This window comes from Nelumbo nucifera, chromosome 1 (assembly GCF_055504915.1).
Source record: "Nelumbo nucifera cultivar China Antique chromosome 1, China Antique-T2T, whole genome shotgun sequence".
NCBI classification, from domain to species: domain Eukaryota; kingdom Viridiplantae; phylum Streptophyta; class Magnoliopsida; order Proteales; family Nelumbonaceae; genus Nelumbo; species Nelumbo nucifera.
The window spans coordinates 4,106,343-4,234,942 of NC_142649.1; the positions used below are offsets into that span (position 1 = coordinate 4,106,343).

At 40.0% G+C, this 128,600-nt stretch overlaps 3 protein-coding genes and 1 long non-coding RNA gene across 24 annotated transcripts; 2 read left to right on the forward strand and 2 right to left on the reverse strand.

Annotated features, from left to right (window-relative positions):
- The first annotated feature begins 2,622 nt into the window (after positions 1 to 2,622).
- Positions 2,623 to 5,595, forward strand: LOC104605257 (uncharacterized). Its single transcript, XR_736570.3, has 2 exons — positions 2,623 to 3,040; positions 5,170 to 5,595. It is a non-coding gene; the product is annotated as an uncharacterized LOC104605257 (long non-coding RNA).
- Positions 5,596 to 7,478: 1,883 nt separating this feature from the next.
- VPS25 (E2F/DP family winged-helix DNA-binding domain-containing protein) lies at positions 7,479 to 16,763 on the forward strand. 3 transcript variants are annotated; one of them, XM_088896495.1, is made up of 7 exons: positions 7,479 to 7,623; positions 8,633 to 8,742; positions 12,535 to 12,674; positions 13,689 to 13,742; positions 13,859 to 13,947; positions 14,034 to 14,109; positions 16,467 to 16,763. In XM_088896495.1, the coding sequence occupies exons 2-7, from the start codon at positions 8,684 to 8,686 to the stop codon at positions 16,586 to 16,588; spliced, it is 540 nt and encodes a 179-aa protein (XP_088752621.1). In that variant the 5' UTR covers positions 7,479 to 7,623; positions 8,633 to 8,683; the 3' UTR covers positions 16,589 to 16,763. The 3 variants fall into 3 exon arrangements, with proteins under 3 accessions (XP_088752621.1, XP_010268243.1, XP_010268245.1); XM_010269941.3 differs by having other exon boundaries at positions 8,639 to 8,742; XM_010269943.3 differs by having other exon boundaries at positions 7,504 to 7,623; positions 8,667 to 8,742.
- A 3,597-nt stretch (positions 16,764 to 20,360) lies between these two features.
- On the reverse strand, positions 20,361 to 98,891 carry LOC104605255 (proteinaceous RNase P 1, chloroplastic/mitochondrial-like). 8 transcript variants are annotated; one of them, XM_088896287.1, is made up of 7 exons: positions 97,521 to 98,886; positions 80,715 to 80,804; positions 80,436 to 80,617; positions 65,788 to 65,908; positions 34,055 to 34,123; positions 33,584 to 33,922; positions 20,361 to 21,037 (listed from the first exon to the last, which is right to left on the reverse strand). In XM_088896287.1, exons 1-6 carry the CDS (start codon positions 98,655 to 98,657, stop codon positions 33,875 to 33,877), a joined length of 1,647 nt encoding a protein of 548 aa, XP_088752413.1. In that variant the 5' UTR covers positions 98,658 to 98,886; the 3' UTR covers positions 20,361 to 21,037; positions 33,584 to 33,874. The 8 variants fall into 8 exon arrangements, with proteins under 8 accessions (XP_088752413.1, XP_010268242.1, XP_088752414.1 ...); XM_010269940.3 differs by having other exon boundaries at positions 33,584 to 33,891; positions 97,521 to 98,885; XM_088896288.1 differs by lacking the exon at positions 65,788 to 65,908 and having other exon boundaries at positions 97,521 to 98,887.
- Positions 98,892 to 100,496: 1,605 nt separating this feature from the next.
- Positions 100,497 to 106,298, reverse strand: LOC104605254 (respiratory burst oxidase homolog protein F-like). Of its 12 annotated transcripts, none has more exons than XM_088886778.1 (7): positions 105,878 to 106,298; positions 105,683 to 105,778; positions 104,597 to 104,696; positions 103,620 to 103,776; positions 101,148 to 101,207; positions 100,986 to 101,059; positions 100,497 to 100,893 (listed from the first exon to the last, which is right to left on the reverse strand). In XM_088886778.1, exons 1-4 carry the CDS (start codon positions 105,891 to 105,893, stop codon positions 103,626 to 103,628), a joined length of 363 nt encoding a protein of 120 aa, XP_088742904.1. In that variant the 5' UTR covers positions 105,894 to 106,298; the 3' UTR covers positions 100,497 to 100,893; positions 100,986 to 101,059; positions 101,148 to 101,207; positions 103,620 to 103,625. The 12 variants fall into 12 exon arrangements, with proteins under 12 accessions (XP_088742904.1, XP_088742903.1, XP_088742900.1 ...); XM_088886777.1 differs by having other exon boundaries at positions 101,148 to 101,256; XM_088886774.1 differs by having other exon boundaries at positions 101,148 to 103,022; positions 105,878 to 106,297.
- Between the last annotated feature and the right edge of the window lie 22,302 nt (positions 106,299 to 128,600).

Below are 128,600 nucleotides of genomic sequence, written 5' to 3' on the forward strand. Positions count from 1 at the left end.
GCATTTGTATTAATATAAATAAATTTGCACTGCAACCAACCGGCGTCATCCCCCAAACCCATCAAGCCCCCAATCCTAGTGCAAGCAAGTCAACCAACCAATTGATACTTTTGCAGAGGATGCTTAAAAGTAAATTAACAAAAAATATCCATTTGTTTTTATTTGTGTAATCAAAAAATTAAAAAGAAAAATAGAAAGGAAACCTAAATATCTTAAAAATCAGTGACACGAATATTGATATGAATAAATTACTTTTCAAAAATCTATGAATAAATTCCTGATTTTATATAAATAAGTATTCCGAAATTTATTGATATGAATAAATTAAATTTCAAATTTTTATATATTTATGAATAATTTATTAATGAAAATATAGAAAAAATTAAAATCAACTTTCACTAAATTAAATTACCAAAAACATGAAAATTAGTTTATGAAAATTACTAAATTAAAATTTTTCAATAAATACCAAAAACCAATGTAGATTACTGATAAATAGGGAAATCATTATTGATATTAATTTTCCCTAATAATTACTAAAAACAACATAAATTACAAGTAACTAATTATGCAATGTATTAAATTTTTTAAATTTCATAGTTTTCAAAAAATATTAAAATTTTGAATAGTTATAGAAATTATATATATAGTTAAAACTCTACAATAATTTTCCAACTTAATATATATGCATTAAATCTCTAAATGGTCATTGATAGTTGAGTCTTACGCCTTTTTACACCCCAAGCCACACCTTTTTTGTATTTTTTCTGAAAATTGTTAATGTGCAATGCTATTGTTAATGGGTTGGTTCTACTATGATTTTGTCTTGATTAATAGTTGGACTCGTTCTAGTTTTTACTTGTTAATGATGTAAAAAGGATTATTGGTATTCTTACAAATTTTATTACATTTTATATCTAAAAGGTAAGTTCAACAGATAATATATAAGAAAGTTATAGTTAAAACATTTGGTTTATTAGCATAAATAATTTATGGCAAATTTCTTAAACTACCCCTAAGGTTTAGGAAATTTATTATCTACCCCTACTATTTCTAACAATTGTCTAAAACTTCCCTTACTGTTAACTTTTTGTCACACTCGATCACATATGACATCACATAACCGATTTTTCTTCAAAATTTCCAAAAACACCTTTTGAAATATTTCTCTCTTTCTCATTCTCTTTCCCCTTGCCTCCTTAACACACAATGGACTGTCAACAAAGCCATTGATGCTACTGCAACCTTAGGCGATGGTTATCCTCTCTCCTCTCTAGTTGTGGTTCTCTCTCTCTCTCTCTCTCTCCGAACAAGGAAGTCCACGATCGGCTTACCCAAACATATCTCGCACTCGATAGGTTAGGTTTTTGGCTTTCTTTGGTTTTCTCAATAATTGTTGCAATTCTTAGCGGCGATGATCTACCCGATATCTCCTTACCTGCCCACTCTCTCTCATTTCCTTTTCCCCCAATTGCCCCCCAGTTATATCCATCTTTAATTTCTCTTTGATCTTAAACTCCCAAGCAAGGTTCAAAATATCGATATAGGCTGATATGCTAGTAGGGTGTATCGATACTGATATATATATATATATATATATATATATATATTTAAATTTTTCTTTTTACGAAACCAGTTTAGAGGGGCCAGTTTAAAGGCACCCCCTGTAGGGGTGTATCGGGAAGGCTCCAATACGATACGTATTGGCTAGTACGGGCCAATACGTGATGAAATTTTGATCCTTGCTCCGAAGCACCCACAAAGACCTGTTCATCGTCGTCCCTAATGTGTGGTTTTCATTTAACCTATGAAGATAACTAGGAACCATATTCATTCATCGATTTCAGGTAGATCGCCTGAAATCATTGTCCCTGTTCATCGATTTTATTATGGGGATAACGACATATAGAGTAGACTTTCAAATCAGCCCTATCATTCTTCAACCCAAAACGTTAATATGAACAACTTCAAAGCAACTATATCAATATATATATATTAAGCTGAAATGTGTACTTGATAAGGCCCGAGAATGAGGGAAATGGAATCTAACAGTATTTTTTGCCTTTTTTCATATAAATTACAAGAATGTCAATCTCTACCAACTATCTTTTTTTTTTCAAATTACAAGAATGCCACTCTCTCTCCTACAAACTCTCTTTCTCTCTCGCTCTCTCTCTTACTTTTTTCTTTCAAATCACAAGAATGCCACTCTCTCTCCTATCAACTCTCTCTTTCTATTTCTTTCAAATTACAAGAATGCCATCTCTCTCTCTCCTTCTAAATTACAAGAATGCCACTCTTTCTCCAATTGAGGAAGACCTTAGCTTAGCATATTGGTTGCTAGGGGACCTGCATCCAAAGGTAGTCAAGTTCGAGCCGAGTCGAGCTCAAACTTCTGATTTCAAGTTCAAGTCTCTAATTCGAATCGACCACTAAGGGAGACATCGGCTCAGCACCTTGTCAACTAAGACAGACCTTAGCTCGACAACTCGCCTGGTAGGAAAATCTCAGCTCGACACTAACAGTTGAGGGAGACCTCGGTTTGACACCTTGGCAATTGAGGAAGACCTCAGCTCAACACCTCGGATGCTTGAAAGACGTGCAATCAAAGATAGTCAAGCTCAAACTTTTAAGCTTTTGAATCGAGCAAAACTCAAATTTCTAATTCGAATCGATTTCGAGTTTGATAGTTTATGAGCGAGCCCTACAACGCAAGCCCCCCCTCCGCTGGTATATACTTATTACGGAATGTAGATTAGCGCTCTCACGTGCAGATATTTTGCATGTGTAAAAAACATCTGTTTGTTCGACCAAGGTTTGGTTCACGAGCATACAGACCTTCGAGTCAAGGAAGAACGGGAGAACGGCGAGCGTCGAGGAAGAAGTCCAACGGCGAGCTTCGAGGAAGAAATCCGAGGAAGAAATCGAGGAAGACCATCTCGTTTCAGTTGTGCCTCCCGTAGAAAACCCTACTGCTCTTTGATCCGCTGTTACTGCAACCCCTGTAAGGTTTTTGGAGACGGATCTGTTCCCTTCCAAGGTATGTGGTTTTAACTTTTTCTTTCATTGCATTCGTTTTGATTTTTCCTCGTTCTTCAAAATCTAGGGTTTTTCAACCTCAATGTTCTATTGTATTTGTTCTCATTGTTTTCTCTTTCTCGGTTCTCGTCGTAACTAGTTTGCTCATCTTCTGTTCTCTGAAGATTATTGAGAGAAATAGGAAGTAATTGATTGAGAGAAAAAATGTGGAAAAAAAGAGATAAAATAGGAATGAATATAAAATATTTTCTTATATAACAGATTTTTTTCCTTGCATCTTGTCTGAAATTTTGAAATTCCTACAGTTTCTTTTTCTTAAAAAAATCGTTTTGAAGGAGGCCAAAACCTATATCCAAACCAAAATTAACTACTTTGGTTGCAGATCATGATTACAAGTAGATCCATCAGAGTTAAGGCTCAATGCCCATGGGCTTTTTCCTAAGATGTCCAATTTTGATTCTTATGAATAATCTTGAAAAGGGCTCTTCAGTTTGGGATGATGCCCCCATTATTTGGACTTTCGTTTTGGCTTTCATTTTAGCTCAAATTCAGCTCTTATATAGCTTGGAGAGTCATCCTTTTGGCTTTCATTTTAGTCATTCTGTTTGTAAGGAATTATGAGACTATAAACTATAAGTAGAAGTACTGTTCTCCCTCAGCCACCTGAAATGATCAAAACACATTAGAAGGATGTTTCATTCCTTCACTGTCTGAAAATTTGTTCCAGGTGTCCAACGCTTAATACAGTTTCAACAACTTAGGTACAGGTTCAAAACAAGAAATACAAGCTTCCTGCCTAATCAACCGGAAAGTCCAATCATCTTACAAAATTTCCAAATGTCTGCATCCATGAATGCAAGGTTCTGGAGGTGGAAAGGCCTGTAAATACAAGAATGCAAACACTTATTTGATTCACCAGATCCTCATTAGACACAGAGCTTTTATCTTCTGATGCAACATTTGTAGCTGATGACAATTTAATTGTAAGAGCACTATCAGCACATTCAGATGTGAAGTTCAAAGCACCTGAAATCTTGTCATGAATCTTTCTCTCCACTACATATGTTTCACCATGTCCAACTTTATGATCTGAACTCAAATAAACAGTTTGTTTATCCAAGGATAAAGGATCCTACCTACTTCCTGAGTCATTTTGTTCACTGGTATGCCTCCATGTGAAGAAGAGAGGAAACCATTTTGCTTCATCTCTTTCCACAATTTCATTGAGTCATTTTCCTCCAAAGGCCCAGTTGAGCTCCTACACTCTGAAACCTCTCTGATTTAACATGACCATAAATTTCATAAGGAAATAATGATTTTTGATCAACTGAGCTGGAGACATCTGTTGCGTTGAGATCCAATCCGGTGCCTCTTGAAGCTGTAAAATTACCACCATGATCTTTCTGATGCTTTGTAAGCAAAGATGGCTTGCTAACATCATCATTCTCATTTTCATGAGAATGATTAGGTTGACTAATTCCTGAATCATGAACATTTTCTGGGTCTTTCTTTCTATCATTTACTTCCTTTCCTCTTTTTAAATGGCTTGTTGATCTGCTTTGAATGTGACCATTTTCAAGCTTTTCACATCTGACTAGGGCCTCAATTATAGAATGGACCTGTTTACTATATTCCTCACATAGTTAATGATCCCAGGGTTCAATTCATTGAGTAAACCCACTAGGGGCTGCAATCTTCGTGAATCTATTGACCTGTTTACTATTCCTCACATATATATGATGCTTATATGTAAGTACTGAGCTTTAGGTTGAATCATATCTGAAGGAGTCCCACAAGATGTATGGGAAACTCCTAAAATAATCTTGCTTTCCTATAATAAAAAAGGTAAGAGGAAAATTAGATGTTTATTTTGCTTTTAACAATCTTGTGGCAAAGCTCTATGTATGTTAACACAGGAATGAGTTCCCAATCCACTCACAAATATCCATCATTTAGTAATCTAAGTTGTGAGGGCACATACTAGCATTATAAAAATAAATGCATAATCTGAGTATGCAAATACAAATAGGTTGTTTATAGTAAACTTATAGATTACATCCTTTCTACAATAATTAAGCTTTTTAGATGTGGATGGATCCTATGAGCCACTTACAGATTATGCTACTATAGGTTTGATAGTAATTGAGTTTCGAAATGACAAGGTTATATTTGCTTCACAATACCAATGCATGGCAAGAAGCAACATTGAAGCTGAATGGTGGGCAGTTATAGGAGCCATAGACTTGTCATGAAATAGATGAACCAGCTGCAATTGGAATGCCATTGGGCTGAGAAGATACTTAAGATTGTGAAGAACATGGTTTCTGTTTTATTTTTCTTGCCAAGTAAAGATGAATAACATTATTTCTGTTTTTGATGTATATAAAATCTTACTTGTCAGTAGGATAGACAATGATATAGCTCATCATATTTTTGCCTTTTTGCTTGTAATTATAAGATGGATCTATGTTTTGACATCCCTGAGTAGGGAATTATTGTAAATACATTGTCATCTTTACTAACAAGGTTGATGTTTAAAAATAAAAGAATTGTTCCTTTAGATGGTGGGACTCTATGGGCGTTGATGCAGACTGCAAAGATATTAATGAGCCCAGAATCAGCTTGTGGAACAGATGCTGATTTTGACATTTGCATTTATCGAATACCACATGATTATTCTTCTTTTTGTTTGATGGAATCCTATGCTCTTGTGTTTCAGTTTATATTTCTCTTAGGCTTTTTGTTTGTTGAGTTTCCTTTTTTTTTTCATTTAATTTAGATAGCCTATTTAAGTAAATGCTTAAAATTTGTGAAAGGTGTATTTGGTTGGATTCCAAACGAAAGCTAAACCATTCAAATGGCTACAAATAATTAATAAAGAGCTCGGAAAAATAAAGCTACTTCTGGGCGTTTGGTATTCAGGTTAATCAAGGTATCCAATTGTTAACTGGTTAATCCATCAATATGTGCAACTTAAATTTGTGGTTAATCAAGGCTGGTTCTAAAGACAAAATTGTTCAAGTATGATAAGGGTTGGGATAACTGTGCACTAGGGCTGCATCCCGCCCGCTAGTATAAACATTAAACCAAATAAAAAAATGATGTGGAAAGCCCAACACCATTGATAGAGCAGGAAATTGAAGAAATTGAAGCAGAAAGATTTCGTTCTCTTTCAACTGAACCAAGGGGATACCAGCAAGTATAACGGGAACCTGATGAAGTTGATTTCACATGAAGTATAGTCGTGCCTTGCTTGAAACAAGACGATGAAAAAAATCTGATTTTGCAAAGCTCCAAAACCCTTTAGCACCTTAAACTTTCTTAGTTTAGATTCAAAACTCAAAACACCTCATAACTTAAGACTGCTGATCTGCTACCAGAAATTTCAGCAAAATTTTCCTGAAACTCATCCTTTGAAACAACAGCCGAAAACCTTAAAAGCCAAACTTTTGAACGGTACCTGAAATCCAAGCCCATGGATCATGTAAGTTGTTTTCTTTCATTCCCTTAGATGAGTTTCAGAGGAAGCATCACCGGTAGTCTTTAATCAATTAGTTCTTTTATTTTTTTCTTAGTTGTGATTTTGTGTTTTCATCAATTGGTTTTTTCTCCGTTACGATCTCTCAAGCTCAGCTTTGGAATCGCAGTAGAGTTGGTGGCGGTGGCTCAACTCCAGCACCGGAATCTTGTCTAGCTCAAGGGGTCAATTATAGCTTTGGAATCTTGTCTGAATCAAGGGATCAACTCCATATAAGGGGATGGTTGCCGTGAATTTGGACGGGTTCCTCCCTCACCTCAACCCCCATTTCCTTCGCTGATAAGGGCAAAAATGATTTTCGTATTGTAAGATACTTGGTAGAAATATTTTAAGACAATACTAAAATAATAGAGGTAGAGTTAGTTAATTTTCTAAACCTTAGGAATAGTTTAAAAAATTTGCCCAATAATTTAATGTCATTTTTATCAAGGTTATATTATTAAACAAGAAAATTTAGGAGTTTATATATATATATATATATATATATATATATATATATATATATATAAAGAAGGGGTGAGTTGGTGAGTTGGGTTAGGTGGTAAACCCACACTGACCCAACATATCAGGTTAGGGTCGGGCAGTCTTAATCGGGTTTTGGTCAGAATAAACCCGCATAAACCTAATCGGATTTCGGATAGGATGAGGCATTTGTGTAAACCGAATCGAATTGGGATGGAGGTAGATCCGATCATCTGATCCGATATCTTGCCACGATTTTGTTAGGTTTTCGGTGTATATGCTCTTCGTTCTCCACATGATCCACCACTTGTCAGACGTCAGAATGGAACCTACATGCATTAACATGGCCCCTTCTGTGTGGGACCCTTCGAATCACGATTAACACAAATCGATCTCCTTCGTTGATCAGTTTTAATGGGTTGATCATCATCGGTCGTAGGAGTAGAGGACGCCGTGATCACCATTAGCTGATATCTCTCTCCCTCTCCAGTGATAAAGCCACAAAGGCTGGTGTGACCGACTCCCGGGCTTCGAATCAATCTGCTGAACGATGTAATGTCTCAAACTTGATCGATCTCTAGCAGGTGAAGTTGGCGTCTCTCTTTCTAATCTTGCTTATCTCTCTGTAATTGTTCTTGATTTCTTTTCTAGTTTATGTGGATTTCTGTTTTTGTTTCTGGGCATGTCTTGGCTTAGGTTTATTGACTGAATGTGATTAAATGGTTTCGGAATAGCTAGTTCTGATTAACGAAGGAAAAAATTACGGTTCTGAATAGTATTTGAGATTGCAAATCGAAGGTTTTAGTTCAAGTTTGAGAAATTGGTTAGAAAAGAGTACGTTGGTTCCAGAGAACTATTAACAGAAACTGCTTAATCGGGCTAATAATTAGTTTTAGAGGTTTATTGGACTTATATTCGGAACAGCTATTTATATTAGGTAATTTTATACTTCTGCTTCTAGGTTTTCTTAAGAATGTACGTAGATGTTGTATAAAGTTTGGTTTGAGCGAAATGCTTTAATGGAGGTTTTCTCTGAAACGGTCTTCTTTCTCATTATTTTCCTGCACTCCTTAAAAAGAGGGTGGGTTCATTCTTCCACTGCAGATGTGCTTCTCCTATAAGTACCAAAAATGGGTCCTTCTATTTAGGAAGCCAAACAAATCATCTCCAGCTGTCCCCTGTAACATTTCCTGCACAAACAATTACCTGGAGAAAATTGCTAGACTTTCCAATTGAATTTAGTCAGAAACTTGTTGGTTGTGGTATTATTTATTTTATATTTGCATCCAAAGAAGGAGACCATGGGAATATTTATTTGAAAGCCAATCTCTGTTTTTTTTTTTTTTCAAATTGAAAAAATAAATTCTGTTGCATTTTCAATACTTCTTTTTCTTGGTTATATGTTAAATTTGTTTATTTGTAAGGCCTTGGTGGATAAAAAATTATACTGTAAAAAGAAGAATTTAACTTGCGTACATGAAGCATGGTCAATTATTTCCTGAACAAAAAAATAAACTGTGGATTGGGGAATAAAAATATTTTCACCTGATCCATCATTATCTTGCTAAATTATATTCATCTATTGTTTTTAAGTTGCAGCCTTGCAGTTAAAAGGTCTTTTCTACAGGACAAAACAATCGAGAGATGCAGAGACTGGGTGACTTTAAGTTACCCCATTTCTTCAATTACCCACCTTACTTCACGTAATCTTCTTACAACTATTCTTTTTGTTTTATTTGTTACTTGCATTGTGTTAATAAGTAACCCCTTAGTTTTTAGTTTCATTCTTATTTACTCTCTCTCACACTCTCTCTTGCAGAGGATAGACACTGACCTGGAAACCACTTGATCTTTAGATTAGTACATCAATATGAAGTAATTGTGTTGAGCTTTAAAAATTAAAATGCAACCAATTTAATTTTATATCTTCCACATTGGTTAATTGTGGAGGCCTTATGATTGAAAATGATATGCAATACTGAAAAGAACAAATTGTCTCTGTCCTATGTGTTCATGACTATCAATCGTCTTATTTCCAGAGGAAGGAATCTTGAGAAAAGATGGTTTCCTTGTGGAATCTATAAAGAGTTTATTTCACATTTACTACCTGTTGTTCCTATCCTTATGTGGTCTGATTCTACCTTATTGCACTCTTCAAGAGGGAGTGGATAATAAGTTTATCAGATCTTTTCTTGCCACGGTGCCCCCCCTGCAGTCCAATCAAAGGCTTTTGCAAAAGAATTGAGATTCTTTGTAATATTTTTACCCTTTTCTTCATTGGAAGGAGTAGAATAGACATATTTTCAGAAGGATGATCTGATGGCAAGAAACAGATCTCGTGTGGAAGGGGTAAATGGTGGTTCCACCTCAAATAAGTGGTGGGGACCACATAATTCCTCTGAAGAAAAAAGAACTGGGAGCAAAATGGTGGGAAGTTAAAGGGGCATAACAACTAATATTGACCACATCTACAAAACCAACAGATTGGTAGTGGTTTGGCCTCGTGAAGAATTTAGAAAGGGGTTTTCTAGGAGACAATAAATTAGATCTATCATCATTCCCCCAAGCTTAGGCAAGCCTAAGATTCAATGCTATCATGATAATAAATCATTGACTCAAAGGAAAAATCGCAATGTAAAGATTCTAGTAAGTAAAAAGACAGAGATAAAATATATTTTTTATCTAAATTTAATGAAATCTTTTCTGTGTTGCTAATAAAAAAAAGACAGAAATGAAGGAAGAGGCAAATTTGTCTGGTTTATCCAGGTATATTTACAATAATAAGAAGAAATGAGACAGTGGAGTCGTGGAGATCAAGGGAAGAATCTGATAGTGTAAAGAATCAATGTGCTTGAAGAAGACATTGTCAGTGAGAACTCTTGAAGAAGAAATTTAGAAAGATGAGTTGGATGACATTGTTGGAGATGATTGAAGGGAGGATATTGTGAAGGAGATAGAAGATACAATTTCACAGAGACAGGAGATAAACACAGAAGCTTGCATTCCTTTAGAGATGAGATGAAAGTTATCGAGGAGGAAAGGGGGCTCCATAAAGAGAATAGATAGTTTTCAGCAGGAACAGGAAATTGTTGAATTTGAAGAGAGTAGGAGGGAATCACCGACCATTGAAATTGTGGAAAAAAAGAGTACATGAAGAAATGGGTAAGGGATCTGAAACAGTGATTTAAAAGGTGCGCCTAGGTGCCCAGACGAGGCGCATTTTAGGGTAGGCACTTTGCCTAGGTCCTAGGCGCAACACTTTGAGAAGGCACACGCCTGGTGTGCCTAATGCACCTTCTGCCTTAGCCCAGGCGCCTTTTGAAAATTTTACGCTTTTTTGCTTTTTTTGCTTGCTTTGCTCGTTCACCGAAACTCCGAGAACCCCCTATTTGCTAATGTTGTCATTCATTCATCTTAATAAAGTATCTTCTTAAAAGGCAATTAAAATTATAAAAAATCATTAGCTAAGAGATTGTGAGCTTTACATGCTTGAAAATATTTTATATGTTTGATTTTATTTTTAAATTTTCATTTAAATACGCCTTACATGGTATGCTTATGTATTTTAATTTTAGATAATATGTTTTTTTAAAACATTTATTTGAAAGTTTAAGTTTATATTTTTATTAATATTATGTTTAATATATATATATATTTTATTTTTTTTGAATTTTCTGACATTTTATTTTTATTTTTTAGATTTTTTTTTTTTTTATTTTTGCGCCTTGCTTCAAAAAGGCGCGTGACTCGCCTTGTGCCTTGCGCCTTGCGCCTCAGGTGCAAATTGGCCCCTGCGCCTTGCACTTTTAAAACATTGGTCTGAAAGAGGAGTGAAAGAAGAAGAGAGGCATGTGGAAGGGGAAAAATTACCTCTGGTGAAAGTAAGGAAGGCTCAAGGATTGTGAATGGAGAAGAAGGTGCCAGTTTGTTTTATTCTATTGTAAAGGAGGTGCCAGGACTGTAGAGGAGAATAATTTTAATGATAGATTTGAAGAAGGATTGGTCCTTGGAGATGAAGAAGAAATTGAAATGGGCAAGGCATTGTAGGTTTGACAAAATCTCATTCAAATTTCAATGATGTATAAAAGAGAGAAAATATCAGATTTTTATGGCATAGGAAGTTAGTAACAATGATAACATTGACCAAGAAGATGATGAAGAGAATTGTTCAACAAATGAAGATATCCAGTTAGATGAACCTCATGTTGTTGAGTATGAGAGCTCAATCAACCTGGAGACTGGTGATTACTGAAGTGGAAGGAGTAACTTTTTTGGACTTTTCTTCATAGGTGGTGAGGAATTTGTGAGGGAAGCTTTTAGGAAACTGGAGGAGAAATACGGGATGCCTATGAAGAAGACTGATGTGGGCTTTGAAGAAAAATTAAGGGTTGAAGATAGTCACAATGTTCTAAGGGTTGCTGGGCCTATAGGGGCCGGCCGTCAATGAAGAGGTTGGAAAGTCAATTGCAGAATAGATCTTTGAGAAGAACACATATTTAGAATTAGAGAGGTGTCTCCTCTTTTGGTGAGAAGACTCAGAAGTAAGAAAAAACGACGAAATGCTCTGGTTTCAAAAACCTTTGAATGATTGAGAAGGGGTTTATGTGGGATAGGGCCAGGGTAAAAAGAATCAAAGAAATTGCTAAGAAGAAACAAATTGGCTCTTGATCAAGTTGTAGAGTAGATGAATGATGGTGATTAGGTTTTGTGGGGCTGGGTATCTTTAGGTGTTTTTTTTTTTTTTTTTCTTTTTGTGGGGGAGGGGAGTTGGGTGGCAATTTGATTTGTATTGGGCCATCTGGCTGTTATTGCCTTTATAAGTTATTAATGGGTTCCACTGACCAGATGGGTTTTTCTGGGGCCTCTTTGTTTCCTTTGTATAGCTAGTGAAAGACTTAGCATTTTTAGTTATTCTTCCTATTCTACAGTTTTAGCTCTTTTCTTTTCCTTTGGGTCCTTCGACATGTATACCACTTGTATTTAGCTTTTTCTTATCTTAATGCATTTTCTTTATGCATAGCAATGTATATAGGTGCATATTTACATATATAAGCAATATGATCATACATGCATGTGTCTTTTTATGTGTATGTATATGCCTGTTCTCCCACATGGATCTGTTTATATACATCAATGTGGTGTCTAGACTTAATATTAAATCCAATATATTTTCTGGCAAGTCCATTTTTTTTTAGTTGGGACAATAGTAGCAATCAAAGTTGGTCCACATATCCTTCTTCTCACTATATATTTCCCAACAGTGAGTTTCTCACATTTGGTTGTGATAAAGTGTTTCTTCTGTAACAAGTGACAGAATTTTTATGACACTTGCATTTATATAATATGGTTGTTGTCTTCTGGACCAGGAGAACAGTGTCCCTTGTCTTTAATTATTTTTTTATTGATTGCATAACCCCTTCTATCTCTGTCTTAGATCCTAATTGACATGCAAACCCATGATTCATTTTAACATGTTATCGTTTTTTCCCCTTCAGTTTGCAGCCAATAAGGGAAACTCGGGAAAAGCAGGTTCAACTTTGGAAGGAACTGATACTTGATTACTGCAGAACTCAGAAGATCTTTGTGATTGGACTAGAGGAAGAATTTCCCCTCTTCTCCAATCCTGTTATTGAAAGTAAGTCCTTTCTTATGGTAATGTGTTTTTCTTTTTTTTTTTTTTCTGGAATATTAGACTATACCTTTTTAAAAGCACCAGGACCAGGGGTCAAGGTTTTAAATTTTGTAATATATCAGCCAATACAGCCCAATATGTAGTGTATCAGTTGGTTTCATGTTTTCAAATTTGAATTTGAATTCCTCTTATTAATTTCATTTCTCTCTCTCTCTCTCATTAATTTAAATATTGTTCCTTAATTGCGAGCCATAAGCATTCTCTCTCTCTCATTAACTTAGGTAATTAATCCTTAATTACAAGCCACTAATCACTCTCTCTCAATAATTTAGGTAATTAATACTTAACTACAAGCCATTAATTACTCCTTAAAGCACTTTTAAAAACTACAAATTTTAACAATAAGAAGATTTGAACCTTGGTCAGTAGATTGTAATAGTGGTAAGCCCACCACTAGGACATGCCCCACTTGCTTGTCATAATTATATGAGTTTTGCTTTTAAGTAAACTTTCTCTTTTCTTAGTGGATGTTTGTCAATAAATGCTAAAATTAATTATTAAAATTTATATATTAATAATAATTAAGGTAAATTATATTGATTTTCTGAAAATTAAGATATATGCATTAGTTTTCCCATCATCTTTCAACAGCTACTAATTGTATCCCAATATCTCATACTTTATATAAACCATTAAAGTATGGTTCTCTACGTTTAAATTACTTATTTATAGTTATATAAAACTTTTATTTATTGTTATTAATATAATTCTTAAGATTTATTTGAGTTTCCTAGTGTATCCATGTGTATCTTGATTTTTCATCCGTATCCATGCTTATGCAAAGTGTATCCCAATATGTCTCTTAAAATTGTCTTTCTGATACACCTTGTGTTTCTGATACTTTGAACCTTGCCAGGGGTATTTCATGGATTTACCAAGATATAATTGAAATTCAATTACCCTCTTAGGCCTGTTATTCACGGTGGAATGATTTTATGTTTTTTTGTGATTGTTCAGGATCTCTCAGTCATGAAGCTAAAGAGGCATTTCTATCAGCCCTAGTCTCTGAAGGTTCGTTGTGATTGTGCCAAAACTTCATTTTATTTTAATCTCATTTTTCATGAACACAATATTCAGTTTTTTTTTCCTCAGAAAAAACCCAATATCTAATTTCTTAAATCTTGCAGGGCGTGCAGAATGGATGGATAGGGGACACAAAAGATGCCTTATTCTCTGGCTTCGGATTCAAGATTGGGCTGATTGTATCTTACGCTTTGTGAGTAAAAATGGCAATTTTAATGTGAGTGACAAATCAGTATCAGCTATTTCTTTCTTTCTGATTTTTCTTGCTTATATGATCAGGCTAAGGACAATGGGCTTGAAGACACCGTGATGACAGTTGAGGAAATTCGTTCAGGAATTGAATCTCGAGGAACAGGTAAATTCAATACTTTGTTTTTAATGATAGATTGTATAGATGATCCCTTTGAACCTTGAAATTAAACATGTGAAACCGCTTTCTGCATTAAATGGTTCTTCAATCTGAACAGTCTAGGTTGTGTTTGCTACCATTGACATTTCTTCATGAAACGTTGGGTTTGGGATTGATTAATAGAAATTGGTGTGAAATATGAGTTGTCATGTCACATAGCCAGAAACGCTTTGGGTTCAAATTTGACATTTCAACTCTAAATGGCAATGATTAGTCCCCCACATGCATTTTTTTGGTTGAAGCGACTCCCTTATGTGATGTGACAACTCATATTTCTTACCAATTCTACCGATCAACTCCAAATGTTTCATGAAGAAACAGCAATGGTGCCAAATACAACCCTAGTCTATGGACAACAGTCCATAAATCAATTTCATGCTTAATTGCTTGCATTTTTTCAGCTTCCTTATTTTACCTCTCGCTTGGGGTCTGGTTTCCTCCTGTTGTGATAGCAGGGTGATCTTTTATCCAAGAGGTTCCCATAAATGAACGGTCCCAATATGTGAGTCTGTGGACCATGTCTTGCATGGGAGGTGAATAGAGCATAAGGTATTCCCTTTTCAGGGAAGGACAAAATGCAAGTGCAACAGCATGGTTGACATAAGATATGTCTGTGTTCACAAATTATTGGCCCCTGGAAACAACAAATTATGAAAGTTTAGATTTTATGATGGCTTATATGGCTTATTGAGTTAGAAGACAATCCATCAGCTTGATGGATTCCTTGAAGTTTTTTTTTTTTTTTTTTTTTTTTTTTTTTCAGATAATTCTTTGCCTAATAGTCATAGTTGGACTGCCCATCCTTTGGGATCCTTTTCTCATGCCTTCTTTGTTCTCTCCCCCCTCCCCTTGTTCCCACCTTTTGCAGTTAAAACAATTGGAGTAAACCAGTGCCCCAAAAATTTATGGTTTTCTGCTAGGAGGCTTTTTGGGAAAGGATCAACACTTGTGATGTTCTTCAAAAGAGGAGACCCAATTGGTGTTTTTCTCCAAATGTGTGATTTCTTTGCTTTGCAAGTGGGGAACCTTCATAATAATTTACTAATCTCCAATCCATTTGTTGCAATCATTTGGGAGTGGTTTCTCTCACAGTTTGGTTGCAAATGGACTCCACCCCCAGAATTGATAAGTTTGCCAACCCTTCTTTCTTAAATATCCCAAGAAAAAATGGAAGAGTAACAGTGAAATGTACTAGGGCTGCAATCATTTGGACAATTTAGGAAGAAAGAAATGTAAAAATTTTTAATGATGAGAAAAAGACAATAGAAGCTGTTATTGATTGCATTACAGTGAGGGTGATGCATTGTATGAAAACAATGCACATTTTTTCAGACACACAATGGATTATATTACTAAGGAAGTCACCAACTGACATAAATAGAAGTAAGGCAGATGCAGTGGAATCCACCAAGAAGGGGATTTATAAAGATAAGCTGATTATAGCATAGTCAGCTTATCACCACTTTTGTTGTCTTTAGAAATGTTAGAAATGAGAATGGAGAGTTTCTTGCCCTATTTTCAGGCCCAAGAGTGGTAGTTCTACAAGGGCAGAGCTGATGGCTGTGTTGCATGCATTAAGGTTGGCACAGGAATGGAATCTAACAAGAGTTGTTTTTGAAGGTAATTCACAAGTGGTGATAAGCTGATTAAAGCATAATGAACAGGGGCTGTGGTATTTCAGGCAAGAGATCAAGGAAATTAAATGGATTATGAGAAATATGGAGGTTACAGTTCATTGAGTTTCTAGATAGGCAAATGGACTGGCCAAACAAACGGTAACTAGGGATCAATTATTCTGAGCTCACTTGTAAAAGAGTAAAATTTTGATGGGTTAGGCTGGTTTGTCTAGCCTAAGATTGGGCTGTTTTGCACATTTCTGTTTTCTTTATGTATATTTTTTAATCAATCTTTTTTTGTTATTGATCAAAAAAATTATTCATGTGTCATCATATTGAATTGTTTAGCATGCTCATTCTTATTTGCAAGCCATTATCTCGGTATCATAATGTAGATTGAGGCATCTTCCGATCTTGGTTGGTAATAATACTGAAATGATTTTGCTCTTGGACTGGTTGATCTCGTGCAGGAAACTGACCAATTTAGACAGATATATCCTGGCCATTAAATTTGGTAGATACGCTTAAAATATAATAGCTTCCAAATAGAACTAAAATGCTTCCATATTATGATTAAACTATAGGATGCCTCACCAACATGAATCTGTACATTCTATAAATATAATCTCTTATCATTATCATACAAGAAACTGAATTCCTTTTACTTTCTTTCTGCCTGTGCCCCAGAGCTTCATGGGATGGACCGAACGGTGCTGATGCGGGCTCTGAAATTACTAGAACAGAAGGGGAAGGTTGCAATCTTCAAGGGTGCATCTACTGATGATGAAGGTGTTAAATTCTCTTTGTAGTCCACGGTTGTGCCATATCTTTTCCATAATGGTTCATTGTGCTCCATATCTGTTCTTAACAACAAATTTTGAATACTCGGACATCATTCTTAGAGGCTATTGAATGTATAATAGGCTGTTGAAGAATGAAAGGTGAATACATGGAATGAAGCAGGGTGGTAATGTTCCCTGGTTCCATCGTAGGATTAATATCCAATTCATGGTTAATTTTGATCATTCACAAATTCATGCTGCAATGAAAATTAATCAATAAACGTAATTTTAAGAAATGTATTTGATACACTTCCTATATGCGTTGATAAGGTGGAAAAAATAAGATAATGCATGGATAAACCAGGGAAAACATATAAATCCCTACAATCAGTGTTTTTAAACTGTCATTGACCTGGGCGATCAATTTGTTTAAACCCTAAACCTGAAAATTGCTTAGAAACCCTTGACTTTATTAAAAACCCAATGATTGGTGGAGCAGGATTTTTTTTTTTTTTGTGGGGGGGGGGGGGGGGGGGGTGGGGGGAAATCGAATAAGCAATTTATGTAGGGGTGTAAGTGGCTTGATCATTATCTGAAATCTGATCCCATTCGGATACCCCTAAACCGGATTTTTGGATTGGATTGGATAATAGAATCTAATAAAAAAATCAGATTGAATTCACACACATATATAAATAAGTAAATATATATATATATATAATTGAAAAATACTTGTATTTTTTATTTATTTTTACATAAACTGTTATATCTTTTCCCTTTAATAATTTATTAAAATTTTTAGAAATGAAATTGGGTCGGGTCTAAGTATCCAACATTCTTAATGGATTTGAACCGGATCAGATTCATATATACCTCAATATACTATCCCCCGTGAATTGGGAACATGGCTTAGAAGTTAAAGGGGCCAGGGCTCCCTCTTCCACTTGACACCGGTTCTTCTGCCCACAAGAACTCTGCCCACGCTTACCCACAATATACTATCCCCTGTGAATTGGGAACATCTCCTCCTGCATAATACTATGCAGAGGATGAGATGTTCTCCATGTGTGACTGCGATACATGGGCAGAGCTCTCATGGGCAGGAGATCCAGACTCCTGCTCCTGGCTTTTTCTCTGACTTGGGTGGTTGAACTATCAATCCGTTTCACCAAGCAAAAGGTCATGGGTTATAAATTTCTATATATATAAAATGTACGAAAATATCCAAATGCCATAAGCCTTGGCCCACTATTTTTGCCAAAAAACGATATATTATAACCTCAAAATTTAAAATTGTAACTTTTTTTTTTTCTAATTTATAAAAATACTACAATAAAAATTAAACCTCAAATAAAATGTGTTTGATAACGAGTCACGGTCTGACCAGACAGTTGAAAATTTGATCTGCAACCCAGAGAGAAAAATGGTTTAACTTTCAGACTCAAAATTAAAACATGCATAATGACTTCGGAAACTGATGTAAAGCTTATTAAAGTTTATTCAAAAATATCAATTTCAGTTTTTATAAAAGGCTGCTTGAAGTTAGAATTTAAAAATTAAAACCAAAGCTTTTTTTTATCAAGTGTTTGTTAAAGTGATAAACCCACACTGACCCGAATAGGGTTAGGGTTGGGTCAGCCTTAATCAGAATTTGGGTTATTACAGCATTGAAAAATTTCTATATATTTAGGCTTGAACGAGTATAAGCACATTAAATGGGTCGGGTTCGATACATCTTCATCGGGTTGGGATTGAAGGCAGGCATTTCAAGCCAAACCCAACCCACTGACATCCCTGGATTTTAGCCATGTGGAATGGCCTAGTATCGTTGGTATTTCACTTATATAAATCTATGCCAACCCATATCGGCTATTATCATTGTCTATATAAATCAATACAAGCTGATGAAGGCCCATTAAATTTTTATTTTACTATATCAATTACTTTATTCAATCCCCATTAATTTTTTCTTCGAATTTTTAGTACATTAATTAAGGCTACTAATTTGGATAAAAAAAATTTGTGCAATGCTCAAATTTCAAATTCATTTGAATAAATCAGCGAGCATATAACAATTTTGATCCCAATATGGCTACCAAGAGCTCACCATCAAACTACATCAACATACTATGATATTCTCTCTCTCAAAAAAAAAAAAAAAGCTATGATAATCAAGTTTTAAGCCAGCTCCATAAGAGTTAAAAGAAAACATGAGACTAAATATTGGTCTGACCTAAATTTCATTATTTCCAACATTTTCAAGTATGTCTTGATAATTTGCATTTCACACAGATTATCAAAATATGTGACTTTTAGGTATTATTTGTGGCCATGGTTTTTCTTTTTCCTATTTAGAGGTTTGACTACTCACCATTAGGCGATTTTATTAAGAGGTTTTGTCAAATATCAGCCCGTATTGGCCTATATATATTGCATCAATGAATCATCGATATGTTAAATTCATGACTTTTGGCCTTTTGAACCATTTCAGGGGATAGAGAGACCTAAGACATACGCCATAACCTATTCTTTTTTATAAAAAAAAAAGAAAAAGGTTGCATTAGGTTCAAAGTACCAATACAGCCCTTCTGGCGTATCGGGGTGTGTGATACATTGAACCTTGATTCACCCAGTAGGGGCGTCCTGGATGGATATGCCTCATGTTCAATCATCTAGTTCATATCAGCCCTGAAGCCCACTTTATTAGTCCTTTCATTACTGTTTCTGCCAAGTAATATTATCTATCAATGTTTCAATATTTTGATATTAAAAATGGCTAAGGATTTTAAAGCTTAAAATTTTTCCCAAGGTTTAAAGTTAAAGTCTTGATATCGGCCTAAATTATCAACCCACCCACCTATTCACCCCCTCAAAGATTGTTTTCCATCAAAATGAGTTCAGAGCCCCAAAACACCTCAAAAATCAGGTCAGAAATGAACCCAAATTATTTAAAGAGTATTTTACAATACATTTCCCATCTCCCTTTTCCGCTTCCACTCCAATCTAAACAGTCTTAATTATGGTACAAAGTATATCTTTCAGGGGTGCAAGCCCGGCCCAATCTGAGAATCCTTGCAATAATACAAGTTGGGGGGCATTCAAAGTAAGAGGTCGTAAAACATGTACTCTGTTAGAGGAACTCGACCAGTGAATCAACTTGATGAACCTGCAATTGAAGTGAACATGGGGGAGAAGACTGAACTGCCTCAAAATGATCCTGCCTACGACTAAATTTCCTGAGAGTCCCTTTGATTCACTATATTATAGGGGGAACGGGATAGAGACTAGAGAGGCAGATATTGACTCCAGAATCTCCTCTGGTTCTACTTTCTATAGCATTTAAAGGTGAACAATTAAGATGAAATCTGATTAATGCTAAGCCTGAATGTCATGGAACTTAAATTTTAATAAAGGTAATATTAGTCTGGTACATAACATTATATAACAAACTTCTAGGGATCTGGTTGGACCTTATTGTCATGTAAACATCATCAACACAGTTTTTTCATAGGTAACTCCAGTATCAGCTTGTCTTACACCGCCAGTCCTAAATCTAAAGGAAAATTGTGTCATGTTGGCAACGGGCATAGAGCCCGGATCTGCTAACCCTAAAACGCTACTACTAACCACACATCGAAAACATCTCCTGTACTTGTATTTTAGTGTCTAGTTGATGCCAGATCCCGATTCCATAAAAACCTTTAGCCAATCCAAGATGAATACAAATTGATATTAAATATTTTAGATGGCAATAGCTTACGTAGTTCAAAGAATGTGCTAATAGTACATGGGCTCAAGATGATACATAAAAATCTTAATGAACAAAATAAGCAACCATGAGTACCCTTCATAAAATTTTGTACCAGTACATGTGCTTATCAAGAATACAAACGGAAATAACACATATTTTGAAGTTTTGAACTGCCTCACGCATTTGACAAGAGCCCAAAATCACTATTTATACCACCGTTCTATTGATTATACAGACAGATAATCAAGAACCATCAATTGCAAATTACAAGGATTGTTTCCGATCAGAAGAATAAGGAACTACTAGTTTACTACACCATTCCTCGTCAAAAAAGGACCATTGCCCTATGTGGTGGACTGGGTATAGACCTAACTTGTGGAATTTGCATAAATGTGCTTGCAGCTGGGGCCCGTCTAGTTCAGTTGCCTGACATACAGGACTACATTCGAGAGTTTGCACACTCAAGCCACATGCAATGCTCATAACAGCTAAGCCAGCAAATAAGGATATACAAAAGAAGTGATTATTAAACAATTGCAGAAAACACTATGTTCTCCCATGAAAAGGTTTCCAAATCTCAAACACTTGCATCTTTTTGGGAGAGCTGGTGGTTGTGGAACTATTGGTGCTTCAGAAAAACATTGTTCTATTCGTCCTTTTCCTCATGGTGTGAGTGATGAAAATTCTTCTTAATTCTTTGTTTGGCTTAACAGATATCAAGGGACCTGCAGAAGTAGACAACAATCTTCACATAAAAAAAAAGAGAAGCCCAAATGAAACAAAATTATGATATGCATCTTCGAAGAGGTGTGACTTGGATATTGACATGTCAGAATCATGGAACAATGGACCAGTTGAAAATGATGATGCATAGGAAGAGGTTCAAAATGTAAATGAACTTGAAATTGCAGTAGTCATGAAGATAAGCATACAAGAATAAAAGTAGAGATGGAAATGGTTTTCTTGGTGCAAAAGTCCAAGTGAAGAATTTTGTTTAAAAAGCAAGTAAAAGTGAAATGAAAGAAGAAAACAATAAGCTACAAAAGAAAACCATCCAAAGCCACTTTCATATATCAACAAAGAAATAGTAACAGACCCTAACCCCCCCCTACACACACACAAAATTGTGGAAATCAAGACTTGCCACACAAACTAATTTAACTCCAACACTTTCATGCATCTAATGGAAGGTTAAAAATACAAAGTACAAACACACCCAAAAAATAGGGGAGGCAATGGATTGTCAACCCAAACAAGAATCCCACTCGAGAGATGAAATGTTCTACCAAAATGAAATTCCATATGCCTACAATAGTTTTCAAGGCACCAAGGTGAGGTATGCCTTGTTGCCTAGGCGATGGATTATTTTTTAGTAAAAACATATATACTAGGTAGTTACCTACTTACCTAGGTTTCATAACTATATTTCCTTAATAATTATCCATAATTTTCATAAGAAAAGTATAAACTTCATATTGAAGTCTAGAATATTAACATATTCATGAGAAGAAAAAGAAGAAAAGAATATTAAAAAAATATAGGGGCTGACCCCCTATTTTTATAGGAAAAGAAGAAAGGTGGAAGAAGAAAATGTGTTGATTAGACAAAATTTTAAGTTCTTCCTTATTGGTTCAGGTTTTGAAGTCATTGAGGGTTCAATACAGCAGTTAGCAATGTTTATGTTGATTAAACCCTAACAAATAAGAAAATAATAAAAAAGAATTCAGTATATAAACACACAAACTGATTATTTTAGTTTAATAATGTCTATTTTATAATTATAATCTTTAAAATTAAGAATATAATAGTATTTTATAACATAGTGCACAAAACTGCTTGGCAATTAGGAGAGGCCTCCAAGGGTGCCTTGTCACCTAGGCATCGCCTTGACAACTATGTGCCTTACATTAGACAACCATAATAACATACTACCCAGTGGTATGATAAGTCAATCTATCCTTAAGACCAGTGCTGAATCCAACACTTTCTTAATCTCTATTTGTTGTGACATGGATCCTACCTACTAGGCTACTACTAATGAATTAAGAATTCTCACAAGGACTTTAACATGGATTGAAACCTTTCACAGGAATCTTTAATAAAAACTTCAACTAATATTATCAACTAATCTAAATGGTTTGCTATTAGCCCATGATAATTGATTCGCCTAATACACTATTTTATACTCTATCATGTCTATGGCACAACCCAAACCCTTTTTCCAATGTTTCTAATCATCCAGCAAAAGCAAGAGGCCCAAATTCCTGCTCTTCAAAAACCTCAGGAAGAACCGATATTCATCAACATTTTGAACAAGTAGGACATGGATCCTGCCAGCTGAATCATCTACTCCCCTAAGAGGAAGTAGCTAAAAATATCTCATCTCAAGACACTTATGTGCCTGGATCCTTGTACATGCTCTCACCAGCTGAGTTTGACATGATATTTACCAGAAATACATGTGATACTGAATGGACAATTGAATACTTAATAGAATTAACATTTCTAAAAGATGTAGAATAGTTTTAATAATTCTGTGTGAGAAGTTTTAATTAAATCTGGCAAGATATAAGCATTAGGAAATGACAGCTAGCTTAAAATAGCACAAGCATGGTATAAGCATTTTTTTTTTTTGATAAATAACTGTTAACTTCATTGAATTTAAAAGAAAGTGTACAAGAGAAAGTGGGAGAGAGACAAACCCTCTTATCTCTCCCCTTTAATTTTAATTAAAAATTGCATTTGTGCCCATAATGTTAGATTTCTCCCAACCCCATGCTTGGCTAGTGCATCAGCCATCGAATTAGCTGTTCTTTTCACCCATCATATTCTCAGTTCCATGTCCTTTGTGATCCATCTGAATTTTTTCTTCTCACTGTTGTATTTCCACATCCTACTTTCCTCATCCAGTAGCCAAGCCACTACCAGTTTGGAATCCCCTTCAATGATTAGCTTTCTAGCATTCATGGTTCTAGCCCTTTGCACCCCTTCCATAACTGCCATTACTTCTGCTCTTAGTGAGTCTCCTTCACCTGCTGGGCCTGAGAATATTGCACACACTGTACCCTCCTCATCCCTGAATACACCTCCAATTCCTGACCTACCTGGGTTTTCCATGCTACTTCCGTCAAAGTTAAGCTTTATAAATCCTCTTTCAGGAGGGGACCAGATAGGAATAACAGGCTGCTTATTGACATTTGAGTCTGCCACTTCCTTCCAATTTCTAATGATGTCATCAATGGATATATGTGAGAAGCTTTCTAAGGATTTCAGCCAGTGAGCTACTCTGATCAATATTGATTCAATCAAGGCCTCTTTTGTTCTTTCCTTTTCTCTAAAAATTCTTGCATTTCTTTCTTCCCACACTGCCCAGATTATTGCCGCCCTAGCACTCTTCCACATGATGTTACCTATTGTTGAGTTGGGCCTAGTTGTTTTTATTCTTATTTTAAGTTATTTAGTTAGGAAGTTGTTGGGCTTTAGGCCCATTAGTTTATGTTTTTAAGTTGTGACTGTTCAGCTACATTAGTAGCCGCCCTACTAAGGGCATCCTTGTAATATCTCATCCTTTAAATTAAGTATAAATTATAATGAGGGGTTGGCGGCTAGAGTTTATCTAAGAATCCTGGTTGACTTCCTACTCTTTTCTCCTCCTCTTTTCTTCTCTACTGCTGAAATCTTCATCTTCCTCCTCTTTCCCTTCACAAGAAGTTCAACTAAATCTGCAATTAGTGATTTCTACTTGGTATTAGAGCAGGCCGAAGGTTCCTTGAGTTGTTTTCTCATGTAGCTCTAGATCGGCCGACTGCATGGTGATTTAAGAGGCTGATCGAAGATCTCAAGTAAGCCCAGTTTTTGGATTTTTTGGTGGATTTGTTTGCCCTGTAACTGGTCTAGGGTTTCTCACCAAAATCAGGAAAAACTGGAGAAAGGGGAAGAGTCCTGTTTCTGTTGGACTCTTCAATTTTGACCTAAGAAGTGGCGCCCTAATTTTTTAGGGTTCCTTGGAGTTTTCTGTAAGGGGCGGTTCAAGTCCTGCCTGATTTGGAGGCTTCTAGAGAGAGTGGCTGCCTCTTCTCTCTCTTCTTCCGTCCCACAAAAAAGGAATCTTTTGTGGGAAGATAGTCTAGGACACCAAAAAGGTGTTGGTTCCAGAAGTGTTTCATTTGATCTTCTTGCATATTTCAGTTATTTTCTTTACACTTTTTGAGAAGCATGGAGGGTCACGGAGTTGAAAATAAGCCCGGGAGTGAAATGAGACTAGTGGGAGGGGGTGCTGGAGACCTTTTCGGGACTGGGACCATTACTACAGTTAGGTCGGATGTTGCAAATTACTTAGAATGGTCACAATCTGCAAAGATGGCCATTGGTGCTCGTGGGAATTTAGGGTATATCACTGGTGAAGAAGTGAAACCCGAAACTAGCAACTTTCGGTGGGTACAAGAGAATTATATGGTGATGACTTGGTTGTGTAATTCCATGTTGCCCCATATAAGTAAAAGCTTTTTATGGGCAAATACAAGTAAGGAAATATGGGATGGGGTTGCAGAAACCTATTCACAAAGGGAGAATGTTGCTAGGGCTTATCAGTTGAGAAATCAGATTATTTCTACAAGACAGGGAGATAGACCTGTTGCAGCCTATTTTTCAGCCCTTAAAACCCTGTGGCAGGAGATTGACCATTTAGAGACATTTGCTTGGGAAACCACTAAGGATGCAGCTACCTATTAGAAACATCTAGAGAAGTATAGGGTGTTCTGATCAATGCTAGCTCACCATATCTTCTTTCCAGGGACAGTGTTACCCTCTCCCAGGCATATGCCTTTGTGTCAGGGGAGGAGAGCAGGAGAGACGTGATGATGAAAAATCCTATTTCTGATCAGTCTGCCATGGTGAGTACTATGAAACCTAAACAAAGTGGAGATCGGGGTGACAGTGAAATCAAGAAGAAAGATAAAAGAGATCTGATCTGTGACTACTATAAGAAGCCTAAACACACAAGAGATACTTGCTGGAAGCTTCACCCACATCTTGTGCCGACTAGATTGAAAAATAAGAAGGGAAATGCTCAAATGGAAGTTACTGGAGACATTCTGGCCCCTCCTACTACAACTGCTCTAGAGTCTGTTGCAGTTGCTGCAGTAAGGGCCGAACTTGAGAGGTATGGGAAACTTCTGAACCAGCGGGATACAGCCAGTTCTAGTTCAGCAGCAAGCGGACAACAAGGTACAGGCGGTACTGGTGGAGTCCACTCTACTTTGCTCATACAGGTAGTTCACACGTCACTGCAAATTATGTTTCTACTTCAAGTAAGGAGGGACCTCCTTGGGTTATAGATTCTGGAGCCTCAGAGCACATGGCCCATAGCTCTACTATTTTTTCTTCTTACTATCTCTATTCTGGCAGAGATAGGGTCTCCACAACTGATGGATCCCATGTTCCCATTGCTGGGAAGGGATCTGTCAAGCTTAGTGATTTTATTTCTCTACCCTCTGTCCTTCATGTTCCCAGATTGAGCACTAATTATCTGTTAGTAGTTTGATTAAGAACCTGAACTGCTCAGTAATGTTTTCTCCTGGTCATTGTATTTTGCAGGATCTGGATTCAAAGAGGGCGATTGGGAGTGGTCGTGAAGTGAATGGGATCTACCTCCTGGATGTGCTTCCTCCTCATCAGAGTCATCATGTCAGCAGGGATAGTGAGTCAAGGTCTATGGGTCAAATTATGCTTTGGCATAATCGTTTGGGCCATTTACCTTTTTCTTCTTTGAGTCTTTTGTTTCCAAAACTTTTTGAGTCTATTAGTTTGTCAAGTCTGGAGTGTGAAGGTTGTCAACTTGGAAAGCATTGTAGACATTCATTTAAACCTAGTAATAAAAAGGTGTTCTTCTTCTTTTGATGTTATTATTCTGATGTGTGGGGACCTTACCATGTTCCTTCTATGGGAGGCTATCGATATTTTCTCTTATTTGTGGATGATTTCTCACGATACTCTTGGATTTACCTGATGAGATCCCGCGATGAAGTACCATCCTTGGTGAGGCAATTTCATCAGATGGTGCTAACACAGTTTGGAACAAGAATAAAGGTGTTCAGATCAGACAATGCCAGGAAATATTTTGAAAAACACCTCGCCTCATATCTGTTAGAATATGGTATTGTCCATTAGAGTAGTTGTCCCTACAGTCCACAACAGAATGGTGTTGCAGAAAGGAAGAACAAACACATTGTTGAGATTGCAAGAAGCATGATGATCACATTTACAGTTCCAGTTCGGTTTTGGGGTGATGCAGTTCTCACAGCAGTATATCTGATTAACAGGGTGCCCTCTCGTATACTTGGATTTAGCACCCCATTCAGTTTCCTTTTTCCTGAGGAGGAGATGTTTCATATTCCTCTCAGGGTGTTTGGGTGTGTCTACTTTGCACATATCCTTGGTTCTCACCGCTCGAAGCTTGATCCCAAGGCAAAGAAATGTGTCTTCCTTGGATATGCAGAAAATCAGAAAGGGTACTGCTGCTATGATCCAGTCTCTGGGAGCCGGTATGTTACCATGGATGTCACCTTTTTTGAATCCACATACTTCTCAAAGAATCCTTCTCAGGGGGAGTGTTTTTGGGAAGTGAGTCAACAGTCTATTCCTCTCCTAGTTCCAGTCCCTGTGTCTACTCCTGTGCTTGACTTTCCTGTGTCACCTACCTTACCACCTCCTTTGCGTCCTGCTTCTCAGCATTACTTACGACAGAGACTTACAAGGAGGTTGATTCCACTACAACAGAACTCACGTCACTTCCTGTCGGTTCCTTGGAGACTCCAGACTCAGATGACATGGATTCAGGTATTCCTCTTGGTCCCGCTACTGTTTCAGTTCCCATTGATTCTACTAACCCTGTTACAGATAACCTCGACCTTCCTATTGCTCTCAGAAAAGGGAAGAGAAAGTGTACTGCTCATTGTATTTCACAGTACTTATCCTACAATGGACTTTCTCCTTCCTATTGTGCTTTTCTTTCCTCTCTTGACTCTGTGTCTATACCCAAGGGTGTAAGTGAGGCTCTCTCCAAACCTGAGTGGAAGACAACTATGCAGGAAGAGATGACAGCTTTGATTAAGAATCAAACATGGGACATTGTGGATCTACCAGAGGGCAAGGAGATAGTTGGATGCAGATGGGTTTACACAGTAAAATATAAGGCAAATGGGAGTATAGAAAGGTACAAGGCAAGACTTGTTGCAAAAGGGTACACACAGACCTATGGGATTGATTACTTAGAGACCTTTGCACCAGTTGCAAAGATGACCTCTGTTTGGATGCTTCTTTCTCTTGCTGCCTCTCTTGGCCCTTGTTTCAACTTGATGTGAAGAATGCTTTCCTAAATGGGGATCTGCAAGAGGAAGCGTATATGGATCTTCCTACTGGCTTCTACAGTGATGCTGAAAAGGGAAAGGTATGCAGGCTTAAGAAGTCACTTTATGGCTTGAAACAATCTCCCAGAGCATTGTTTGACAGATTCAGAAAGGCCTTGATTGCTTTTGGCTACACTCAGACACAATCCGATCATACCTTGTTTGTGAAGCAAAAGGGATCTTTGGTGTCAGTCCTCATTGTTTATGTGGATGATATTGTTGTCACGAGGAATGACCTAAGTGAGATTGATTGTCTGAAAAGGAATCTACATAAAGAATTTGAAATTAAGGATCTTGGAGAACTGAGATACTTCTTAGGCATTGAAGTTGCAAGATCAAAACATGGAATTTTTATCTCTCAAAGGAAGTATGTCTTGGATCTTCTTCAAGAGACAGGGAAGCTTGGAATGAAGGCAATCAGTATCCCTATTGATCAGAACCATAGAATCAATGCATCAGAAGGTGAGCCAGTAAAGGACATTGGGAGATATCAGAGACTTGTGGGTCGGCTGCTATACTTTTGTATGACAAGACCAAACATTTCCTATGCAGTAAGTGTGGTAAGTCAATACATGCATGCTCCACGAGTCCAGCATTGGGAGGCAGTTGATAGGATTCTTGCTTATCTGAAGGGACACCCGGGCAGAGGCATATTGTTTACTGATCATGGATAGTTGAAACTAGAGGCTTATACAGATGCAGATTGGGCAGGATGCCTTGATGACAGGAGATCAACTTCAGGAGTGTGCACCCTTGTTGGGGGTAACCTTGTCTCGTGGAAGAGTAAGAAACAAACAGTGGTGGCAAGATCAAGTGCTAAAGCTGAATATAGGGCCATGGCACATGGAGTTTCAAAACTTCTCTGGATCCGTTCCCTATTAGAAGAAATTGGTGTACAGGCAGAAGAACCTATGATGTTGTACTGTGATAACCAGACAGCAATTAACATTGCCCATAACCCAGTCCAGCATGACCGAACTAAGCACATTGAAGTGGATAGACATTTTATAAACATTTTATCAGAGAAAGAGTGACTTCTGGAGAAGTTTGTCTTCCATACATTGCTTCTGATCTGCAGCTTACTGATGTTCTCACAAAAGGTGTTGCAAAGAACAAGCTGGAGCATGATCTACACAAGTTGGGAATGTGTGATATTTACTCCCAACTTGAGGGGGAGTGTTGAGTTGGGCCTAGTTGTTTTTATTCTTATTTTAAGTTATTTAGTTAGGAAGTTGTTGGGCTTTAGGCCCATTAGTTTATGTTTTTAAGTTGTGACTGTTCAGCTACATTAGTAGCTGCCCTACTAAGGGCATCCTTGTAATATCTCATCCTTTAAGTTAAGTATAAATTATAATGAGGGGTTGGCGGCTAGGGTTTATCTAAGAATCCTAGTTGATTTCCTACTCTTTTCTCCTCTTTTCTTCTCTACTGCTAAAATCTTCATCTTCCTCCTCTTTCCCTTCACAAGAAATTCAACTAAATCTACAATCGATGATTTCTACTCCTATCTTCCTCGGCCATGAACAGGAAGTTTGATCAAAAGGACTTTTGATGTCATCAGGTGTCCACCTGCACTCAAATAAGGAAAAAATCCATTCCCAAATGCCAACAACAAAAGGACAAGTGATAAACAAATGAAAGCAAGTCTCACTGCTAGCCTTGCAAAGAACACACCAATGTGGGGAAAGGCACCACTTTTTCCTCTTCCTTTGTAGCCAATCAAAGTATTTATTCTTTTGTGAACAACTTCCCAACAAAAAGCCACAATCCTAGGTGGGATAGTCTTGCACCATACCTCCTTGACAGGAAAAGAATGAAGGGGACTAAGGGGAGGTTGGGTTAAAACTTTGAAGAAAGAGTTATAGGAGAATAGACCCGAAGAGGAAGGTGCCAAAATTCTTTCATCAGGCTTATCATGATCAAGGAAAATTCCTTCAAGGTTTTGGAGTAAAGAGACCACACTATCAATTTCTGAATCCCTTAATCCCCTTCTAAATCCAAGGTTCCAATCAAAACCATTAATTGAGTTTGATGGGACTACGAAAGTAGATATGATGGGCTCATTCTTGAAACATGATAAAGAATACAAAGAGGGGTATAAGTCCTTCAAAGGGGAGTTCCCATGCCAGATTTGATCCCAGAATTTGATTAGGTTACCAGAATTGAGTTCATACCTTACAAGAGGCAAGAAACAAGGTAGAATCGCTTGCACGGCCTTCCAAGGTGAAGCTCTGGTAGCCCATTGTAGTGAACCAGAGTTCCATCCATTGTCCAATAGCCCATGTATGCTCACCACCACCCTTGCCCATAGTTTCTCTCTTTCTTTAGGCATTCTCCATAACCACTTCCCTAGTAGAGATAAATTTCTTTTTTGGATATTTCCTATTCCAAGACCCCCATACTTTTTATCTCTACTGACTATCTCCCAACACACCTTATGATCTCTTTTCTCTTCTCCTGGCTCCCATAAGAAATCCCTTATTAATTTCTCAATGCTCCTGCTTACTCCCTCTGGCATCTTGAAGCCTGACATATAATACACAGGGAGGTTTGCTAGGGTCGACTTTATTAGGGTGATCCTACCTCTTAGGGAAATGTAGCCCTTTTTCCAACATACCAGTTTCTTTGACACCTTTTCTACAACTGGATTCCAAAAGCTTGAGTCCTTTGGGTTGGCTCCTAAGGGTAATCCTAGGTAGCTTAGGGTGATCCTACCTCTATCCTCCATGTTTATACTTGCAATGCAACTCTTCTCGAAATTCACTTTTAAATTGGATAATTTTGCAAAGAACTGCACTATCTGCTTTAGGTTCCTAATCCATGTCACATTGTCCCCTTCACAAAACAATAGGGTGTCATCAGCAAATTGTAAATGGGTAACCGACGCCCTATCCCTCCCTAGTCTCCAACCTCTCAGTAGTTGTCTTGTATCAGCTTTTGTTATTAATCTACTCAAGACATCTGCAATGAGGGTGAAGAGAAAGGGAGAAAGGGGGTCTCCTAGTCTAATACCATGCTCTGCTTTGAAAAAATCCACCACTGATCCATTTATGAGCACCGAGTAGTGACATGTTTGGATACAACCCCATACCCATTTGCACCACCTCTCCCTAAAGCCAAAGTGACTTAAAACCTCCATTAGAAAGGTCCAATCCACCATATCATAGGCTTTCTCCATATCCGATTTGCAGACTATGCCCTTTCTTCCAGTTCTCTTCATTTCTTCAAGGCACTCAATTGCTATCAGAACTTGATCTGTTATTTGTCTATTTTGAACAAAAGCCCCTTGGTTAGAAGAGATGATGGAAGGGAGCACTTTCTTTATCCTCAAAGATAGCACCTTAGCTATGACTTTATATATACAGACCATTCACCAAGCTTATGGTCTGAAGTCCTTTGGATGGACCACTCCACCCCTTTTTGGCACCAATGCGATGAGTGTGGCATTCATACCAGGATTTATTACTCCTCTGTCAAAAAATTCATCAAAAACTTCCTTTAGGTCATCTTTTAATATGTCCCAACAGTCCTAAAAGAATTTCATGGTGAATCCATCTGGCCCCGGTGCCTTTGACCTATCCATAGAAAACACTGCCCCCTTGATCTCTTCCAATTCGAACCTCCTTTCTACTAACCAAATCTTGCAATCACCTGAAATGGTCGGCCAGTCCAATCCTTCTACCCATCTTTTATCACTTTGGGGTCTTTGAAACATGGCTCTGAAGCGCTCTGCAAAGATCCTTGCAATCTCTCTTTGGTCCTCTATAACCTCCCCTCCAATTTCCAATTTAGAAATAAAATTCTTGCTTCTTCTCCCATTAGCTAAGCATATTAAAACACTATATCTATACTTGTTTTCTAGATCTCAGGAAATGTATCCCTATTTCTTGCATCTGTGCTGCTGTTCATATCCGCATCTTGGCATCATAGCAAGACTTTATTTGCACAGAGAATCCCTGGGCCAATATTTAGGTCACATTTCCAAAATTTGAACCCTCCTGACTCTTAGAATTGGCCAACTCCTTCACAAGTTCACTGTCCAATCTCAATTCACTGCACCAAGATCTAGCTCTATATAAAGAGCCTCATCTACATCACTCCCCAGTCTAAACTTTGATCTGCCAGTCTGCTCTGATTCAACGACTGAGAGAATAAGTGTTGGTAGATTCACCTTGAATAGAAGATTCCCTGGTTTTTCTACAATGCTTCAATCAGTGCTTCAAAAGACCTGCCTTAGGCTGCAAGCTGGGGTACATTTACCTAGCCAGTTGTTATATTTTGATGAATCAATCTTGAAGTTGCTGTTTGAATATGTAATTTATTATATTATAGGCTGTATCTATGGTGTTTAAAGTTTAAACGGCTTAGGCTATGTAGGATTTGAATGTGCGAGGTTATGACCACCTTGCCAATAACATGCTCTAACCAATTGAACCAATAGGCTTTTTGAAGCATTTTATTTTCCTTCAGAATTTAGATTTGCATGTCCTTGTATATAAGTTTTTATTTTATTCTTTCTTTTTCAAAAGTGGCACCCCACTTCATTCATGCATGCACCTCACAATATGTCTTGTCCCTTAGACTCTAGGAATCCTTGCACTCTAGTTGCACTGCACTTTAAACATTGGGATTAATCCATAGAAAAGCAAATTTGTTATTCATTTGCTTATGTTTTCATGTTCTTTTCCTTTGTTATGTTGACTAGGTTGTTTCTTATGTTCAAGCAACATTAGTACTAATGTAATTCCTGACCAATTAAAAATAATATAGGAGGAATGCTAGTAAACAATGAGTATGTGCAACTCTTGGAGTTTCTTCTCCCTACAGATAAGGTGGGATTCATGAAAAGACATGTCCAATTTTGTCATGTAGTGTTCCTTCTCATGGATCCCACCATGTGATGTAGATATTGAAACAAAGAAAGAATTCGTGGAGAAATAAATCACTTTTCCAATTACCACACCAATTTCAGAATTTTGTAGTCATATGGATATTGGTATTTTAAAATTTTTTTAGATTTATTTTCAGGTAGTAGGTATCATAGGAATAGAGTTTCAAGTCTTAATTTGGAATAACCATTTATGGTAACTTTCAGGCTTATTATTTATAGTAAAAGCAGGTCTGTTGACTCTGTTCAAGTTTAGAAGATCCAGAACAGAGCCAGGCATTACCCAATTTAGCTTAGCAGCACCGATAAAGTGCCACCAAATCTTACAAGTTGACCGGCAGTTAGGGAATAGATGATTGACACTCGAGGTCCTGGTTACAGAAATCACAGGACTGAATTGGAATCTGCAGGCCTCTGTTCTCCAAGGAGACCTTGGTAAGGCACTTCTCCATGGCAGCTGATCACAGAAAGAATCCCACTTGAGATGGAACCAGACAACTCCAAATCATCCTGGAGGGAAAGAAAGGTTGTGGGGGCTTCTTAAGTTTCTTCCAAAAGATTTAACTGAGAAACATCCATTATTCTCCCACTTCCAGCATCATTCATCCTCATACCCCATTCCAATTCTCTGATTTGCCAGAACTTGGAGGAAATTGAACAGGCCCACCACTTCCTAATCTGAAAAATGACTGTTATTGTAATATTATAATGCCATAAAATACAAATACAAAAATATTATATGGTGCCTCATACAAAAAAAGCTGGGCGCTTGGGTGAGGCATCCCTTCATAGGTGCTCTCTACTTCATCACAATTATCCATCCTTAATCACCCAAAACCCTTCCACCCCAAAAAGGCCCACAACCAGAACTGGAATTTGTAGGACAAACTTATTGCTTACTACAATTTCTTATAAAATAGCACCAAAATAATGAAAGATACCATGTAGGGAAAAGGCATATGGGCATTGAGACATACCTGAAGTTATTGTGAACTGGTCTCAGGATGTTAGTAATGTTGTAACAAGTAGGGGGTTTTTCCCCAACCAGAAAGTACTTGTGAAAATGGGAACAGTAAGAGAATGAGAGGGTTATTTATCCCCCAAAGACTTGATTACAAAATTCTTTTTCATGACTAGCAACAACATAATAAGTTCTGTCTCAACATCAGCAGAGAAATTCTGTGTTGGGATAGTATGGAGCCCTGGTGGCACACAGCCATTGTCTTGGAGTCTTGATGTTGCCTCTGATGACTGTTGGCACATGCCAGCTACCCCTTTCTGACTCCTGCACTTTTATCTCCATAATCAGAAATATTCTGAAGATGCAGATAGATGATACAGAATACAGAGTAAACCACTGAAACTTACCTATTCGTTCAGTACCTTTCATTATAAAAATAAAATTAATAATAACTTATAATCATTAATAAACAGTCATAAATCACCACCTGTATAACAATTGAATACAGTGGAGGCATGTGGAGAGTGGGACCTTGTCTGGACATTGTAAATCGAACCTGTGATTATCAAAACGATGTTAAGTTTTAGTAACAAGAACAATGTAGGCCAAAAAATTATCAGTATTCTAGTTTGCACATGAAGGGTGAGAACATCTGCAATAAGCGTATGTTTGAATATCTCATGCTGAGTAAAAGAAATGGATGAAAATGGAAGAATAGTGACCCCATTCTCTCCCTGCTTCTGACATTAAACTGCATGTTAATGATATCCCAAGACGAAAAATATACAGAAGTTACCATCCAAGGCAATCATGGGAATATGCCCTCCCTCAGTAAACTCTGAGAATCTTACCTAGTTTATCAGTCATTGGCTTGAAAATTGGAAAAGTTCACAATTTCTTTTATTTTCTGAATTTTTAAGCCACAAGGAGAGCATTCATCAGCCATTTTTATATGGCTACAAACAACACATCAATTGCATAAAACAAAAATATTGAATATGCATCAAGGTGAAAGTAGAAAGTGGGAAGGTCAGCAATGCTGTATGGAGAAGAGGAGCAGAGTTATGGGCAGTCAATAAACAAAATGTCCAAAAAAATGAGTGTGGCAGAGATGCGCATACTGAAATGGAAAAGTGGAAAAACAGAAAAGAATGGGTCAGAATGAAGTCACTTGAAGGAACCTAGGAGTAGACTAAGATGGTGATAACATGGGAGAAAGTAGACCAAGATGGTCAAGTCATGTACATAGAAGACCATCTACAGCACCCATAAAAAGCAATCTGTTGCAAGTTGAAGGGGCTAGAAGGAAGGGCTAGGGGCAGACCAAAAAGGACATGGGTGGAAGTATTAAGAAATGATTTAAGCACTCATAAAACGATTGATACGACACTAAAAAGAACAGAATGGCGAAACAGGATTCATGTGGCAAACCCCACACGGTTGGTATAGATAAAGCTTAGATGCTGATGCTGATGAATGACAAAACTAAACCAAGTTTAATAAAAATGACGTAATTCCTCAAGGGTTGAATGTAAAAATAAGAAAAGAGAAGAAACAAGTGGAAGAAGAATAGATAGGAAGAGAATAAGAGGGGAGAGAACGTGTGAAAGTATGAACCAATCTAGGGAATCATGCCAATTCATTAGAAAATAAACTATTGGAGTAAATTACAAAAATGCCCATGATTACATAAATTCATCAATAAGATGTATATCCCTATTACACCTTAACACTCCCGGCTCCCCCTTAATCTGAGGATAGATATTGCACATGCCCAGCTTGTATAGGTTGTCTTGAAAGCTTGCCTTCTGAGATTCCTGTTTTGAAACTGACTGTGAGTTGGTCAGCTAACCATACAAATGGAATGCACAGATCCCTAGTAGATCCACCTCTATGTGTTTGATCCTACTATGTTGAACTGGATTATGTATGATGTTTATGGCAGTTTGGTTGTCAGAATAGCATCATTCGTCTTGTAAATGGCATACCTTAGTAAGAAGATTCTTCAATCATAATAATTCAGATGCTCCATGAACAAAAAACATATAAAACAAAGCATATACAGAGGCTTGTTATTGCAACTAAAACATTATAGTTGCTAAAGGGAGTCATGAACTCAACCAAAGAATCCATGACCAATACTGGTTGAGACATGTGCTCTGCAATGGTTCAATTGGTCAGTGTGTAATCACAAGATGGAAAAGACACTCTTGTCACATCTCAAGAGTCTTTCACCAGTTTGAGAGAGAGAGAGAGAGAGAGAGGTAGTCAAAGAACACTCCTTGTTTTTCTTGAGTGAGAGAGAGGTTTTAGTTCCCTCCTATTTTCTGTTTGAAAAGGAAACATCATGGGGAGTTGTAACTCCTCCAACACATTGGGGAGGTTGTGTGCAGTTAACCACACACTCCCTCGTAACACCCTCACCCCCCCCCCAATTCATTTCCGATACCTTATATGAAGATGCTTACCGTTGCAAATTGTGCCTCATAATTTCTTGTAAATGTTCTTTTCTCTTTAATTTTATTTCTTGTGTCAGCATGAATGGTGGACATTAATATCAGTAATATTCTCTATTATGTCTCTATCCTTGATGCGATGGAGGCTTTTTGTTATTTTCTGCTATTATGGACAGAAAGGCCATGGGTACTCTCATGGTACATTCAAAATATCGGGCACCACAAAACTCTGTGCATTTGATACAGTGTGTCACTTAAACACATTAAGCCACAATCTAATCCATTTCAGCAAGTAATAAAAGAAGCAATAATTAAGAACTTGACAACATATTTTGTTTAAGTAGTCAATCAAGACTACAGTCAGAAGAAGCAGAAGTACACAAGGGTTTTGAAAGGAGGGACAGATCGAATGAATCTGCCGCCGCCACTCTCTCAATATTTATATGTTATGTTCACTAATTGTAGGAAAGGGCAGAATTGCCCTTAATGCTTACATGGCAAATAAAACAAATAAAAAACTGAAATAACAAGCTGTCTAAGATAACTACCAACTAACACTGACATAACTAACAAGGGTTACATGTGCTGTCACACGAACACAGTGGGGACCACAGCTGTGGGGTCCACATCAGTGTTCTCTACACTCCCCCTCAAGTTGGGAATAGATATTTGTCATTCCCAACTTGAATAGCTCTGCCTCTAACTTCTTCCTTGGAACAGCCTTGGTGAGAAGATCTACGAGCTGCATGTTGGAGGTGATATATGGGAGACACACTTCTTGTGATGAGACCCTTCCTCTGACAAAATGTTGATCAACTTCGATATGTTTAGTTCTGTCATGCTGCACCGGGTTGTGAGCTATATTAATAGCCACCTGATTATCGCAATACAGCATCAAGGGCTTCTCATAATCAATACCCAACTCTTCAAGTAGTGATTTCAGCCACTCTGTTAGCCATTGACCTGTATTCAGCTTCGACACTAGAGCGAGAAACAACACTTTGTTTCTTACTCCTCCAAGAGACAAGGTTACCTCCTACAAGGGCACAATATCCAGAGGTAGACCTCCTGTCATCGGCACTCCCAGCCCAATCAGCATCTGTATAGACCTCCACCTTCATGTGATTATTGTTCTTGAACAGTACACCTCTACCTGGGCATCTCTTCAAGTATGCTAATATTCTCTCAGCTGCAAGAAGAAGAGTAGTTCTAGGGGAATGCATGTACTGGCTGACAACACTGACTGCATAACTGATGTCTGGCCGTGTGAGGCAGAGATATAGGAGCTTTCCAACCAACCGTTGGAACATAGCTTTGTCTTCAAGAGGCTCTCCACCCTCTGCACTGATCTTGTGATTCTGTTCAATGGGTGTATCGGCAGGCTTGACACCTAACTTTCCAGTTTCCGCCAACAGATCTAGAACATACTTCCTTTGAGAAATAAAGATCCCCTGTTTAGATCTAGCAACCTCAATACCCAAAAAATATCGCAGTGCACCAAGATCTTTCACCTCAAACTCTTGATGAAGGAGCTGTTTAAGGGACTCAATCTCACTATTATTATTCCCGATCACTACAATATCATCCACATATACAGCAAGCAAGGTCAAAGAAGAGTTCACTCTTTTAACGAACAGTGTATGATCTGACTGGGCCTATACATAGCCGAATTTTCCAAGGGCTAGTCTGAATCTATCAAACCAAGCTCTAGGGGACTGCTTTAGTCCATACAATGCCTTATTCAGTCGGCAAACCTTCTTACCTATCTCTGCATCATAGAATCCAGGAGGCAACTGCATGTAGACCTCTTCCTGTAAGTCTCCATTCAGAAAGGCATTTTTAACGTCCATCTAGAACAAGGGCGAAGAGTAACTTGCTGCAAGGGCTAATAGAACTCGAATAGTGGTCATCTTGGCTATTGGAGCAAAAGTCTCCAAGTAGTCTATACCATAAGTCTGAATAAAACCTTTTGCAACCAACCGGGCTTTGTACCTTTCAATGGAGCCATCAGCATCATGTTTCATAGTAAATACCCATCTACATCCAACTGGTTTCTTTCCTTTGGGTAGGTCAACTAGCTCTCAAGTATTATTTTTCAAAAGAGCATCCATTTCAACTTTCATTGCATCTTTCCACTCTGGAACTGATAAGGCTTCTTGCACTATTCTGGGGATAGGAATATCAACAATGGAAGTGAAAAGGACCTGTAAGAGGGAGACAAGCGATCATAGGATAGAAACTAGGAAATGCAGTGAACTGTGGATGTGGTGCAACGCCGTTTCCCTTTACGAACCGCAATAGGGAGGTCAAGGTCATCTGAAGGAGGGGAAGTAGCAACAGTGGAAGGTATCTCAGTGGGCCTTGGGACTGTAGTACCTAGATCAGGATCTGTAGAAGGAACTGGGGCTGGCCTGGACTGCTGATGACCAAGATCAACTTGCCTGCATTGCCTGTGATAGACTTTCAACTCCTGATCCCTCTGACAACCCTCACCATTACAGCCTTTATCACTCAATGGAATGGGTAAAGGAACAACCTCAGATGAGTTAACCCCACTCTCACTGCGCTCTCCCTGAGGAAAAAGACCCAAATTCTCACTACTCTCCCCCTGAGGAGAAACCCTAGGATAATAGGGTGCCTCCTCAAAGAAGGTGACATCTGTCGAGACAAATCTCCTCCCTGAAACAGGATCATAGCAGCAATAACCCTTTTGAGTTTGTGCATAACCGAGAAAAATGCATTTGGAGGCCTTAGGGTCAAATTTGGAATGATGAGGTCCAAGAATCTGAACAAAACAGGTACAACCAAAGGTTTTAAGGGGAACAGTAAGCAACTCCTCGTCTGGGTATAGAAGGGTAAACGGAGGCTTCATATCAAGAACCCGTGACGGAACCCGATTAATGAGATACACTGCCGTGAGGATAGCATCACCCCAGAAACGGATAGGCACATTGGAGGTAAACATAATGCTTCTAGCCACCTCCAAAATGTGTCTATTCTTCCTCTCGGCAACCCCATTCTGCTGTGGTGTATGAGGACAAGTGCTCTGGTGAATAACCCCATGATTGAGTAGATAAGAGGCCAGTGGCTTGGCAAAGTATTCTTTTGCATTATCAGATCTGAGGACTTCGATTTTGACCCCAAACTGGGTTAAAATCATCTGATGAAAGTTTTGGGTCAGAGCGGGAACCTCATCTCGAGAACGCATAAGGTAGACCCAAGAAAATCGGGTATAGTCATCAACAAACAACAGAAAATATCTGTACCCCACCATAGAAGGGATGTGATATGGGCCCCAAACATCGGTATGCACAATATCAAAAGAATTACTACTTCTTTTATTACTCAAGGAATAAGATGTTCTACAATGTTTGGCAAGCTCACAACTCTCACATCTCAAATTTGACATCTCAACAGACTCAAATAAAGTAGGAAACAGACTCTTCAAAGACCGAAAAGATAAATGACCTAACCGATTATGCCAGAGCATAACCAGACTCACAGACTGAGAAACAAAAGACTTCTTATCCACAGACTCTTTCCAATGAGAACTCTCTCCAAGCAGATAGATCCCATTCGTCTCACGGCCAGTCCCAATCACCTTCCTCGTCTCCAAGTCCTGAAAAACACATCGGTTAGGGAAAAAGGTTACTGAACAGTTCTGATGTTTTGTAATACTACTGACTGAAAGTAAATTAGTATCAAGTTTAGGAACATGCAAGACTGAGGATAAAGAGATAGTATCAGACAACTTGATGTCACCCTTGCCAGAAATGGGAACAAGAGAGCCATCAGCAATGGATACTTTATCTCTACCAGAAGATAAGTGATAAGTAGTGAACAGTGATGGCAAGCTAGTCATATGGTCAGATGCACCCGAGTCTATTACCCAACAATGTTTAGTGTTACCTGGAGCTGAAGCATGGTAAGCTGAGGCCCGAGTACCTGAAAGAGCAAATGTTGATGTGGCAGGAGCTGATGGTGACTGAGATGACTGAGCTAAATTCCCAACCTCCTTTTCCAACTGTATTAGGGCAGCCCGAACAGCAGCTAAGGTGTCTAGGGGCGTGTCTTTCGTGCCCGATGAGGATGCAAAATCGATATTCACAGCCATATGAGCATTACCCCTTTTATTCCTCAGTTTTGCTGGGACTAAATGAGGGTGCAACTTCCAACATGTATCTTTCGTATGCTTGGGTTTCTTGCAATGTTCACATACTAGATCCCGTTTATCTTCCTTCTTCATGTCCCTTTCTGTATCACCCCCAGACTTAGGTTTAACTGCTGCCAGGGCTGGGGGGAAGGGCTGATGCTGCATTATAACATTTCTCCTAGTCTCTTCACTATGCACCAGGGAGTAGGCCTGAGATAGGGTCACACTGTCTCTTGTCAATATTTACTGTCTCACAATGTCATAATTAGAATTCAGGCCAGCCAGAAATTCAAACACCCTATTGGTCTCGACTTGCTTTCTATGGGTTTGTGCATCTTTTGGACTTTCCCATTCAAGAGTCTCCAGATGGTCAATTTCATGCCACAGAGATTTCAAGGTAGAGAAATAAACAGAGACTGGTTTCTCTCCTTGTTTGAGGTTATTCACCTCACACTTTAGTTCATAGGCTCTAGCAACATTAAGGGGTTGGGAGTAGGTCTCTTTCATGACATCCCATATCTCCTTGGCTGTCTTTGCCCACAAGTAATTTTGACTGATATGTGGCTGCATAGAATTGCACAGCCATGTCATAACCAAGTAGTTCTCCTGAACCCACTTGGTATACATTGGGTCCTCCTTGGAAGGTTCTTTCACATCTCCCAATAGGTAGCTAAGTTTTCCCCTTCCCCCAATAGCCATCATGGCCGATTGGGCCCATTCCAAGTAATTGGATCCGTCAAATCTCACAGTTGTAATCTGAAACACAGTCTCAGACATACTACCAGAACTGCTGTTCCAAAAACACCTTCTCCCTGATTTTTGAACTCCATTCTTGGTTAAGAATCAGTAGTTAAGAACTATTAGGGTTACTGCAATAGAAAACAGCACTTAAACCACTGATCAAAGTCAGAAATCTGAATGAAATCAATTCATATCTGATCTAAAACCAATCGACAGTCAGAATATAAGCAGTCCGATAACAGTTCTCACCCCCAAAACAGGCTCGGAAGCCAAAACAGGTCTGGAAATCACTTAGAAAACAATCTGTAATGCTGAAGCAGAATTAGGGTTTTGAAGAAAACTGAAGAGAAGAGAGTTGAGAGTTCGGCAATGAGGGTCTGAGAAGAGGATTCCGAACTCACTCTCTCTCAGCCCCCTAACACTGTTTTATTATAAATATTTGAATAATTACAAGGAGTCCCTTAGTTGGGCAAGAATTTACATAGAACTTAATATTGACTGGATGGACCCAGAATAAGGCCCATTACAGAAAAGAAACATAAATAACAAGAAAGAATAAGCAACCTAGGGGCCATTCGGCCCATCTTCTCTACACTCCCCCTCAAGCTGAGCATAGATGTCAATCATGCCAAGCTTGCTGGTATCATGCTGAAGTTTTGCCTTGGGAATGCCTTTGGTGAGAAAATCTGCCAACTGTCCTTCAGATGTGATGAAAGGAAGACACACTTCACCCGAAGAGACCCTTTCCCTAATGAAGTGTTGATCAACTTCAATATGCTTGGTTCTATCATGTTGCACTGGGTTGTGAGCAATGTTGATGGCAGCCTGATTACCACAGTACAACATCATTGGCTTGTCATATTCAACTCCAAGTTCTTCCATCAAAGATTTTAGCCATAATAATTCAGAAACCCCATGTGCCATGGCCCTATATTATGCTTCAGCAGAAGACCGAGCAACAACCGATTGTTTCTTGCTTCTCCAAGAAACAACATTACCAGCTACCAAGCTGCAATACCCAGAGGTAGATCTTCTGTCATCAATGTTCCCAGCCCAGTCAACATCGGTGTAGGCTTCAAGTTTCATATGACCATGCTTGGCAAACAGAATACTCTTTCCTGGGGAGCCCTTCAAATAACATAGGATTCTCTCTGCAGCTACCATATGAGTGTCTCGGGGAGCATGCATGAATTGGCTAATGCAACTGACTGCATATGCAATATCTGGCTGAGTCATGCATAGGTACAAAAGTTTTCCAAGAAGTCTCTGAAAGATTCCTTTGTCTTCTAACAATGTCCCTTCTGAGGCTGAGAGTTTATGACTCATATCAATAGGAGTAGCAACTGATCTAGCACCCATCTTTCCAGTTTCAAAGAGTAAGTCAAGAACATACTTCCTTTGGGAGATAAGAATACCGTCCTTGGATCGAACCACTTCTATGCCAAGAAAGTATCTCAATTCCCCCAAATCTTTAATCTCAAACTCTGTATGTAGAAAAGATTTTAGATCATGAATTCCTGAGGCATCATTACCAATCACTACAATATCATCTACATACACAATGAGGTATACTGCCAGAGGTCCACTCCTCTTCACAAAAAGAGTATGATCGGACTGTGTCTGCACATAACCAAAGTTAACAAGTGCTGTTCTAAATCACTCAAACCATGCTCTAGGGGACTGTTTTAGTCCATAAAGAGATTTCTTCAGCTTGCATACCTTCCCTTTCATATCAGTTCTATACATCCCTGGAGGAAGAGACATATAAACCTCCTCATGTAATTCACCATTCAGAAATGCATTCTTCACGTCCAATTGATAAAGGGGCCAGTCAAAGTGAGCAGCTAAAGATAGAAGAACCCTCACAGATGTCATCTTGGCAACAAGTGCAAAGGTCTCCAAATAATCAATCCCATATGTCTGTGTATAGCCTTTTGCAACCAGCATGGCCTTGTACCTTTCAATGGTGCCATCAGCTCGGTATTTGATAGTAAAGACCCACTTGCAACCGACTGGATCCTTCCCTTCAGGCAAATCCACCACTTCCCATGTGTCATTCTTGTGTAGGGCATCGATTTCAGATCTCATAGCATCCCTCCATTCTGGAATCTTAAGAGCTTCTGACACAGACCTGGGAATAGGATGAGAAGCAACGGAAGAGAGATAGGCAAAGTATGAAGGTGAAAGCAAACTGTAAGAAAGGTGCTTGGAAATGCAGTGTGCAGTGCACTTCTGTTTTCCTTTTCTAACAGCAATGGGAATATCAAGGTCAGGAAAGGTTGAATCCAAAGGTGCTGAAACAGTATCTGTTGTCTCTTCTGTGACTGGAAGTGTATGAGGCTCATGTGTTGTAGGAGAAACAACCTGCACATTTCTGGATCTTTGCCTGTGATACACCTTGGGATTGAGGATAGGACGAGGAGGTAAAGTACTGGGACAAGGAGAATGGAGCGACTGATCCACCCTTGATTCATTTGAAGGAGAGGCAGACACATCAAGAGACTCAACAGGGACAGGAAGAGGAAGAGCAAACACCTGTGTCAAATTCTCCCCTGTGGACAATGTCCTTCTGGAGAGGAACCACAAAAGGGGGAAAGCTCATCAAAGGTGACATCCATTGAGACATACCGATTGCCAGACTTTGGATCAAAACAACAATAGCCCTTCTGTGTGGGGGAATAACCAAGGAAGATACACTTTTGAGCTTTGGGTTCAAATTTATGCCTTTGGACACTTGGAACATGTACATAACAGGTGCAGCCAAAGACATGAATAGGAACAGGAAAAAGATCCTTGTCCGGATGAAGAAGAGTGAAGGGAGACTTAAATCCCAAAACCCTGGATGGCATGCGGTTTATAAGGTAGGTAGCAATAAGTACAGCATCACCCCAAAACCTGGTAGGAACATGTGAGGCAAATAAGATGCTTCTTGCAACCTCAACAATATGCAAGTTTTTCCTCTCAGTAACCCCATTCTGTTCTGGGGTCCTAGCACATGAGCTTTGATGAATAACCCCCATGTCAGAAAGATAGCAGGATAGGTTTCTCAAAGTATTCTTTTGCATTGTCCGATTTGAAGATCTTAATCCTGGTATCAAATTAGGTTAGAACAAATTCATGGAATTGTTTTACAAGTCTTGGAACTTCATCACGGGATTTCATCAGGAATATCCAAGTGAACCGTGAATAGTCATCAATAAACAGGATAAAATATTTGTAGCCACCCATGGAGGGTAAGTGGTAAGGTCCCCACACATCAGAATGCACAATATTAAAAGGAACAAAAGATCTTTTATTGCTCAAAGGATAATTGCTTCTACAATGCTTTGACAATTCACAAGACTCATAATGTAGACTGGACAGGCTAATTCCCTTAAACAGTTCAGGGAATAGATGACTCAAGGCAGAAAAAGACAGATGACCAAAACGATAATGACACAACATAATCCGACTAACAGACTCTGAAGAGACAGATCCAAGAGCAACATTCCCAAGATGGACAGACTAATTCCCATAAACAGTTCAGGGAATAGATGACTCAAGGCAGAAAAAGACAGATGACCAAAACGATAATGACACAACATAATCCGACTAACAGACTCTGAAGAGACAGATCCAAGAGCAACATTCCCAAGATGATCAGTGCATTGTCCCGGAGTATCAAGCAGGTATATTCCGTTCACCTCATGGCCACTCCCAATCACCTTCTGAGACTCCAGATCTTGAAAAACATAGTAGGAAGGAAAAAAAGTTACACAACAGTTTAGTGACTTGGCTAAACTACTCACAGACAACAGATTTGTATTTAGTTTAGGTACATGAAGGGTAGAAGGTAGGTACAAGGAATTCGTAGCCTTGATGGTTCCCTTACCAGAGATAGGGGCAAGTGAACCATCAGCTAAAGTGATTTTATCACGTCCAGGAAGTAAGTCATATGAAACAAACAAGGTAGACGGATTGGTCATATGGTCAGAAGCACCTGAGTCAATAATCCAAGGAATCTTGAGATTACCTGAAGAGGTAGCATGATTGGCAGAAACCCTTATACCTGAATGAGCAAATGCTGAAGTAGTAGAATTTCCTGAAGGGTTGGAAGGAGAGGTCACATCACTCAACTGACTGATCATCTTCCCAAACTTTTCATATTCTGCTCTCATGGCTGCCAACTGTGCAGAAGCAGACATCTCTTCACTATCTGGCCCGGCAGCTACATTTGCACTTCCTGATCTTTTACTATCATGTTTTTTCTGAAACCGAATGGGAACAAGATTAGGATGTAACTTCCAGCACTTGTCTTTGGTGTGCTTCGGCTTCTTGCAGTACTCACATATAACTTCTTTCTTTCCTGTGCCACTAGAAGTTCCAGCATTACCTTTAGGTTTAATCCCCATATTGGCAAAGTGATCATTAATATCAGCCCCTTGAACCTGAACAACCCTTTTGCTCTCTTCACTACTCACCAATGCATAAGCTTGTGACAAAGAGACACACTCCTTGGAAAGAATATTCTGTTTTGTGATATCATATTCTGGGTTTAGTCCAGTTAAGAACTCAAAAACCCTGTTCCTTTCAACCAATTTTCTGTAGGTCTCTGCATCATTGGTGGTGTCCCAAGTTATAGCTTCTATTAGGTCAATCTCTTGCCATAGGGACTTAAGGGTTGAGAAATATACAGCAAGAGGTTTCTCTCCTTGCCTTAAATTCTTTACATCACTTCTCAATTTATATGCCCGGGCCACATTGAGTTTTTGGGAATAGGTTTCTGCAACACTGTCCCAAATTTCCTTTGCTGAATTCATCCATAGGTAGTGTTGACTGATTTGTGGCTGCATTGAGTTCACAAGCCACCCAATGACAGTGTAATTTTCTTGCATCCACTTCTCGTAGGATGGATCATCTTCTGGGGAAGCCTTCTTACTCCCGAAAATGAACCCCCACTTTCCTCTACTACATACATGAATCTTTACTGATTGTGACCATGCCAGATAATTAGTTCCATCTAGTTTAACTGTGATCACAGTCAATAAGGAGTCGCTTGGAGTCCCCTGAACCAGTCCATATTCAGCACCACTTTTGTTTTCAAACTCTAAGGAGTACATCATGTAAACACTCCAAATATGATTTCAGATGACTTCTACAAGTATACTGAATAAGGACAAGCAAGAACAGAGTTCAGCTGACCACAAGAAGGCAATACACTGAGTTCAGCCTTCAAGAAGTAAAACAGAAACTTCTAGATACTCAGCCGAAGTACCCTTTTTACAAACACAGTGTGGGCAATAGAAACAACCCCACTGTCAAGAGGAGAAAAAAGGCCTCAAGAACAGTTCGTACAACCCCCAAGAACAGCCAGATATAAGCAACAATCCACAGCCTTGTTACAGGGATGTTTCGGCTGTTTGACAGTCCAATAAGGAGTGAAAAACAGCCCAGAAATTTCTGGGTTAAACCAGATTCAATGGCAGCCGAAGGTAGTACAGAACAACCAAAGCTTTCGAACAGTTCAACAGTCCAAACACAGACAAAAGCAATACAGAACAACTGAAAGAAAACTGAACCCAGAAATCAGAGTACAACTTACAGTTTCGAACCAGAAGAAAACTGAACCCAGAAATCTGAGTACAACTTACAGTTTTGAGCTTTAACAGAACCGAACTGTTCCTCTTCCCCTTTTTCTTTTCTCTGATTCTTCCTGGCCACCGAACCACTTCTCCAAGAGATTCAAGTCTTGGGCACTTCCAATGACCTCCAAGAATCAGGCAACACAAGTCAAGCTTCCAGCCCTAGGATACTGAAGTTCAGGTATGCTCTGATACCATGAAGAAAACTGAAGAGAAGAGAGTTGAGGGTTCGGCAATGAGGGTCTGAGAAGAGGATTTCGAACTCACTCTCTCTCAGCCCCCTATCACTGTTTTATTAGAAATATTTGAATAATTACAAGGAGGCCCTTAGTTGGGCAAGAATTTACACAGAACTCAATATTGACTGGATGGACCCAGAATAAGGCCCATTACAGAAAAGAAACATAAATAACAAGAAAGAATAAGCAACCTATGGGCCATTCGGCCCATCTTCTCTACAGGTTTTAATCGTAGGGTTAGGAAAACCTTTGTGAGAACATAAACAGTGCTCAGCCGCACCTTCCAAAAGAATTCACAGTCAAGTCTAGTCGTAGGGTTAATGACAACAGAAGTCAAAGCCCAGTCCTTAAGTGTTCAGCACAGTACAGAGGTGGATTGCTCTTGGTTTCAAACCTGTTACGAGGGGTTCTCAGGCTTGTAACAGCTTCGGTAAGTCTGAAATAGTGTTCTTTGTACTGAGTTTTCAATTGTGATCACTATAAGAGGAAGGAGATGTCTTCAATATCGAGAGAAGTGTCTTCTAGGGATAATAGAACTAGTGGGAGGTCTCCTAATCTAGAAAATCCAAATCTGCATAGCTTGCAGATCACCAGTGTATTGTTGGATGAATACAACTTCAGAGAATGGTCTGTTTCAGCTATGCTCTTCATTACTTCCCGGGAACTCACAGGTTATTTAGATGGACAGAAGAAGGAACCTGAAGTGGGTAGTGTGGAGTACGTAGTATGGCGTAAGGAAAATGCTACTGTTATGTCCTGGCTGCTTGCTTCGATGACTCCAAGAGTGGCCAGGACTGTTCAACACTTTACCACTGCTGCTAAGATTTGGGAGAAAGTTTCTAAAACTTATGGACAAAGAAAGAACAATGCCATAATTTATAGGCTAAACCAAGACATTGCTGCATTGAGACAAGGAGATATGACAGTTGCAACGTATTTTGCAACCCTAGAAGGACTATGGGAAGAACTTGATCATCATCTTATTCTTGATTGGGAGAATGCAAAAGACAAGGAGAGGCATGATAAACAAATTGAAGAGGGTAGAGCCTTTAAGTTCTTGGCTGGTTTAGACCCAATGTATGAGAGCATGCGGTCTCAAATTTTGGGAAGGGACGAAATGCCAGATTTACATCATGTCTATTATCTAGTAAGGAATGAAGAGATTAGGAGGAAAGAGATGCAAGTTGACACTCAAATACAGCCTGTTGAACATTCAACCCTAATTTCTTCAAACCAAAAGGGGAACAAGCATTCAGACAAGAGGCATCTTAAGTAAACTCATTGTGGAGGTGAAAGGCATGTAAAAGAGACTTGTTGGGTTCTTTATCCTCATCTGAAACCAGATGTGTTAAGGAAAGACAAGAAGCACCAGAAGAATCAAACAACAAGTGGGAACCTTGTTACTAGTCACACTGGTGATAGCTCGAAGAACACATCTACAGTTGCATCTTCTCCCATGGGACAAACTGCTAATTCCTCCGCATCTGGGTCCTTGGGTTTCACTGCTGATGAGGTAGAGGTCCTTAGCCGGGCCTTAACCCGTCTAAGGACTAATTCCCTTGCTTCCACCTCCCTTGCCAGATCAGGTATTGTCTCTGCTTATAGTGCAACTAGTTCTATTGACTCTACTTCTTGGATTATTGGTTCCGGTGCAACTGACCACATGACACACATGTCCTCTTTATTTTCTTCTTATCAATTGATGTCTGGCCAAGATAAGATGAGAGTTGCTGACGGTTCTCTCTCCACCATCTCTGGGAAGGGGGGGGGGGTTGACCTAAGCAAGGACCTCTCTCTTAAATCTGTTCTACATGTTCCCAATCTTACTTCCAATCTCTTATCTGTTTCAAAGCTTACCAAGAATTTAAACTGTAGCATAACTTTCTTTCCTACTCATTGTATCTTTCAGGACAGATTGACGAACAGAACGATTGGGAGCGGTCATGAGTGTGGAGGTCTCTACTATTTTGATGCAGACATCAGTTCGGCCTTACAAACATCTGTTGCCAGTAATCAGAATAATGAGGAGTCAATAGCTAGGTTACACTTGTGGCATGCTAGGCTAGGTCATTTACTTTTTTCATCATTGCAAGGGCTGTTTCCTGAATTATTCAAGGGTATTTCAAGTCAAAGTTTAGTTTGTGAAGTGTGTCAGTTGTCAAAACAATGTAGAACTCTTTATCCAATTTCTAGTAATGAAATTCAAGCTCCTTTTGATTTGGTCCATTTTGATATTTGGGGCCCTTCACCTCTTGTTTCTGTAGATGGCTTTCGTTACTTTATCAGTTTTATTGATCACTACTCACGATGCACATGGATCTACTTGTTAAAAGGACGTGATGAAGTGCTAAGGATAATCATGGCATTTTGTAAATGATTGAAACTCAATTTGACAAGATGATTAAGCAATTCCGTTCAGACAATGCTGCTGAATATTTTGAAAGATCCTTGAACCTGTTCATGGAGGATGCTAGCATGCTACATCAGTCATCTTGTGCCAGTACCCCTCAACAGAATGGGGTTGCTAAGCGCAAAAATAGACACTTATTGGAGACCGCTCGAGCTTTACTATTTCAGCACAAGGTTCCCAAGCACTACTGGTCTCAAGCAGTCCTTACCACATCATATCTGATAAATCGGATGCCATCCAAGGTGTTGGGTATGAAAACTCCTTTCTCTGTCCTTTGTCCTAATCTTCCAGACTTTCCTCTTCCACCTAGAGTCTATGGTTGTGTATGTTTTATACATGTAAAGGATCCAAAGAAGACCAAGTTGGATCCTAGGGCTACGAAAGGAATCATTCGAGGGTACTCTCCTACACAGAAGGGTTACAAGTGTTATGATCCCGTCACCAAGAAGAAATACGTCACAAAAGATGTGGTATTTTTTGAGTCTCAATCCTATTTTCATTCTTCCCAGAATCCTCTTCAGGGAGAGACTAGTGGGATGGAAGAGGATTCTTCTTCCCCCTCCTTTTTTTGTGCCTCTTTCTGCCTCGGGCCTTTCATCTTCTCCTCCTGATCCTCCTAGTTGTAGCATCCCGGGTGAACCTAGTGAGGCTCCCATTGCACTTGTTACCACTCTTGATGCTACAGATGTAACTGAGGACACCAGTAGGCAACAAAAAGATATAAGAATCACCTACAACAGAAGGAAAAAAGACCCTCTAACTCATGGCAGCAACCAATCGAACTCGGATCAATCTGTCTCAGCAATTCCAGGTAATCTTATCACTCATACTTCTTATTTGAATCTCCCTATTGCTCTTCGTAAGTCTACCTGTTCTTGTACTATCCGACACCCCATTGCTGAATTTATTTCTTACTCACGTTTATCTCCTCGTTATTATTCCTTTGTGTCTGCTCTCTCCTCTGTGCATGTCCCTACTAGGTACTCAGAGGCAGTGTCTGACCCAAGATGGAGAGAGGCTATGAATGAATAAATGAAAGCAAGGACTTGGGAATTAGTGGATCTACCAGAAGGGAAGAGCACTGTGGGATGCAAGTGGGTGTTCACTGTAAAGCATAGGGAGGACGGGTCCATTGAAAGATACAAGGCCAGACTTGTAGCAAAGGGGTTTACTCAAAAGGAAGGGATTGACTATAAAGACACCTTTGCTCCAGTCGCGAAGCTCAACACAATCCGGGTTTTATTGTCATTAGCTGCAAACTTCTCATGGGAGCTACATCAGTTGGATGTGAAGAACACTTTCCTAAATGGCAATCTACGTGAAGAGGTATTCATGGATCCTCCACCAGGTTATGGTTTTGATGGGAAAGTGCGTAAACTGAGGAAAGCATTATATGGTCTTAAGTAGTCTCCTCGGGCTTGGTTTGAGAAGATTTGTGGGGCCATGAAGAGAGTGGGATACACTCAAAGTGGTGCAGATCATAACTTGTTCATAAGGAAACAGAATAACAAACTTACGACACTCATCGTCTATGTGGATGATATGGTGATTACTGGGGATGATCTAGAAGAGATAAAAAGATTAAAGGAGTTCTTGGGTTCTAAGTTTGAGATCAAAGACTTGGGCCATCTGAGATACTTCCTTGGAATTGAAGTTGCTAGGTCACAAGAGGGCATCTATATATGTCAATGGAAGTATGTCCTTGATCTTCTAGAGGAGACAGTTATGATAGGGTGTAGACCAGCAGATACTCCAATAGAACAAAACCATGGTCTATAGGAATCAGTAGGAGAGAACTACCTTGATAAAGAGAGATACCAAAAACTGGTAGGGAAGTTGATATATCTATCTCTCACTCGACCAGATATTGCTTATGCTGTACATGTTATCAGCCAGTTCATGCACACTCCAAAGATTTCTCATATGAGAGCAGCGGAAAGGATTCTTAGGTACTTGAAGACTTGCCTAGGAAAAGGAATTTTGTTCAAAAAACACAATAAAATTGAAATTGAAGCGTATACTGATGCAGATTGGGCCGGTTCTGTTGGAGACAAGAAGTCTACTTCTGGGTATTGCACGTTTGTTGGAGGGAATTTGGTTACATGGCGAAGTAAAAAGCAGAATGTGGTTGCTAGATCAAGTGTAGAGGCTGAATATCGAGTTATGGCTCATGGTGTTGCTGAACTACTGTGGCTTAGGACCCTTCTTGGTGAGCTCGGGATAAAGGTTGAGTGTCCTCTCAGGCTGTACTGTGACAACAAAGCTGCCATCAACATTGCAAATAACCCAGTGCAACATGATAGGACGAAGCATATTGAGATTGACCGACACTTCGTTAGAGAAAGAATAGTCTCAGGGGAACTCTGCATTCCTTATACTCCTTTCGAGATGCAGAATGCAGATGTGCTAACAAAAGGATTAGCTTCAACGAAATTCTTAGACTTGCTTGGCAAGCTAAACATGACTGACATCCATGCTTAGCTTGAGGGGGAGTGTTGGTTCGGCTGATTTAGTGTTTATGTTAGTCATATTTGTGTCTTAAGTCCTTAGTTATTGGGCCTAAACTTGTTTAATGTTTTATTTGTCTAGGTGTCCCATCACTAATCAGGGGCATTCTAGTCCATTCATGTAACATTATTTTGTAAACATCTATATAAGATTGTAGGGCCGGCTGAAGTAGATGAGCCACCATTCTCAAATCTTCTTCTCTTCTTCTTCTTCTTCTTCTTCTTCTTCTTCATCTTCGGCTGTTGTGTTCCAGCAAACAGATATCTCTCTTTGGGGGGCAGAATTACCCTAATAAGAAGTGTGCTTCAAATTCTACCTACCTATTACCTCTCACTGCTGAAAATACCAACTTCGGTTGCTGATAAGATAGAAAAGATTCAGAGGGACTTCCTTTGGGAAGGGGCAAAAGGTCCAAGGAAGTTTCACCTAGTACGGTGGGAGAAAGTTTGTAGGCTAAAAGCTTTAGGGGACTGGATTTAAGAAGAATAAAATTACTAAATAAAGCTCTTTTGGGGAAATCGTTATGGAGGTTTAGGTTGGATAAGGAAAGGGACTCATTATGGAGAAGAGTGGTGGTAGGGAAGTATGAAGTGGTGAGATTTGGGAGGGAACCAAGGGAGGTATCTATCTCCTATGGGGTGGGAGTGTGGAAGGGTATAACAAACTATAACCAGGTTTTTAGAGAACTGGTTAGCTTCAATGTAGGAGCTGAATCCAGAGTGAGATTTTGGGAGGACGATTGGAGTGGGGTTGGGAAATTTTGCGATGTTTGCCCAAGGCTGTACAGGCTGACTGATCATCAGGTCTCTGTTGCCTAATGTTATAGTAGAAAAGCCGATAGTTGTTTTTTTAATATAAACTTTGTGAAGAAAAGAAGAAAGTGCTGAAAGGTTTCAGCTAGAAAAGAAGAGAAGAAGTAGAAGAGAATGAGAGGAAGCCAAAATATATTAGTTATGGCCGCCCCCTTCCTTTGATTTATATACTTCATAAAAAAGAATGTCCAAATACGAGAATACCCTTAGTAGGTCGACTACTAGTAAGTAGCTGAAAAGACATAACTTAACATAAACTAATGGGTCTAAGGCCCAATAACTTCCTAACTAAATAAAGTAAATAAAAATAAAACAAAGTTGGGCCTAATAACTCAACACTCCCCCTCAAGTTGGGAATAAATGTCACACATTCCCAACTTCTGTAGATCATGCTCCAGCTTGTTTCTTGCAACACCTTTTGTAAGAACATCAGCAAGTTGCAAATCAGATGCAACATATGGTGAGCAAACTTCCCCTGAACTCACCCTTTCTCTTATAAAATGTCTGTCCACTTCAATGTGCTTTGCCCTATCATGCTGAACCGGGTTGTGTGCAATGTTAATTGCTACTTGATTATCACAGTACAACATCAAAGGTTCTTCTACCTCAATCCCAATTTCTCCTAACAAAGAATGGATCCAGAGGAGCTCTGAAACTCCATGTGCCATGGCTTTATATTCAGTTTCTGCACTTGACCTTGCCACAACTGCCTGTTTCTTACTTTTCCATGAAACTAGATTACCTCTAACAAGAACGCAAACTCCTGATGTAGATCTCCTGTCATCTAGGCATCCTGCCCAATGAGCATCTATGCAAGCCTCTAACTTAAACTGTCCATGGTCAACAAACAGAATGCCTCTACCTGGGTGTCCCTTCAGATAAGCAAGTATCCTGCCAACAGCCTCCCAATGCTGAACTCGTGGGGCATGCATGTATTGACTCACCACACTCACTGCATAAGAGATGTCTGGTCTATTCATACATAAATATAGCAACTGCCCCACTAGTCTTTGATATCTCCCAACATCCTTCACCAGCTCACCTTCTGAAGCATTTATCCCATGATTCTGATCAAGAAGTGTATTAGCTGCCTTTGTCCCAAGTTTTCCTATCTCCTATAAAAGATCCAGAACATACTTCCTTTGTGAGATGAAGATTCCATGCTTTGATCTTGCCACCTCAATGCCCAAGAAATACCTCAGCTCCCCAAGATCCTTAATTTCAAACTCTTTGTGCAGATTCTTCTTCAAGCTATCAATCTCACTCAGATCATTTCCTGTAACTACAATATCATCCACATATACTATCAGAACTGACACCAGGGACCCCCTCCGCTTCACAGAGTATGATCTGATTGAGTCTGAGTATAGCCAAATGCAACCAAGGCTTTTCTAAACCTATCAAACCGCGCCCTGGGTGATTGTTTCAAACCATATAGAGTCTTCTTCAATCTACATACCTTTCCCTTTTCTGCATCACTATAGAAACCAACGGGAAGATCCATATACACCTCTTCTTGCAGGTCCCCATTAAGAAAAGCATTTTCACATCAAGTTAGAAGAAGGGCCAAGAGTATGTAGCAGCAAGAGAGAGAAGGATCCGGACTGAGTTCATTTTTGCAACTGGTGCAGGTCTCTAGGTAATCTATGCCATAGGTTTGAGTATACCCTTTTGCAACCAGCCTTGCCTTATACCTTTCTATACTTCCATCCACCTTGTATTTCACTGTATAAACCCATTTGCATCCAATTGCCTCCTTGCCCTCTGGTAGATCCACAATCTCCCACGTCTTAATCTTAATCAAAGCTTCCATTTCTTCCTGTATAGTTGTCTTCCACTCAGGTTTGGAGAGAGCCTCACTGACACCCTTGGGTATAGACACGGAGTCGAGGGAAGAAAGGAAGGCCCGGTAAGAAGGAGAAAGTCCATTGTAGGAAAGATAGTGTGAGATGCAATAAGCAATACACTTTCTCTTCCCTTTTCTGAGTATAATAGGAAGGTCAAGGTCATCTGCAGTGGGGTTAGTGGAATCAATAGGAAGTTAGGAACTAAAACATCAGAGCAAGCGAAAGGCATACCTGGGTCAGTGTTAGCCAAATCTGGAGTCTCCGAGGAATCGATAGTAAGTGATGTGGGTTCTTTTGCTATGGAATCAACCTCCCTATGAAGTCATAGGCACTGTCGTATAAAGCACTGAGAAACAAAACACAAGGGAGGTGGTAAAGTAGGTGACATAGAAGGGTTGAACACTAGAGTGCAGAAGGGGACTGGAACTGGAAGTGGAATAGATTGCTCACTTCCTTCCCCAAAACACACCCCCTGAGAAGAACCCCCCCCCCCCGAAGAAAGTTGTGGACTCAAAAAAGGTGACACCCATAGTAACATACCGATTCCCAGAGGTTGGGTCATAGCAACAATATCCCTTCTGGTTTTCTGCATACCCAAGAAAGACACTTCTTTGCCTTCAGGTCAAGCTTTGAGCGGTGAGGACCAAGAACATGGGCAAAGCAAACACAACCAAATACCTTGAGAGGAATGTGGAACACCTCCCCCTCAGGAAAAAGAAGGTTGAACGGGGTTCGAGCAGTGAGGACCAAGAACTTGGACAAAGCAAACACAACCAAATACCTTGAGAGGAATATGGAACACCTCCCTCTCAGGAAAAAGAAGGCTGAACGGGGTGCAAAATCCAAGAATATGGGAAGGCACCCAATTAATCAGAAAGACTGTTGTGAGAACTACATCACCCCAAAACCGAATTGGGATAGTAGAGGTTATCATCATGCTTCTTGCAATCTCTACAATGTGTCTGTTCTTTCTTTCTGCTACACCATTCTGTTGTGGAGTGTAAGAACAACTGCTTTGATGGATTACTCCATGCTCTGATAGATATGATGCTAGGTTCTTTTCAAAATATTCTTTGGCATTGTCTAACCTGAACACTTTCACTCATACCCCAAACTGCATTAGCACCATCTGATGAAACTGTTAAGTTGACTATTTTTATGTATTGTTGGTTCGGCAGTGTACATGTTAGTTTGTATTGAGTTTTAAGCTGTCTGGTACTGGGACTTTGTTATTGGGCCTAAGTCTGTTTAGTGTTTTAAGCAGTCTGGGTGTCCCATCACTAATCAGGGGCATTCCAAACATTTCATGTAACACTGTATTGTAATCTAATATAAATAATAGTACTGTCGACTGGGTTACTCCGTTCGACATTCTCAACACTTGTTTGCCTTCACCTCTCTTCTACTACTTCAGCTACAATCTTTCAGCAAACATGGTATCAGAGCATTGAGCGGTCTTTTGGTTACAGCCGACGCCAACTCTTCTCTCTTGCTTGCTTTCTCTTCTTTTTTTTCTTCTTGGTTGCTGCAGAAAAACCCTAGGGTTGTCGTAGAACAAAACAGGGTTCGAACCTAGGGTTTCCCTTGGTTGTAGGGCACAAGGGAGGTAAGACCCAAAAGTTGATGCCCTACTAGACTGCTTCTAGTAGTTAGTAGCCATTTGGCTGCTAAGAGAGGTCTGTATAGGACAGACCTAGGTTGAGGACTGATTTCAGCAGTCCTAGTATTGGTCGTAGGGGTGAGCACTCTCTACAGTTGCAGAAGTCGAAGCCCAAGTGAAGTCTGCATAGTGCAGTGGTGGAGAGCTCTCAGTTTCAGTTGCAGAAGTCGAAGCCCAAGTGAAGTCTGCATAATGCAGTGTGGAGAGCTCTCAGTTTCAGGTCAGTTACTTGCTCACAGAATTCTTCTTGGTGCTGTAACTAGTCCACTTCAGGACTGTGACCACTTCGGCTAGTCTGGGACAGTGTTATCTACACAAAGTCTGCATCCAAGATGTCTTCAATATCCGGAGAGGTCTCTTCTAGGGATAACAGACCTAGTGGGAGGTCTTCAAATTTGGAGAACCCGAACCTGCACAGCTTGCAGATTACAAGTGTGTTGCTGGATGAATACAACTTCAGGGAGTGGTCCGTTTTTGCAATGCTTTTTATTACTTCCCGTGAACTCACAGGTTATTTAGATGGGAAGAAGAAGGAACCCGAAGTTGGCAGTGTGGAGTATGCAGTGTGGCGCAAGGAGAATGCCACAGTTATGTCCTGGCTGCTTGCTTCTATGACCCCTCAAGTTGCCAGGACTGTTCAACACTTTCCCACAGCAGCTAAGAATTGGGAAAAAGTGTCAAAAACCTATGGACAGAAGAAAAACAATGCTAGAATTTGCAGGTTGAACCAAGACATTGCTGCTTTAAGGCAAGGGGATATGACAGTTGCAACATATTTTGCAACTATGGAAGGACTGTGGGAATAGCTTGATCACCACTTGATTCTGGATTGGGAGAATGCCAGGGACAAGGAGAGACATGATAAGCAGATTGAAGAGCAGAGCCTTTAAGTTCTTGGCTGGCCTAGACCTAGTGTATGAGGGCATAAGGTCACAAATTCTTGGAAGAGATGAAATGCCCGAGTTACAACATGTTTATTATCTGGTAAGGAGTGAAGAGGTCAGGAGAAAGGACATGCAAGTTGACACTCAGAAGCAACCAGTTGAACAATCTATAGAACATTCAGCCCTGATTTCTACAAATCAAAAGGGGAACAGATATCCAGACAAAAGGCATCTTAAGTGCACTCATTGTGGAGGTGAAAGACATGTAAAAGAAAAGTGTTGGGTCCTGTATCCTCACCTGAAGCCAGCTGCATTGAGAAGAGACAAGAAGGGACAGAAGGGTCAAGCGGCAAGTGGGAACCTTGTCACTAGTAACAAAGGTGATAGCTCACAGAGTATACCAATAGGGGCTTCTTCTTCCATGGGGCAGGTTGCTAATTCCTTCGGAGCTGGTACCTTGGGCTTCACTGCTGAGGAGGTAGAGGTCCTTGGCCGGGCTTTAGCCCGTCTAAGGAGTAACTCTTTTGCTTCCTCCTCTCTTGCCAGATCAGGTATAGTCTCTGCCTTTAGTGAAACTAGTTCTATTGACTCTACGTCTTGGGTTATTGATTCCGGTGCAACTGACCACATGACACATATGTCCTCATTATTCTTTTCATATCACTTGTTGTCTAGTCGGGATAAAATGAGAGTTGTTGACGGGTCTTTCTCCACCATCTCTAGCAAAGGGGTGGTTGACCTAAGCAAGGACCTCTCTCTTAAATCAGTTTTGCATGTTCCTAATCTTACCTCAAACCTTTTGTCTGTTTCAAAACTTACCAAAAATTTGAACTGTAGCATAACGTTTTTTCCTACTCATTGTGTCTTTCAGGACAGATTGACGAGGAGAACAATTGGGAGCGGTCATGAGTATGAAGGCCTCTACTATTTTGATGCAGACATCGGTTCAGCCTTACAAGCATCTGCTGCTAGTAGTCCGGAGAATGTGGAGTCAATAGCTAGGTTGCATCTGTGGCATGCTAGGCCAGGTCATTTACCTTTTTCTTCATTGCAAGTGTTGTTTCCCGAATTGTTTAAGGGCATTTCAAGTCAGAGTTTAGTCTGTGAAGTATGTCAACTATCAAAACAATGTAGAATTGTTTATCTAGTTTCCAGTAATGAAATTAAAGCTCCTTTTGATTTGGTTCATTCTGATGTTTGGGGCCCTTCACCTATTGTTTTTATTGATGGCTTTCGTTACTTTATCAGTTTTATTGATCACTACTCTCGATGCACATGGATCTACCTATTAAAAGGAAGAGATGAAGTGCCACGGATAACCATGGCATTTTGCAAAATGATTGAAACACAATTTGACAAGAAGATTAAGCAATTCCGGTAAGATAATGCTGCTGGATATTTTGAAAAATCCTTGAACTTGTTCATGGAAGATGCTGGCATGCTACATCAATCATCTTGTGCTAATACCCCTCAACAGAATGGGGTTGTTGAGCGCAAGAATAGACATCTATTGGAGACAGCTCGAGCCTTACTATTCCAGCACAAGGTTCCTAAGCACTACTGGTCTCAAGTAGTACTTACTGCATCATATCTGATAAATCGGATGCCATCTAAGGTGTTGGTTATGAAAACCCTTCTCTGTTCTCTGTCCTACCCTTCCAGAATTTCCTCTTCCTCCTAGGGTCTTTGGTTGTGTATGTTTTATACATGTAAAGGATCCAAAGAAGACCAAGTTGGATCCTAGGGCTACGAAAGGAATCTTTTTGGGGTACTCTCCTACACAAAAGGGTTACAAGTGTTATGATCCTGTCACCAAGAGAAAGTATGTCACCAGAGATGTGGTCTTTTTTGAGTCTCAACCCTACTTTCAGTCTTCCCAGAATCCTCTTTAGGGGGAGACTAGTGGGATGAAAGAGGATTCTTATTCTCCCCTCTTTTTTGTTCCTCTATCTGCCTCGGGCCTTCCATCCTCTCCTTCTACTCCTAGTTGTGGCATCCCTGGTGAACCTAGTGAGGCTCCCACTGTGCCTGCTACCTCTCCAGATACTGCAGATGTTCCTGAGGGCTCTAGTAGGCAACAGAAAAGTATAAGAATCACCTACAACAGAAGGAAAAAGGGCCCTCAAACTCATGACAGCAACCAATTGGACTCGGATCAATCTGTCTCCGCAATCCAAGGTAATCCCAACACACATACTTCTGATTTGGATCTTCCTATTGCTCTTTGTAAGCCTATCCGTTCTTGTACTACACGGCACCCCATTGCTGATATTGTTTCTTACTCACGTTTATCTCCATCCTATCACTCCTTTGTGTCTACTCTTTCTTCTGTACATGTTCCTTCTAGGTACTCAGAGGTTGTGTCTGACCCAAGGTGGAAAGAAGCTATGAATGAAGAGATGAAAGCTTTAATGAAAGCAAGGACTTGGGAATTAGTGGATCTGCCATAAGGGAAGAGCACTATCGGGTGCAAGTGGGTGTTCACTGTAAAGCATAGGGAGGATGGGTCCATTGAAAGGTACAAGGCCCGGCTTGTGGCAAAGGGGTTTACTCAAAAAGAAGGGATTGACTACAAAGAAACCTTTGCTCCAGTAGCGAAGCTCAACACAATTCGGGTTTTACTGTCATTAGCAGCAAATTTTTCATGGGAACTCCATCTGCTGGATGTGAAGAATGCCTTCCTAAATGGTGATCTTCATGAAGAGGTATTTATGGACCCTCCACTAGGCTACGACTTTGATAGAAAGGTGTGTAAACTGAGGAAAGCATTATATGGCCTAAAGTAGTCTCCTCGTCCATGGTTTGAGAGGCTTTGTGGGGCCATGAAGAAAGTGGGGTACACTCAGAGTGGTGCAGACCATACCTTGTTCATAAGGAGACAGGATAGCAAACTTACAACACTCATTGTTTATGTGGATGATATGGTGATTACTGGGAATAACCTGGAAGAGATCGAAAGACTAAAGGATTTTTTAGCCTTTGAATTTGAAATCAAAGACTTGGGCCATTTGAGATACTTTCTTGGGATTGAAGATGCTAGATCAAGAGAGGGGATCTATATATGTCAGCGGAAGTATGTACTTGACCTCCTAGAAGAGACAGGCATGATAGGGTGTAGACCAGCAGATACCCCAATAGAACAGAACCATGGTCTACAGGAATCAGTAGGAGAGGACTACTGTGATAAAGAGAGAAACCAAAAATTGGTAGGGAAGCTGATATATCTATATCTCACCCGACCAGATATTGCTTATGCTGTGCACATTGTCAGTCAGCTCATGCACTCTCCAAAGATCCCTCATATGAGAGCAGTTGAAAGGATTCTCAGGTACTTGAAGACTTGCCCAGGAAAGGGAATTCTGTTCAGAAAACACAATAAAATTGAATTGAAGCTTATACTGATGCAAATTGGGCCGGTTCTACTGGGGACAGAAAATCAACTTCAGGATATTGTACATTTGTTGGAGGGAACCTGATTACATGGCGGAGTAAGAAGCAGAATGTGGTTGCTAGATCAAGTGCGGAGGCTGAATATCGAGCTATGGCTCATGGTGTTGCTGAACTTTTGTGGCTTAGGACCCTTCTTGGTGAGCTTGGCATAAAAGCTGAGGGTCCTCTCAGGTTGTACTGTGACAACAAGGCTGCCATCAACATTGCAAATAACCCAATGCAACATGACAGGACAACATATTGAGATTGATCGACATTTTGTTAGAGAGAGAATAGTCTCGGGAGAACTCTGTATTCCTTATACTCCATCCGAGATGCAGATTGCAGATGTGCTGACTAAAGGGTTGGCTGCAACAAAATTCTTGGACCTTCTTGGCAAGCTAAACATGATTGACATCCATGCTTAGCTTGAGGGGGAGTGTTAAGTTGACTGTTTTTATGTATTGTTGGTTCGGCTGATAAGTGTACATGTTAGTTTGTATTGGGTTTTAAGCTGTTAGGTACTGGGCCTTTGTTATTGGGCCCAAGTCTGTTTAGTGTTTTAAGCAGTCTGGGTGTCCCATCACTAATCAGGGGCATTCCAGACATTTCATGTAACACTGTATTGTAATCTACTATAAATAATAGTACTGTCGACTGGGTTACTGAGTTCGATTCTCAACACTTGTTTGCCTTCACCTCTCTTCTACTACTTCAGCTACAATCTTTCAGCAAACAGTGCTCTCACCAGTTCATATTCAGACTTTAACCCTACTAAGAGGGAAGAGCAGACCCACCATCCAACCGCTCTCTGTTGTTGCTGAATCTTGACATCAGATGTAAGGGGGTGATACACATTCAACTCATACTAGCATAATATTCCTCAACACTTTGATTACCCTGTTGCAGATTAAAATACTCTTGGTACAGTTGGTAAACCCTAGTTGTGTTGTCTTGTCCAGAATAAAGCTTCTTTACATGATCCCAAACCTCCTTGGTTGTATCTAAGAAGGCATGAGGTGGTAGTCACACATTTGCAGTTTGCAGATGATATCATCCTATTCTATGAGGGAGATAATCATAAAAATCTGAGTCTTGAAAGAGCTTATAAACTCCTTTGAATCTTTATCATGGTTGAAGGTGAATTGGTGAAAGAATTTTTTAGCAGGTATCAATGTAGAAGTTGAAGATTTGAGTAGTATAGTAGGGATTCTAGGGTGTGACGTCAAACAGTGGAAAATGGAATACCTAGGACTACATCTAGGTGGGAACCCGAGATCAAAAATTTTTTGGAAACCGGTGGTAGAGAGAATGGGAGATTCACTAAAAAGTTGGCCCTTTCAAAGAGGAAATATATCTCATTGGGAAGGAGAATAATTCTGATTAGAGCAACTCTAGCTAACCTTCCAATCTACTTCCTTTCCACTTCCAGGATTCCAGCTAGAATAGCAAGGAATGAGAGAAGGGATCATCTAGTAAAGTGGGAACAATTTAGTAAAGTGAAAGAAAAAGGAGGGTTAAACATAGGGAATCTAATTCTTCAAAATACCTTTCTGCTTAGGAAGTGGCTTTAGAGGTTTCCATTGGAAAGAGACGGGCTGTGGCATAAGATCATTGAAAGCATTCATGGGATGATGGACAATGGCTGGGACGCAAAGGTAGCCCCTTCTTTGACCTCAAGGTCTCCTTGGAAAGCAATTCATGAGGTATACCCAACTTTTATAAACTTTATCAGGTTTGATGTGGGGTGTGGGTCAAGAGTTCTTTTCCTTTTCTGGGGAGATCTATGGATGGCTGGCAATCCTCTCAGTTCCCTTTCCCAAGCCTTTATTTAGTGTCAAACTATAAGCATCAACCTATCTCAAGATTTTTCACCTTCTCTCCTTTTGGCTTGAGTTGGGATTTTGGCTTTAGAAGGGGGTTGAGGAACAATGAATGTGAGCCCCTTATTCTCTTGTTGGATAAACCCAATTTAGCTTTCTTGGTTCAAACTATGGAGGACACTAGAGTCTGGTCTTCATCCCCTGATGGTATCTTTATTTGTGCTTCTTTCTTCTTTTTTTTTTTTTTTTTGATCAGCAAAGAAGGATTAATTTTATTAATTTGAGATAAAACGAAAACAGATTACAATCAACAGAAAAGCACAGTCAGAGCTACATAATGATTTATAATACTGCCCAAAAAAGATGTTGTCTATAAACTCCTTGTTTTGCTAGAGTCAGCCATCCCATTTGCAGTCCTTCTGATACAAGTGAAAGTGGCATTGAGCTCCCTTGCTAAACTTTCGATGTGCTTCTTTCTTCAATTCATTCTTGCAACCTTTAGCAGTGGGGGAGAATTTCCCGGTAAAAGAGATTTGGAGCAAGCCCATACCACCCAAAGTTCAAGCACTATGTTGGGAGGTTTTTTCTTGGGAAGGTGAACACATGTGACATGCTTCAAAAGAGGAGGCCGAATAAATGATTTTCCCCACATGTTTGCTTTCTTTGTTTTGCATATGATGAAACCTTATCCCACTTATTAATCTCTTATCCTTTTGTGCTTTTTATTTGGGAGTCTTTTTGTTCTCTTTTCAGTTGCAGGTGGATATCTCCCTAACCCAGGATGTAATGAGTCTCTTCTGTCCAAACTTAGGCAACCAACAAAGAGAGGCAGATTGCTGTGGAAAGCTGTCAGAGCAGTAGTGGTGTGAAATGTGGACCATTTGGGAGGAAAGAAATGCAAGAATCTTCACTGAGAGGCACAGGTCAAAGGAGGATTTGGCGGAAGTAATAAAAATAAAAGTTGCAAACTGAATAAAAACTCTAGGATCTCTTCCAAAGCTTTACAGTGATAGCTTGGAATGAAGTGGCACACTCCTCTAAAGAAAAGGAATGAAAGATGAAGGATTGGAAGCCCCAGTAGGGGATAAAATAAAGTAAAACTTTGATGGGAGATTGATGGTAAATCTGGGAATGGCAGGTATTGGTGGTGTGCTTAGAGACTCCTCAAGGAGGAAAGTATTGGCTGTTAGACAGTTTTGTATGCCCTTAGCTTCAATCAGAATGATGTACTTTATGAATTTATTGTAAATGAATAAAAGTGCATATTTGATTCATGTTCCCTTGGTATGTTTCTGTTTAATACCCTTAAACTGGACACTTAATGAGACTCATGTTAGTTTAGAATGTTCACGGCCAGTGGGTCGGTCTGGGGAGACCTATCCTGACAAGGCTGACACTGTGGTGCCACCAAGTCGGTTGGGGTAGCCTGTCTCAGCTGCCAGGGTGAGACCCTAGGCACATACAATGTAGGATTAATTGAATCTTTGAACTGGACCAGATTTCTAGTATTGCCCTGGACCTTGGAGATTGATGGGCAAAACTGGAAAGTTACACCCGACCCCTAGACTCGATTATGATACTGCACTAGGTGTCGGATTGGGTTGTCTTTCATATACCAATCAGTGAGATCCTTAGCGGGGGTCAAAACCTGGGTATGTTGGGACAGTCTGAGAATTCATTTGAGTGGGTGATCATAGTGACAGGATCAGCCCCTTTGTCGGACAAAGGTAATGATCGGGGATGCACTCTTACTGATGGAAACCAAGATTACCGGCAGCCGATTTCAATCGTTGAGATTTGTTTTGCAAAGTATATTTTATATAAGATATAAAAGTATATATATTATGGTTTCTAAAGGTTTGCAAGAAGGTTTTAATTCCCGGGATCCATATAAGTAGAGAGTGCAACACTGTTCCTTGCAGCCGAGGGAGAGGTCTTCTCTTGTCGGGCAGTGTATGATCATTATGGGCTGAGAGGTTAAGTGTAAGACCATTGAGGATAATACCTGATGGGCTAATCTTGCATCTGCCCACAGTCCCTGGGTGTTACAAGGTGGCTTAGCCCAGGGACCACTTAGGGTAAGTGTTGGGCCCATAGAGCCCATAAGATGGGTTTCAGGGGGTGCACTATCCATAACAGTGTATTCGGCCAGGCCTTGTAACAAAGGCTGGGCTGAACCCATGTGGCTGATGTGTAGATCAATGTTTGGGTCCCACGCCATACAAGGAAGCCCAACTGGGCAGCAGTTAGGAAGGTTAAGTGAGCACATAAGCTTAATGGGCTTAAAGCCCATTTCGAACTGGGCTATTTAATTAGTCATTTATGGAGCGAATTCTGAGATGGATTAGCAGATAGGATAGAGTCTTGACCCTATCCACTCAGAGAGTCCAGATCTGAATGTGATTCAGATCTAGAAACCTCCTAATGAGATTAGGAGAAAGCTAATCTAATTTTCAGATAAGATAAGGGTTTATCCTTATCACCTAAAGAGAAGGCTGATCCAAATATGATTTGGATAAGCAGCTCTTAATTGGATTAGGTGCTAATCTTTTTAGGTTAACAAAAGAAAGAAGGGGGCGGCAGCTTTTAGAAGATACAGATTCAGATCCTCTTGAGTGCTGAAATCACAAGAAGAGAGAATTCTGCACCCTGCGAATACTCTCTTGCCGCCTCCTTACTGCCGCCGCCATTACCTTCAGTTCGACCTCCTGTTCTTGGGAGAAATCAAAATCTGATCTTGATACCAATCTTTTGGGAAAAGATTGATTGGAGCTGTACTCACAAGCCATCCAGTTGATTCTTGTGAAAGGTCAAGTTCTTTTGGAAGAACATTGCTGATTCTGCTCCATCCTGCACTGCGCCATCTTCAGTGGGAGCAGATTTTGGATCCTTCCTTGGGCGTGAACACCTCCATTGGGAGATACTGTTTCTCCGTATCAGGTACATCCTCCCTCCCACTCCTTTTGGTTCAGATCTGGTTTGGTTCATGGTTCAAGATTGATCCTTGAAAAATATGTTTTTCTAAATAGGGAATGCGATTCCCAGATGAAGGGAGAGAAAAAATTTTGAAATTCACCCCCTTCATTGGCTATATACTCGGGATCTTTAGGGGTAGGGGACTCACTGAAAGCTGAACTATTTGCACTGCTACAAGGATTAAAATTTGCTAAGCAATCAAATTTTAGAAATATGAAAGTTGAAGGAGATTCAAAATTGGTTATTTCTTGGGGGAGAGCCTGACAAGGGACTTGAATGTTTCCTTTACATGGACAAGGACAGCTAATGGAATGGCCGACACTCTAGCCAAGCAGGGGGTATTTAGGCAGCAAATGTTTTGGGCTCTGTTGTAATTTTGTATTTGGGCATTGTTGTTTCAGGTTTTGTTTTGAGGGTGATTGGATACCCATTCTGTTGTAACTTGCCTTTTCACTTATAATATAATTAAACTTTTTTTGCTGATCAAAAAAAAAAAACATTGGTACAAAATCCACTGTTCAAGGGTAACAATATTTGTCAATTTTATTCTTTCACATATTGCAATAAACTTGTCATCTTGCAATATATACATTTTCTCATAAATTCAAACAAGGAGGGGAAGGGGGAAGAGAAATAGAGAAGAAATGAGAAATAAAAACACCTGATGCTTTTCCTTCCATCTTGGAAAAAAGCTAGTCCCCAGCAGTTGGAACAAGTGGTCCCTCATTTCATCATTAGTAACCAACAAGCATTTATAATTAACAGCAGCATATAGCCAATACCTAAAATACCAAAAAAAAGAAACTCTTTTAGGGTCAATACCAAATTACTAACTACAAAGAATAGGGGAAAGACAAACTTATAATTGTATGGCTAGCTGTAATGACTCTTCCATGGCATTAAATCAGAATATGAAAAGGTGCAACTTTAGGATTAGTCATTCTACATAGTATTACTAAAGAGAGGTATATATGTAATTGCTTCATTCTTAATGTGATCAAGTGCAAATTAAACCCTGGCCAACTGGGAGATTAATCTTTTTCTCCCAATCAACAGTTGGGTCATCTTCTTTGTGGCTGTTTTTCTCTTGTTCTCTCCTGCACACAAGATTACCGTATCAAATCTTGTTGTTTTATTTCATGGTACCAGACCAGGCCCTGCAGTAGGTCTCAAATTTTCTCCTTCTCTCTTCTCTTCCCTTCTCTTGTTTCTTATTCTCTTGTGGTGATCTCTCTTTCCTTGGGCTGCTGAGAACCAAATATCTCAGCTCTTTTTGCTGAGAACCAAATATCTCATATACTTTCATTTAAGTTGTTGTTATTCAACTTTGTAAGACATCTTCCTAGCATCTAATGAGATAAAATCCGAATATATTTCACCCAGAAAATTTGCAGCAGATTGCTTGCTTGATTTCCATCTTTTCTAGCCCAATTTTCTACTTCCGTTTAGGTGATGTCTACTGAAAAAGTCGCTAGAACACATCTGTTAGGCTTGTTCTCTACATTAAGAAGCCAGCTGATATGGCATATAATGGCTCAAGATAGGACTATGTAAATATAATATAGTTTGGGGCTAGTGGGAGCTAGAAAGCTAAGGGGTTTCCAGCACATTATTATTCTTCTACATTATTCTTTTATATAATTAACAAATTTCCTGACTGCTACCAATAAAAAAATGTGGTTATGATTTATTATCGGCAGTTTTCTAAAAAGTGTACCTCAGGCACCCTTATGACAGGCAAGGCTCATTTTGTGAGGTATGCCTTACCCGAACTAATTTGTGCCTCATCCAATTTAAGTGAACTAACCTTGAATTTGATGTTGAATTTGACTATGTGATTTACTATTTTGTAGGATGTATCTGTGATGCTTAGAGTTTAAATAGTTTAGCTTATGTAGGACTTGAACAAACAAGTATAAAGTTTATGATGACAACGTGATATTGCACCCAATGGAGTTAATAGACTTTTTGAAATATTGCATTTCCTTAAGAATTTAGATATACATATTTTTGTATGTCAAGATTTTCTTTTCATTTTTATTTTTTATTTCTTGATACCTCCAAAGAAGATACTAGGCATTGGACCCCTCACCCCTCCGGAGCCTTCAGTTGTGCTTCCTTCTTTAAAACCTTGTCCACTTCTGCTCAACCTGGGGTACTGTATCCAGTCCAAGAAGTTTGGTGTTGCTCCATTCCCCCGAAAGTGAGTGCTTTTTGTTGGGAGGTCTACCATGGTGCAATTAGCACCTGTGATCTGATGCAGAGGAAGAGGCCTAGCTGGTGCCTTTCACCTAATTGGTTTTGTTTGTGCGAGTCAAGTGGTGAAACTGCTTTTCATATTTTTGTCTCCTGTCCTGTTGCTAGCTGTATTTGGGACTGGTTTTTCTCTCTCTTTGGATGCAGGTGGAATACCCCGACGAGTTTGGAAAGGCTATTTGACTCCTCCACTTTCAGATGGCCAAAAAGAAGAGGTAGAATGCTATGGAGATGCACTCGGGCAGCAGTGCTTTGGGTGATATGGGAGGAAAGAAATCTGAGAATTTTTAAAAAAATAAAAGAAGAAAAGATGCAAGGAAGTGCTGATAGAAGGAATCATGATAAAGGTGATTTCGTGGGTAAAGTGTGTGGGATTGTTCTCAGATTTTACTGTGGATGATATCTTCAGAAATTGGAAGACAGTAGTTTCCTCTTCATCAACTAAAAAGAAGATCTTAAGAGATTGGGATCCCCCTGATTCTGGCTTCCTCAGATTAAACTTTGACGGAAGTAGTTTTGGCAACCCAGGAATATCTGGAATTGGAGGGGTGATAAGAAATGACGAAGGGGCTGTGGTGGGGTTGTTCTCAGGTCCTATTAGAAGGGGATGTGAAAAAACTCCCTGATGTACCATTTTATTGTAGTCCTTATTGTATTGTTTTCACTTCAGCCCTGCAAAGGCCTCTCTGTAAATTCTCTAAATTGTGTTGCCCTACAAGGGCCTCTCTGTAATATCTTTAATTTTACTTTCTATATAAAGGACCCTTGGGGTAGGGCCGAATCATCCATTCTTCATCCCCAGAATTCTGCATTCTGCTCTGGGTCTGTTGACATGGTATCAGAGCAGGCTGCTCTATAACCTTTGCTCTTTTCTTGCTCATTCGTTGGGCATATTAGGGGTTTTTGTTCTCAGGGTGTTTTGGCTGGTGTTAGGACTGTTCTCTTCAATCCTAACCCTAGTTCCTCTAGGAAGCTTCTTTCTGGAAGGAGTTCTGACTGGCTGTGTCGCCCAGATCCTTCTTTTTCTCTCAGAAAATCAGTGGGAACTGACAAGTCTTTGAGGAGTTCCGGTCTTCTCTCCTGGGCAGCAGAAGATTTTTTTTCTTCTTCCACCATCTGTGTACTGATTTCTCCAGGGCGGAAGCAGCTTTGCTCCTTATGGTTCATCTTTGAACAGTCACAGATTAAGGAATCTCAACAGTCTGTCTTCTTCCTCCCTCAACAGCAGCAGTTCCGAACCTGTTTTCTTTGGTTTTCTCATGCTTCTGACTGAGAAACTTCAACAGACATCAGGTTCTCTCTTCAAGCTGATCAGGAAAACTTCTCATTTCAGGTTGGTGAATCATTCGGTTGTCATAATCGACTGTTATAATTCCTTGGAACCCTAGTTTTGTGCTGCCCTAATGTCACAAGTGTTCTCTTCGCCGCGCCATCAAGTGCCATCCATCGTGCCTACAGCCGCCACTCCAGTGTCCAAGTGTGTGTCATGGGTGGGCTATGCATGTACTTTTGTATGGGGGGATTGCCAATGGCATTCTTGTAATTACTTAGTATGATTTTTCATCCTTTTGATGTATCTTTATGTCACTCCCCCAAAAGCTTAACGTACTCTTTGAGAGGAGGTAGGTAGTCGAGTGAATCAAGAGCATGTAAAGGTTAAGCATGAGATCCCCTCGACATTGAACTGTGTGCTTATGCTTGCCATCCATTAATGCAATACAATTTGCCTTTTGTCTAATTCGTGTGCCATCTTTGTTGCCTTTTCTTGTTTTGTTGCTTGTTGCTTAGGCTTACTTGTCGCATTCGAGTGTCACACGGGGCCCCAACGAGTAGCCCCGTAACACGGGTATTTTCTTCTCTTGGTTATCAGTCCTTGGAACTGTAGTTTGCGCTAAGTATGTGGTGTTTACCGGAGGATTTTTTATTCCTCTATAAAGGTTCTTGTTGAAATTGCCTTGGATTTGTTGCATTACATTATTCAGCCCTCATTTTACTTTTTTGAAGAATGTTGTGTTCGGCTGAAGTAATTTTCTGCCTTTTTCATTACTGATTTGAGTGCATTACCAACATCAGTGCTGCTATTTCTGGGTTGTTTTTTTGCTCATTTATGATGGCTGAAAATGTTGACTTTCTCCCTGTGAAATTTGATGGAACTAACTACAATATGTGGAAGTTCCACTTCGATTTCTATGTTGAGGGAAAGGGTCTTGAAGGTTACTTGAATGGGACTATATGTAAACCTGATGAGGCTGAGGCTGATAGTAAAGCCTATACACAATGGAGGCTAGACAACGGAAAGTTAGTCTCCTGGATTTTGAGATCCATTGCACCTCACATTAGTGTTACCATGAGAAGATTGAGGACTGCCTATGAGATGTATGCCTATTTGAAAAAGGTATATCATCAGTCCAATATGTCACGGCAATACCAGATTGAATTTGAAACCTTTGCCTATTGCCAAGGGGACAAAAAGATTCAAGAATACTATTCGGGCTTTATTGATCTCTGGGCTGAATATGAACTTGTTCATACTGAAACTTCTGATCCCGTTAAATGTGTCAAGTATTTGCAAAAAACATTTTGAAAATAGGAAAGTTAACCAATTTCTCATGAGGCTGAGACCTGAATATGAAATAATCAAGTCAAATATTTTGAGTAGAGGAACTCTTCCAGACTTAGACTTTGTGATGGGAGAGTTATTGACGGAAGAAACTAGACTCCTAACTACTGCAAACATAGAAGGGAAACATCCTGATTCAGGGATTGATATTGTTTTTCTTGCACGAGGGAATAAGAAATCTGGTGGAAAAGACCCTTCTAAAACTCAATGCTATGAATGTAAAGGATATGGACATATAGCCTCTCATTACAAAAAGAAGAATATCTGCACATATTGCAAACAACATGGACATATCATTCCAAATTGCCCAATTCGTCCACCTAAGGGACCCATGAAGAAGAATTAGCCACGAGCTTATCAGGCGTCTGAGGGACGAGTGTCCGATACTCCTATTGCCAAGAGAGAATCCTTTGCTTCCATGAATAAGGAAGAGATACAACAACTGGTATCTTCTGCCATCCCATCTACCTTTTCTGCTATCGGCCTATCTAGTGAGTTCCCTGGTTATTGCTCTTCTCCCTCTCACGTTTGTATAATTGATTCTGGTGCTACAAACCATATGACTGGAGCCTATCCTGAACCTTCAAACAGACTGTCTGAGACCAACCATAGACATATTGTCACTGCTAACGGTGAGAAACTTAACATCATTGGGAGTGATGACTTGTGTATCAAACTTTCCCCCTGAAATTCCTTGTCCCTTGCTAAAACTTTCCTTGTTCCTAAACTTACTGCAACCTTATTTCAGTTGGTCAATTAGTTGATGAAGGTCACATTCTAACCCTTTTTTTTATCAATCTCATTCTAACCTTTTCCTTTAATGGTTGTTTGATTCAGGATCAGTGCACTGGGAAGGTGAAAGGGAAGGGGTGTAAGATGGGCCACTTGTTTGCATTGGAGTTTGAGAAATCTCCATTAGCATCACCCTCTGCTTATTTGAGCTCTTCTACATTGAGTCTTGTTTTGAGTCAGAGAAATTATGCCAAGGATTTGTGGCATAAACGCTTGGGCCACCCAAATTCTGAAAAACTTAAATACTTATTTGAGTCTAGTTTTATTAAAACTAAAATTCCTTCTATGAAATCCTTTGATGCATCTTGTGTTTCTTGTTGTTTGAGTAAGAGTCATATTTTACCATTCACTCATCGAGCTGAACATGCTACTTCACCTTTTGAAATTATTCATAGTGATGTTTGGACTTCTATTGTTTCTTGGATGGGATACAAGTATTTTGTGCTATTCATTGATGACTATACAAGGTACACTTGGATCTACTTTCTCAAACACAAATCAGAAGTGTTTCCAACCTTAAGGTTGTTTCATAACATGGTTCAAGTTCATTTCTAAGAAAATGTGCAAACCTTACGCTCAGACTCAGGGGGAGAATACAATGACGGATATTTTTTGGCTTACCTGAAACATCATGGCATACAAGTCCAACAATGCTGCCCAGACACTCCTTAACAAAATGGTGTGCAGAAAGAAAGAGTGGTCACATTCTTAGTGTTGTAAGGACTCTCCTACAAGAATCACATGCGCCTCCCACATTCTAGGTTGAGGCCGCTTGCACTGCAGTATATCTGATCAATTGTATCCCATCTTTTGTGCTTGCTAACATTTTTCCTCATCAAAAGATGTTTGGATCCCCCCCCCAAATCTTTCCCATCTTCATGTCTTTGGGTATCTATGCTTTGTTCATCTTCCTCCTCGTGAACGTTCAAAGCTTTCAGCTCAATCTGTCATGTGCGCTTTTGTGGGGTATAGCCCTAACCACAAGGGATTCCTTTGTTACGATCCCTCAACACGTCATATTCGTATTTCTAGAAATGTGATTTTTCTTGAGCATATCTCCTTTTTTCAGGAATTGCCAAGTTATTTGTACCCTCTATTTCAGTTTTGCATGATTTTGAACCACAGGATACTCCACCATCCACTACTGAGAAGGAACTTCTCGTCTTCTCTCGCAAGCGAGTTCGTGGTCCAGCTCCTACGCCTACGACCCCTCTTATTCCTGGTTCGGATCCCTCACCCATCAAAGACAACCCTGTATGTGATGCCCAGTTTTAGATTCCTCAATTATTCCTCCTGTACCTTTACGCTATTCTGCTCATCTCTCTAGACCACCTGACCGCTATGGTTTTCCATCAAGCCATAGCTCCTTCTCTGTTGTTTTGACCTCTACAGATATTCCCCATTCTTACTAGTAGGCTAGTAGTAGTCCTTAGTAGCAAGAAGCAATGGATGCAGATATTCAAACCTTGCATGTGAATAACACCTAGGACCTTGTCCCAGCACCTTCAAATGGCTCTATTATTGAGAGCAAATGGGTCTATTCCATCAAGCTGAAATTTGATGGGACTCTGGACCGTTACAAAGCTAAGCTTGTGGCACAGGGATACACGTATGAGTATGTCATTGACTACAAAGAGACCTTTGCTCCAGTAGACAAGATTACTACAGTCCGTGTTCTTTTAGCCCTCTCTGCTACTCACACTTGGAAGATCTTTCAACTGGATGTGAAAAATGCCTTTTTACATGGGCATTTAAAAGAAACAGTATATATGAAACCTCCTCTAGGGTATTGTAGTGACCCCTCCCTCGTCTGTCGGCTAAAGAAGTCCCTCTATGGGCTCGAGCAAGTCCCTCGAGCTTGGTTTGAAAAATTCAGAGATGTTGTCGTGCAAGCCGGATATAGCCAAAGTGCATCGGACTACTCTCTCTTTGTCCGAAAAAGACCCCAGGGCCTTACCATTCTCTTACTATATGTAGATGGCATATCGTTGACCGGAGATGATATAGAAGGAATCCAGGACCTCAAGTCTCTTCTCCACAGTTCCTTTCACATGAAAGATCTCGGCCCTCTTAATTATTTATTGGGACTTGAAGTTCAACGGAGCTCCCAAGGTTATTTTGTCTGCCAACACAAGTATGCCTCTAATCTTGTTAAGTTGGCCTACCTTACTGATGATAAAAAGGTTGATACTCCCTTGGAGCTGAATGTCAAATTATCCAAATCAGAAGGCTCCCTACTTCCTGATGCTTCCCTCTATCAGCAACTTGTAGGGTCTCTCATCTATCTGACCATGACTCGTCCTGACATCTCACATGCAGTTCAAGTTGTTAGTTAGTTTGTCTCTGCACCTCGTCAACCTCATTTGACTGCAGTGCATCGAATCATCCGCTATATTCGAGGCTCGTTATCACAGGGACTTTTCTTCTCTTCATCTTCTTCTCTCCAACTGAAGGCCTATGCTGATGCAAATTGGGCTGGATAGCCCAACACACGCCGCTCCACTACCGGGTGGTGTGTCTTCATGGGTGACTATAATTTCATGGAAATGTATGAAACAACATATTGTTTCCAAGTCCTCTATGGAAGCAAAGTACAAGGCAATGTCATTTGTTTGTAGTGAAGTTGTTTGGCTTCAATCTTTATTTTAGGAGTTGAGTCATTCCTCTCCTACGCCCATTCCTCTATATGCAAATAATACTAGTGCTATTAAGATTGCCTCTAATCCTGTCTTTCATGAAGGGACAAAGTATATTGAGGTGGACTGCCACTTTATCCACGACCTGTTTCTTGCCAACTCTATCTCTCTCCCTCATGTTGCCTCTGATATGCAAGTTGCTGACATCTTCACAAAGGCCATGATGAGATCCAAACACTTATTTCTAGTAAGCATCAATTTGAGGGGGAGTGTGAAGAAACTCCCAGATGTACCATTTTATTGTAGTCTTTATTGTATTGTTTTCTCTTATTTATTATTATTTTCACTTCAGTCCTACAAGGGCCTCTCTGTAAATTCTCTAAATTGTGTTGCCCTACAAGGGCCTCTCTATAATATCTTTAATTTTACTTTCTATATAAAGGACCCTTGGGGTAGGGTCAAATCATCCATTCTTCATCCCCAGAATTCTGTATTCTGCTCTGGGTCTGTTGACAGGGGAGACTCCACTACAGCTGAACTAAAGGCAGTGGTTTTGGGGATACAAAAGGCTATGGAATTGGGAGTGAGAAAACTGGTTGTGGAAGGCAATTCCAAAGTGGTCATAAGCTGGTTAAAGCAAAATGAAAAGACTCCCGGCTCTATAGAAATGAAATTAAGAAGTTTAAATGTTTTTCCAAGGACGTGCAGTTGTTAATACTCCAAGAGCGGCAAATGGCTTTGCAGATCAGCTAGCAAAACAGGGGGTTAACAGGGAACATTGTTTCTGGGCTCAATTGTAAGGCTGGATAATTAAAAATCGATAGTTGGCAAACTCTATTTCTCTCTTTCCAAATGAGCCAACATACAGCAAAAGGAATACAGCTCCACAAAATTTTGGCTTTCTACTGATAAAAAAAAAAAGGGCTTTCTTGCTACCTCTAATTTTCGGCCATTTAGAAAATATCTCATCTGGAACCAAAGGGTGAAAGACATTCTCTCCAAACAAAAAGGAAAAAAACTTCCACATGAAATTTGCCACACTGCAAGAGAAGAATAAATGGATGATTGTTTCTTCCTCCTGATTACACATAAAACAGCAATTTGCTAACTACAGGCCTCTAGATTTCAAGTGATCATAGGTTAAGATACTGTCATGTGCCACCAGTCAAGCAAAAGCTTCCACCCTTGGGGGTACTGGATTACCCCACACTCCTTTTACCTGATCTGAATCCCTACCCTCTCCCAGTAAAGTCTTGTAAAATGATTTTACTGAGAATCTACCTTCTCTGCACTCTTTCCACCATAGGCCATCTGCTGTACCTCTGGAGATGTTTGTCTCTTCTAGCTTTTTCAATGGTAGAATGCATTCTTCCAGTTCTTGGTCCAACAAAGGTCTTCTGAACTTTGGTTTCCAAATCACTTGATCCCCTCTCCACTCATAGCACTGCTCAATGGACACTTCATGATCTGTTAGCTTGTAAAGTCTTAGACACACCTCACCATTTTCCCACCCCAAGCCACTCATCTTCCCAAAACCTTGCCCTAAGGCCTTCCCCCACTTTAAACTTAACTAAGCCTCTAAACTCTTGATTGAAACTCATTATTCCTTTCCATACACTTACCCCATAGGAACTTCTTACCTCCCTTGACTCCCACCCAAACCTCACTACTCCATATTTTCCTACTACCACCCTCCTCCGTAATGCTTCCCTCTCTCCTTGCCCGAACCTCCACAGCCATTTCCCTAAGAGTGCTTTGTTAATTAATTTCACCCTTCTCAGCCCTAAACCTCCCCCCTCGTTTGCTCTACAAACCTTTTCCCATTTGACCAAATGAAATTTTTTAGACCCCCCCCCCACACACACACAGGAAGTCCCTCTGAATTTTCTCAATTTTCCTCACCACTTCATTAGGAACCTTTAATAGGGAAAGATAATATGTTGGTAAGCTAGGCAGATCACTCTTTATGAGTGTGATTCTCCCACCCAAGGATAGGTACTTGACTTTCCCCCTATCTAGCCTCCTCACCGCCCTTTCTATTGCAGGTCTCTAGACAGTACTTGCTGTTGTCTTTACTCCCACCGGCAGGCCAAGATAAGTGAAAGGTAGTTCCCCAACCTTACATTCCAGCACCTCTGCATAATGCCTTCTCCACACTAAAGTTCCCAACTGCTATCAGTAAACTTATTATTAGATTCACCTTCAAACCTGTCAACATCTCGAAGTTGGCTAAAATAGCCTTACAATTCAGCACTTGATTTTCTGAAGTATCTAAGAATATTAGTGTATCATCAGCATATTGTAGGTGAGATATACACGGGCCTTCATTTCCAACTTTGAAGCCTTCTAACCATCCTCTCTGCACTCCTTTCTTCATAGTCAAATTTACAGCTTCCATAACTACTACAAACAGCAGAGGGGAAAGTGGATCCCCTTGCCTCAGCCCTCTAGAAGCTTGGAAAAATTCTGATGACACCCCATTGATTAACAATGAGAAAGAGGCTGATGAGATGCACCCGTATATCCACCCTCTCCAAACCTCTCCAAATCCCATCAACCTTTGCATTTCCTCCAAGAAACCCCATTCAACGTGGTTGTAAGCCTTTTCTATGTCTAATTTGCACACTAAACATGGCCTTCCACTTCTTAATCTTGAATCTATACATTCACTGGTCACCAGCACTCCGTCCAAAATCTGCCTCCCCTCTACAAAAGCCATCTGAGTTTCCCCTATCACCTCCTGAATTACTTTTCTCAACCTTTCTGCTAGCACTTCAACCAACAGTTTATAGGGGCTGCTTATCAAACTAATCGGTCTGAAGTATTTTATGTTTACAGCCCCACTTTTTTTCTATAATATGGTGATGGATGTGGCATTTGCCCTCCTTTCAAGAGTTTTGGATTCCCAAAACTCCTTGTACATCTGCATGAAGTCTTCTTGCAAAAAATATCAACAACTTTTGATGAAATTAAAGTTGAAACCATCTGGCCCTGGTGCTTTGTCACCTTTGATCTTTTTCAGCACCTCCTTTACCTCTCCAACTTTGAGATCCCTTTCCAACCAACCTATTGTATTGCTGTTTAGCCGATTTGGTTCCAATTCTCCTAAGGACACCCAACTCCAGTTTCTCCCTGCGTACAGCTTTTTATAGTAAGCAACCATTTTTTCTTGAATCTCCCCCATGTGTCTATCACCTCCTCCTCCACTTTGATCCTTGTTATCAAGTTTCTCCTCCTTCTCCCATCTGCAAAAGCACGGAAGAAAGAGGTGTTCTTATCTCCCTCTGTCAGCCATGAAGCTCTAGATTTCTGCCTCCACCTGACTTCCTCCCTCAACATTAGATCTTCAAGTTCAGATTCCAAGGTGGCCATCTCAACTTGGTTTTCTTTCCTGAACTCTCCCTCCTCTCTCACTCTTTCTAATCTGGCCAGCTTCTCCAAGATCTCTTTCTTTCTGCCCTCTTCCCTTCCAAATACTTATTTTTTTCTTTCCCTCAACTCTTGCCTGATAGTTTGCAGCTTTTTAATCACTTTTAGGTCTGCTGGTCCTTCCACTTGCACGTTTTTCCACTTGCTTTCAACCCATTCCACGAAGTTTGGTTGGAGTAGCCAAACATTTTCGAATCTAAAAGGTTTTAGCCTGCAGCAGCAACAAACTTCCGCAGAAGAATTGGCTTATGATCTGACAATTGGAATGTCAATGGTTCTTGCACCACTTCCCCCACATAGTCAGACCAATCTCCTGAGAATAAGAATCTGTCCAACCTCTTGAGAATAACTGGCATTTGTCCATTCGACCAGGTGAACTTCCCTCCAATCAGCGGTGGATCTATCAATTCATTGCTGTTAAGGAATTCTTCAAACCACCTCATACCTACAGAAATTCTGCTATCCCTCCCCCCCCCCCTTCATTTCACTTCTCCTTCTTACTACATTGAAGTCCCCACCCACACACCAAGGCCCATCCCACTTTTGCCTCAGCCCTTTGAGTTCCTCCCAAAACTCCATCCTCTCCCCCTCCTCATTTGGCCCATAAACATTAGTTAAACCCCATCTCCATTCACCATTTACTTCTTGTAAGCACACTGAGGCTGAGAACACTCCAACTTCCTCCCCAACCTTTTTAAAGACACTTGGGTTCCACAAAATTTCAGCTCCCCCTGATAGCTCCAAAGCTCTAAGCTCCACCCATTCCCCTCCCTCTTCCTCCCAAATTTCATTTTTCATTTTTACATCAAAGTTTTCCAGCTTTGTTTCTTGTAGCACCACCTCTGGTTTGATACTTTTAAGAAAATTTCTCACTATCTCCATCCTTCCTCCTTCCCTCAAACCCCTCACATTCCAGCTAAGGATCCTCATCTATCTCCCCCACCGTCTTCCCCTGACCCCCAATTTCACTCAATCTTGTCCAACCCCTTCCTCGTCCCACCCCTTGTTTTTTTTTCTAGATATTCTTCCTTTTTCTTTTTCTCTTCCCTTTTCTTTTTTTTCAAATTTCTCAAAGGCTATTCTCACGAAACCTTCCCCTCCCCAGAATATTAGACCAAGAGACTCGACCTCCCTCTCTACCAGTTCATTAATATTCACCTTCCCATTCTGTATTATCTTCGTAACCTCTTCATCCTCTTGAGACTACTCTTCTCTTTCTCTTTCTCTTTCTCTGTTCCTGTCCCCTGTCTTTAAGGATTCTCCTCCTTCCCCTTGCTTCTCTCCTTCTGGGCTCTGATTTATTAATGAATGTCTTCTTTTTCTGCTATATACCCTTTCTTGATTTCTACCTCCTCCCGTGACTTTCTTTTTTCTGCTATCTTCTCCTTTGCCTCTTCCTCTGTTCTTTTTCTTTCTTCCCCTCCCCCTGCTTGGATCTTTCGATGCAAGAATACTCGGTGAGCAGGATTGACTCGCCTCAGCAATTCTGAATGGGGATACTAGGATAACAGTATCTAGTTGTACAGTTGTTTCTTTCCTATTTCCTTATGTTAACTCTGTAGTTTTCTCTATGATGCTTGGATCCTGGTTGCTGGAAAATCTCTGTTCCTCTAGAACTATTGACCTCCCCAGGACCCCTTTCTCTTCTGCGACCTTTTCTTGGAAATTTTCTCCCTTATTGCTTTCTGCCTCTAACAATGAGCCTAACTCCCTTTCTGCTCACCTATTTGAGGTTTCTTCGTTTCTCTGGGATGTTGTCCTTTTACTTCTCTTTGAGTCTCTAATCTTCTCTTCTGCTACAGATTTTTGTACATCTCCTTCTACCACCTAGCTTGTTAACCGCTTCTTATTTACCTCTCCAAAGAATTTGATATTTTTTCCATTCTCATACTCGGCCACTACCCAAATCCAGCTATTTTTTTCCTCTTCCTTGTAATCTTTGCGGTTGGTTTTCCTGGGAACTTGAACGGTCGAAGTTGTTCTTCTTCGAGTATGTGCTTTTTCCATGTTTTCCCCTCATGGTCTCTGTCTTTTTATCTTTTTAAGCTTTTTTGAGATTTACCACTAACTTACTGAAGCAGTAAACTCTTTTTGGGTCTTCCTTCTTTTTACCGGCTGGCGACTTTTCCTCTCCCCTTCTATTTGCCCCCTCCTCTTCAGATCTATCTCCCCCTATTGATCCAGGCCCATCAACCTCCACTTTCTCAATCTGCCACCACACCCCCTCCTTCCACATGTGTTTTCTTTCTCAAGGGTTATGCCAGCTCATCCTTTTCTTCCTCTTCCCTTCATCTCTTCGACTTCTTCTTCTCCGGCTCCTCCCCTGTTTTCCCACCCACCCTTTCTCCTTCCTCCTCCTTCCACCTTCCTTCCTCACTGCTCTTCTCGATCGCATTCACCTTCGCCCCTTTTTCCTTATCTGTTCTGCAGTATATGCCATCTGTTCCTTCAACAAACAGCCTCAGGACATACCATTCGCCTGCGAACAACAGATTCATCTGCTTTGGGACATCCGACGTCTGTTCTACTTTGACCAGAATCCTTGCCATGTCCATTTTCTCCCATTTCCGATCCTGTCATCCAATCATATTAGTCTTCCACAGGATGCCGTGATTTCCTCGAATGTATTGATGCACCACGCATGCAGTGGGATCCCCCACTATATCTATTCATGCCGCGCACTTCCATCTGCCTTCTACCAGTTCTCTGACCGTCGGAGTCCACCAATCCAGCCTTATGTCGAACTCCCTTTCCTTTGCTTTCTCTTCCTCCAACACCTGTTTTGCAAATTTTCTACTATGGAAGATTATTAGTAATAGCTCTGCTTGCAGTTTCCTTACTCCCAGGACCTTTTCTCTCCCCGATTCTAAGACCGCCCAACTCTCAAACTCCTTTATCTCAACTTCTCTCCCAACTACTCTACCTATCAAACTTGCTCAAAGAAGATTCATTCTCTCCTCCAACTTCCCTGATCTTCTCACATCCACAACTACCTCCATTGCTGGTACTATTCCGAGCTCCCAGTAGGGTAGTTTAATCCTTCACATCCACAACTACAATTACTAATTAGGAATAAAAGAATGTCGAATACTTGTTAGCAGGGATGAGCAACCCAATTGTAGCTTGGGTTCTCAGCCTTCCAGAGTTTGACCAAGTGAACAAGTCTGATCTGATAGAGAATTTCTGGAGTACTCTAGAGTTGAATCCTTGTAATTTTGAGTCTTTTTCAGTGTAGTTTGTTCAATATTGGTTTGTCAACTAGACAACCATTTCTCTGAGATGTACTGCTTTTTTTCAGTTTTGATGAATTTCCTTTTATCCTTAAAAAAAAAAAAAACTCTAAATTGTAGTGGGGTAGCCGAGGCTACTCATTTCTGTAATCTTTCTAAATTTATAATGAAATCTCTTTTACTGATCAAAAAAAGATTTTCTTTTTATTACAAAAGTGGCATCTCACTTCATTTAGGCACATTCCTTGCCTTATGCCTAGTGCCTCAGGCTCTAGGAACTCCTTGCACTTTGATTGAAAATAATTCTAATAGAAATCCTTTACCAAGCCATGGAAGGAGATCTTACCAATCATCATTTGATCCACAAGGAGTAGCATAGAGTGCACCAGAATTCTCCCACTTTTCTAATAGTTTCTTAGTATGTGGGTTCTGTGCAGGACCACCCTTTATGCGACTACTATGCAGAACAATAAGTGGCAAGTGTTTTGATGGACTCATTTGGCGAATACAACTTACAACAGAACTTAGCTGCATCCAAAATTAACAAACTCAACACTTATTTATCTATCTTTAACATATTAACAAATAAACCAGTTTTCCAGAAATTATTTTTGGAAGCTCTAACCTGGGAAAAGCTGAAACTGTGCTGATTGGTAAGGCCCACATTGGCACCATCAATAACAGCATGAAATGGTCCATGCCGAAGAAGCCATGCCTGAAATGAGTTAACTTTTTTGTTAGACAGAATTTGATTGCCCAATCTTTATATGCAGAATGGCTGGAGCATAAACAAGAAGCAAAAGCATTGATCATCAACTAAAATTTCTTTGACCTTTGTTACAGATAAAAAAAAAGAACACATTAAGTATGATTTGGCAGGCTTTGATACCAACCAAGATGCCTTTCTTCATGGCAACAATGCCAGACAAATTTCCAAAAGTTAACTATTTTAACTCAAGAAAAAAGTGGTAACAAATGCATATTCTTTGTGCCTTCCAGAGGCAGAAACAGTGGATCACCTGAAGCGAGGAGATATCCATCGTATGGATGCCCGAATCTTGCGGAATAGAATGGGCGAATTTCAAAAATTCCTCTCCATCTTACTGGGAATCGTATTCCCTATTTTAGAAAAATCATATTTTTCAATGATCAATCTTGAACCATGAACCGAATCAGATCTGAACAAAAACAGTAGGAGAGGGATATACCTGATACGGAGAAATAGTATCTCCGAATGGAGGTGTTCACGCCCAAGGAAGGAACCAAAGACTGTTCCCACTGAACATGGCGCAGTGCAAGATGGAGCAGAATCAGCAGCGTTCTTCAAAAGAACCAGATCCTTCACAAGAATCAACTGGACGACACGTGAGCACTACTTCCAATCAGCCCTTTCACAAAGGACTGATATCAAGATCCAATCTTGATCACTCCTACGGACAAAAGGAGATCAAATTGGCAAATATGGCGGCGGCGAGAAGGAGGCGGCAAGAAAGAATTTTCGCAGAGGTGCTGAATTCTTTCTTCTATGATTTCAGTTCTGAAGAGAATGTGAATATGAATAATCTATAAAGGTTGCCGCCCCCTCCTCCTTTTATAACCTTAAAGGGATCAGCTCCTAATCCCATTAGGAGTTGCTGATCCAAATCATATTTGGATCAGAATTCCCTTTAAGTGATAAGGGTAAACCCTTATCTTATCTGCAGATTAGATCAGCCCCCTCCTAATCCTATTAGGAGGTTTCCAGATCTGAATCACATTCAGATCTGGACTCTTAAAACCCAATCCTATCTGCTAATCTAATCTCAGAATTCGCCCCTTATTTAACTGATCAAATCAGCCCAGTTCGAAATGGGCTTTAGGCCCAATAAGGTTATGTACTCACTTAGCCTTCCAAACTACTGCCCAGTTGGGCTGCCTTGTACGGCGTGGGACCCAAACATTGATCTACACATCAACCACATGGGTTCAGCACAGCCTTTGTTACAAGGCCTGGCCGAATACACTATCATGGACAGTGCACACCCTAAAACCCATCACATGGGCTCTATGGGCCCAACACTTACCTTAAGTGGTCCCTGGGCCAAGCCACCTTGTAACACCTAGGGACTGTGAGCAGATGCAAGATTAGCCCATCAGGTATTACCCTCAATGGTCTTACACTTAACCTCTCAGCCCATAATGATCAAACACTGCCCGACAAGAGAAGACCTCTCCCTCGGTTGCAAGGAACAGTATTGCACTCTCTACTCACATGGATCCCGGGAATTAAAACCTTTTGCAAACGTTTAGAAACCGTAATATATATATGTATATCAGTATATAAATATATTTTGCAAAACAAAATTCCAACGATTGAAATCGGTTGCCGGTAGTCTTGGTTTCCATCCGAGAGAGTGCATCCCCGATCATTACCTTTGTCCGACAAATGGGTTGATCATGTCACTATGATCACCCACTCAGATGAATTCTCAAACTGTCCCAACATACCCAGGTTTTGACCCCCGCTAAGGATCTCACTGATTAGCATATCAAAGACAGCCCAATCCGACACCTAGTGCAATATCATAATCGAGTCTAGGGGTCAGGTGTAACTTTCCAATTTTGCCCATCAATCTCCAAGGTCCAGGGCAATACTGAAAATCTGGTCTGGTTCAAAGATTCAATTAATCCTACACTGCATGTGCCTTGGGTCTCACCCTGGCGGCTGAGATAGGCCACCCCAACATTTGGCAGCACACCAGTGTCAGCCTTGGCAGGACAAATCTCCCCAGACTTATCCAACGGCTGTGAACATTCTAAACTAACACGAGTCTCATAAGTGTTCAGTTTAAGAGTATTACACAGAAACACACCACAGGAATATGAATCAAATATGTACTTTATTCATTTACAATAAATTCATAATGTACATCATTCTGATTGGAGCTAAGGGCATACAACTGTCTAACATCACCTTCTTATGCATTGCATTTTAACTAATCAAGTTTGAAGAAGGTTATTAATTTATTTGGTATTTATTCCATCTTATATATTTTGTTTCATGTTAGTATAAAAGGAGTGTCGAGAAGAGTAATGCTTGTTTTATCAAGTGCAGCCAAGCTGTTAGAGTAGGTGGTGAAGAACATTAACTCAACATCGCTTCTGTGGTAGTCTACTGTTAAGATGTTATTACTTGTAGGATCAAGGGTATTTGTGTGTTTTCCTCCTGTTTTATGTCACCCTATTTTATAATAAAAGAAATGGAGGCCCACATAATTGGATTCTTCTTTCATCAGAACTTTTTCTCCCCCTTCTCTTTGTTTTCTTTTCTTCTCTCCGATACCATGTTTTACATGGTATCAGAAGTAGGAGTGATCGATCAGAAACAGCTTTCTTCCTTTTTGTCCTGAACAATCCTTTTTTGGACCTGTAACTGAAAAAAGGAAAGGAAGATCGAACTGGTCAGGAACAACTTTCTCTCTTCCCTTTCTTTTCTCCTTGATCATAGCTCCAATTGAGACTTATTTTTTGGTGACAAAGCATCAATGATGAAGGAATAAGGATCAGGTGAGTCTCTCTAGATGCTGTTTTTGGATCATATGGTCTGAGTTTCTTCCTGGGTGTATCCCAAGTGCTGTTTGGCAATCTGTATGCAATGTTTTTGGGTGAAAATGAATTGTGAATGCTGTTTTGAGTTGCTGGATATGTTCTCTCAATCCTCAAGGTCTTGGGTTTAGATCTGGGAGTGTGTTTCAGATCTGAAGGTGTAAACCTTCTTTTTACATCAAAGAAGACAGCTGACTGGTTGTAGAAACTGTCTCCCTGGGTTTGTTTTTGTGGTTGGATGATTTGTTAAGCCTGTTATACAGAAAATTTGCTTCCGTTTTACTGAGGTTCCAGTTCAGCAGAAGTGTTTAGTTTCCGCTTAGTGTTTTTTTCAGCAAAAAAGGAGGTTTGTTTTTGTGAGGAAATCGAGTGTTATCATGGTTATAGAAGATTCAGCAGTTTCAAGCACTACATCTTTATCTCCAGTCTTTGTGAGGAAATCAACTGTTATCTTGGCTTTTGTCCACAATTCACCCTTCTTTGAGGAAAAACTTTATGTGGGCAGACACAAGTAAGGAGATTTAGGATCAGGTCAAGACAACCTATTCTGAACAAAGGAACCATGCTCGGGTCTATCAGTTGTTGGCTGAATCTAATATGTGTAAACAAGGTGACAAGAATTTGCCTGCTCTTTTTTTTTTTTTTTGATCAGCAAAAGAGAATTTAACTTTTGCAGTCTAGAAGGAACTAGACCAGTATCAGCAGATTAATTGGGAAAGTGACAAGGATATAAAAGCATATAAGGCACTGGTGGATATACAGCGAGTGTATGCTTTCCCTCTTGGCCTCCATCCTTTATATGAACCTATTCATGTTCAGATCTTGGGCTGCTAGGATCTGCCCTCTATACGAGAGGGGTATTCTCTCATTCAGTCAAAAGAAAGTAGGAAGCTAGCTATGGGTCCTGTACAGAGGAGGCAGATTACTCTAGCAATTAAGAGAAGTAATGGGGGAGCTAAGAAAACAGATGGTAATAAGAAGGCTGGTAGAGTTGATAAAGGTAAGTTGTGGTGTACACATTGCCAGAGACCATGACATACCAAGGAGACATATTGGGACATAATTAGGAAGCCTAATAATTTCCCATTCCAGAATAAGCTCGAGAACAAAAAGTATAATTCAGCAAATACAGTTTCTCGGGAGACTGAGTCTGACACTACCTCCAATTATTTCTCATGAGCATTCGACTGGTTCTGTATCTCGAGAGGGGCTTTTGTCTGCCATGAAGGAATTTTCTACCATCAAAGATCATCTTAACCAATATGGTAGGGTTTTGCATCAATTGGAGGAGACCACCATCACTCCACCCACCTCATTTGTGTCTACATCAAGTAACCAAGCTGCTTTCCATGTGTCATCTAGTCCCACTAAGACTCCTTGGATCATCGACTCGGGGACCTCAAATCATGACTGGTAAGCCCAACTTGTTTTCCTACTATAACTTGTTATATAGAAGAGATATGGTGAGACTGGCTGATGGTTCCTTCTCCACCATTGCTAGTCAGGATTTGTCTCTCTTCCTATGGGTATTGATTTATCACCTATTACTCATGTGCCTAATTACCTATCAATCTTCTATCTATAGGTAGCATTACAAACTCCTTGAATTGTTTAGTAACCTCCTATCCTCATTCATGTATTTTTCAGGATTTAACTTCCAAGAGAATGACTGGTAGAGGGCACATGGTGGATGGTCTATACACACTAGAGAGTGGAGATGGTGCAGTGGTGTCTAAGTTTGTTGGGTTTGCCAATCAGTCAGTGAGTCCTTGTAATAAAGATGATGTTTATGTTTGGCATTATCATCTTGGTCAGTTATCTTTTGAGCTGTTAAAAGTTTTGTTTCCAAATTTGTTTAAATCTGTCAATATGTCATCTTTTCGGAAAAATGTGTCAATCGAGTAATCATTGTAGAACCATTTTTGACAAAATAATAAAAGAGCATCTTCTCCTTTCCACATTGTTCACTCTGATGTTTGGGGCTTGTTCCATTTGTAACTGAAAGGAACTGCAAATATTTTATTAGCATTATTGATGATTTTTCCCAGTAAACTTGGATTTATCCTTTCTGATCCAAAAAGGAGGTTCCAAAAATTATACAAAATTTTCACCGTATGGTTTTCACATAGTTTCATGTTGAGATCAAGATTTTTCAATCAGATAATGCCAAGGAGTATCTTAAAGGTGATCTCCAAGAGTTCGTTGCCTCTTGTGGTTCTCTTCATCGAAGTTCATGTCCAAATACACCAAAATGGTATTACAAAAAGAAAGAACCATCATCTTCTTGAAGTTAATCGTAGTTTACTTATTCACATGAATGTCCCAAGATGCTATACACATTGCTGCCTACTTGATCAACAAGATACCTTCCCATCTCCTACAGTATCAGGCCCCACATAAAGTTGTATTCCCTCAGTCCCCTCTGTTCTCTATTCCCCTTTGTGTATTTGGATGCCATTGCTTTGTTCACAACCACTCTCCTCGTGGTAAGCTCGATGCCTGATCTATTCCCTGTATGTTCGTTGGATATGTATCCTCACAGAAAGGATATAAGTGTTTTGATCCTAAGTCTCAATGGTCTTTTATATCCATGGATGTATCGTTTTTTGGGAGTCAATTGTTTCCTCGAGGAGAATGCTATACTTGAAGAGAAGCAAATTCAAACTTGGACGTCTCTCCTTATTCCTATTCCTACTTCTGTTCCCACTCCTACACAACCTTTTTTTATCAACAACACAAAGAAGAAATTTTATTGATTAGACGAATAATGAGGGTATTACAATGAGGAGTTGTGAAAGGACAGTCCGAAATAGGACTATCCCCCCAAAAATTACAAATGTGCCCAGTACATATTGTTTCTTTGAACCCCTTGCTTAGCTAAGTTGTCAACCAAGCTATTTGCAGATCTCCTAATCCATCTGATTTTTGGATATACAAATCCTTTGAGATTCATTTGAACCGCCTGAATTCATTTTTGAGTTGCCAAATCACCCCTTCACCTTTCCTCAGCCATCCAACTACAGTCCTAGAATCTCCTTCAACAATCAGCCTATTAATGCCCATTTCTTTTGCTTTTTCTACTCCAAAAACTGCTGCTAGAAATTCTGCTTTTACTGAATTCCCTTAAACAATTGGGCCAGAAAATAAGGCCCGAACAGCACCACTCTCATCGCTGATTACCCCTCCAATGCTTGAGGCCCCCGGGTTACCAATACTACTACCATCAAATTCAGCTTCATCCATCCCCTCCCAGGGGGGGTTACCAATACTACTACCATCAAATTCAGCTTCATCCGTCCCCTCCCAGGGGGGGCAAACCCCCAAAATTTTCTGCTTTCTAGAGGAAGAAACAGCAATGGCCCCCCAATTCTTGAAAAAAAAATCCTCCAACTTAAAAGTCCTTGAATAATGTTAGAGTTGAGGCAATTAGTAATAGCTAGATCTTCAGCTACGGAATACAGCTGAGGCAGTCAATAATAGCTAGATCTTCAGCTGAGGCAAAGTACAAGGCAATGGCACATAGAGTTTCAAGGTTGTTATGGCTCAGGTCACTTTTAGAGGAAATTGATATTGTATGATAAGCCTTTAATGTTGTACTATGATAATCAGGCTGCAAGTAGCATAGCTCACAATCCAGTTCAGCATGATAGGACAAAACATATTGAAGTAGACCGGCATTTTATAATAGCAAGAGTGACTTCCGAAGAAGTTTGTCTTCCTTTCATTGCCTTAGAGCAGCAATTAACAGATGTTCTGACCAAGGGTGTCCTTAAGGCAAAGTTACAGCACTATGTAAGCAAGTTGGACATGATTAATATCTATGCTCAGCTTGAGGGGGAGTGTAGAGATGATGGGCCGAATGGGCCATAGGATGCTATTATTTTATTTATTTCTGTCCATATTTTATTTCTGTAGTTAGTGGACCTTAGTTATGGGCCTATTTTATTTCTTTTATTACTATTTTTAGTGTTGGCTGCCCTATTAAGGGTATACATGTAGTTATGTCTCTTTTACAATGAAAGAATAAAAGATAATTGTGGGAGCTGGAGAGAGGTTTGATTTCTCTCTTTCTTCCTCTCCTTTCTTCCATCTTCTTTCTCCATTGTATTTTTTTTTATCAATAACAATGAACTTTTATTAATAAAGATTGAGATCTTCTTTCTCCATTGTTTCTCTTCCATCTTCAATCTTCTTCTTCTTCTCTTCTATTTTCTATTTTATTTTAGATTATTGCAGGTGGGATCTACATATGAGCTGGTCCTACATCATTCTAAGAATGAGAATTTTCAGAATTGATGCCAAACAGGGCCTAGGTTGCCCAATACTGATAGGAGAAAAACCGTTACAAATAAGATCCATGTCCTGGCATTCCCCTTTCAATAGCAACTTTGTTGAACTCTGTTCTGGCAAGACAATGAGCTACGCTGTTTGTTGTCCTTGGGACCCACTTGAATTAGGTATTCAGGTCCTCAGCCTTACACTGTATTTTGTTTGATAGGAAATAAGAGAGAGAAGGAAAGTTGAGGAAAATTTCTTAAGGAATTTTATGAAAATCTTTAAGAACTTTCCCTCAACTTTCTGTTTCTCTCTTATTTTTTATTAAACCAAATACGACCTTAGCTCTTACTTCTCTGAAGAATCTGAAGATCCATGGCTGATCTCAGTTAGCTGATAACCACTTGGCAGTCCCCTTCAACAGTTAATTCTTCCATCTAGATATAGAAGCCAATTGTAAGCCTTTAACTAGAGACAAGATCTCTGCTCTCACTGAGTTGCCAACACCCACCATCCCTGAGAAGCTGAGAAGAATGTTGCCAGTACCATCTCCAATAGTACCCCAAATACCAGAGGCTCCCAGATTGCCAACTCTGCATCGAGGAGCCTCTTGCTACAGGTTGCCAATGCTGCATCCAGGATCCTCCAGAGCCATCCCCTTCCCACTCTCTATTCTCTACAACTGCAATCTCCATAACCTCCCTCTATGACATGAAAGCATTGAGCTTTTGGTAACATGTTCAGCCATATAAAGCTTAACAAAACCCTAATCCATTGATACATTATAATCTTATAAAATTATTTTATCAATAACAATAGCAGAACAATTTTGTAATGCCAGTTGTGTTGTATGGAGCGGAGTGTTGGGCAGTTAACAAACAGCACGTCCAAAAAATGAGTGGTAGAAATGCAAAAGCAGTCTACAAAGGAACATAGGAGTAAGAAAGGGTGGTAAAACTAGAAAAGGCAGTTTCCTCAAAAATAAAAAATAAAAAAGGACAGGGTTAGAAATGAAGTCTACAAAGGAACATAGAAGTAAGCAAGGGGAGGGGTAAAATCTCTTAATCCTCCCCGAGAACAAAACATAGATTAGTAAAACATGTTTGGTCATGGGCCCAAGCCCAGCCCTCGTATAAAGCCCAAAGCCCGACCAAGAAGTTGGCAAGAAGATTTATTTATTTCTATTCAACAATATAACTGATTTATTTATATTAAATGACCTCAAAACCCAAAAATACTAAAGGATCTCACTACGACTTGAAAAATAAAAAGAGGAACAAAGAAATATATATACATGTATATATTATATTTTTATTATATAAGATATATTTTTAATTATATAAAATATTATTAGGTTGGGCTCGAGCTTGAACCTGGCTTTTTTTGAGAAAGCCCAGCCCGAAAAAAATGTTGGGCTTAGTGTTTTGGGCCCGAGCCCAAGCCCACGGGCCTAAAATCTTGTCCAAGCCCAACCATGAATAGGCTGGCCCAGCTCATCAGGTTACCCGCCCCATGAACAGGTCTACATAGGAGTAGCCCCAATAGGTGATAAAATGAGAGAAAGTAAATTGAAATGGTTTGGTTACATGCATAGAAAACCATCTACAAGACCTGTTAGAAAAAGCAATCTACTAGAAATTGAAGGGGCTAGAAGAGACAGGGGCAAACCAAAAGGGAATTGAGAGGAATTAATAAGAATTTATGTAAGCACCCATAATTTAACGAAGGATATGGCAGTAGGCAGAATGCAATGGCAAAACAGGATTCATGTGACCAGCCCCACATAGTTGGGACAGGGCTTAGACAATGATGATGATGACGAACAATAGCAGAATAATTTTACCATAAGAAAAGATAACAGAAAAAGTACATAAAAAGGGAGTGGCCAGATATCCACATATAATAAGCTCCTCCAAGCAGGAAGCGCAAATCCCCAATATAACTCTTCCCTAATAACCCCACTCATAGTAAATGAGTCAGCTAGGTCATTCTGTGATGGTTCTTGAAGAAATTCACAGAGTTTCATTTACTGCTATTATTTTTTTATCAGCAAAAAGATTAATTTTATTAATGGGTGGTAAAATTTGCAACAATCTTGGCCAATGGGTCCTCATCTCCCATATGTGGGGTTGGTAATGTTGACATGGCTTCTATGCCCTTATCATCTGTTTTATATGTCCATAAGTTTCCATTCAATCTTACGTCTGTTAGTAAAATAACCAAAGCTCTTAACTGTTCTGTTACCTTCTTTCCTTCCACTTGTGTTTTTCAGGATCTCAAGACGGGGAAGAAGATTGGTGGGGGGCATGAAGCTGGTGGACTATATTATCTTGACGGTGGTGGATCTTCAATTGCTCTTCAGACTTCACTTACTCCTCTACAATGGCATTACCGACTGGGACATCCATGTCTCAAGGCTCTCAAGATTTTGGTCCTGTCATTGAGTCATTTGTCAGTTTTGCAATGTGAGTCATGTCAGTTTGAGAAACATCGTCGTGTGTCCTTCAGTCCAAGAGTTGAGAGTCGTATGTTGAGTCCTTTTTCTTTGGTTCATTCAGATGTTTGGGGTCCAATCAAAATAGAGTCTTATAATGGGTACAAGTATTTTGTCTCCTTTATTGATGATTGTTCAAGAATGACATGGATTTACTTAATGAAAGAAAGAAGTGAATTGTTTTCCATTTTTCAAAAATTCCATGCTGAAATACGCACACAATTTGGTGTTCCAATCAAAATTCTCCGTTCAAATAATGGTCGTGAATACTTTCTTACTTCATTTCAACAGTATTTAGAACAACATGGCGTTATTCATCAGACATCATGTGCATACACCCCTCAACAAAATGGGGTAGCTGAACGGAAGAACCGTCAGCTTCTTGAAACTGCTCGATCTATTCTTCACCACATGAATGTTCCTAAACGTTTTTGGAGTGATGCTGTACTCACTGCATGTTTTCTCATTAATCGGATGCCCTCCTTCATCCTTCATGGTCGGTCCCCCTTCTCTATCTTGTTTCCCACTTTATCTCCATTCCCATTAATTCCTCGTGTCTTTGGTTGCGTGTGCTTTGTCCACAATCTGAGCCCTGGAATAGACAAGCTAGATGCACGCTCAATTAAATGTGTCTTCCTTGGCTACTCACGGACTCAAAAAGGGTACAAGTGTAATAATCCCATTACCCGGAAGTGCTATGTCTGCCCTGATGTCACATTTTTTGAGTCAGTCCCCTTCTTCTCAAGTCCTGAAGCGCCTTCGTCTCCACCCGCACTTCCTCTTCCTCTCCCTGTCAGTGATCCAGTTCCAGATGCTGTTGTTGGAGTAGACTCATCACCTCATCCCGTGCAGATCACCCCCGAACGTCCACCAATCCGGCAAGTTTATACACGTCGAACGACACCGGCCCCTCCTCCAGCTTCTACCTCATCTACAGATCCTCTCATGGCTCCTATTGTTGAACCTTCAGACCTTGACCTACCCATTGCCTTACGGAAAGGTAAACACAGTTCTACCCTCCATCCCATTTCCAATTTTGTTTCATTATCTCGTCTTTCTACATCACATCGCCAGTTTGTTTCCCTTTTATCCTCTATTTCCATACCTAACAATGTTCAAGAAGCTCTCAGTTCACCTGATTGGCGGCGGGCAATGGAGGAGGAACTTTCTGCTCTTCAACATACTCAAACGTGGGAACTTACTATTCTCCCACCTGGTAAGCATGTTGTGGGATGTAAATGAGTTTATACTGTGAAATACTTGCCAGATGGTAGTGTGGAGCGTCTGAAGGCTAGACTTGTTGCTAAAGGTTACTCACAGTTGTATGGAGTGGACTACATGGAGACATTCTCTCCGGTGGCTAAGATTGGTTCTGTTCGTGTACTAATTTCCCTGGCAGTTATGTATGATTGGCCTCTGTTTCAGCTTGATATAAAGAATGCCTTTCTCCATGGTGATCTTGTGGAGGAGGTATATATGGAGCAACCACCTGGGTTTGTTGCTCAAGGGGAGGATGGTAAGGTATGCAGATTGAAGAAGGCAATTTATGGGCTGAAACAATCGCCGCATGCTTGGTTTGGGAAGTTCAGTGAAGTGGTGAAGAGTTTTGGAATGAAGCAGTGCCAGGTAGATCACTCAGTGTTCAGCTATGACTCAGAAGCTGGGAAGATTCTATTAGTGGTCTATGTGGAGGATATTGTCACTACTGGCAGTGATAAATTGGGGATTGGCAAATTAAAGGTATTTCTGCAAAATCATTTCCAAACAAAAGATGTTGGAACATTGTGACTCAGAAGCTGGGAAGATTCTATTAGTGGTCTATGTGAATGATATTGTCATTACTGGCAGTGATAAATTGAGGATTGGCAAATTAAAGGTATTTCTGCAAAATCATTTCCAAACAAAAGATCTCGGAACATTGATATATTTCTTGGGAATAGAAGTTGCCAGGTCAAAACAAGGTGTAAATCTGTGCCAAAGAAAATATGTTCTTGATCTATTGAAAGAAACAGGACTGTTAGGTGCAAAACCGGCTGAGACCCCTATGGAACCAAATGTTAAGTTGAGCAGTGATACAGGAGAAGTATTTGAAGATCCTGGAAGGTATAAACGACTAGTGGGGAAGCTGAACTATCTGACTATCACGAGACCCGACATATCCTTTGCAGTCAGTGTGGTGAGTCAATTCATGCAGAACCCTCGTATACCTCACTGGGATGCAATTCTTAGAATTGTGAGGTATCTGAAAGGAGCTCCAGGCCGTGGACTATTGTATAAACCAGGAGGAAAACTTGAAGTAGTGGGGTATACAGATGCAGACTGGGCAGGCTCAGTGAATGATAGAAGATCTACTACAAGCTATTGCATATTTCTTGGAGGAAATCTTGTGACGTGGAAGAGTAAAAAGCAGACGGTTGTGGCCAGAAGTAGTGCTGAAGCTGAGTATAAGGCCATGGCACATACTACCTGTGAGTTAGTGTGGTTGAGGAATCTTCTACAAGAAATTGGGTTTCACATGGATAAACCTATGAGACTATATTGTGACAACCAAGCTGCACTCCATATCTCATCCAATCCTGTATTTCATGAGAGAACAAAGCACATAAAGGTTGATTGCCACTTTGTGAGGGAGAAGGTCCTTGCTGGAGAGATAAACACAGAACATGTGGGCTCGAATGATCAATGGGCAGATTTGTTTACAAAAGCTCTAAACTCAGGGAAAGTGAACCATCTATGTAACAAGCTGGGATTATATAACATATATTCTCCAGCTTGAGGGGGAGTGTTAGAGTGAGCCGAATAGGGGTAGTTTAGTAATCTCATGTCAGTTAAGTACTTTGCTTATGTGGCTGTTTTATTAGAGTACTCTGCCCCACAGTTAAGTGAGGGCAGTTTAGTCTTTGTAAGTGTAATTAGAACCTAATAAACATAAGGGGGTCGACTGAATGGGAGACTAATAAGTTTCGACTAAACCCTCCTGTTCTCTCTTTCTCTTGTCTTCTTCCTCATCTTCTTCTTCCTTCTTCACTGGTTCGGATTACTGTAGCTGCTCCAAAACAGAAAGAATACTTGCATACCTGAAGAAGCACCCCAACAGAGATATTCTTTTCTCAGACCATGAAATTTTGATATACAGGTGCGGATTGGGCAGGTTGTTTAGATGATAGGAGATCTACATCAGGGGTATGTACCTTTGTGGGTGGAAACCTGAATTCATGGAAGAGTAAAAAAACAGACAGTTGTGGCTAGATCAAGTGCAAAGGCTGAATATAGATCCATGGCTCATGGTGTTTCAGAACTACCTTTGGTTAGATCCCTACTGAGTGAGATTGGGATAAAAGTAGAGGAACCTATGATGTTATACTATGACAACCAAGCTGCAATCAATATTGCCCATAATCCAATTCAGCATGACAAGACAAAACACATTGAAGTTGATAGGCACTTCATAAGAGAGAGGGTAACAACTAGAGAAGTTTGCTTGCCTTATGTCTCTTTTTTTTTTATCAATAACACTTTCATTAATTCATCAGTAGAAAATTTACAAGCGGAAGACAAACACACATATCTTCCAAGAGTCACAAAGAACTTCAAGAAAGGAAAAAAGAAAATACAAAGATACAAAGACACTAACGTTACAGCTTAGCCCAAAACAAAGAATCCCTTTATGCCCCTTGTTTTGCTAAACCGTCAGCTAGGGAATTAGCTGATCTTTTAGTCCAACATGTCTTAACTTCCATCTCCCGCACCAGTCATTTGAATTTCCTCTTCTCATTATTATACTTCCATAAATCATTTTGATCTTTAGTCAGCCACCCTATCACCACCTCTGAATCCCCTTCAATTATAAGTTTCTTGATGTTCAATTCCTTAGCTTTCCGGACTCCTTCCATAACTGCACATATCTCAGCTCTAAGGGAGTCACCCACTCCAATTGGGCCTGAGAACATAGCAGAGATGACCCCATTTTCATCCCTAAAAACACCCCCGATCCCCGATTGTCCCGAGTTTCCCCTACTACATCCATCAAAGTTTAATTTCAAGAATCCACTAGGTGAGGGGGTCCAAGCCACACTCATTACTACATCCATCTCTTCAGAATTGCAGTTGGCTGATGTCCTCACTAAAGGAGTTGCGAAGAACAAGCTTGAACATGACCTACGCAAATTGAGAATGTGTGACATTTACTCCCAACTTGAGGGGGAGTGTTGAGAATTTAATCAGTTTTGTGCAGATTTAGCAGTAATATTTTACATGTTTAATGTTTAGATGGGAAGTGGGGACCACAGCACTCTTGTTGGGCCCTTTGTTGATTGCCTTTTTAGTGTTTTATGCAGTTTTAGATGCTTGCCGCCATATAAGGGCATATTTGTCATTGTACTCCACTTTATATTTTTAATATAAATACTAGTGAAGGAGGCGGCCAAATTAAGAGCTCTCTTTTCTCTCTCAAACCTCTTCCTCTTCTTCTTCTTCTCTCTTCTCTTCTTCAAGAAAACATCTTTTCTTTCACAGATTTTTAATTCAGCAAGATTTCTACTGAAGTGATCCGAGAAATAACCACTTTTGTATCTCCCTCAACTTCTAGATTTCTAAAATTGGATTGCGTAGCAAGTTTTAGGCCTTGTAAAAGTGCCATCAGTTCAGCCTTTAATAAGTCCCCTTCTCCTATAGGTCCTGAGTACATAGCCAGTACTGCACTTGAGGAGTCTCTAAACTCACCACCAATACTTGCCATCCCTGAGTTTCCCATAGAGCTCCCATCAAAATTTAACTTTATCTTATCCCTTGTTGGTGGCTTCCATTCCATCATCTCTCTTTCCTTTTCTTTAGAGGAGTGTAACACCTCATTCCAAGCCCTTATATATCAGTCACTGTAAAACATTGGAAGGTGTCAAGAGTTTTTTACCCAATGAGCCACTTTTATTTTATTATGTCGACCTAGTCCTCCTTTGACCTGAGCTTCTCATTAAATATTCTTGCATTCTTCTCCTCCCAAATGGTCCACAACATAACAGCTTTAATTGTCTTCCATATTGTTCTCCCTCTTTTTGTTGGCTGTCTTAGGAAATTTGGACCAAAGAGACTCACTACAGCCTGGTGAATTATCCACTTGCAACCAAAAAGAAACAAAAAGGATAAGAGATTAGTAAATGGGGTAAGGATTCACCATTTTCAAAACAAAGAAAACACACATGTGGGGAAAGACATTTATTCAGCCTCCTGTTTTGAAGCATATCACATGCGTTCACCTTTCCAAGAAAAACCTCTTAGCATAGTGCTTGAACTTTGGGTGGTATGGGCTTACTCCAAATCTCTTTCACTAGGAAATTTTTTGCAAAAGTTAATTGAAAAAAGAGGAACAAGTAAAAATACCATCGGGGGAGGTAGTCCAGACTCTAGTGTCCTCCACAGTTTGAACCAAGAAAGCAAACTTGAGTTTATCTAACAACTGAATAAGGGTCTCACACTCATTATCTCTCAGCCCCCTTCTAAAATCAAAATCCCACCTTACAGCCGAAGAAGAGAAGGTGAAAATCTCGAGATTGGTTGACACCTTTAGTCAAACACTGAATAAAGGCCCAGGAAAAGGGAACTAAGAGAAATATCAACCAACCAAATGTCTTCCCAAAAAAGAATCCTTGAGCCACACCCCCACATCAAAGCTAATAAAATTAATAGACTGGGTATAGCTTTTGGGTTGCTTTCCAAGGAGAACTTGAAGTTGAAGAAAGGGCCATCTTTGCATCCCAGCCATTGTTCATCATCCCATGAATGCTTTCAATGACCTTATGCCACATCCTATCTCTTTCCAATGGAAACCTCCAGAGCCACTTACCTAGTAAAGAGGTATTCCTAAGAATCAGGTTCCCTGTACCTAGTCCTCCCTTCTCCTTCGTTTTACTAACTTGTCCCACTTCACTAGATGGTCCCTCTTCTCATCCCCAAACTCCCACAAAAAAAATTCCCCATAAGCTTTTCCAGATAACCTGCTATCCTAGATGGTATTCTAAAGGTGGACAGGAAATAAATTGGGAGGTTGGCTACAGCATCGGTCACAATGAACAGAATCAAACATGGTGTCCTCTCTCCTCTCTCCATGCAGACCCAAGCCTTTTTCTATCTAAAACCCCATGGAAAAGAATGCAATATTCAAGCACTTCAGAAGTCCCCATCTCATAAAATAAGCCTCTTTTCCACTTTAACTCCCAAACTTTTGCTTTCAGAATGATAAAAACCATTCTAAAATTTGGGCTTATTGACCGCGTAAAGAAAAAGGGAAGAGCATTTAGTACCTTGTTGCCTGCCCTTGAGAAATATAGAAATTTAATGAAGTTCTTCTAATTAAGCTCCCATAAAGAGGTATTTTATCATATCGATATCTAGTTAGTGTAATATTATAGGATGCATTTAGCATGCTTCCACAGAATTAATTGTGATAAATCTTGTGATTTTAAGAATCACTTTTAAGTTTGGGTTTATGAAAATTGCCGGATCTAATTCTTTTTCTGGGCTCAAAACTCATCCTAAGAAATGAATCTTTGAAGCTACAAAGTTTAGCCTCAAAAACAGATTCATTTTGTGTCGGAACTCAGTTCAAATAGCCATCAACATTTTACATTATTTCTTCTCAGAAATTGCAAGCCTGTATCACAAAGAAATTTCCTATGAACCACAGAAACATGGGAGACATGAGGTATCAGCAGGAAAAAACAATAATAATCAGTTAATAAAGGAATCGCCTAAACTTACAAAAACCAATAACTACGTCCACAAGATCACCTCTGACAATTCTTACTTCTTAGAGCATTTAAAAATGAGTTTAAAATTATTCAATTTTGAGATTGTTTGTTGTAAAAGACTAAAACATAATCATGTTCTTTCCAATTAGACCATTTCAAACTTTCAGTCACATGATCAGAAGAAAAAAAAGGAAAAAAAAAAAAAACAAGTTCAAGCGTAATAACCTATGAAATTCAATAAATCAAAACAAACCAAGTCCTCCAAATCGTCAAAATTAGGAAAGACAAACACAAAAAAAAAAAAATGTAAAATAAAAATGAAGATAGTAATTACCCGGAAATTGTTGAAATCACCCTTGACCTCTCTCCGGCAAGCCAAGCTGGACAACGAGCTAGCAAAGTTCTCAGTCTCCGATAGATCAATATCGATACAAACGAGTTTCTCCCCACAACAACGACAAATACCTCTATCATTAACATCAGTCCTCACGACTCTCCATTTTCCCTTCCCCAGCCACCCTTCCCCATGCCACCCACCTCCGCCCCTCACGACCCCTTCCTTCACCCTGGCCACATCCCAATTCTCTTTCCCAACCCCTGCAGCAGCATTGGACTTAAACCAGCTCTCCACAATTTCAGCTGTCGATTCAGATACCTGCCTCACAGTAGCTCTCAACCGATGAAGCATCTCATACACCTTATCTCCTCTCCCTGCATCGGCACTAAGCCGTAACAACGCAGCAAGCTCTGGCTCCTCCAATGTGACACCAGACGCCACCATGTGGGCATCAACCTCATAAGCCTTATCAGCCTCCCCCATCTTACAGAACCCAAACAGCGCCGGCAGATACGACCTTAACTTCGGCGAGATACCAAAACTTCTCATCTTCTTAACCAGATCAAAAGCCATTTCTGGGTCTTCCTTTGCAACCGCCAATCTCGCTACACTAGTAAATGTTGCTTCGTTTGAAGCAATTCCATCAATACCCATTTGCTGAAAAATCTCAAAACCCCTTCTCAGTCCCAAATTCGAGCTGTCATCATCGTTCCTGCCACCCCTCGATTCAACCGAAGAAGAACAAAGGTAGAGAAGAACATTATAGTGGCGCTGATGAAGTGGTATTCCCTTACTCCGAGCATCATCGTAAAGGCGAAGTGCTTCAACAAGATCACCACTCACTGAGCACAAGTCGAGCTTGAATCGAAGCAAGCCTCCGGGGGACTGTAGACACGCCTTCTTCAGTATCTTGTCGGGGATCGTCCGCGCTTGGCTAGATTTAACCACTGTGTTGGTAGCTGTCGGAGAAACATCTTTGGGTACTGTTGCAGAGAAGACCGAAGTAGATAAATGGGTTTTCTTAGTCATGGAAAAGCTGTTGTTTCTGCTCATGATGATGGATTTGAGAGAAAGGAGAAGCGGGTAGTAAAATCGATTCCAGGTTCTTGAATACATAACATCTTTCACCTTCATTTTGAGAAGCCGCCGGTTATGCCAAGAAATCAACTGGCTCGATAAGGAACAGAAAGAAGCCAAATTGTTGAAACAAGCAGTTATCACAGACTCACTGCAGGAGCGTCCGAAGAAAAACGGTGGACTGTGGTAAGGTGGTGCTGTAGTGCACTTACAGAAGCAAAAGTGCCTACTGGTTCCACACCTCCCTCGCTGTAGTGTGTGTTCGTAATCTCTTGTCAGTGTGGTGTTCGTAATTTTTGGGCTCTGCTCCTTATTAAGCGCACCTCACACGGAACTCACTGCCTCATTCTAAATACGGGAACAATATTCAAAAATTTTGTTCGAAACTTTATTCAATTAAAAATCGAGTTGAATATTTTAAAATTTTAAAAATTGAATTAAAAAAATGAAAATCGAACTAAAACCAAATTAGAGGAAAACTGAAATAACCCCAACCAAGACTTTTGGTTCGGTTTTCGATTAAAACCGAATTTCAAAAATATATATACTATTATATATATCATAACATATATATTAATATATATACAAAATATATTATATATTAAATATAATATGTTATATATTATATTTTACATGCAAAGTTCAGTCAATTCGATTTTTTTAGTTAACCAATTTTCTAATTATAAAAACCGAAAATAAAAATATTTAAAAATTGAAAAAACCGTTGACCAAAAACCAAAATAACCGACTGAAAAAATCGAAACAAAAATTTGGTTTTTCAGTTTTAACCGTATAACGCTCACCCCTAGTGGTCGGGACCGTTATACCATCCATGTGGATGAAGTCGTCGGTGGTCGAGTTTCAGCCAAATAGGGGTTTTTTTTTAATACAGGCTACCCACCGGCTCTTCATTAATATCTAATGAGATCATCGACCACCGGTGATCATTTATGTTTGGCCCCCAAGTGACCGGAAGGCTCATACCATGGTGTTTATCAAGCTGCCGGTGGTTGAGTTTCAACCTGATAGGGGATGTGATAGGGGGATGTGTTTTTTTTTTTTTTTTTTAATACAGGCGACCACCGGCTCTTCATTAATATCTGATGAGATCACCGACCACTGACAATCATTTACGATTGGCCGCCGGTGACCGGGAGGCTCATGCGATGGTGTTTATGAAGTCCTTGATGGTCAACTTTCAGCTGTGATCACAACCCAACATTCATATTAATATTACTGATTTATAATCATTAATATTAATATTAAAATTTCTGATGTCAGTAGTATTAATTACTTATATCAGTGAATTTAATATTATAATTATCATATAAATATTATTATTAGCATTACTAATATTAAATTCAGTAATATTAATATTATAATTATTTCTATTATTAAGGGTTTTAAACCATCATTGGTTTAATTATTTACTGATAATTAATAACGATCTTAATAATAATTATTTAATATTCATATGAATTAATAATAATAATTAAATGATAATTATATCAATAATGCTAATTATTAATATTATTATTCTTAGTTAATAATTATTAATATATTATTAACATTTCTGATTTTATAATCATTAACACTAGCGAGGTGGCCCCTGCTTTGCAGGGGCTAATGACAGGATAATGACCTCCGGATGCTTTAATGCTTTATATTCAAAATAAATACTTAGAATTGGTTTTGTCAAGAGCTAGAAAATAAATGCTTTATATTCAAAATTTCAAATAAGAAGAAATAAAAAATCAAAATCACAATGTGTTGGTGTTTGTCCTCTAATAATTGAACGAAGAAATGCTATATTCCCTTCCATTACAATCACCTTAAAATGTTCGTAACTTTGTATAATTGAAGTCTTCCACCCTTAATCTTCACAAAAAAGAATGGTTTGTAGAATTGAACCCATTTTTGTTTCATAACTATACTTCACAAAATATCTCAAAACAAAGAAATAAAGTACATGAAAATATTAACTGATGATGAACAGGAAATTAGCACATGGTTTGGGAAAAATAAGAAATTGCCTAAAAAATAACATCAATTGTTTATCACATACTATTTGCAGTGTAGACTAAAAAATTGATCACATATTTTAGGAGGTCTCTCTGAATTCTTAATGGGGCTCCTCCTATCTATAACTTTATAATGCCAAGCCGTCAACACTTTTACACAAACCATGTGCATTTGATGACATGATAGAACCTGTAGTCAGAAAGAATTTGATTACAGCTAGTCTGCCAAGCTTCTCTGCCAGTACAACAAATGGTGCAAGCTCCGATAGAACCTGTAGTCAGAAAGAATTTGTCAGATATATGCTCCTCATAACACAAGACTCTAGAAATGAAAAGGCTATCAAGTCCTAGTCCTTCTGTGAACCTGTTGTCAGAAAGAATTTGCACCAGCTTGCTGTCTTTTGGAGGTGGTTCTTCTGTGAAGACATCAAGTGCCGCCTGCATCAAATAGAAACAAATCATCCAATGTTCATTCTGCAGTTTAACAAATAAAGAAAAAAAATCTTGAGAATGGACCAAGAAGAACCTGAGCAACAATTCCACCCTCCAGTGCTCTCACAAGGGCTTCTTCATCAATCACACCACCCTGAGCAACATTGACAATGCAAACTCCTTTCTTCATCTTTGCTATCTGTCTGCACTCCTATGTTTATTGTTCTTTGTAATCTTCTGGGCACAAACATATTTTTAATATGTAGATATTTTTAGTATGCATTGAAGTCTTCTTCTACTTGAGGACTGGTCCTTCTGGTCTAGATATGTTCTTGTCTATTTTCTTTGTTTCTGTTTTCTAATATAAGTATTATTGGCTCTATTACCTATAAAAAAGATGCAAACTGAACTAAACAATAAAAATAATTTATAGATAAATATATTAAATTTATAAAGTTACAATCATGATCTTAGTCTAAGAACCTTAGTTTTGCAGTTGTTATCACAGACTGTAGAAAAAGATCCTCTCTAGTGTTATGTTATGTAGATGGGATTATGGGAACTACTATTTCTTCATTCAAGAATTAGGATCTGTCTCATTTTCTTTAACAGAATCTGGCATCTGTAATTATGCATGCCATTTTTGTGGTTTGCCACTACCTGATAACCATACATATGGCGATTCTTTACCTTTATTTACTAATTGAAAAGGAAGGAGAAATAATTCACCTACATTTAGTTATTAACAATTTTATCTGCTTGTTGTAGGGGACCTTTGTCAAAAAGATGATAACACTATACTCAATGGGTTGCTTCTTGCTAGATGTATCTTGCATGGATGATTCTCTTAATGAGATCTTGCTAGCTTGGGGTGATGATGGAGGGAGTTTTCTTTCTATAACTTGTAGCAAGGATGAAGACCTCTTTCTTAAACTGAGCAATCATGGCTGGGTGACTGTTTTTAAATGTGAGCACTCAATATTCAAGCTATGAAATTGAAGGTTTATGCCAAGTCTTAAGTAAATTTATACAAGGAACTGCCATTTGCTTTGATATGGGAGATTTATTGGCCCAAATCTCAACCACACCAGCAAAACCTAGATTGGTAACTTAAGCATCCCAGGTTGGGTTTAGGGCCAACTGAAGCCCACCCCCCTCATTAATTAAAATTTACAAGAAATATACAATTTTGAAGAATTCCCCCCTCCCCCTCAATATTAAAAAAAAAAAAACAAAACAGCTAAACCCGATGGAGCATAGCAACTGCTATCTCCCCCAATACAATTTTTTACAATTCAGCCCAAAAAACTTGGTTTCTATTAACCCCTTGCTTAGCTAGCATACCAGCCATTCCATTTGCCATTCCTATTAACTCATTGAACCTTTATTTGTAGATTCCTAGTCAACCACTTGAGCTTCTTCATCAGATTTCTGTATGCCCAAATAACTTGTCCCCATCCAGTAACCAACTTATTACCACATTTGAATCACCTTCTATAATTTGATTAGACACATCCATTTCCACAGACTTCTACACTCCAAACCGCCATAATTTCAGCTCTTATTGAATCCCCATTAGCAATTGGACCTGAAAACATTGCAACTACATTTCCCTCATTTCTGAAAACACCCCTATTTTGGAAGGCCTTGTATTTTCAACACTGCTGTCATCACAGCTCAATTTTAGGAAGCCCCTGCTCAGTCCTGTCCATGCACATATCTCCCTCCTCTATTTTGAAGATGACCTACTACCGCAGCCCAATTTCTTATGTAAAACACAGAGAATGGTAAAAACAGCTCCAGAGATTTTAGCCAGGAAGCTGTCCTACAAGTGAAACATCTCCACATAAGTCCGCAACACTGCTTCCCTTGCACATCACCACATAATTCTTCCCCTTCTTTTTGGCCATCCACACAAGTAGGAGTATTACACTTGCACCCGAAAAGAGAAAAGAGCCTTTCCCAAATACTAAGAGCAATACATGAGATTAGTAAGTGTAACAAAGACTTTTTTTATAATAAAAGAAAAGATTTCATGAAAAGAAAAAAAAAAAAATTATTACAAACTGGTCAGGTGTTAAGGCAACACCTAGAAACATCACAAGATAGGGGGAAAAAACAGAACAAATCCAAAATACAAAACTATAACCCCAACACTTCCCTGAGCCTGTCCCCATCATTTTCTATTTTGGACTTGTGTGAATTCAGGCCACACCAAAACCCAGTCTGAGACAGCTAGTGAACTAGGGTAAACAAGATTCACTGTTTTCAGTTAGAAGAAAATAAGAAGAGAGAAGAGGGAGAAGAGAGGAGGAAAAAAAACGAAGAAAGAGTTGAGAGAACCAAAAGTTCTGGCTGGAGGCACTAGATTTTGTCTATATAGATTAGGGTAACCGTACAAAATAAAAGAGGGGAAAAAGATATAAATGCCCTTACGACATATAGTACGCATTACATCACTTCCCCTGAAGTTGGGGCATAGATGTCAATCATCCCTAACTTGTCACAAAGATCATAATGTCACAGAAGATATTGAATTCAATGCAGGTTAGAATATGTTACATACTTTTTCTTAGTTGTTAAGAAGACCACTTCTCCCAGCAACAGGTGGCTCACAAACTTCTGAAAATACCCTCTTGATCTCTTTTGTCCAGTTACCTAACTGTCGGATGTGGATGCTCAAGTAATCATCATCAGGAGCTGATGTAATTGAAAACGGGTGCCTGTAGTATGAAAATCAATGTTGGCAATATCTTAACAGCATAACATGCAAATTATTCACATAGAAAGACATCTACACCAAATATTATCAAATAATTATATGTCAAAGTTTAGAAACAATATTGAGTAGTACTAAAATGATTTCTGGGTTGGGTTGAAGTGTTACTGATATCTGAGAGAAGATCGTGACCATTAAATAAGAACCAGTGACCAAAGGTTGGGAAAATTCCAAAAGTTTTCTGCATAGTGAGGTTTTTCTTTCTCCTTCTTTTGAACTCCCCCCCCCCCCTTTTAATTCTCCTGGAGGGGAAGTGGGCTAGCGGTTATCAAATTTGTTTTGTGAAGATGGACTTGAAACTCTAAAACCCAACTCTGAATTGCTAAGTAAGGGTCTCTATTAGTGACTAAGCATTTCAACTTGAGAACCTATATGTACATACGAGTTAATAATCTTGTTTAAATAAACCAGTGCAGTTGCAATATCAAATACTTTATATGCTCTTATGTTGAAAAAATAAGGTGGGGTTTAGCCAAGATCACAACCAGCTAAGTTCATCACAAAAATATCATTAGAATTCCATATGTTGTTCAGCATCCCTATTACATTCTAAAATCTCATTAGGAAAAGAATAAGCAAGAATTCAATAAATTTAACCATTACAGTTGCATCAAGAAAATAAATTAGTAAAAACAAACCAGTGCTTTTGCAAAATAAAAGATATTCAAAAGACTCGAATATGAAATAGCTTGGATACCAAAACAGATATGCAGTGTCTATATTAATTGATATGTGCAAAATAAGTGATACTGTTGCAAAGTTACCACTCAAATGGAGACACAGCCGGGCATTGGACGAACACGTACTGGCCACTTTTATACTGGAATTGGGCAGGCTTGGACATTTGCAAAGCGAGAACATTACCTGGATAAATAGTAACCTGAAAATTTTAATTAAAAATCAAATGGGTCAAATAATTGCTTTGAAAAATAAAAATATAATAAAAAGCAACGTAAAGGCAGTCAACAAAGGCATGTCCCAACGGGTGCCTGCCCATAGCATCAATCAACAGCAGGGATCTTGCTTATACATAATGCTCCCCAAATATTAGGAATATACTTGGCCAAAGATGATAGAATAGGTTGAATTGGCTAATGGCCCTTTTTGGAACTAAGGTTTACCGAGGTATGCACTGCCAAGGCAGTACCGATTGCACACCTCGGTTGCTAATATTTGGGAATATTGCATTCAGCCAAGCAACCCACTTGCGTGAAACAAAGTGTAAGTCACAATTGCACAAACACTGGTAAGCGATGATGGCCCTACGTGAGAGTTCTAACAGGTATTAAGTGATCTTCAGGTTCAACTTGGAAAAGTAGATCCTAGATCCATGTGAGCAACTGATTCAAATAGAGGTACAGTCAAGGGTGGATATAATGCATAATCAATAAGTATCTTTAAAATTTCAGAATTATTAAATATGACCCCAAGTCCCCAACCTCTAGTAACTGCGTAGTCTATGTCAATCACTAGGAAAAGATAGTCACATTAGTATTTCCACCCATCAAAAGAAAAGCCAATATAAGATACTTTATCAAGCTAGACCTTTTTATAATCTTGAGATTTAGAAGTCTACAGTGATTTTTATCATTTATATTGTTATAAGAACAATGAAATTGTTTCTTTCTTCACTTTTTTTTCTTACGAATTGCAGAAGCATTCACACTGACAACCACCAAAGTATATAGATCATATCACTCAGTAGCCCTAGAACAGGGGTAGCACTTCTCATTCTGAATTTGGACCAGTGCCTCAAAGTCTCAAACACTTGGCACACATTCAGATAGCTCTGAATTGGGCCCACTTTCGAGACCCTGGCAAACTAATATGCTATCAGGATAAGTGATTACCTTCGGTAGACGAACAGAGTAAAAGCCAGAGCGGAAGAATCGCAGGGTCCTCTCTCCCGCATAATGCAAAACAGGAACAGCTAGATACATCCACGCCTGCAAGTTTTACAAACAAACACAACTCAAAAGTTAAACCACCAACTAAAGTGCATATTACCAAAGAAACCAGTAATGAAATGTTAATTTAGCGATTACTGTCTTGAGGTATCATTTGTGGGCGAGGTAGAGAAAGGTGCCGTGAACGACAAGCAATATGTAGACAATGGCAAGAAGGTGGTGCGAATACCAGAATGCATTGAAGCCGGTGAGGATTGATCCTTCTGGTCTATATATGTTCTGGTCTTTTTTCTCTGCTGTTGTTTTCTAATATAAGTATTATTGGCTCTATTACCTTAAGGCAGCCAACTGACGATTAAGGCGTCACAGAGTGAGATCTTGGTGCAGAGCTCGTCCTGGGTCAAGTTATAAGAGTAGTCAACGCGAAAGGCGGAGGAGAGAGGAAGGAATGGATAGCACATCGAGAGGGAGAAGAAGATTGGTGTTTGACCTGCTGTAAGGCGGAGTAAAGAGGAGGAATGGATATCACATCTGATGTAACCGTTTCTGGTCACGTACCAATTTTTTATTTTTTGGCTAAGTACCTCGTCATTTGACCTGCTCCCAGGAGAGGATGGTGGAGTTCCCTGGTGGTGAATTGCCTAGGGGAGAGCTATGCCGAGCTCCCTGATGGTGAACTGCCCGGGGGAGAGCTATGTCGAGCTCCCTGATGGTGAACTGCCCGGGGGAGAGCTATGCTGAGCTCCCTGGTGGTGAGCTACCTTGGTGGACTCGTCATTTGACCTGCTCCTATGCGGCCTGTAACTCAGAGGATGGTGGAACTCCCTGGTGTAGCGCGACCCGACTGCCCTCTGCATGAGGTGATCTCCTCTCCTCTGTAGGCGACGGGAGCTGAGGGACCTGCGAGAACTCCATTTTTTCCTCCTCTTTGTAGGCGGCGGGAGCTGAGGAACCTGCAAGAACTCCATCTTTCCTCCTCTTTGTAGGCGGCGGGAGCTTGAGGAACCTGCGAGAACTCCATCTTTCCTCCTCTTTGTAGGCGGCGAGAGCTTGAGAAACCTGCGAGAACTGAACTAGGGGGCCCGAGGGTATTTACCCGGCGAGGACTCTCTGATGCCTAAGTTAGCACTCTCATTGTAGAGGGCTTGAAGATGATATTAGAGGAATGAGAGAAGTAGAGAGTAGGGATTACCTCCATCTTTTCATTCTCCCCCCCCCCCTTGGCTTTGGGGGTCGGAGTCCTTATATAGTGGTGCCCAGTCACATCAGGCGTAACCGCCACTGCCCTAGCCATTACTGCCAGGACTGAGGTGGCAGGTGCAGGCTGCTGCTGCAGGGTACAAACTCGTCAGGCGTGCCATGCTTTTCAGAGACGGAAGGCACGATGCCGCCTGGCAAGAGATGTAGGCGCTGCCACCAGATCTGTCAGGTACGGTTGTCAGGCAAGAGATCTTCCTGCGATATGCCGAACTGCTCTTTTGTACCAAGCTACCCTGCAATTGGTGAGCTGCCTATGGCAACGAGCTCCCTGGTGGCTACTTGATGACGAACTCCCTAGTAGTGAGCCACCTTGATGAGCTGTTGAGTGCGCTGCCTTGGTGGCGAGCTCCTTGGAGAGCTGCCTAGCTCCTTGGTGACGAGCTCCTTGGCGAGCTCCTTGGAGAGTTGCCAAGCTCCTTGGTGGCGAGCTCCTTGGAGAGCTGCCTAGCTCCTTGGTGAGCTCCTTGGCGAGCTCCTTGGAGAGTTGCTGAGCTCCTTGGCAAGCTCCTTGGAGAGTTGCCGAGCTCCTTGGCAAGCTCCTTGGAGAGTTGCCTAGCTCCTTGGTGAGCTGTCGAGCTCCATGGTGAGCTGCCGAGCTCCTTGGAGAGCTGCCTAGCTCCTTGGTGAGCTGCCGAGCTCCTTGGAGAGCTGTCGTGAGGTGCCAGGTGTCATAATTCAATTGGAGGGCCAAATCTGCCCTCATCAACATCCATTCTCTCTCGACGAAGAAATGGGAGGAGTGATTCGAGAGAGAATGGAAAGAAAGAGAAATCCAGATACGTGATTCGAGAGAGGATGAAAAGAGAGGTAGCATAACAAGAAATTTAACAGGGAGGCGGGGGACGGAGGAGATGGAAGGTGAGAAGAAGCATCTCGAAGAAAAATGCAGAAGTGATTCGAGAGATGGAAAGAGATATCCAGACACATGCGTATCATGCAACGGATACACGGACGAATTGCTTGTACGTGAGAAATCTACTCGCACGAATAGATTCCTTTTAAAGAATAAACTACAAATTCCAAATTGATATATATATATATATAGATATATAAATTACTATTAAAATTTTACGGTTTCTTAATTGTTCATACAACATCCATCATACTTTTAGATTTATTATAAGTTCATTATTATTTATAAAATTATTACTTCTCTATTGATGACTATGAATACATATAAGTTCAGTGAAGGTTGTTCCGATCGTGGAAGGAAGTGGGGCATTAACAGGTGCCACTATCTGAGGCACATTTAGGCTGGGAACTCCGTCCGCAGAGAAGGAGACGGTGAACTATCCAATGCAGAAAGTGGGAAGCTGAGGTCGCTCCTCAAAGGCGTTTTCGTCGGCACCTCGTCCGGCATTGCTGGAGGAAGCCATGGATGCTAAGTTATGACAGTTGCAAAGACTTACATAGGGAGTATACCTACAGTCTGCCAGCGGGGAATTTCCCAAGGGAGCATGGTCTTGACGAGATCGTGATCTTCCAGGAGCAGCTCATAGCCGGGCTCCGTCTTCCTCTCCACCCCCTTATCATAGAGGTTCCGAATCACTTTAACGTCACAATAGACCAGCTTCACCCGAACTCTATTCGTAATGTGGTTGGGACCATTTCCCTCTGCTTTTATTATGCCCTCCCTTTAGACTTAGTTATTTTTTGTTCAATTCTCTCAATAAAAAAGAGCGCTTCAAGCGTTCTCCCCGAGAGGGACGAGCTGAGGAGCGAGGTGAACGCCCTCAAGGCAGACAAGGGGACCTTAGAGCACGAGGTGGAGTTCCTCAAGGCTGATATTGTGGATAAAATCGAGATCTTCACCCAGGCCATAGAGGAGACAAAGGTCAAGGCCGTTACGGACTATGTTAAGTCAGACAGGTTCGACGTCGTGCTATGGGAGGCCTATCGTAAGGGCTTCAAGCTTAGCAGGTGTTTGATAAGGCACACGTACCCCAAGCTCGACACAAGTGCCATCACCACTTCACAGATCACGAATGACATAGCCCGTCAAGCTATAGAGGATCCAGATTCTGAAGACGAGGGTGGCAACGAAGAGGTAGATGTCACCGACCTGGCTGAAGCTCCCGAGGAGGTCCCGAGTAGAAACGACGAGCCCCCAAAATAGTTGTCCTTGTACTATGAGCCTGCGAGCTCAGTTTTAGTTTCCTCTTCTCTTTTTTCTTTTTTTTAATATATTGAGCTCATTGTATAGAACTCTCCATCAATGAATTTTTTTTGCCAAGTGTTGTCACTTTATTCTTTTGTCGAAATGATTGCTCTATCCGAGCTATTAGAGTTAAGTGCCCGAAGTAGGGTTTCTCAACTGTCGTCACCCCGAACTGTCTCCCAGTACTTTGTAGGGGTGATTTTTATAACGTACACCGAGGTGAGTGACATAGTAAGGCATATGGCTGACCTATCTACTCCTAGGTTATTTGAATTGATAGTTGTCCCTAGTGGGTCCAACTTGTTGTATACCGAGTTGCATGCGTCCTTGGCATACTAAGCCTACGTCGACGATGCGGATAGGTCATATATAGTGCTGAGGCCCTTAGTTAGCTCAGCGTTTTAGCCCTTGGTCTGGAGGAGTGACTTATAGTCACACTCTCCTAGAGTCTGCCCATGCCGAAGAGGCGGCTAGGTCTTATAGTGCCGAGGTCATCATTAGTTGGGCGTTTTGGCCCTTATGCTTTGGGAGTGACTACGGTCCACCCCCTCCTGGAGTTTGTCCACGCCGAAGAGGCGACTGGGTCTTATAGCGCCGAGGTCTTTTTGTTAGCTCAGCATTTTGGCCCTTAAGCTCAGAGAGCGACTTGTAGTCCACTCAGTTTGGTACTTTATAGGTAATATTGCCTTAAGTTGACAATATTCCATGCCCGAGGTACTTGTTTCCCTTCTAGGGTTTTGAGCTCGTACGTTCCTTCCCCGCGCACCCTCTTTACTCGATAGGGTCCTTCCCAATTTGGCCCGAACTTACCAACACTAGGCTCAGGCACCATAACTTTACGAAGGACCAGGTCTCCGATGCGGAGGTTCCGCTTTTTGACCCTGGCGTTATACGTATCGATCTACTGTAGACGTAGCGTGGGAACCTCGATCTTGGCTGGGATAACTGCCTCGGGGCCATAAGTGAGGTTGAAGGGAGTCTCCCCTGTAGCGGGCTTCACCATGGTCCGAACACTGGGTAGCTCGTTTGCCCATAGTCCTTTAGATCGGTCCAGGCGTGCCTTCAGTCCGCGGAGGATGGCTCTGTTCGTAACTTCCGCTTGGTCGTTTGCTTGAGGGTGCGCTACCGAGGTAAAGTTTTGTTGCATCCCCTTGTTTTTGCACCAATTTTGGAATTTGATGTCCTCAAACTGCTTACCATTGTCGGAGATCAGTACTCGGGGTAGTCCAAAACGGCATACTACTCTTCCATAAGAAGTTTTGCACATTCTGAGCTCTAATCGTCGCAATAGGTTCAACCTCAACCCACTTAGTAAAATAGTCGACTACCACCACTAAGAACCTTCTCTGCCCTGTTACTGGTGGGAAAGGTCCGAGTATGTCGATCCCCCACTGTGCGAAGGGCCACGGGCTGGTAAGATATTTTAGGTCGGCGGCAGGCTGGTGGTGGATGTTGGCGTGCTTTTGACACTTGTCACATCTTCTAACGAGCTCGACTACATCTGCCTTCATCGTTGGCCAGTAATACCCCTGCCGTAGCGCTTTCTGGGTGAGGCCCTGCCCCCCAAGTGTCTATCGCATAGGCCCTCATGAGTATCGCGGAGGACGAGTTCGGCCTCGGAAGGTCGCAAGCAGCGCAGGTAGGGGAGCGTGTAAGATCTTCCGTACAGTCGTTCGTCTATCATGACGTATTTGGCTGCCTAATGCTCTACCCTTATTGCAGCATTATGATCTGCAGGGAGGGTTCTGTGTAGCAGGAAGCTTGCGAGCGGATTGATCCAACTCGGTTCTGCTTGAACGACGGGAGCAACCTCCTCTGCCCCCGAGAATTCTAGGCCGAGGTAAGTTCTCTATATACATGATTCTCATGGTGTTATCATTGGTGTTGGCTAACCGGGATAAGGCATCGGCCTCAGCATTCTCTGATCTCGGGATCTGTTGGATGAAGTGTGACTGGAAATTGAGCAGAGCCTCTCTTACTTTGGCTAAGTAGGCAATCATAATCGGTTTGCAAGTTTCGTATTCTCCTATGACCTGATTAACCACGAGCTGGGAATCGCTGCAGATGATTATATGCTTGGCTTTCATTTCTTTGGCTAGACCTAGCCCGGCTATCAATGCTTCATACTCTGCTTCATTGTTGGATGCCGTGAACTCGAAGCATAGTGTGTACTCCAGTTTCATGCCACTTGGGTCGTGCAGAACTATTCCGGCTTTGTTGCCCTGCTGGTTTGACGAGCCATCTACGTGAAGGATCTAGGGCTCCTCATCCCAGTTCGCACTTTGGTCTAACTAGGAGAGATGCCGTACTGGTTGCTACTTCATGGTGCTCGAGCTTAACCAGCCTGGGAACCTCAAGCTCGCCCGAATTAGGGGCCTCGTGTTCAACCGGCCTGGGGACTTTAGAGCTGAAAGTGCATTCCGCGACAAAGTCTGCCAAGGCTTGCGCCTTGATAGCAGTTCGCTGCTTGTATTGGAGATCGTACATGCTGAGCTCGATGGCCCACTTTGTCAACCTAGCAGAAACCTCGTGCTGGAGCAAGACTTGCCTCAGAGGCTTGTATGTGAGGACGACAACAATATCATCTTGGAAGTACAAACGAAGCTTCGGAGCTGCAATGACTAGCGCGTATGCCAATTTTTCGATCTTTGGGTATCTCGTCTCAGCTCCCTGCAACACTTTGCTAACATAGTAGATAGGTCGCTGGACCTGATCTACCTCTTTTATCAGTATAGAGCTAACCACCTCGTCACTTGCCGAGAGGTACAACTCCAAAACATCACCCTCCTCGGGTCGGGTTAAGACCAGTATACTGGAGAGGTACCTTTTGAGCTCGTCGAACGCGAGCTGGCACTCTTCGGTCCATTCGAATCCTTTGCTTTTAATTGCCTTAAAGAAAGGCAGGCAACGATCTGTCGATTTGGACATGAAGCGGCTCAGAGCGGCTATACAGCCGTTCAACCTCTGAACCTCCTTCAATTTCAAGGGTGGTCTCATATCAAGGATAGCCTTAATTTTATCCAGGTTAGCCTCAATGTCACGCCGGTTAATGATGTACCCAAGGAATTTACCCGAGGTGACACCGAAGACACACTTATTCGGGTTCAGTTTCATATTAAATTCACATAGAATTTCAAAAACTGAATGCAAGTCTTGTATTAAATCATGTGAAAATTGGGTTTTGACGACCATGTCGTCTACATAACATTCTATTTTTTCTGCCAAGCAATGGCTCAAATAATTTATTTTCAAGTCTCTGAAAAATTGCCCTAGCATTTTTTAACCGAAAGGGCATGACCTAGTAATAGTACAGGCCGAGCTCGGTTATGAAGGCAGTTTTTTCTTCATCAGTTGGGTCCATCCTGATCTGGTTGTAGCCCAAATAGGCATATAAGAAACTCAACAACTCATGCCCTGAGGTCGTGTCCACCAGACGGTCGATCCTGGGGAATGGGAAGCAGTCATTTGGGTTAGCTCGGATCAGGTCGGTATAATCGACGCACATGCGCCATTTACCGTTAGCCTTTTTTACAAGAATGGGGTTGGCCACCCAGCTCGGGTAATGGACTTCTCTTATAAAGTCGACTGCGATGAGCTTCCCGACCTCCTCGTCAACTGCTCTTCATCGTTCTGGGGCTAAGTTGTGTTTCTTCTGTCTAACGGGCCTAACTACAGGATCAATATTAAGCTTGTGAGCTATGATGCTTAGGTCTATGTCGGGCATCTCTGTCGTGGACCATGCAAAAACATCTAAATTTTTCAAGTAAGAAACTTACCAGTTGGGATCGCAGAGGCTCCTCAATAGAAGCGTCGATCTAAAGTGTCCGAGTTGGGTCCTCTGTCGATGCTGGGATGGAGATAGTCTCTTCTGTGGGTGCAGCTCGCTCCTCGCACTGCTCCGCCGGTCGCTCCAGCTCGAGGTCGTCTACCACCTTGGCTTTTCCTTTGAGGGCGGTGACGTAGCACTTGCGGGACTCAAGTTGTTCGCCTCGCGCCACCCCAACTCTGAAGTCCGTAGGGAACTTCATCGCCAGATAGTAGGTGGACACCACCGCAGGTAAGGCATGGGTGATTGGCCAACCTACTATGGCATTGTACGGGGAGGGAGTCGCGACCACCAAGAAATCATGGTTGAGCCTTACCATGCAAGGCCAGGTGTGGACCTCCACAGGTACGGTGACTCTTCCCAGGGGCCAGACTTCCACTCTGTTGAAACCTACCAAGGGAGTGCTTGCAGGCTTGAGATCGCTCTCCCGAGCTGCCAGAGTCGACGAGGACGTGCCTGACTTCAAAGTCATTAATCTTTATCTTTATGACGAGCGCGTCATCGTGGGGGTAGTGGACCCCACGCGCATCGTCCTCTGTGAAGAAGATCATATTATTATTCTATACAAAATTTCTTAAGTATCTGTGACGGATGATCTCCTCTATCTCGTCGTGGAGGTTTTTACAATTTTCGGTGCTATGACTGTGGTCTTTATGGAAATTACAATACAAATTCTTATTTCTTACACTAGGATCCGCCTTTAGCTGAGGTGTACACTTCACATACGGGGCATCCTTGATCGCCATAAGGATCTCGGCCCACTTCGCGTTCAGGGGCCTGTAGTCCATCCTCTTTACTACTGGAGCTCGGAAAGGCTGACCTGGCCTTGCCCCCCGAGCTTGGTCCGTCTTCTTCTTGCAATCACCCTGAGTTGAGGACTCTGTTTCCCTTTTTCTTTTCTCAAGGGCTTGTTCACCTTTTTGGTTGATCTCCTCCTCCGTCCCTATAAACTGATCCGCGAGCTTGAGGAACTCGATCACAGTCTTGGGCGGATTAACAACCACATGCCACTTGAATTCTTTGTGTGTGATGCCCCTCTTGGCCGCAGTGAGCCGAACTGCGGGGTCCAGGTCGGGTATCTATAGACAAGCGTCATTGAACTGCTTGATATAACTCCGGATGGACTCTCATTCCCTTTGCACTATGCCAAAGAGGCTCTCTTGGGTTCTAGGGCACCACTTGCTGGTGACAAAATGAGAAGTGAAGACTTGCACGAACTGCACCTAGCTTCTTATTGATCCGGGCGCAAGGTTTTGGTACCATGTGTGGGACGCACATGCAAGACTCGCTGGCCCTCGCCAAGTGCATCTGGGACTGGAAGGCATCAGCATGGTCATTCGGATCGAAGGATCCGTCATACTTATCCAATGGGGGAACCATAAAGTCCTTGGGCATAGGAACAACAAGGAGTTCTGGAGATAGGGGATGGAACTGAGAGAATAGCACTAGCTTTTACATCACGTGAGCTTACCTCTTCCTTACCCTTGAGCTCGGGCAGTTCGTGAGTGGCAGCTCGGCGAGCTCAGCGGTGCCTCCGCTGCTTCTTTGTTGGCTTGGCGTTAATACTGTTGGCCTCTGTGTTACCGAGCTGCGTACAGAGGGGCCCAGACTGCTGCTGGTAGCTGCGTACTGAGAAGCCTTGCCTGAAATCCGCGGCCAGTACCTCGAACTGGTTTTCGGCAAGCAGGAGCACGAATTGCAAATGCTGAGGCGACGCAGGCCTAACTGGCTGAGAAGCCCCCGACTTGATGCAGGCTGCGACACAGGGGTAGCTGGTCTCTCTTTCCTGTTGTGAGATGATGCCGAGGTCTCTCCCCGGCGAGAAGGACGTTCGTTCCGACGACGAGGCTTGGCTTGCTGTGCAGTCGAATGCCGAGGAGGAAGCGACTACTGGGCCTGAGGCAATGGAGGAAACTGCTGTTGATACTGATACTGAGAAACTTGATGCAGCACTTGCTGCTGATAGAGTTGAAACTGCTGGAACTGTTGCATTTGAGCTTGCATAGCTCGCATGCATTGCACCAGGTCTTCAAGTTGGTTTTGGCTGGTCACCGGAGGAATGATGGAGGGTTCAATGAAGGTTGTTCCGATCGTGGAAGGAAGTGGGGCGTTCACAGGTGCCACTGTCTAAGGCACATTCAGGCTGGGAACTCCGTCCACAGAGAGGGGGACGGTGAACTGTCCAATGCAGACAGTGGGAAGCTGAGGTTGCTCCGTTTTAGTCGGCACCTCGTCTGGCATTGTTGGATGAAGCCATGGATGATGAGTTCTGAGAGTTGCAGAGATTGGAGAATGGCTTTTCGAAGCGTTCCCACAGACGGCACCAAATGATGCAGCGCGATCTAGACACTCGTAACTGGCGGAAACTGGCTCCTAGCTGGCGACGGACGGTACCTGAGAAGAAGAGGGAGGTGAAGAATTCCGGGGGAGCTCGCCCGACGGGAACACTCTGGCGCAAGTTCAGTACCTTTGCTCCTTGGGGATCGGGGTCCTTTTATATTGGAGTTCTGTCAAATTAGGCATAACCGCCTCTGCCGCAGCTGTTACTGCCAGAGCTGAGGTGGCGGGTGCAAGCAGCCATTGCAGGGTACGGACCTATCAGGCGTGCCATATCTTTTAGAAACGGTAGGCACGACGCCGCCTGATGAGGGATGTGGGCGCAACCTCCAGATTCGGCAAGTACTATTGTCAAGCAGATCTTTCCTGCAGGTTGCCGAGCTACGTTACACCGAGGTGCTGGAGGTGCGCCGATGTGCTTATGCTTGAGGTGGGCCTTAGGCAAGTATGGATAGGAGTGTTAATGGTGCTGACCAGAAATGTTTCCACTTCGGGATACTTAGTCGTAGGTCGGGGTGTTCCCTTCTTAGGAGGAGCTCGGGGCTCAATCGGAGGAGCTTGGGTCTTAAGAGGAGCTCGGGTCCCCTCGCTGAGGGGGGAGCTTGGTTTGCTCCCCCCTTGGAGATAATTCGGGGTGAACTGGATGTTATTTCCCGGCGAGTTGCCTCGTCCGTTGAGCTATCCGGCCGGGCTCCGGGGAGTTCGTTACGTCGAGTTATGGCCAGGCTGTCACGCTGAGTTGTCACTTATGCTAGGTCATGTCCACGTGTCCCCATGCTACGAGGTCGGGTCAAATCACTCTCCCTCAGCTGCTTTTCCTTTATTTCAGGTTGTAATTCTACTATAAGCTTTACTTTGCCTTTTGCATTTTCTTTGAGGGTGTTGATGGTTGAGGTTTTGAGTTTTTGGCAAAACTTATAGGTTACCGAAATTTCCCCTATTGTGATTGTGATTTCGTCATGGTCAATTTGGTAAGGAACGATGGATAACAAGAATGGAGTTCCCCAAATAACCTCTTGTCGTAAGTCTTTTACCATAAGGAAATAGACTTTAGACAGGTTCCTTGATTGCAGATATGGGCTATAGAGATTTTATACCTTATCTCTAGTTTCCTTCCATTCGCTGCATTAACTTGTTGGGTTGTCTTTTCAAAATATCTGGAAGGCACAATTCCTTCTCTAATGCAATTAATGTCCGCGCCTGAGTCTATTAAGGCTATTACGGAGAGATTGAAATATTTAATTATAATGGTGATCTTGGAGTACCATTTTTGGTATCTAACTTCCTCTATAGAGTATATAAATTTTTCATCATTTCCTACAAACTCGGCAGAAACCTGTTCTGATGTTTTATTTGATTAGTTTTCCCAAAATTTTTCATCTTCTAGTTGATTAATCCTTAATTTGAGGGTTTTTAGCTCTCTTTTTAGCAGATTAACCTCTTCCCGCAAATCCTTAACTGTAGGAGGTCGAGAGGCCTCTAATTGAGATCTTCTAATTAACTCTCTATAAGAGATTATGTTCTTATCATCGATTATCTGTTTTCGTTTTTCTTTATTGACCTTTTCAGTTTGACTTTATAGGGTTGTTATTAAATATTTTTTCTTTAATTCCTTATTCGGAATTTCATTGAGTATTTCCAAAAGATATTCTTCATCTAGGGTTGTTGACTTCTCCTGATTCTTCTTCCGAAGTATCTGATTCGCTTTTGCAAGTACATATTTCCATAGTACAACCTTCTTCTGAAGAGGTAGAGGATTCCCTTGTTGAGACCTCTGTCACACTTCCTTCTTCTTCCAAATCATTTAGTTTTTTAGTGGTGGTTTTTTTTTAAAAACATTTAATAGCATAATGACCTGTTTTTTCCACATTTAAAACAGGTTGGGGGTGTTGGCTTCCTAACTTTAAAAAGTCTTTTAGGATTCTTATGGGGCTTCTTTTCCTTATTGTAAAAAATTATTTTCTTTTTCTTGTAAACCATTCGTGGAGCCGAAGGTTCCGGAGCCATTCCAAATTGGTAACAAAAGTCTCCTATTTCTCTTTTAGAATTAAGTTTTTCTTTTTTAACTTGTCTTTTTAATTTCATGTCACTGCATACTTCTAATCCTATTTGATTTACTATCTGGATTAGATATACGTAAGAATAATTAGAATACAAGATCCTATCACCTATTTGCCTGAGGTAGTTTCTAACATTTTTCCACAAACGCTGGTGGAAATCCTAGGATAAATTGTTCTTTCCAGAAGTCTTGTCTATAATTAGTTAATCTATGTACTTTGGATAGAAATACATCTTTGTACCATCTGGAATCAGATAGAGTTTTACATCTAAGATTTATCAATTGCTCCCTTAATCTTTCCCACATATTTGATGAATTTCCTATAAACTGGATTAGGATATTTAGGATTAGGGTCATGACGGCAACAAATACTAGGGATCATTGAATTAGGATTCATTCTCTATCTTCATCTCGCTTTACAGCATTAAGGATGTAGTCTCTTTCTCGTTCTGTAAGGCAATTATTCCACCATCCTTTCAATTGTCCTGTGAAGGACTCAGTGATAATAGTGGTTATCACCTTTTCATTATTACCAGTTAATTTACTGGCACAAGCATACATAATCATATGTGCGATCATATCATGGATTTGATATTCAGATTTTCCATCAAGGTTCCATTCATAGAGCGTGCTCCAATTATATCCAACTTGAGGTTTAGTTGGCTCCTCATATAAAAGATCCACTGGGGAATGCCTAGGGTAATAAGGCTTTTTACTTTGATAGGATAGTTTATTTATTTCCAAAATTTTCATAGATTCATTTGATATTATGGATTCGTCATTTGAATCCTCTCCTAAGAGGTTTATTGATTTAGAATTCAATAAATCATCTTTCTTGGTTTTATTTGATCTAGAAGTTTCTCCTTTTTCCCATATTGAGGGAGATATCAATTTGGCTGTTAATTCTTGGTAACTTACCTTCGATAGATCTAGTGGATTTATTTTTATCTTCATATCCCAGGAAGACTTGGCATGATTGTCATTGGTCTTTCTTTGATTATTGTTTTAGATTTAGAGATTTCTAATGAGCTTAATAGAGACTCTATATCCTATTGGTTTGTCTGCATAATACATTTAAACAAATATTTGAATAATTATTCTATTTTATTATTTGAGAACAATGTTCTGGTTCTATTTTTTCATATTCTTTTATTATTGTTGAATTTTTTACAGGGTTGGCTATAAGCTCATCTTTCCCTATTTTTACCGCTTATAGAGGTGGATGTATTGACTCCACAATTTTCCTTGTGGCTACTGTCTTCAAGGCTTTAGACAGATTTTCCGTAATACATAATTCTAATTCCTCAGTGGAACGCTGTATGAATTGGTTCTGTTTCACAAACCACTTCCAGAAAGGAATATTTTCCTTTACTTGCATCATGTCATATACCATGTTTCCCTGATGCAATCCCTTTCTTCCCTGGTGAATTTCTTGAAAACCATTTTCTCTTTAAGGGTTGCGAATTGTTGTCTAACCTAATAAGGTCTTTGTCTATTTGGAATTCTTCCTCTATTTCTAAGACATTGATTTCAAAATCTGCCTCTGTAGGCTCATAAGATTTTTTCGATGGGTTTTTCCTTCGGGCTGAAAGGAAGTCCGATGGTGAATTATTGGTTGTCGACGTCTCATAAGTAGCGTAAATAATTCCTGGAGGAGGTCTAGTCAAGTCTACCGATCTCCTGGAACTGGCTTCCATTGAATCGACATCTCTTCTGGACCTAGTTTCCATTGATTCAGCATACGACGACCGCGAGGATGTCAAAGCCCTTCTAAACCTGAGTTCTATAGTTCCATCTTGTTCACTAATAATTGAGGCTAGTTTAGTAGATTCAATAGGACTTGGGGGCTCTGCTTTAGCAGGTGACCAACTTTCCGGCATATTCACTTCACTCCAAGTGATCTTCCTAGGAATTGTAACATTATTCCTATCGTTGGTCAGGAAGAGGGTAGTCATTTCCATGCTTCCTGTAATCCTGGTATTAGTACAGATGGTATTCATAGTCTTAAAGTATAATTTGTATACTAGTGCTATATTCTCAGATCCTGGTTTCATGTCAAAACCTTGGAAAATTAAGGCTTCATGGTTACTCGGATCTGTTACTGAAACCGAAAAATTTCGACAAGCATTCAAATAAATTGGCCCTTGGTGGAGGCTACCTTCGATTACTCCTAATAAGGAGTCACTGAATTTATTAAGTCTTGAATCGGTTAGACAGGCTAACACTGATGTCTGTAACCCGGTTCTGGTTAATGGTTTAATGGCGACTTGTATTAAGCCAAAGTGTATAAAATTATAGTCACTCTTTCTTCTATAGGTTTCTATTACCTTCATGTCTACTAGAGAAAAGCTTTTTGCTTTGTTTCCTAGTGCAATGGTTCTTTCTACGGTTCTAACATTTAGATATGTTTTTAAATTAAATATTCATTTTTTTTATATTTCTGACTGTGCAATCTTTGGGATGGTCTAGTTAAGCAAGGATCTTTCTATATTATCATAGTTTACTGCTTCCATATTCTTTATAGACATGGCCTTGGTTAGGGACGTGCTACTTCTAGACTTACCGGAGTCTTCTAAGGTACTAGAGGAGGACCTAAATAACTTCTTCATCTTATCCTTTTACTTTACCAAATACGATCAGTCAACTTTCATGGGCTTCACTCTCTTCGACCTTTAAGGCGACTTCGACCTTGGCTCAAGGGTTGTAGCCCAAGTAAAACCGACAGGTGTCTAGGCTGGCTGACTGGGGTTCTAGCCCAGTGATATCTCCGAAAAAGCTACAGTCTTTGGGTTCTATCCAAAGGTTCTAGGTTACCTACTAGCAACTAGAGGTTATGGCAAGGTAGTAGCAGGTAATGGTGTAATGAAGAGTAAAAGTAAGGGATCGAAATGGAAAGAACATAGAGGAACAGTTTTGAATTTGAACAGAGAAGTTAGGGTCATTGGCTCTGATACCAAGCGGGTGAAAGGGAAAATAATTAGTGCTAGAACAGTGAGAGAGAGAATAATCAGAGCCAATGACCCTAACTTCTTTGTTCAAATTCAAAATTGTTCCTCTTTGTTCTTTCCATTTCGATCCCTTACATTTTACTCTTCATTACACCATTACTTGCCGCTACCTTGCCAGAACCTCTAGTTGCTAGTTGACACATTCTTGTTATCTATCATTCCTTGCTAAATTGACCCTGATGGAATTACAACCACAATAGGGGAAATTACGGTAACCTATAAGTTTTGCCAAAAACCCAAAACCTCAACCATCAACACCCTCAAAGAAAATGCAAAAGGAAAAGTACAGCTTATAGCAAAATTACAATCTGAAATAAAAGAAAAGCAGCTAATTAAGTAGCTTGAAAACCTAAAATGAAATTAGAAATTGAAAATTTTGAAAAAAGAATAACATAGGAAATTTGTGTTGAAACACCCAGCACGTTCTGGCATAGGAAAAAGCATACAGTAGAACTACCGTAAGAAGAGGATTTTAGAGAATAAAAAATCCTTGCGAACGTCAGACCAATCCAAATGAATAACAGATTATTAGAAATCTGCAAAAAGGAAATCCAAGATTTATTAAAAAAGGGTATAATTAGACCAAGTAAATCCCCTTGGAGTTGTCCTGCGTAGAAAATGTATCTGAAATAGAAAGAGGGGTACCAAGGCTTGTTATAAACTACAAACCTCTTAATAAAACACTAAGATGGATTAGATACCCATTCCTAATAAGCAGGATCTAATAAGTCGTCTATATGATGCAGAAATATTTTTAAAATTTGACCTAGAATCAGGATATTGGCAAATTATAATAGAAGAAAATGATAGGTATAAGACTGCATTAAGGTCACTACGAATTGAATGTAATGCCTTTTGGGCTAAAAAATGACCCTTTTTGAATTCCAGAGAATCATGAATACAATATTGACACTCTATACTCAATTTATGATAGTATATATAGATGATGTATTAATCTACTCTTCTTCATTAAAAGCCCACTGGAAACACCTAAACATATTTCATAGAGTGGTGAAAGAAAATGGGTTAGCAGTTTCTGCTAAAAAAATGAAACTCTTTCAAACAAAGATTAAATTTATAGGATTTCAAATATCTAAAGGAACCATAGCACCTATCCAGAGAGTAATAGATTTTGCTGACAAATTCCCTGGCGAGATTAGAGATAAAACTCAGCTCCAGAGATTTTTAGGTAGTCTAAATTATGTAGCAGACTACTATAAAGAAATAGCCCATGACCGACAATTGCTTGAGAAGAGAATGAAAAAGAATCCTCCATAATGGAGTGAGCAATTTACCCAAACAATTAGGAAGATTAAACAAAGGGTAAAAACTCTCCCTTGCCTTAATATCCTCATCCAGGGTATCCTAAAATAGTGGAAACTGATGCCAGTGAGATAGGGTACGGAGACAATGGAGAGACAGGAAGAATTAGATAATTCAGTTTGCCTCAGGAACCTGGATTGATACCTAGAAAAAATACTCCAATGTCAAAAAAGAAATGCTCAGTATCGTCCTTTGTATCACTAAATTTCAAAGTGATTTGATAAACCAACATTTTACTCTTCAAATTGATTGCAAATCCGGTAAATAAATTTTGGAAAAAGATGTAAAAAACCTGGTTTCAAAACAGATAAAACAGATTTTTGCAAGATGGCAAGCTATTTTATCAGTATTTGATTTTGATATTAAATATATTAAAGAATCTGATAATGCTTTGCCAGATTTCTTAACCAGGGAATTCTTACAAGGTTATATAATTAAAGATGGTGGACAGAAGACTTCGTCTTCCCTTAAGTCCTAATTCCAAGCTATCAAAAAGGACTAATGAGTCCATTCCTAGGTTTAATTATGAGACCGGAGCAAGCTCAAGGACAAATCAGTCCCCTATAATGTCTCCCTTATTTAGGGAACCAACTCCTACTATGGAAGAGGCTAATTCCAGCAAATACCTACTAAATTCATCAGATTTTGTAACCACAATCTCCAGAGAAGAAGCTGCCTTCATCTCCAACCATGTTAACCCAGAAGGAGCCCTTCACCATCTTGCCCTAAACATCTTAGATGGGCATCATTTCACTGTATGCGGTCAAAACAAAAATCATAAAATACTGTGAAGAAATTCTCCTCCACACTGGGTCCGCCAGGATTCAACATTTTTTTGGGGACCCAAACAAGACCGAAATAGCTTATTCTAAGCTAGTGATTGTTAAGTTTTTATCCCTATCATCATGGGGCACAACTAGCAAGCCAAAGTTTATTACCAAGCCTTTTGACAAGAAACCCAAGATATTTAACTATCGGGATTACCAAGATGCCTGGTACAAAGTTTTCCTACTACATAAGTCCGTTTTTAGACATTCTTGGTTCATCAGGTTTTTCGAAGACTTTCAAGGACCATACCCTGACTGGGCATATGTTTGGTGAACTTCTTGGGGAGTTTCTGATGACATCTTTCCGTTATTGGACAGTTTTTGTATGCCCTTAGCTTCAATCAATTTTGATGTACTTTTGATATTTAATGTAAATAAATGAAGCACATGTTTGATTCATGTGGTGTGGTATACTTTAGTGTAAGACCCTAAAACTGGACACTTAATGAGACTTGGTGTTGATTTTGAATGTTCACATCCGTTGGATAAGTCTAGGGAGATTTATCTTGCCAAAGCTGACACTGGTGTGCTGCCAACTGTTGGGGTGGTTTGTCTCAGCCGCTAAGGTGAGATCCAAGGCACATGCAGTGTAGGATTAATTGAACCCTTGAACCGGACCAGATTTCCAGTATTGCCTTGGACCTTGGAGATTGATGGGTAAAATTGGAAAGTTTCACCTGACCCCTAGACCTGATTATGGTATTGCACTAGGTGTTGGAATGGGTTGTTTTTGATATGCCTATCAGTGAGATCCTTAGCGGGGGTCAAAACCTAGGGATGTTGGGACAGTCTGAGAATTCATCTGAGTGGGTGATCATAGTAACGGGATCAGCCCCTTTGTCGGACAGAGGTAATGATCGGGGATGCACTCTATTTGATAGAAATCAAACTGCCGGCAGTTGATTTCAATCGTTGGAATTCTATTTTGCAAAATTTATATATATGATATATATTTAAGTATGTTTTCAAAATGTTTGCAAATGGTTTTAATTCTCGGGATCCATGTAAGTGGAGAGTGTATCACTATTCCTTGCAGCCGAGGGAGAGGTCCTCTCCTGTCGGGCAGTGCTTGATCATTATGGGCTGAGAGGTTAAGTGTAAGGCCATTTGGGATGATACCTGATGGGCTAATCTTGCACCAGCCCACAGTCCCTGGGTTTTTATAAGATGGTTTGGCGCAGGGACCACTTAGTGTAAGCGTTGGGCCCATAGGGTCCATGTGATGGGCTCAAGGGGTTCATTGGGCTTTCTAGTGAATTCGGCCAGGCCTTATAACAGAGGCTGGGCCGAACCCATGTGGCTGGTGTGTAGATCAATGCTTGGGTCCCACGCCATACAAAGAAGCCCAACTGGGTAGTAGTTTGGAAGACTTTTGAGCACATAACCTTATTGGGCCCAAAGCCCATTTCGAACTGGGCTGATTTGATCAGTCATTATTAAGGGGCGAATATGAGATTAGGATGAGCCCAAAAGCTTATCTAATCTGCATATAGGATTAAGAAGAGTCCTAATCCAAATACAAATTTGGATAAGGGGCAACTCCTGATATGATCAGGAAATCCTTTCTTAATCATTAAGCAACTAGAAGAAACCCTAATCGAATTACAAGAATTCGAACCCTAGGGAGACATAAGAGATTCTGCAGTTTTGTGAGATAGGATCTCAGAAACCCAAGAGAAAAGAAAAGCAGTTCACCATCTATTTCTCTAGCTTCCTCCAGTTGCAGCCGCCATCCATCTGTTACAATTCGTTTTTCTATCAGAGAAAGATCAAGAATAGTTCTTGATATCAGTTTTTGTTGAAAGGTTGATTCAGTTTGGTGCTCATTGTCATCTAAAGGATTCTTGTAAAGGATTCGGTGTGTAGGACGCACCCTACTGGTTTTGTTCCACAGTTGCTGTGTCATCTTTAGCAGGAGCAGATCTTGGTTCATTCTTTGGGCGTGAACACCAACTTTGGGAGAAATTTTTTCTCTGTATCAGGTATAATTACTCCATTTACTTTTGGTTCAGATCTGGTTCGGTTCTGGTTCAAGTAGGATCCTTGAATCTAGATTCTAAAATTAGGGAATGTGATTCCCAATTGAAAGGTAGGTTAAAAATTTTTGAAATTCACCCACCCATTCCGCAACTGTTTTGGCGTCCATACGATGGATTCTACCATCCCTTTCATCCACATCAAGAGCTCTTAGACAAATACAAGGCTTTTGGTAAAAGAATATCTTATTTGGAATATGATCATATAAAGCAGTTTGAGTTTTTCAAAACTTTCCGCCTCCCTTGGATTCCGAAGTGGAGCTATCATCTAGATATATCTTGGATGCCCCCAGCCATTGAACGAAAAATTGAAATTAAATGGTGGGATAAATTTGACCTTACAGTCATCCTCAAGCCTTCCGCTGAAGAAGACGATATCTTTCAGTCCATCTTCGACTCGTATATGGATAAACTTCGAAACAAGTTTCCAGATTTGGACCCTCTAGAGCTCGAGGAGATGTCTCTCCGAATGACTAAAAAAATGAAGGAGAAAAGTAAAGGGATCTCAAAAGACATCGAGACAAATAGCATCTCAATGTGTAAAGATTCCTTCTTAGCCAAAATAGTGAAAATCACCGACACCTGTTCCTAATAGGATGAAAGAAGATAAGAAGGCATATCAATAATTAAGATGCGAAGCCAGAAAAATCAAAAGGCATCTCAATTATAGACACCTCAAAGATAAGATCGAATAATTAAAGTCTCTCGAATGCTCTTCTACCTCTATATAACATGCACTCCTCCCATGTCAAGTGTGGGCAAAAACGTGGGAGAAGCTTCTCTAAGTCCTCTAGTCTTGTAAAATAAGTTTCCTTTGTGAGAGTTATATTGTGAGTGTTTGTGAATATTGTTTTCTAAGCGTTTGTAAGAAATTGCCAATCTAAGGCATCTATTATTGTGCTGTGTGTTACTATATCTCTGTAAGTATCGTTAAGATTTAAAGTATTGATTTTAAGTTTTTTTTGAATATTATCTATAACTTTCTTCAAAGTGTTTTATTGTGCTCTATTTTCTGTAAAATCACTATTCATTCAATATTTATTTGCATATCTCACTATTATTCGCCATGTTCATCGCTGTTCACTAGCCTCTTATCCCAACTCCCTATTTCGTACCTTTTTAATACTAAACTGTTCTACTTCTGTTCTAGCACTTGTTGTTCTCTCTCTCACTATTCTAGCATTGATTATTCTCTCTCTCACCCGTTTGGTATTAGAGCCAATGACCCTAACTTCTCTATTCAAATTTAAAATTGTTCCTCTCTATTCTTTCCATTTCGATCCCTTACTTTTTACTCTTCATTACACCATTAGCTGCCGCTACCTTGTCGGAACCTCTAGTTGCTAGTAGGTAACGTAGAACCTTTGACTAAAACCCAAAGATTATAGTTTCTTCGGAGATATCAATGGGCTAGAACCCTAGTCGGATAGCCTAGACACCTGCTAGTTGTACCAAGGCTAGAACCCTTGAGCCAAGGTCGAAGTCGCATTGGAGGCCGAAGAGAGTGAAGGTTGTGAAAGTTGACTGGCCGTATTTGCTAAAGTAAAAGGATAAGATGAAGAAGGAATCTTCTCCCACGATTTTACAAGACTAGAGGATTTAGAGGGCTTGGCCCCAAGCTTATGTTTCAGGCTCAAAATAGCCCAAACCTAGGCTATAAATCTAATCATAAAGGCAAAGTTTGACCCAAATTTGGTTTGGCCCATAATCACCCCTACATTCAAACCCAACCCAACTCAATCTCAATACTATGTAGTTTTTGAACCTCCCTCAACCTATAAGGTTCAACTCGATACTGACCCAACTCAAAAAACCTAAACCCTAATATTAATAAAATATTAGTAAAATAGTAATAATACTATAATAAAATAATAATAAACAAACATATTAATTATTAAATATAATCGTATTAGAATATAAAAAAATATTAACAAAATATCATTAAAATAATAATAAACAATTCATTAAATGATAGTAAAAATGCTATAACTAAATAATAAAATCTTATGAAAACAATAATAAGATTATACTAATAAAATATGAATATATTAATAACTACAATAATAATAAAATATTAGTAAAATAATCACAATAAGCAAATATATTATTTAATAAAACAACAATCACAATAATAATTAAGTAAACATATTAATATACAAGTAAGAAAATCGCAATAAAATATAATAAAATAATAAATTAGTAATACAATACAATAATAAAAATATTACTTAACTAATAAGAAATAATTTATTAATAAAATACTCATAAATTATGATAAATACTAAGATAACAATTATTAAATACTAGTAAATAATCACAATGAAGTATTGCTAAAATAATTATATGTTCATAAAATATTAAAAAATTACTAATAAAATAGTAAATAGACCAATACAAATTTTAATATTTTAAGTTGATTATGATTTCAACTCCGAATGAACCAAATAACAAAAATTGAAACCCAATTATAATTCCTGACTGAACCAAAGATACATCATGAATAGGCAATTTCGATTTTCAATTCCTAGGGTTTCCAATTCCGATCCTGTCTACGAACCAAATGGTCCCTAAGTTAGAAGTTGCTATATGGGTTCCAAGGCACCACTTCTCTAAAGTCAAAGGGAAAGACCAAAAACAAATAGTTAAATAAATCATATACTCTAAGGTTAGGGTTAAAAGTTATACCAAATTAGAAGAATATATGTGTATGGGTATTTATGATCCGACGGGTCATGTTGACCAAACTTTGCACCCAATTTGGGTTAAATAATAAAAAACCTAACTCTACACCTTAATAAGCTTGACCCTAACTTGACCATGTAGGGGTGAGATAAGTGGAATTTACCATTTAACTTGATTCATTATCATTCCTATGCGAGATTAGCCACTCTCGCTAGGGTTTCAATTTGGGTTGTGGTCGAAACAACTAAATGTAACTCAAAAATATAATACTTGGATTGGCTCGGATTGACATGGCTTGATTAGAAACACCATAAGGTTCTTTTATACTTTAATTTTGCGTAACCAGGCTTGTGCATTGCATGGGTCCTGGCTAGAATGAATGTAATATTAATGAAAGTTTATTTTAACTAAATTAACTGAAACCCAAAATGAAAATTTTTGTTTCAATTTGGTTTTTTGTTTTTGAAGTTTAGTTTTGTAAACTACAAAATCTATTTAGTTTAATTTTAACTGAATAAATCAAATGTTGACCCATTAACACTTGTTTGAAATGTAGTTTTGGTAGAAAATTAAGTATCTAAAGACTTTGAACATTATTTTCCTCCACTCAGATGGCTGGGCTTATTGTTGAATTGTAGGCAAATTCATTACCAGAATACAGTAGAGCCTTGGGTGATATATTACAATTAGCAAAGTTGAAGAATCTCATATGAAATTTGTTGCGAAATAGCAATAATTCAAATTGAGAGGCAACGGATTTTTTATTGCGTATTATATTTAAAATGGGTAATGACTTAACTTACATCAATTTTATAGATTTTGAAGCATCACCATTAAAAGTCTCAAGTATGTTTGAAGAGGTTATTTATATAGTCACCAATTTGATTTTAGTGATTATTCGCACTCAATTAACATTTAAATAATGTCTATTGATCATACATGATCAATTCATGACCATTAGATTAAAATACAATATCCCAATATCGATGGTGTTATGATTAAACCTTCCAAAGGTGTCTCATTGTATCTTTATACGAGTTCATGCCAATCCCATTATGAAAATCACAACCTACATTGGGTGCAATTCCGACTTCATAGATGGAACCACAACTAGAATCACATATGCAAATTGAATTTCATAGTTGGACTTACATTTGCAAATTCTGCTTTTCACTTAGGTCTCACTTGACAACCTAGATTCGCATATTCCTTTGTAGGATTCACAAAATTTATAGCACCCGTACATAAAAGACCATGCGGGTGTGAGCAAAATGTATCTATAAAGTGCCTCATTGCATTGCACATATGCATTTTTTCTACTATGTTTCTTTCCATACTTATAAGA

Bases quoted from the DNA above. Each gene is read 5' to 3' on its own strand.
- VPS25 (XM_088896495.1), top strand. From the start codon at position 8,684: ATGCAGAGACTGGGTGACTTTAAGTTACCCCATTTCTTCAATTACCCA. The intron at 12,675-13,688 runs GTAAGTCCTTTC...GTGATTGTTCAG, and splicing joins CTCCAATCCTGTTATTGAAA to GATCTCTCAGTCATGAAGCT. The intron at 13,743-13,858 runs GTTCGTTGTGAT...TAAATCTTGCAG, and splicing joins ATCAGCCCTAGTCTCTGAAG to GGCGTGCAGAATGGATGGAT.
- LOC104605255 (XM_088896285.1), bottom strand. From the start codon at position 98,657: ATGAAGGTGAAAGATGTTATGTATTCAAGAACCTGGAATCGATTTTAC. The intron at 80,805-97,520 runs GTAATTACTATC...AACTCATTTCAG, and splicing joins GTGATTTCAACAATTTCCGG to GCATGGCTTCTTCGGCATGG. The intron at 80,618-80,714 runs GTTAGAGCTTCC...TTTTGGATGCAG, and splicing joins ACAGTTTCAGCTTTTCCCAG to CTAAGTTCTGTTGTAAGTTG.
- LOC104605254 (XM_088886778.1), bottom strand. The intron at 104,697-105,682 runs GTAATCACTTAT...CTATTTATCCAG, and splicing joins ACTCTGTTCGTCTACCGAAG to GTAATGTTCTCGCTTTGCAA. The intron at 103,777-104,596 runs GTAACTTTGCAA...TTCATACTACAG, and splicing joins GCTGTGTCTCCATTTGAGTG to GCACCCGTTTTCAATTACAT.